The sequence below is a fragment of the Tauraco erythrolophus genome, chromosome 14 (genome assembly GCF_009769465.1).
Source record: "Tauraco erythrolophus isolate bTauEry1 chromosome 14, bTauEry1.pri, whole genome shotgun sequence".
Taxonomy (NCBI): Eukaryota; Metazoa; Chordata; class Aves; order Musophagiformes; family Musophagidae; genus Tauraco; species Tauraco erythrolophus.
The window spans coordinates 9,736,366-9,849,725 of record NC_141478.1 but is presented as its reverse complement, the minus strand read 5'-3'; the positions used below and the strand labels follow the sequence as shown (position 1 = coordinate 9,849,725).

Sequence of the window (113,360 nt, the reverse complement as noted above, 5' to 3'; positions counted from 1 at the left end):
ACACATCCAGTGTCAAGACTCTCAGGGCTGCATATTCACACATGCAAAAAAAAGTAGTGAAACACAACAGAGAAGGCGTTTTCAGGGTGACAAATTTTCACAAAGTAACATTTCAGTGGCACCTCTCTCCCCCCGTACTGCCCACACATTTTTCGCAATGGTGTTTTGTGCACCCCCAAGATAAACCGTACTCACACTTCCAGTCTGAAGCATGCAGTTTCTTAGATTTCAGATCCAAGAAAACATTGTCTATTTAACATGTCAGCCCAGAGTTTTCTTGCAAAATCAAAAGCTGCTTTTGAAACCAGTCTACCTAACGTTGTTTTCATTTCTTCAGTAGCCAACCCCCAGCAAAAACAAACAAGCAGTGTCATGAAAGTCAAAGTTAGAATTAATGTGATTCTCTCCAGTTTCCAGGGATTGATTCTGCAGCTCTGCCCCGTGCTCCTGACAATTTATTGACAGGTGTATTCACACAGAGGCAACGACACCCACTTCTGTAAGTGTCAATGCTCTATATTCATAAGACACTGTTTAAAATTCACATGTAGTCCTTGGATTTATCATGTAAGTCAGCATCTGAGGAATATCGAAGAAATTTATTCGTAACTGTCATGTCACATTGCAGTGATGAAATAGAATAAATGTATGCATTGCACAGCTTAGATGCAAAAGAAAAGCAATCAAAAATAAACAGCTCCAGGGTGCCTCAGTTTCTGTAGGGCAAAAACCACGTGTTATTTTTCATGCCACTTGTTAATATAAAACAAACAAAAAAACATGAGAAAAATATATGCAAGGACCCTGGATTTAGTCTGGAGCAAATTTTACAGTGTATGTATGCGAAACACACGTTGGTACTTTTCATAAAGGTGATATAGCGCAAAGCACAATGCTACATTCAAACCACATGTAATCCAATGATGGTATTAAAAATAGCATTAGAAGTAGATTGGCCAGGAAATACTCCAGCGGGCAAATGTTTGCTTGTTTCAGTATAGTGTCTTTGACAGCCGTGAGCTCTGGAAACAGCGTAGACTCAGGGCCCAGCACAGTCTACCAGGTGCTGAAATGCTGTTATAGAACAGCAGAAAAGAGGAATGCACTCGGTAACGCTATAACTTTGAATGCTATACATTATCAGAGAGCGATACCATCGCCATGGAATTTGTGCCAGAACCAGGCTTGCACGTGTCTGACATTTTAACAGCATTAACCATGAACATTTGATAAGCCAGGGCTCTATGAAACGGACATTATCAGAGGTACGCCCAAAGTACAGCAGTCACCATTAAAATGTCAAGATTTATTAACAATTATTACACAGTCTAATCTGCAAAGCCAATCACTAGATCCTGCTTTAACGACAGAGGAAAAACTAAACGAGCAATAATATCACAAGATGGTCATTACAGATAGAGAGTGGTTCTGATAGCATGGACACAGCTATATAGTAGTGTTACAGAAAGCCGGACTCCAACTTGTTAGGCATTGGTCATATAATACATTCAGATGATATAAAAGTTCACAGAAATAAAAAAAAGGGACTGATTTTTTTACAGAGATGGCATGTGTTTGCTCTCCTGTTGCCTTGTAGGTAGCAAAGAAATTTCTTTGTCCTAGCCCATTAAAAACTCAGAGGAGCGTCTCTGCTCCATCCAGCTCGTGATCTTGTTCCTGATAGCAACTTGTAGCAAACCGATAGGAAATTAGTGTAAGAAATTACACAGCCTTTGCTTTCTTTAGAGCCAAGAACTGCACAGTACTTACCATCAGGTTGTGCAAAAAGGCTTCTGCTATTATATCCCTGGCTGCTCACCGAGGACTCCTTCCCTGATTACATCCATCTTCATCAGAGAGATCAAAACAAGCAATCAGACACTGGAAAGTCATGTCATTTTTGGAGGCGTCAGCTGTGTGCCAGGCTCCGATGTTTTTGTAGTGTCTGATCTGCCACGGTCCAAAGAATATCCTGCTTACTTTGTGACTGAGGTAGGGTGTTTGATTCGGCTCGCAGCGCGCCCGAGTTCATCGCAGTGTTAGTATGAACTGGCACTCAGGTTGGAAAGGCTGAGCGCCGAGAGGGCCAAGAGGATCCGACTCCTCTGATTCAGCTCTGACTAACATGCTGCCGGAAAAATGCTGCTCAGAGGATAATGTCAGGAATCTTCCTTCAAAGGCTCTCAGTTAAGCATCTATCCCAAATATTAGACACAAACGGTATGATGTTTGATTTTACTATTAAATATAAGAGGAGGAAGAGATAGTGACTCTTTCCATTGATGTCTACTGCTGGAAGAGGACCCAGCAGCAGTTGTCTCCTGCCAGCCAGCCGTGCGTTAGCTCAGCGCTCGGAGCTGCATGGGGATACAGCCATACACTACGTCTCACTTGAACCAGCGCCACGTGGCTGAGTTCAGCTCTGATGTAACCAGCTATGTCAACAAATCTCCCTGCAGATTGGGCACTCGGAGAGCGTAAGAGCCCTACAAGTGTCCTCCTAAGTCTGTCACCTCCAACGTTTCTCAAATACCACCTGTGACTCCTCTTTTGGGTGAGAAAAGCTTTTTCATCTAGCCATTAAAAGCTGCCTGGCAATAGCAAGTGGGACTCATATCCCTGGATCTGGCAAGGCAGACTTTCTGAAACGATTCCCAGCTGCTGGATCTTTCCAAAAAGTGAACAATAGCAGCAGACAATACTAAAAGTAGATTCAGGAAACCATTAGTCCCCAGCTGGCTGCTACTGCAGGTGTCAGCAGCAGTGCTGTACTAGAAAGCACACTGCATAGACAGGAATCCCCATCTCTAATGCTGTAGGGAACACAGAGCAGACAATCCCGAGAGCAAAACAGCGCACGAATGCTCTGAGGAAAATGGATTGCCACAGGCATCGTGGTGGGGTCACGCGGACACCCTGAATCCCGGGCAGCAGAACAGATCTCTCCAGAGCTGCACAGCCACCTGTCCAGAGACGCACGGCAGGCTCCGACCTCAACTTGCCACCTTGCACGGCTCTGGGGCCAACCACCCAAGCCTGGCACCAAAATTTTTGACTCTCAATATTGGCTATTTTAAAGTGCTTTTTAAGACTGGCTTGACACACTCTGGAGGATGTACCTTCAGCATCTGCTGAAGATGAAGCTCCTTTCTGTTAAGTCAAGGAGGACACAGCGGCAGCATTAACCATCCATTACAAACAAGGCAAGGATGGGAGAAAAACAGCAGCTACCTGATCTCCCCTGAAAAAGATGTCAAACAGGAGCAAGGCAACTGCCTACAACCCAATGGCTGCTACTGCCCAGCAAGAGAGGCCACAGACCACAGACTTGCGTGAGGGCAAAGCAGGGATCCAGAGCCATCCTAGGGAAGAGCAGGAAAAGCTCACATGGAAAAGGGGCCTTTTAGCCTGGTGGAGGGTGAACTGTCAGCAGACATTAGTTTGCACAAGTACTTGAGAGAGGACCTGTGAGTAAAATCTGTGTTCCCCAGACATCATCTCTGCAAAGGTGAGATGCTCCAGGAGACCCCGACAGGTCAGTGCCAGGGCCATGGTGCGCCCCTCTGCTTTGGGTGGCCAAACCCATCCCCTCCTACAGCCACAGCTGATGCTGAGGTTTTATGGTTTGATGGCCAGGTCTGAAGCCTTGCTGCATGTTTCCTCCTTCATATGCAAAGAAGCCAACATCGATTTGGAAGCTGATTCCTGAGAGAGGAAGGAGCTGTTTAATTAGTGCCTCTGCTACCTTCTTACTGATGTTACACAGCAGTGACTGTCCTCTCACCCCACTCAGGGAATTTCACATTTTAGCCCCGGCTGGGGAGGTGGATTTGAGGAGCACATTTGCCTTTCTGACCTGTGGACATGCCTGCTCTCGAGCCTTTGCACACCCAGGCACGAGCATGGCTAAAGCCTGCAGACAGCCTTGCAAATAAACAAACTCATTTCTAGGGATCACTAAGGAAAATGTTTTCCTAGTCCCAGCGCATGGCAGCAGCATGGCTGCCTCTGCCCTTCGTCTTGATCTTGTGCTTGCCACCCAGCCGTCGACTGCTCTTTTTTACTGGCAAGTAGAGGAGGATTAAACTCAGGAACAGACTTTACTTTTCAACGAAATCAACACTAGAGTCAAAAGCAGCAATCTGACTTTTTCCCTAATGAACCTTGGTTTCTCATAAATTTATCTAATATCTTTCCCTACAGGAAGAAGGTTCTGCTCATGTATTCTGTATATAAACATCTCTGCAAGTTCCTTCATTCCTGATGTTCATAAAAACAGATTCTGAATGAGGAGCAGGAGTTAAGAGGAAATTTTTACAATGAATAAATTAAAGGAAACTAAGGTGTTTGCAAATTTGTTGTAATATTGGCAAACTATTTCGAGAAGTAGAAGGGAAAAAAGGAGATATTTTAAAGCTATGCTTTTTTCCAGAATTAACTTTTTTTTGCAGAGGCTTGCAGACCTTGAAAAGGAAAGGAAGCAATTTTTGGCTCAGCTAAAACAAAATCATTTGCAATTCCTATCACTCCACCCATCCGAGGCTGACTGACTCCCAGTTTCACAGGCTTTTGAAGTGCCCAGCATTACACTGAATTAAACCCTCACCCACCACATGAAGTTTTCAAAGCAGCAAAGTGATGGGAAGCAGAACCCCATTTTCAGAGGCTCAGGGTGCCCTGAACTTGCCGTGCCTGCTGACGGTCACTCAGCGTGGAGCCAAGCAAACACTTTCAGGGAGTGCCAGAGCTGCTGTGTTCCCAGTGTAGAAATGCTCTGAGGATAGCCAAGATGGCTGTATGTCCTGAATGCATTAGGTTTACCACATACATTTGGTAAGCAGCCCATGTGGACTCCAGCATGCCGGTGGAGATCCTCCTGCTCAGGAAATCCCCGACAGGAACAGGACAGCTTTCCACAAACGCAATGCCCACGTGACACTTACCCCTGCAGCATCACACACACAGACTTCTGGTGCATGCCAAGTCAGCAGCAGCCTTTTAAGACGTCGTCTTCAACATCCCAAGGGTCCATGGAGGAACCATACCCTCTGCAGAGCGTCCCTGGTTTTTAAGCCTTTTTCCCTCCCAAGGTAAGGAAAGCGTGTGCAGTGGCTGAAGAGGATCACAGCATCCCGAATCCTCTCCAAATTGCTGCTTTTAACTACCCAAATAACTGCATCAGGATGTAAATATTTTTCTTTTTGCTTTTGTGGTACTTTACTGTTTGCATCTGGCTCGCCACGGCTCCACGCTTTCCTCTCCAGGACATTTGCCATTTGCTCTCCTTCTGGAGCGGGAGGAGGAACAGAGATTTTTCAGAGGTTTAGGCACATTCCTCTCTTTCCTTCACCGGGCTCTTCCTTTGCCAATTGTTCAGTCTCAGCCTGGGGTTAGAGCTCTGCAAATTTTTATTGGGATCCAGGGTCTGGACCTGTCACAGATTATCAAATAAATCTCCAAGAAGCTAAAATCTTGCTCTGTAAGTAGTTGTTCCAACGTTGGGCTTATGCTCACAAGCCAAAAACATCTTGCTTTTCTTCCCCTGCACAGCCTCAGAAATCGTAACCATGAGGTACTCATAGGAGTTCAAAAGGACTTCAGCGAGCTCCTTGGAGGGTCAGTCCCAGCCACTCCAGCTCTTGTACCACTCCTCGTCTTCACCAAGAACATAAGCCTCTGTTGCTCCCCGCAGGGGCCAGCTCAGGCCCACGATATCCTGTGCACCACTCTTTATCTTACCTTTACTCAGCAGCTTCAGTGACTTCTTCACACTTTCCAGCAAGCCAGAAGCTCTCCCCTGGCCAAACCCAACTCCCACCTCTCCTACCTGGTGTGGGAATGGAGCCACGGTCCCCTCCTCTGCCTTGAAACCTTTCAGGTGTCTTCTCATCCCTCATCCAAGGACCACTGGGTGGTATGTGTCTAATGGAGTCAAGCATCCCAGCTGAGTTCAGTCCCCGTCCAGAGGCACAATATCAGCTGGCCAGCGCGCGGATGCCAGAGCGACTAACTCACCAGGGAGCAAAAGTCTGGCCAAGAAAACACTAACCTTTCCCTGTAGCAACTTTTTTGGCCATTTCTGAGCATTTCAAAGAAACAATGGGACATTAGGAACAAAGCTTTCACCTACCTGCTTGAATAACCCGTGTGACAGAGATATGGATAGCCTGAAATCACCTGCATTTTCACTGCTGTCACCAAGTAACATAATGTTCAAACCAAATAAGTCCATCTTCATTTCAGGGTAGCTGTACTTAAACTGTAATCAATCAGTGAGGTCATCAGTCGTTTCTCAGTTTGCATACAAAGCTCTATTTTTATCTTTACTTCAAAAAGCAGCAGTATAAACAAAAAAAAAAAATCAAAGAGAATCAGCCACTAATACTGGCAGTATTTCAGTCCTCAATGGGAGCAGAAAATCAACACGAACATTGTCTGAAAGGAACGCAAGACTTTACCCTACACAGCACATACTTCATCCTGGGTTTTATTCCTGTAGGTCTTTAATTCAACGTTCACATCAGTTGGACAAACATAATTTCACCAGCTGTTAGCTACAGACAGAAACACATTTATGACTCCTTGTTGCATCCTATATATAAAATTTGATGAGAAGATACATAAGATCATTGCATGCTTACCCATTGATGCAAGCAGATGTTACTGAGTTCACCTATGATGCCATGGCAGATGGACACTTAATTTTCTTAGAAGCAGACATGAAAAGAGGACTGAAGGGAGAATTCCCTACCTCTGCTGAAGTTTGTGTCCCTGGATGTTGCTAAAGTTTCCATGCCAAACTTAATTTCCAGTCCCTATGATACCAAAGAGCAGTTTTTTGCCTTTGAAACTTACCTTTTGATAGCAAATCATGGATATTTTGAAATGCTTCTCCTTGGGAAAGGCAGCCCACGGGCTTTTTCTATCCTGCTCTGTGAGGCACTGCTTGAAAAATAAAGCTCTACCACAGTGGGTGAGATAAGAATATATTTATTAGTTATAAAATATACGAGTGAACATCATCGGTTTGGTACAATCCTGTGAAAATAAGAGGAGGTTTTGGTGACAGCAGCGGACTTTGTCTGGCTGGAGTTGCCCCAGCGATGCTAATCCCAGGGCACCGTGGGCTCTGCAGAGATGTGCTCCCAGTGGTTCTGAGAAAAAGTGAACTTTAGTGACTCGTCAGCATTAGCTGGACATTGATATTCTTTCAGCTTCAAGGGAACATAATGCTGTAGAGAAGCAGCTTTCTGATAACCAGCATGATTAAGGACTTTAATCCAGGAGGGTTTGGCTTGTCCTTTATAGCCAAGCATGGCAAAACTCCCTGAAAAACAGAGACACAAAGAGAGTGACCCTCGGGATGGGTCGGTTCACCTAGCAGCAGCACAGCACGGACTCCCTCCACACATCACGGAAACCTCTTAGCCCTTCTTTTTTTCCTTGGATTAAAATAACAACATTTAGGAGAGAAAAAGGGTGATGAAAGAGGGAGGGGGAGCTTTGCTGAAGCTGTAACCTCACTGCATCCCAGATCTGCAGGTACTTCCATAAGTTAAGACATGTTCCCAGATATCACCTAGCAGGAATATTGTTTTACTCTTTATTTTTAAACATTGGTACTTTTTCATATTTGACTACATGAAAATGGTTAGGCACTTTGAATCCTTCTTTTATTAGTTTACATCAGTTTCTTCCTGTTATGCCTAAACTATTCCCCATGTCGACTCTGCTCTGGTCCTCTGCTGTCACAAAGTACAAAGGCATTATGTATTCTTCCATTTTAATAATAACGTCTTGTGTTTATATTATTCTTTTCACTGCAAAGACTCCCAAGGCTATTTGCAGCTGGTTGGATCGAGACTATTCCTGTAAACACTTCTAATTTAAATAAGGTTTTGCAAAACCAGGCAACAAGACCCTAAATCCTGATCTCGCTGGGGTCAAGGGGATTGGGGTTTTTCTGGCGTTATTCCTGGCATAAGCAATATGCACTCAGGAGAAATGCTCCAGCCTGCCCTGAAATGCAGCCCCCCCAGTGCAGACCAGTCCTGCGCACCATCACTTTTGGAGCTGCGAAGTCAAATAGTGTGCATACCTGAATCAGCGGGAGAGAGCTCATGAAGCACAACATAATTACCCGGGCTGGAAATCAGGGCAGACACATGGGTGAACACCCTTGCCCTTAGGAAAAGCAAAACAGGGGCAGCACGTGATCGGCCAGCAGCGGTTTAGTCCCACTGCCAGACACCAGCATCCCACCGAAGTGGTAGGGCAAGGAGATGGCCACCAACCAGCATGTCCCTGGGATGGTGGTGGCCCTGTTTGCTGCTTTTTGTGCCCCAGGAGCAGAGGGGGCTGGAGGCTGTACTAAGCTCCCAAAATGATCCAGAAGTGCTGCGCCCAAGTGAGCGACACAGGTGGTTCAAGGAACAAAGTTTGACAAAACAAACAAAAAAGATTGCTTTTTAATCAAAAAATTCCTTTCGAAAGTATTCGGGTCTTTGATGAAAGAATGAAGCAATGAAGTTTCAGGACACAAAACAAGGAGGAAAACCTCAAACTTGTGCTTTTAAAAAGATGAAAGAAAAAACAGCGTCTTGGCAATCAGACAGGCACCGATGTGAAATCACTGTCTCTGCTGTATAGACTATGCTGTCCTCCCCTGGAATGGTTATAGCAATGAGCTTTGAAACTCGAACCAGAAATTGATATAAATTCTGTAAAGCAATAGGGAATAAAAAAATCCCCAAACCCCCAAGAAAAAAAAGAAGCTGGAAATACAGCCAATTCTCCAACGGATCTCCGCTTGAGAAACTGCAAATGAAATCTGAATCAAGCTGGCTGGCTGGTTTTCTTGATTTCCTTATCGCTTAAATTATTCATCCAAACCTGGACTCAATAGCCCCCAGTTTTCCAGTAGGAAACCCAGCATGGTTTTCTTGGATCAATAATAGCAATGGATTTCTTGCAGCAATCCAAGGTAAAACTGTAATAAGAACTTTCCAAAACTGGTGATTTCACCTTTCTTCCCTCAAAAAAAATAAAGAGCTCCTATTTCACTTCAGGCTATTTTCTTTTTCATCAACCTTTCAATTTATGATTGTTTTTTCCTTGCAAGGCAGCTGAATTTTAGAGAAGAAATCCTTATCAAATTCTTCTTGTTGTTGTTGTTGTTAGAAAAACAAGCTCCCTTTAGGATGCAAAATTTGCAGCATGCATCTTCTGTCTGGTGAAGTAGGGTCAAAACCCCAAAATGACTCTCCTACTTCTCACCATCCCTAAGCTAAGAGGTTTTTACTAGGTTACACTGGCATATTGTAGTAGGAAATGTATCAATAAGCACTTTATAAATACATGTACATTTTTGATAGGGTAACACACCAGTAACTATTAAGCAAAAGAAACATGGTAGAATAAATACATTTACCTTCCTTGTGGAAGACTATAGGCTTTGCTGAACCTAACCTGGTAAAAACCGGCATTTCAGCACTCCCCACCATGTCTGCAATATCTCTAGAGCACACGAGAACAAGCGATCTGAAAAGAAGGACAGTAATTACTGCATGATTGCAAATACTACTTCTCTAAGAATCTGCAAGACCTTTAAGCTCCGATTCAGAAAAGTACTTAAGAGCTTGCTTAACTTTAAGAACATGCTTAAATCCCTTTGATTTCAATCACACGTAAGCTTTCCTAAGTTTAAGCCTCTGTTTAACTGTTCCTAAATTAAACCTGTGCTTCACACGGTATCAAAATGAGCACGAATGACTGTTTGTGAGCTCATCCCTTGTGGGAAACAGACACAGCCACAGAAGAAATTCAGTTGTTGTGCAGTCCTGAGACCCTGAAACCATCTATACCCTGGGTCTGATTTTCAATCAAGCTTCAGTCCAGCTTTGGTCCTCACAGATGTGCTTTCAGCCACCAGTGAATTGTACCTGCAATGAATTACAGGCACAACTGCTTGCATTTAGCTGAACGCCTAGACTTGCAAAACACACATCCTACCAGAAAATCAAACGGAATGTACAGGCATTGTATGGATATATGTCACTTCATGCACGTTTGATACATGTACACACTCATGTGCATAAATACAGATGTAATAACTCTGGAGTGTTCAAATCTTTGGTCATGAACTGCTCAGAAACATCTTGGACTGAAAGTCTGTTTTCTGGTTATTTGACCTGCTTCTGCCAGCAGCCAAGAATTTATCTATAAATCTCTGTTGTTCCATGTTTATGTGGCGACACATAAAACCACAAGGAATGTGGGACAGACACAAACAGAGATGATCCAGACCATTGCCAGGACACACGCAAGGTACCAGAGCCCGCGGGCTGGCAGGGCTGTTCATTGGCTGACCCAAGAAAAGTCCTATTGGAAAATCTGGCACACCTACGCGTTTCACCCGTCACAAGAGGCAAAAACAATCGGTAAGAACAAACAGAAACCAACTCATTTCAGAAATGGAAAACTGAATCATCAGCTGCCAGGAAGTTGCTGGGCACTGGAATAGGTGAGCAGGATTGCAAATGTCATTGCAAGGACTTTATCTACTCCATGCTGGAAAATGAATGGTTAATTTGGAAAGAATTTCCAATTTTCCAGAAAAAAATTGTCTCTATCTGCTCCAATCCTGGGAGAGAGACATTGCTTCTCTTATTATCTGGGTGATATTTGGGATTTGTACATATTTAATCTGTGCCAGATCTCCTCAGAGCACAGGTTTGGTTATGGAAGTAGGTCCTTTTCCTTTCTTTGTCTATCAGCCACGGGTTGCTACATGAACTGGGCTCTCAGCAGTTTGCTTACCTCTCCTTTATAAATGTTTGAACGTAATCAGCTATTGCACTGGCAGCGTTTTCACCAGTAACTGTGTCAAAGTGCCGCCTACTCACAACTGCTCCTGAACACGCATCCAGCACCACGAAGAATATCCCACGGCTATTGAACAGGAAAACCGTGTCATTTATCTGCAATAAAAAACAGAGGTAGGTTTTATGGAGGCAGGCTGGGGAGCTTCAGACTATGATCCTGCTTTTCCATAAGGGAGTTACAAGCAAAGGAAAATATCAAGGGCGTACACCCTACAATTTTAAATGTATAATTAGTACAGATGAAGTGACATCACTGATAGATGGTCAGTGGCAGGAGGAAGCAAAACCTTTAGTTCTCAATGGGGTACAAAAACACAAGAAATGAGGTCATCAGCATCTTTTATGTATTAGGAAGATATGTTTGGAAAGCCAAGAATCCTGGGAGTAAAGTGTTTAGTTCAGTCTTAACACAGTTTCTTTCTATGTAGGGAAAACTACTGTCACTTGACAAAGCGGATTTGACCACAGAGCAAGGGAGAGGTGCTGAGACAGCAGACGGGGGAATAGAAGTGACACGTGGACTTTTTTTGTTTTCCCTGGAAATGTAAATATCAAAACCAAAACATTCTCTTTTGGTAGGGCTGCCTCACTGTCTCACAGAAGTTGTAGCACAAGTGGCTCCTACTCCCCACCTTTCCCACAGCAAGGGCTCCTTCCCCAGGTCACACCTCTCAGGAGCATGTAGTGATAGGACAAGGGGCAATGACTTTAAACTGAAAGAGGGCAGATTTCGATTAGATGTAAGGAAGAAATGTTTTACAATGAAGGTGGTGAAACAATGGAACAGGTTGCCCAGAGAAGCTGTGGATGCCCCGTCCCTGGAAGTGTTCAAGGCCAGGTTGGATGAGGCTTTAAGCAACCTGTTCTAGTGGAAGGTGTCCCTGCCCATGGCAGGGGAGTTGGAACTAGATGATCTTGAAGGTCCCTTCCAACCCAAACCATTCTATGATTCTATATGCCACAATATTTGCTTTTTGAAAGGTGCAGGCTCTCTGAGGTGTCCAGCACTGGTGCATCTTCCCAGCATCCCGGGGGCAACCCAGCCTGGGAGGACACAACCTCCACCAAGGAGAGCAACAGCATTCCAAGGTCAGGCTATCAGAAAGCTGAGCCCAGGATACACAACACCCTCACTGTAATCCACATAGTGGTCCGAAGCGCACAGGCACCAGCGACCTCAGATACGTCCCATCAATCTGAGACATATGAATGCCTCCAGGGAGTGCAGAGCCAGACTGAATGGAGGAGCCAAGTGTTAAAAAGTAGCTTCTGCAAGATGTCAGAGGATGCTGAATGCAATAGAGGGTCAAGGGTAAGGGAAACATGAAGGTCCAGGCCATGGGTGGGCAGAGAGAGTGAGGAGGAGCAAAGACAGATGAAATCTTTTGCCTGGTGCTGGCTGTCTCATGCTCCTCAGCCTGGGAAGAAGCGTGTCAAAGTCTGGATGCACACATTGCAGAGAGCAACCACTACTGCAAACCAACCTAAAGGTGAGCCACGGGCAGACGAGCGAGCCCTGCAGCATGTCTTGCCCGTGTCCGCGTGCTGCAGACCTGCCGAGCAGCCGGCAAAAGGGCTCGTGTGGCCCCGCGGGAGCTGGCGCGGGGCACAGCCGCACCACTTCACTCGGTCCTGGGAGCAGCTTGGGTTATGAATTTAAAACATTTCTGACTTTTGCATTTCATTCAGCAAACAAGAACGTGCTTTGGTAGTGGGAGTTCCTCTGCTTCAATTCTTTATTTCCAAATTTCCTGCAACTTCTACGAATTAGGATAAGAATCCTCCTTTTGACATTTATCTTTATCATCTGCCTAGCCCAGCCTTTACTTCAGTACATGTGCTGGAGATAAAACTTTGAAAAACAACACTTTGTGTTCAAGCTTTAGAAAAGGCAAAGAAGCTTTGAGGGTACCCAAACCTCGCTGACTATGCCTCTCTGTGCTGCGCACACCCAGGTCTGCACTTCACCGCAGGTGAGGATGCTGCCTCCGATAACACCTGCTTGCCAATGGTTTTGCATAAATGTTTGATGATGCAGCCAGTGCATGTGGCAAGAATCTTGGCTGCTCTGACTCCGTAAGGATGCTGTACCAGCTTTGCTTGGCATTTGTTAGCATCAATTATAATTCAGTAGCACACCGGCACGTGCAAACATGTTTTCAGTCACCCTTCACACTCTAGACAGACATATAAGGCATGTGCAGGGGCAACCTGACAGCTCTAACCCCCTTCAGTAGTGAAATACAGTTATTTTTATCTTTTAGTGCAATGCCAGCAGAGAAAATCAGAAAAACAAACTTGTTTTTTTCCCCATATCCTTTGTAAACAATGACTTCTGGTGTGCTTTCCCCCCTCCCTTCCTCTACATTAGAGTGGTGGTGTTAATTCTTCTTCTGAGGTGATAAAAGACCTTTTTTTTTTTCCCCCTAAGGGCTCAAATCCTCATCTGAATAGAATACGAACTCCCAGTGACATTAATGGAGTTAATTATAAGGGAGAACAATGCACTTGCCTCTTCCAGAGGAACTTCCCATTTCCTTCCGCCAAGGCTCAGCAAGATTTTGCAGTAACTTGGAGATAAAGTTTCCCCTGTTTAATCACCATTTCAAATGCTGTAAAACACAACATACCTTAACAAACGCGGATGTCAAGTGGTTTTGTACATCCGCCCTGCGGAGAGACTGGATCTGGATCCTTATATACTTGACTGAGGGTGTGCTGGTGATAGCAAGCTGCAATTACACCAGAGACAGAAGCTTAAAAACTGGCTCGCTAACTGGTTTTCAGCAACAAAATGACACCAGGTACCAATGCTCATATATAAGATCGCAAAACTAAGAATTCTTTTTTTAAACTGTTCCTAAGTGTTCATAAGTGTTCATTATTAAGACACCATTTGTCAGAGGATCATGGCAATGCTGGTTGGAAGGGATCTCTGATGGTCACTCTGCCACTAAGTAAGTTTAAATGTCACATATGAATTTAATGTATTTTGCCTAGCTATAAACTCAAGGGTAGATTTGTATGAGCCTGAAACAATTCTACAGGATTTGGAGTGGGGTGAATTTACGATAAATGAGAAGAGAACTTGGCTCTAATTTTCCAGTTATTCCTATTAACCAGAATTACTTCCCAGTTTGAAATTCAGCAGCAATGTCATACTTTGAAATTCAAAGCTAATCCAATCTGAGTCCTCTCAAGAATTCTTTTTTTTCTTGTTTAAAAGAAAGAAATGGGGAAAAAAGATGCCATGAGTGTGCATTCACATGTTTTCAGTTGGGCAATTTTTTCTGAGGCTTCTTTGAAGTGTAGTACAAAAAGCCACAGAAATTCAGAGCAAAACCTTTCCCTCTACATGCCTTACATGATGCTGGGGAGATTCACGAGTGGGAATTCCCTACTGCTTTTCCTTGTACACTGTGAAAACAAACTGACCTGCCGTGGATGTACACACACTGCACAACCCCAGACTGTTCCACGTGGTGGGTACCTGCGGGGCTCCACACGCCCAGCACGGCCCAGCTGGGCGCTGGGACACGGGGCGCTGGGCAACTGCTGGTCCCCGTGGGAAGGGGTTCGGCTCACAGCTCCAGGAGTCCCCCGAGTACATATGCGCCGTGATTTTAAGACGTTCACAGCCTTGCTGGGAGCAGTAACTGTGCCCTTTCCGAGCTTCATGGGCTTGCAGGTGAACAAACAGGTACCTACAGATAAGAGCAAAGAGAGGGCTCAGCGCCATGGGGCGCTCAGAGGAAAAGCTGAGCAGAGGCAGGGTCTGCACTTGCTAAATTGCATCATCCCTCCCATTTCCCAACATCACAAACTGACTCTGTCTTAGATCAGTGTAATACGGCACAGTCGTTGCAAAATGGGTCCTGCAAGGATACGGGTCGAGCTCCCCTCTCATCCTGGCATGATGGAACCTGCAGTGCCTGCAGTCCATACGCCCAAGCCAGCTGCCTTCACCAGGCAAGCGTTGTGTGGGGCAGATACCCCCTCCATCCCAAGCACTCCTCGCTGTCTGCAGGCATGGTGGCATCCCACCAGAGAAAGAGCAGCAGCAGTGCTCAGGCTGCTGTGCAGAAGGAGACAGGCTTGCCTGGAAACATCAGCGTCTCCCCTTTAGCTCTCTGCATCCACAGGGTGCTGGCCCAAAGGCACAGCTTAGCCCTAGGCATGCATGACAAAAGCTCGAAGGCAGCCAGGTCTTCTGGCTTTTGGAGTTAATTTTTTAATTTTCTTCCTGGCTGTTCTAAGTATATTTTCAGTCGTGTCCATTCTGCAATTCAGGCTGAGGAAATTATATAAACAGCTCAGTTCAGCTCCAGGATCAAAAGATACATGCGTTTTAAAGGGATTTTTCACTCTATTTCTTTTAAAACTAAATATTTGTTTCTATTTGTCTGGAAGAAAGAATGAGTAAGCTTGGTTCCTTTCCAAGGATCCAGCATGTGAGGTTAAAAAAAGAAGGGAAACATCCCACTCATTATGAAATAAAGTCTAAAAAACAACAACAGGAAAAGAAAAAAGCCAATCTCATAAACGTTGTACTCTGAAAGGCTAAAAAAATCACTGCTGAATTAAACAGAGACCCAAAAGGCTGATACTGCCAGAATTAAGTCAGGTTAGACCCATCAATCTGCATGTCCCAGGTCCAGATGGCTGCTGGCAGCTAATGGCTCTTCCCCCTAGACCCACACATGTAACCATTTTTCTGCTATTCAGTAGTAAACAATCTGTTTACAGAATTTGGGCAACTTTTTTTTTTTTTCAAAAAAAAGAAAAGAAAAGGAGGATCAATCAGCAAATTGTTATTTCACAATTCCTATGATGTGAGAGACCTGGCCATCAGCAAGGAGCCTGGTTAGCAGGGAAGGCATTCCGGGATTGGATTGCTCATGTGTTATGGTTGAATGAATAAATATATCCCATCTTATTTTCAAATCTGGCATTTGTGGATTGATTCCTGAAGTAGCTACTTAGTCAGGTGAAGTATCATGGGACTCATGGTTAGACCACAAAACACTTTTTTCCTCCATAACTATTTTAGCTGACTGAGAAACACAGTTTCGTAATATGTTTTTTTAACCAAAGGTGTCCTAGAGTCTTACAAAGACAGTGCAAGTCTCTAGGACTCTCTTCATGCCTTCGAAATAAGAGATATACTATGGTGCTCTCCTTTTTTCACAAAATCTAATTTTTAGAACGGGCAGATTTTGGAAATCTCTCTTCATGGGAATGTAAAGAAGTTGAAACTTCCCAAACTATGTCAGTGTTAGAGCTGCAGCAGTCACGAGAGGGCTCCTTTTCATGGCCCTGTGGGGTGTGATGGATTTTGATGAATACTTACACCGCACCCACACCTGCAGCAATGTGAGCAGCAGGGATGCCTCAAAGGAGCTAAATCCAGCCAGGAAATCAGCCCTTTCCTTAACAGCAATGAAAATTGTTGCCCGGTGATAAAGACATAGACCTACCCCTGCTACTCCAACTTGTAAATCTGTTTTGACCTGAAATCAGTGGAAAGACCATGCAAGATGGATGGGCCTGAATTTTGACTACGAGAAAGGGAAAGGAGGTGCTGGGGCTGGTGAGAGAAAGACCCCGAGGGTTTGCTGCCCGTTCAGGGGCAATGCAGGGCTCACCCCGATGCTCTGTCGAAGTAGAAGAGCCGCTCACCAGTCCTGTTGAGAGCGCTGGCCTGGGAAGGAGCGGCGAGGTAGTGCTTTACGCTATGCACCGTCCCTGTCCGTCGCTGGTAGATATCTGAAACCACCTGGAAAACAGCTTCCCTGGGATAGCAGAGGGCAACACGAAGCCAGTCTCCCCTGTTGGACAAAAGGAGAGGGTGGGGGAAGGAGGGAAAATGCACTTAAGGGCTTGAGTACAGGGGAGATGGTCTGCAGCCAAGAGTACAGTCTTCAGGGGAAAACAAAGAAACTTCCTTTGAGGTTCTCTTACTCCTTGAAAAAAAGCACAACAAATCCTCAAAGCCAAAGAAAATCAGATATTTTTTTTTTTTCTTTGTCTGGAATCAACAGCTGCTTATTACGAAGGACTGATCCAGGGACCCCAGCCGACCTTGGAGGACTTTGAGTCAGGTGCCAGGATGGCTTAAAATCAGAGGTTTTCTCTTCCTTGCCTCATAAGGCTGCGGTACAACCAGTCACATACCCACTCGCATCTCCCGGGGCAGCCGGGGCTTGTTTTAGTTCATCCGGAGCTGCTGCGGGAGAGGGAATCAGCATCCAACAGACGTTTCACCAGGGGCACAGATTCAGGAATTAGAAAGTAATCTCTGACTTGAACCAGAGCCACAGTCTAAAGAGACCTGCTTCCTCCACTTTGCAGCGAAGTTTATTATTATGGCTTCCATTAATATTTCCCTTTCTCGGGCTCTTTCTTCAATGTCAGTTTAGAATAACTAAGGGTAAAGTTAAATCATCTTTCACCTCTCATGTCCCACACTTTCAGCACACGCATTTACAAAAAACATTTGTCCTCGTGGCTTTCCTTTATCCTATGATTCACATTGCCACCCTCACGGAGAGAAAAACTGGCTCCAAACGAGAAACCTTTGTTACACAACTCAAGAGCCAAAAGGTGCAGTTATGGTGCACTTCGGATGCTGATGGGAAGGATCAGCCACAAACCCCGACACCCTTCCTGTCCACGGGGTGCACTTGTGCTGTGCAAAGCAGAAAGCCACAAGAAATTTACACTTGAAAAGAAAAACTGAATACCAAGATAATTAGCTTAATTATTTTTTTTCTTTCTAGCCTCTGAAGTAGTTCAGTGTGCCACACCAAGATGCCTGAACCAGTGCTGTGGTTGGCTTTCCTTGTATTACCAAAACCATTCAGGCTTTAAACGCATTCCTTTAATTACCTGGCTTCTTGGTTAAAAAGTGAGGATATAAATTTGGCTTAAAGAAAGACAAATATCTCCTTCATCAGCTGTCTTTCTGGGCCCTACAAAGCTGAGGAAGACAAAGTTTCTCTGAAGGCTCCTCTGAAACAACCCACTGCCTACCCCTGCCTGCAGAGCAATAAATGGGGGGAAAATCACTTCGATTCGGAGAAATCTGGGAATCTGCATGCCTAAATCTCTACTTTGCATTACACACGGAGAGCACAAAAGCAAAGCTATTTCAGTGTTTTTCTGGTTTTCTCACTAAAACAAAACAAAACTATCTACAGGATGGAAGAGGGGACAGGCTGTTCTAGAATAATAAATCAAAGCCACACAAAGACCCATCAGCTTAAGCCAGATACTGCCCTCTAGATTTTAACCAACTCCAGCTGTGTCATAACACAGGACAGCTAGAAAACGGATATATTTTCAGATTATTTGGCCTCCGACTAGAGGAAATGAAAGAAATGCACCAGAGCCATGTTTGTGGAATATTTTTAGGACAGAGTCCCAAGACATTTGGCTGTTTCATAAGGGCGATTTGCATTGCGTTAGCACATTTCATCCCCTGAAGACACCGTCACAAAAAAAGGGCTTGTCATCTCCTTCAGATGCTGGGAACCAGCTTTGGTACTGTGCTACACCGACTGCCGCCTCTCCAGGGAATGAGAAAGGCACTAGAAAAGGCAATTGGAGGGTGAAAGAAAAAAAAAGTGTGAAAAAACCCACAGCTGCCACTGTCTTGAGTCACTGGGGCATTTGGGAATATGAGTGCTAGAGCCCAGCGTGCGTGTGAGCAGGCTGAGCGAAACACTGAAATAAATGACATCAAGATTGAAAAGATCAAATGAAAAGCACCTACTTTGGAGTTTGTGGAGGAAGAGATGGAAATAAGTACGTTCCCACAACAAAGGGCTTGGGAGGAGATGTGAGAAGGGAAGGTATTAGAAATTATCCTTTAGGTAAAAATAGGAGAAGATGAGGTGGTTATTTTCTTTTTAATTTAGTGGTATTTTAACAGCTTCCTATTTAGTTCTTTTACTTCAGTTCTGTTTCTTCAGCTTGTACAAAATCCACCATAAACCCTCCAAAATTCCTGCTGTGGGGCTGAACAGGGCTTCACCATCTCCGGGAAAAGCAAAGCAAGAAACAGTTAACAACTAAGTAACTGTGTTCACAATCTTTTCTAGTGATAAAGTTCAGGCCATTTTAGAAGTTAGGAACATTATTCTTTCTTTTTTTCAGTCTTGTTCTTCATCAGGCCAACATTTTCCTATGTGTTTTTACAAAAAAAAAAAAACCTTAATTTGATGGAGAAAAGCTAAACATGCACCAGCAAAAAGTCACTACTTAGCAGGTCCTAACAGTTTCCAACACCACTTGGAAAATTTTTGAGAGCCTGCCGACACCAGCGTGTATAAAACCTGACACTTCTGCCCCTCTGTTACTGTCATTCAACAATCCCCACAGTGCATTTTGTGCATTTTTATGAATGTATTTAGCCTGTTTCTTTCCTTTTGGAAATAGTTGGGTGAAACAAACCCAAGAAGCCTTTCTTTTTTCACCAGGATATTGGCATTTGCAGTTCTGGCTCTTTCAGGTGAAGCAAAAACATCAGACAAAGTGTTAAAAAAATTATTCTTATGTTTTGGCAATGGGCAGGCTTCCTGGGATAAGCAATAGCAAAAAAGGATGAAGGAAAGGCAAAAAAAGGCAGGCTAGAGGTTTCCTGTTCTTGGACATGTGGTAGATACAGATCTGCACGTACATACGTACATACTTCATTTACAACCCTCAGAACAACCCCCCAGCTCAACCCCAAACTCCCAAAGGCAGAGCCACTCCGAGAAACGTGATCAAACAGGCAAAGGAGGGGAGGCTTTTGTGAGTGGTGGGATGTGAAGCGAGTCATGTAACTTGGAGATGAGATTTGGCTGGAGCAGACGTAGAAGGAGTGCATGCCTGGGACTCTCACCACCTGGGAGAGGACAAATAACACTTGCTCAATATTGTGAACGTGGCCCTTGACAACATCAGATGGAGTATCAGTCCTGGGCAAACGGGTATGATGTAGTGCTGGGGTTGTTGGCTATGCCGGATGTCAATCCTGGCTGTATTTTAGCTAATGGAACTTCTAAGCTGATGAATATTACACTAGAAAACATCTCCACCATGTTTAGTGACATGGTGTGTCACATAGCTGATGACCATGGAAGTGTACAGGCCAAATCCTGATCTCACTGATGAGAATCTGGGGTAAGCTAATGAGGGAATGCCATAGAGTACCACTAAAAATTAGTTATTTTTTTCCCTGTGCTCAAAAAAACAAGAGACTTTCATCCAGTGAGTCAGTCTCCCCCGTTATTACTCCTATTTAAAAACAACACCTCTGACATTTTGGTCATCATCTACGTGAGCTGAACTTTCAAAGGGAGTGAGATGACTGGGAATTTGTAACTTTCCTGCACATAATATGAGAACTAAGCAGAAATCTCCACGTGCTGCTTTGGTAAGTTTGTCTCTCACAGGCTGAATTTTGAACTTTGAAAGACAAAAAAAGGAAAGCCACAATTCAGTCTCCAACTCATCCCAAGAACAAATCTCAGAGGTCAATGTTCCTTGCTCTCAGTCAGGATACAGCTGTTTTTTCTCTCCAAAAACATCTTCCAGCCTCACAACAATCTGCCCAGCACCAGGCTGAATCTCCTCCGGCGCAAAACCTGCTTTCAAGACAAGCCACCTCCTCTCCAACCAGCATCGCCAGTGGGAAAAATACCCTCATCACCAGCAAGAAATACCCTCACATCTCACAGATGCTGAAAAGAGCAGAAAAAGGGCTGCATGGAACCTGGTCATGTCCTCACCGCTTTCTCTCGGTTCAAGCCCTTTCCCTTGAATCCACATTTCCCACCAGCTCCCCACAGCTGTCACTCACTCCTTCTCTTTTTCTAGATTTCTTTTTAATTTTCTGCCTTCAACTCAAGTTCATTAAACACATCCAAACCCCCTGCAATGATAAACATGGTGACTGGGCGGAAATCCAGCAATTTTTTTCAGGACCTTGTTATTAAAGATAGCCAATTCTGGAAGACTGCTTGCTGCGGGGATAGTAACAAGTGAGGTATGTGTTTGGCTAACTGGAGTTGTATGTATTGGGATTTAAATGCCTTTCCTAAATGTTGCCATTTAGGAAATTCCATTAAAAATTCAAAAGCATAGGCCAACTCTTAACACAAATTAAAATTTTTGGTTTTATCCATGTGCCTCCTTAGGCAAAAAGAATTATTTTTGCTTCTGTGAAGCTCAACAAATTATAGAAGGGATCCTGCCCTGAGGTACGCTTCTGCTGATACTCATGAAACCAGGGTCTGACTCAGACAGCATTTGGCTCACAGACAATTGTATTCAAGCAAAAATAAGAACTTCCTGCATTTAAATACAGTACATCATCTTATCATCTTTTTTTCCCACCCTACATGCTTTCATAGAGGAATCATATCCCAATTCAATTTGTATCTTTTTTTAATGCGTTCTCAAGTACTCTCTTGCTGACTATTGTGTATCTGGTATTTTCCTGCTGCTGTGCCTCGGATGCACATCAGGTCAGGAGAGGTTGGTGGCCCTGAGGAGCCTTGAGTCCCACCTTGCGGGCCAGGAGAAGGGTCAAAGCAAGGAAAAACCTTCAGGTTTCATGTGCCAGGCTTCAAAGTGACAAGCAGTCTGGTTTTCCATGGCCATCTGGGGACTGTCTGACGCTCAGATTGCTCTAATTCCTGCTGTAAAATGATCAGCTCAGGAAGGACGTCTCTCCTCAGAGTTATCTTGTGAATCCCGGCCACTGCCACCAGGCCAGTTGGAAGCTCAAGCTGTGGAAGGCAGAGAGCAGCACGGGATGCAGACAGGGAGGCACAGATGGTGCTTTGGGATCGCCCGAACATGGCAACATCAGCACACGCTTTGGCCCAGCTGCACTAAAACAGTGCAATCTGCAACCTGGCGTTCTGACAAATGGTTCCAGACTGGCAAATTCTTGCCAATTTTAAAAAACATATCTTGTGGCTTTCATCCACTGGTTGACCTGTAGGTAATTTAAGGGATTTAAATAGACAGAAGGGAATTCAAATATATCTGCTGACTTCTGTGTTGTGTGGATGATTAACTCTGAATTACAGATGTTATCAGGAGGGGCAGGCTATGAAACCAAAGTAGCACTTTGCTTATTATTATTGGAAATAGTGCTGGTGTTACTTGTATTACATCCAGATCCAGGGGATCGAGGTCAGAACTCATGTACGTACAAGAATGAGAAAGCAGTCACAGCCTTAAACTGTTAGCTCCACTTTGAAATACTAATTTTGCCTTCCTGTGCATTTATCAATCTGGGAAGCAAGAGGATAAACTCATTTAGAGCTAATCTGAAAAAGAAACATTTTAGGAAATATCCATAAACCGGGCAAGTCTGCAACAAGCACATTCTAGTCTTGTCTCATTATCTTTGTTTTCCTCCAGACCTTATCACCCCTGAGGAATTTAATCGCAAAAATGACAAGTAGCTGAAAGTATGAATCAGACTGGCACCGAATAAGAAGCCTTAGGAAAAACACCTACCTACACAGCCCTGACAAATACAAATATAACGAGTCCCCCAGAGTCTCGGTGCAGACATGGGCTGCCTAAGTTTGCTTGCACTGGAATCTCCACCTTTGAATGGGTTACAGCATTCTGGAGGCTTCATATCACCCAGCGTCCAAAGTCTCCACTATTTTTAATGAAGAATTTAGACACAAACTCATGAATTTCCAGACGACTTAGATTATTCACTGGCGAATATGATAACCAGCCCTAGCGCAGGACTCCAGCCTAGCAAACACCGGAGTTGAGCAGTGCACCTGTGCCCATCCCTGCACAAACATCACGGCAGGGGAAAGGCTGAACACATGCCCAGACACACACACGGGCATCTGCCCTTTTGCTTGCTGTTGACAAGAAATTTGGCCCTCCTCTGCCAATTTTTTTTAATTTTTTTTTAAAGGCTCTCATAAGGATCCAACTCCCACAACAAGGCACCGAAGAACATCAATATTATGAGCTCACCGTCCAGGTGAAGCTAAGAGGAGGCCGATGAAGAGAGCCTGAGGAAGGCTGCCCTGCGCTGCCCTTGGAGCCAGCATCTGTCAGGAGCAGTGCAGAACAGAGGAAAGCCCCTGCTTGCAGGACTGTCGCAATCTACCTGCAAAAGTTACCCTCGTTATACTATTAGCCTCTCACACTTCCCTGAATTCTCAGTTGAATCACAGCAGAGAGCCCTAATAAGGGAAAACCCTTCCCTCTGAGCCTTGACAGACCAAGTATAGAGGTATTTGCCTGTGCTCATTAAAAACAAGGAATGTTTCATCTAATTGCCACTGCTGTTCAGGCTGCTTCAACAACACAACTTATTACACTATACTTCAGATATGTGCTTTGAAGAGATTTCATTCTTATCTTGAGATTTTCTGATAGCACGAAGGCTGGCTGATTTACTGAACAGCACTGTGCCTTTGATAATAGTATTTGCCTTAGCTGCTTCTGCGATTAGGAAATTTGCACACACACAAAGCCCAGGTCATTAAATTGAAGGACTTCATTCTTGACTTTGCCCACTGTGCGGAGGGCCAATCTTTGTACTGTTTTCCAGCACCTGAAAGGAGGCACTTACTTGCAACCAAATAATGTTTTCCATCTTCTCCTCCTGATTTATCAGCTTCTCTCCTCTTTCATAACAAGTTTGATGCTCTCTGCAGGCCTTTGTGGCCCGGGACAGTAATTTTGAGCAAAGCCCTTAATTCAGTTTTTCAGATAATCCTCATTCTTCTGTGAAGCAGAAAAAAACCCAAGAAAACATACAAACAACTCTGAGAGGGCAGAAACCACTCCAACAAAGATATGAAGACCATGGAGAAGGGGTCTGAGGTCTCTGTACATGAAGGTTTCATAGATGCTTCATGCTCGATGAGAGCAGTCCTCAGCAGATGTAGACTGGCTCTAGAGCACACTTCATTCCTGGTCATTAAAATCCCAGCCAGCGCTCTCCTTCTGTTCACTTGCCAAAACATTCTGAAGTTACTTGTCCTGCATTACCTCTTTCCAGAAGCATCAATACCCAGCCACCTCCTCATCCTCTCAGGGAAAGTCCCAGCTGTTAGCCAGACAGCCCTATCTATAGCTTAATAAGGGCATTTCTGCTGAGATAGCCATGCTCCCCAGCAGCCTGAAAACACAGCCCGTGGCTCTGCACCATGGCTTTACATTTGCCTATCAGTCAGCTAGTGACAAATGCAAACAAGTACACCTCTCATTGGAAAGGAAGTTGGCATGTGCCAAAGAGCTCACTTGCACCCCATGGCTGCAGATGGCAGCGCGTGAGACAGAAATTTTGTTTGGTTTAGCTATATATGTTGATGGAAGTGAGGAAACTGAAGAATTATTCTAAACACGGTTTGGATCGGTGCGAGGAAGACACAGGTACTGCACAAGTACCTTCAGGTGCCCACGATAGAAAGAGAAAAATCTGCTCGGTGACTGTGCTCTAACTGGTGTCCTCCTCCGCTGAGTAAATCCGCCCAAGCGGTGCCTCTGAACTCACCGGACAAGATTTGCAGCTCACGGAAAGCAGTGCTGCCAATTTCAGCTGAGTCATGAATTCATCCCAACCAGCTCCTGCCCACCCCAGGAATCCGGACGTTCCAGTCCTTTAATAGACATCTGAACTGGTATGACTTCTATTGGGTCTTTCTACAGTGTTTCAGAGGCAGGGAAAGAGTTAATCATGCAAGTATTCAACATCAGTGCTACGCCTGACCTCCACAGAAATCCAAATCCTGGTACACATCTCCCTGTCACATTCCTTATTTCCCCTCTGACCTTCCTTTAGCCAGCGTAGAGCAAACCACTCCAGAAGCATGAGGGCTGTCTGTCTGCAAAGGCAGCATCCCGGGTATATCCATCCATCCATCTTTTTACAATGACAAGACTGAAAATAGTTTAGTTGTACACTTGGTTATGTATGAAGTTATTAATCCCAGAATATTGCTATTAAAGTTCATCAAACATTCTTTTGTTTGCATCACATGTTCTGCACAGATGTTACTATCTTAAGAGCTCATTTTTTTGGCAGATTATTCAGTATTTCAGATTTTAAAAGAACAAACGAAACATAAAGCCACTTGAGACAGGTGAAAGTCTTCCCTGATTTTCTAACTCTGATTACTCTGGGCTCCACAATCTGAGATTTCTTCCCTTCCAAAAATGCTTAGAAAACAATGTTTAATAAAGGCCATACATGGAACTGTTTAGGCAGGCACTTGTTTTCCTTCAAACCTGTAAACCCTCTTTTTCATCTCAATTGCTTTACCCTTCCACGGGAATGTCATTTCTCCGTGTTTTCAGATGTAGTCTGGACAATTCACCATTGCCGGCCATTGCATCAGCCTCAAGTCTCACAGTCGTTAGCACCCAGCATACTTGAGGTGTGCACAGAGCAGCCACACATTTCATTCCTAATTATTTCTTAGCAAGATACTCTAAATGAAATTAAATAAAATGTGGGTTTCCCTCATTACAGTATATTTCCTGTTCATAGTTCTTCAAAAACACATACCTTGCCAACTGTTTCTGGATCAGAAAAACCTACAAACCTTTGCCCTTTTTAAATAACTTAACTGGTTTCACACAAGACAAAGAGAACCGCAACCACATTGTGGTTTTCAACAGTAAAATACAGTTAAGTTTCTGATTGAACAAGAGCTGAACTTCAAGCTGAGTTGTAGCAAAGACCCAGAACTGCCTTCAAATTTGAACCTGTGCTTGAAGATGGTGAACCAAAGCTTTGGCAAGTGCTAATTGGCACAGTGACAGAGTAACCATCAGTTACCCGGCAGAAGATTTAGCTCTGCAATTGCAAGGAAATAGCTAATCATTTTAAGTTAGATAATAATTGCAAAGCTCAGCTTGTCCATGAGTGACTAATGGGTTTTCCTCTTCCTTAACATGCACAAAGATACATTGATAGGGAAAACAGTGATTTAATTCTAATAATTCCTCTGTGACAGAAGTGTCCAAACACTGATCCTCCAGTGACTCGGTCATGGCCCTACCACTGCTACATTATTAAATCAAGAGGACCAGCTATATGTCACTCGCTATAATGGGCGTGTATAAAGAGAAAACACTGCTTTTCTCAGCTACATTCCCACAGGCTTCATAATGGGAACTAAGGACAGTATTTTCCCCTAAATTTCTTCAGCTCCAAAGTTCAGGGGAACCAAATAGAGCTCAAGCTTTTGCCAAAACTACCCCAAGCTAAAACCATAGCAGTGGCACTCTGATGGAGGAGCAAAGGATGGGTGTGGAATTCAGTGGGTAATACTGGATGGACTTGGGAACCCGCCACATTTACCAGCAGTACGTGCTGCTTCACATCCTCAGCACCTCTGACTTCTTTCATGTCAACTATCTAAAACCTGCTCTGCAAATCTGAGCCCGTGCGTGGCTGGGTTGCGTGTAATCACGGAAGATTTCATTTGCATAACTGTCCTTTTACTGTACTGCATTTCTATCAACAACTGAGGAGTCACATAAACTGGAGAACCCAAGGTGATGGCCAGGTGTTTTTGTGGTGCTCACCTCTTGCAGCATGTCATCTGTGCAAACCCCCCGCTAAGCTGACTGGATTGCAGGGCTCTCTCCTAACCCTTGTACCAGTGCAAAGCACAAGTAATTTCACTGAAGAAGAACCAGTACTAAAAACCATAAACGAAGTGATGCAAAATCAAACGGATTGCAAGGGAAAAAAGCAGTATCTAAAATGGATATACCCTGCTTCTACATAACGTTAGAAGAAAACATGGGAAATAACTACAGCACAGCCTACAATTTTGCTGTACGGAGGCCTAATGTTTTAAAACTTTATGTAAAAAGAAACAGCGATTGCAGTGCTATTTGGATTACAGAACATGCGAAGCTCTGTGCACATTCTGATGTATTTCTGCACTTTATATATATGGGAGACAAATTATGTGTGCAGCAACTAGTACAAACAAACGAACAAGAGCCAGAGCTCTTCTGGAGAGATTTCAGGGACAGCAAGCCAGGGCTTACTTGGATTCTGCCCCAAAACTTTCTGGAAGAAGAAATGTCTCTGCACATCAAAAAAGCTAGAATAAAGTGAAAGCAGAGGCACCTCTCGGCATCAGTAAGTGCCAGCCATTAACACCTTGCTTCTGCGCTCTCAGAAAGCGCTGAGACATTTGAAAGGTCACTTGAAAATTACCTGGGAAATCGTTAAAGCTCCAGAACTTTGGAAAACAGAACATTTTCTAGCGACATAGGGCAGTACCTGTTGAAGTTGATTGGGTACAGGATAATATCCTCAGGTGCTCTGCCGTCCCACTGGATGATATAAGCCTGCTCGAGCATGACGACGGGCTGGTACTGCTGGTATGGTGCTCCTCTGTTCACGCCTTGCAAACGCAAGGGATGGGAATGGTATGCCGCTCTGGCAATGGATAAGGTCAGATTCTCAGGGCGTCTGGCCTGAATATAAAGCTGAGGGTGAAAGGAAAATGACAAACATATCCATTAAACCAGCCAGGCTCAGCCATAACATGTGCATTTGATCATCGTTGCCTGTAAATGTTTTTTGCCAATGAAGAGCTCAGAACATTTGGAAAGTCACTGAAATATTTCCAGTTCAAATAAAAAGGTAAAACAGAAATAGCATCTGCAGCCATTCATGGGGACACCATGAAGTGAGATATGAATCGTACAGCACCATAAAAATGTTCGCTATTCAAAAATCTTAAGGGACAAGGGTAATCAAGGAAATATTACAAAGTCACTCTTTTTCATTAATTCAAATAGCTGCACTTTAAAAATAGGCTTATTCCATTGAAAAAACAGAAAACTCTTAAGTTATTTCAACAGGCTTTGGATCAGGTCCAGTTATCTAATGGAATCCACATCTCACTCACAAGTAGCAGACCAGGCTGAAATTTTGGGGGCTAAAACTCGACGGCCTGACTGCATGATCTCACAGACTAAATACCCCATGTTCCACAGGCTCTTCTGTGCAGGGACCAACAGGTGCCCTTGGTCTGTAGTTCAAATCTACAGACCAGTTACAAATCTACACTCCAGTTGTATGCTCATGTGGCAAAAATTAGCTTTAAGGCTGAATGCATGATGTTCACCTGCTTCCCCCATGTGAAATTACAGTGCAAAAGGAGGATGCACAGTTAGTCATACAAATGTGTCTCGGCACGCAAGGTTGTAGCAGACAGCTTGTCATATTCCCTGAAGAGTTTCAAGTGCACTGAGGGCAGGTGAGGACACCTATAATCCTGCTTCCTTCACTCTCCTACAACGTAGGATAGCACTCTTCGCATCAAGATCTTAAAAGACCCAACGTAAAAAAAAAAAAAAAAACCCACAACATTTTAGCTCAGAAAAGTCTAAACTTCTACATGAGCATTCATTGAGCAAAACCATTTTTAAACTCAATTTCTGTCTTTGAGATAGATCAAAACAGAGGCAGTAGTCTCTTCACAGATTTTAACACCACAGGCAAGGATACAAGCACAGCCAAGACCAGCAGAGAGGGTAAGACTCCATCTATCAGGATATCCACCTTCTAATGTGGGGCTATGAGACCTTGGCCCCTCACAGCTCCATATCTGCTTCTCTTCCTCTCGTCTACGGAGATTGAAAGCTCTGCAAAAACAGTCTCTAACTGGTTTATATATGAGCTTATTTTAGTTGGGGTTTCTAGCCAGTTCAGCTCCCAGTTCCACTTTCATGCTCAGAAGGACTCTGCTCTTGTGCCTGCTCCTGATGTTGAGTTTGAGCTCCTCAGCACCTCCAAAAGACAGACCATCTCTGTCAACTCCCCGTCTCACTCCTGAATTCAGCAGTCTCATGCTGAATGCTCAAGTCAAAATTTAGGTCCCTTGTCAAAAAAGAAATCCAAAAGTAGTTGTGTTTCTTGTATATTCAGTCCATTCGTCCTTCCACAACTTTGCACTTGAACGATGAGAATCTACCCTGAGTGGTATCTGAAGACCTCTGGAGATTAAAGTGTATCCCAGAATTGCATTAAACACAAGCTTTTCTTGACAGCTGAAACTCTTCATCGAGTAGTTCACCCAAACAATCTCTGAGCAGCAGACCCTTTATTCATTCTTGATGGATCAAGGAAGAATAAATTATTTTTATAGTCTGATTAAAGATCTTTTTTATCTATGAAACCAAGGAGGAAAACCTATTTTCCCTTCACATTCAAACCACGATTGGAAAGTCAGTTGCGTGCAATGCAATAAACCAATTTCAATCTCAAAAAAATTTCAATTTTCTTGTCCCCACTCGGATGGTAAGTCCTGAGGTCAGAGCAGGTGATCAGTAAGGTCCCTTCAGACCTGAAATCCCATTAATGTATTAATTGTTCTCCATCAAACCAGCATTTTCTGACAAAGAACAGTTGGAATGAACTCTGACACTGCAAAGTAATGGCCCACTTGTGTCTTTCTGGATAAGAGGCAAGAGTTTCTGTCCTATCACTCTAAACTTTGACATTATTTCCTTCTAATATATGTCTCCAGCAAACACAAAATATTAAGATGGTAGCTGCTGTGCACTTACTACAAAATTAAATTCACCACTAAGAAAAAAGACCAAGAAAGGAAGGATGTGCATTCAATGAGCCCAAGAGTTCCTAAATTACAAACTATCAAGAACAAAAGATTCCTATATAGTTTAAGATATTTGTGTGAAAAGAAAAAAAAAGAGAGAGAGGGAATGCTATGCACGGCCTCAGCTGCTCACTACAATGATTTGTTAGAGAGTTCAAGAAAGTGCTGGAAGAGTTTTGCAGTGTGCTGCAATAAGATAATGGGGAAAGTGGGTCAGAGATTTGTTGGTAACATTTTCCCCCAAGTGCCTAGGGACCAATTCACAGGTCTGACATTAAGGATAACGATGACAGCTATTTTAAGAAGGAAATAGTAATTTCTAGGGCAAGGAAAAATGCCACAAATATTTGTAAACTGACTTTGTCTCCTGCAATGACCAATAGTGGCCACTGAGAGAATGCCTTCCAGAACTGGAAGCCACCAAGGATGCAATTTTCAGCCCTAATACAGTATAGTATATCTGGTGGATATTGCAAAATGTTTATTACTAAAGGAGATCACAGTACGTAAATGCCCTGATCCAGCAATCTAGATCCTACACAGAGAGACTCTTTCTCCCCAGTGAAGCATCAAGCGGACTCCGACTGGGAGCAGGGACTGGCTGAGAAGTTTCCTGCAGCAACTGGATTCAGGTCGGGAACCACAGTCTTGGTGGCTTGGTCCTTCCTGAACATACCAAGCTGCAGAGAAAGCAGCACCCCACATTTTCCCATTCATCCCTTTCTCTGGGCATCCCCAATCCTTTGAGGGAACAAGGGAAAAGAGGGGAATCCAATCCCTGTCCATGAAATCCTTCACCTCTCTTCTGTGATGCTGACTCATGTCAGTCCTAGTACTCATTTTTTGTTACCCCTTTAGGACTGCAGTCGAGACCAACAGATTACTTTAGAAAAATCCCAGAAAAGTCATCGACCAAAATGCTGCTTTTAATTCCCAATGAGGTGAATGAAGTAAAAAGAACCCTTGGAGCTCCCCTAGCCCCAGGTGGGTGAAACATCAGCTACTGTCCCAGCATAGTGCTCTTCGCATGTCACAACATGGCCTCTTTCTTCCTCAGCCTTTACTCTGCAACACGTTTACTCAGCGACACCTTCACTCACTTGAACTGAACTTGGAAAACTTTATCACTTTTCTTCCTTGTATCTACCTTTGCAGGGGCAAAACACTTGTGAATAGGAGTGAAAAGGAGGATAACAAGAGATTTTTTTTCTGGAACGAAAAATCCATCTTCCTTAGCAACACCTCCATAATTTTTGGTTAGTTCTATCAAAATATTTAAGAGAAGAAAGTGGGTCATAAAGATACTTTAAAATATGAGAAATGGTGACAGCTTAATATAGTAGAAGAAGAGCTAGTTAAAATGTTATAAAATGTGAGCCTTCTACTTGCCTGGATGGTTTAATGGACATAGTTGTCATTTTAGCTGCTTAACACTTCATGCTAAAAAGATGTGTCAGATTTCCCTGTGCTTACATGGCAATTTTCCCAAGTAGATTGTGAAACTGAGAAGATAAGTTCTTTTACAATTCATGGGGGATCTGCTATTCAACTGCATAGCGAGTATGAAGATAAGCAACATGCAAAATATTGGAACAGAAAATCTTGGTTTCTGAGAAAAGGTTTGCTTGCTTTCTAGTTTCTTTAACACTTTTTGTCTTGCTGTGCTGTCAGCTGTCAAGCTGGAGCAAAATACCTTAAAAATGAGAACCTCAAAACATACCTTCTCTCCACCTGGTTGTTCAACTGTTCAAAAATGGTTTATTTCCCAGGGCAAAACATTTTCTCTATAAAATTTCCAAGTGAAGACTTTAAAATTCTTTCAGAAAGAAAAATAAAAAAATCTTCCTTTCTCTTAGACATGCTAGGACATGCTAGGATGTCACTGACATCAGCAAAACTACTTTGATTTTCCATTGATGTCTATCAGATCTCTTTGTCCAAATTGGATCTCTTTGTCCAAATACAGACACCATTAGCTGAAAAATATCTTGCAGGCTTTTCCTTCTTCCCAGTCTGCGAGGTGCTGACAATTCTCAAGCATTGCAGATACCCTGGGATTGTACAGTTCTGCCAGTGCTTAGAACAGCACCATTCACTACCTACTGCATCTCTCGTTTGCTTTACATTTAGAAGGATCAGCACCAAAACCAGCTACACAGGCACTGAACACACAAGTGGATACCAGCTGAAGGTATGTAACTCGGAGACGTGGGATCAGTGCAATTGCAAACATTCACTGCAAGAACAGAGTTGACAGAAGTGGAAGAATTTCTATTTCAGCAGCCTGCAGTAAGGTAGTGACTAAGTGAACTGGTGAAAAATCAACAGCATTACCTAAAAGTATCGATTTTCAGGTAAGTCAAAACTGATATTAATTTAGCTATGTAGGAGCCTCTTATGACTGTCTAACACTTTTTGAAGTACATAAAAGAAAATAGTATGTAATGCCAAAGAACTCTGCTTATTGTAATAAAGACTAACAGCAAAAAAGAGAAGTTTCACAGCCTCTCCTGCTCAGTTGCTGTGAAGACTGCGAGGCAACAGTAAGTGCACAGCTTCAACTGCCTGGTGGGAGACAAGGCACTTGTCTTACCATTTATGTAAAAATCAGAAATGGTTTAGGAATCTCATTTACGTTTTAATAAGTAATGCCGGTGTTGAGGAGTCTCCAGCTCAGTGCCGTTGGAAATCTCAACCACCTACATGGAGAGAACTACGGGACGAGCCTCTCCCTACAGTTTTCTTTTATTACTGGCATTTGCAACAGCTGAAAGTCAGGTTGACAGGACACCGAGGACCTCAGCACCCTGCTGACAGAGTCTGAGTGACTCACACAGATTGCCAGAAGATGTGGTGCTGCCAACTCTTATGATTTCCCTGTGAGTCTCCTCCTATTTAATGTTCTTCCTCAAAGCCTCGCTTTATTTACATTACAGCATGAGAGTTTCAGCTGTCATTAAAAAAAAAAAAAAAGGGATTGGTCTTGTTGGCACAAAACCAACCCTACAGGCTCCAGAATCAAAATGGGAGGACAGAAAGACCTGATAGCTCCTGCTTGGGTAAATTTTGTGATGCCAGAACCCTTTTTTTTGGTAGAGAAAGGCAAGACTGGATCTACAGCACAAGGTATTTCTCAGTACTCCTTGTTAAAGGAAGGTCTTGGACACCACGTGGGGAAGGTGGCATGATGCTTCTTGGAGATGGTGAGGAAGAAGGGCCATGAACCAGCCGCAGGAAGGTGGGAATGTCAGCCTAAGTTGCTAGATTAAAACATCCTCAGGAAAGCCTATCCCCAGGATTTTGTGGAGCCGGAAATGCTGCCAGAGGAATAGGTTTTCCCCAGGCATTTCTTTTCCTGGGCAAATTACATCCAGGAGAAGAAGAGCATGAAAACTGAGTGAAAGAAACCAAGCAGAAAGGAATTAACTGAACTGCAGGCAATTTTCTCAGAAAGGATTTGGCTGCCATGTTAGCTGAAGGGCTTGGATCTCATTTTTCTACGCCAAGTAGCCCAACCCAAGGCTGACTATCTTGGGCCCAGTTCAGCAGGAATATGAGAGTCACTATTTCCTTGAACTGAAAGGATATTTTCACCTGCTTGTGCTAGGGAAGCATAAAAGTTCTTGTCTACCAGAGCTACATGAAAAGGAAAAGAAAAACAGATTTTGTAATAGACTTGCTAAGATCAAAGCAAACGGTCTTTCTTCATGACTGGATTCACTCTTTTAGGCTTTTGATCTGAGGTATGACACTCAGAATTTAGCACACGAACAAATCATCAGTTTGTCAAGGTGCTGAGAATCAGAGTTAAACTGAAATACTCCAACAATTATACCCTCTAAATTAAGTGAAACCCCACTGCACGAGACCAATTTCTTCCATCCTGCACACACATATATATATCCCTACCCAAAAGCCATAAAGCAAAGCATTTAACATGAACTTTGCTCATCCTGCTGGATGCTGATTAGTTGAAAAACGCTGGGAAGTAACGGATCCCAGAGAAGCAAATGTTTATGCTTGCCTAAAACCAAGCCAAGGAAATTTTCTATGGTGGAAAAAGCGTCTCACCTCAGAAAGTGCCATAACTAGGAGGTTATTAATAGAAATAAAAATACAAATGCCTACTTGTTTACAATTCTGAATTTAACTGTTAGGTTGCCAGAGCAGAGAATATCATTCCTCTGGAGACACAGAGCAAAATGTAAGTGCCCAGCACAAAACCCTAATTCAATGGGAGTGTTTCACAGGATCCTGATCCTGTTTCTGTCTAGTCAATAGCAAACCAGGGGACGCAAGCCGAGTACCTAGGCACTCACACAGCAATTCCTGCTCTCTGCTGTGCAACTACAGCAAACGCATATAGGCTTTTTTAGCTTAAGGATACATGCATAACCTGGATCTGACTCTGCACATATTATGTAGGCATAGAGGTCTCAAAGATAATGGCATTCCCAAAAGTTTCAAGCAGAAAGTTTCTTGGAGAAAGGGGAGCAGAGTGCTTTGAATATCCGATGTGTGAGCCCACACACTACTACACATCACAGAAGCCACAGAGAAAGCACCTTCAGAAATCTTCCAATGTGGAAAACCCATCAGTCTAGGTTTGAAACCCACCCTGAGGTGCAACTTGTAGGAATTCAGGCTCTGCTAATCCCCTGCTCACGAAGCTGCGTGTTACAAAGGGAAACTCCTTTCAGGGAGTAATTTTAGCACTGTCTGGTCTTCAGTGACTTTGAGCAGAGTTTTGTCCTGTGCCGCACCTGCTGATGTGTGAGCAATGTCTACAATGAGACAAGAGTTTGAAGCATGCTCCCAAGAGCACAGAAGACTCTTAATAAATAAACAAATAACACCTGTTGTGTCTCCTGAACTCCAATCTTATTTTAAGATCACCTCATATTCCATTCTTGCCTTTCATATCCAGCACTGCACCCCACCACAGCCTTTATTTGACAGTGCGGGGCTGTTCTCAGGAGTTGGGGGAACACAATGGTCCTCTCAAAAGCCTCATCTTGCATGAGGGCTCCCAGTACCCACTCTCCAACCCCAAACCGTGCAGTGCTGCACACACCTGCCACACAGCGTGTTAATATTTGGCCTGTTCAATACAATGAGGGAGGAGACCTAGCACGGTGTCCAAGGCTTGGATATCTTTTTTGTAAATACATTACTATCTTTTAAAAGTGGAGGAGCAAGGAGAGCCATTTGTAATGTCTAACAGGTGATTGTGAAAGCTGTGGTGAGTCAGGTATTTACAGTATGCTCTATCTGCACACAAAAAACTGGTCTTGTTGAAATTTGAGCAACATACAATGAATCATAATCTGATTTTGAGGTCACATTTTGCCTCCATGTATCATTCTCTTTTCCTACTGAAATGTTACCCGGGACTTGCAGGTACCAAGGACTTTCTACCAAGGTGTTGACATCTCAGTTAAAGTTTCAAGTGTGCTGAAGAAAACAGCTCTGAAGGTTTAAGAACACCCTGACCTAAGACTGACCATCCCCTGGCCTCTTGACCGTCCCATTTCACCATCCTGAGCACAGTGGGATGCATCAGAGGAGTGACATCTTCCATTACTGAAACTAGATTCACCAGACTTATCCACTGGAGCCCCATGATGGAGTGCACAAATGCCTGGAAGCAAGAACTAGAAAATGCCAAACTTTCCCCCAACCAGATTTCAACTTGCAGCTTCTTGTGGGCAATGGGAAAAGACAGGGCTCCTTGCAGCCATGGATTACAGGCAGCTGCACATCAGGAGCATTACCGACTCCTTGGAATTAGGCAGATAACACTGAGAGGAGTAAAATTATATTCAACATATTATTCACCTCTTATCTTATGGAGTGTTGAGTAGGTTTCACTCCATCACCCCTCAGCAGACTATCCGAGGGCGCCCACCCAACATGCCCAGCAACGTTGCCTACAGGAACCCTCTGTTACCTGTGCAAATTTCCCGGTACACATCACCCCGTTCCAGCGTGGGACAGTGAGACATCCAGGATGACGCAGCAAGTAGTTGTCTGCTCTGCTTATAAAAGTGTCCGGATACCCTGTCACCGAGCCATCCAGATCATGGAAGACAGACATTTTGTCACCATCATTATCATTGTTTCCAAACCACTGGCCCGATCTGCCAAAAAACACTTTCAGTCCAACCTAACAGGAGAAAATAAAAAGAAAAATTACTGATTAGCTCTAAGGACAGAGTTGGGTTTGTAGTGTTTTAACAGCCAAGGCAGTGATACAGCTAGAATAGAAAGTTCTATTGGTTGAGTAAGAGTTTTGTTTTGCCTCTTCTATTTAGAAAAAATTCTGACTATATTGGTTTTCCCCCTCATTTCTTAATACCAGGAGATATCTTCACAAAAATTAAACTTTGGGTTCTTTGAAATGCACCCACACAACTATATATTCCTTGAAATCATACAACAATAAATTGTGCGGTGCAAAAGGAAAAGGGTGACTCAAAGGCTAGGGAAGTACTGGAAGATTATGAAATTTACTGAGGAGTATCACTGCTGTGATTAAAGAAACAAAAATTACTAGATATTTGGTGAATTTTTCATACTATTTTAACGGCTTTTCTAAGCGCTTCTGTGAGTGCCATTTTTTCTAATTGTTCCTTTAAAACCTTATAAAACTCATAAAAGTGACAGCAATTCTCAGAATTGGCTCTTGTGCGCATTCTAACATATTCCCTGAAGAATTTTTTTTAGGAAAGAGAAATAACGGGAAGCAGCATTATCCTCATTGTGCATAGCTCTGTTTTCAAGATTTTCAGTAGCTAAGTAAAAGAATCTGTCCTGATATGAAAATCCAGCAAAACAAGGAAACTGCAGATGTTCGGCAAAAAGGCATGGAATATTTTAATGTCTGCAGAGAAAATTATTGCGGTGTGCAACGATTAAGTTCTGCAGTAATCAAGAAAATAATTACTCCGGGTCAAGCACTCTGAACGAATCCTGCAGCAATGTGTATCAAAACAGACAGCATAAATAGAGACTGGATCACACCGACCCAAAGGACTGTAATTCGTTCCATTTAGTCCAACTAATTTTAATTGGACTATGCACATGAGCAAGAATTAGGGTCAGCAGGATTAGGCTGCGAGTTTACTAAGGGCTTTAAAGGCTTTATTTGAACAATAATAAACAGAACAGCTTAGGAGAATAGGAGGGTCATTGTGATTCTGAGTTAGATGGAAAGTCCCATTGGCTTAAAAAGAATGACCACTACAGCAAGAACTACTTGCAGAATAAAAGTCTTTATTCCTTGAAAATTAAATTAGAGCTTAGAACCATTTTTCTGCCACATCCTTGTCTAGGCATTAGTCTCATAAACAAACACCTGAAACACCTTCAGTTAAAGGAGTCTCAAATATACGGAAATTTAATGTGTCTTTTTGAGTGCTTTGAAACCTTCTCTTACTGCACTGTGGGATGTTTTTGCCCAAAGGGCTACTTGGCAAAGGAGGATCCCAAAAGTTGTTTTGTTTTCTTCGTTTTAATTTATAAAAGAGGAGATACTAAAAAAATGCAAACGCTGTGCTGCATCTCAAAGCTCCATTATAAATACTTTGTGACAGTGCACTTCTGGAGTTGCCTATGAAAATGAGCACTTCACAAGGCAGGAGAACAAAGCCAGCTGTACTTCAAAACTAAGGCCCAGCCAGCGTAGCTTACATTTGATTAACACTTTCAGTGTTTTCATCCAGCAGCAGACAGTTTTGGTGCTAACGCTAATCTGATTTCTAACATTCTCCTCTAAAAAGTCTGAAAGTCAGAAAGGAAATGAGTTAATCAGTTAATGAGCAGTGTCACTTCTTTCATAAGGCTACCTTACTTTTGTACACTGTGGCATAAGGGATGCGCTGAGTTTGCAGCTACAGCTATGGCAAAATATGTAATTTTCTCTAAATGAACACACATGAACAGAAAAAAGACTCAGCTCACCAGGTATGTCCATGCGCAGCTAGGAATGAGCTAGAAGAAGGTGCAGAGACAGGTCACATCTAGCTGCCACACTGCTATTTAGACATCTAATTTTCATTAGGTGTGGACTACCTGGGAGCAACATGATATAAAGGTTACCTGAATTACCTGTCTGGAGCCTGACAGATGACGGTTATGAGAGGGCATAATCTCTTAGGAATATGCTGACTCGACCTGTCCAAAGGCAGCACACCTAATACGCCTGCAGACAAATCCTGATGACTGCAGTGAAAAACACTTTTTATATTGAAAATTAATAACGTCCTGCAAAATGTCATAATAACTTGCAACTTCTTCTAAATTTCAAGTGTTGGCACAAGCTCCCGAAAAAAGTCATATCACTATATGACTGTTATAATTTTAAGGAAACCATTTTCAACCCGTGTGAATCTTCCTCTGTTTCAGCACGCAAAGACTCTGCACGGGTGTTACTCTGCTGGAGCGATACGAGCCCTCACCCTGCAAGGTCCCTTTGGTCAGGAATCTCTAGGGTCTGGGTCTCTTTTTGCTGTTCTCTTTTTCAGGGGACAACAGACTGGCACCTCAACTCAGCGTCTGCTTTTCTTTTTCCCATCATGAACTGTTTGCAAACTTCTGCTTTGACGCAGAAGCCCAACACTAAGACAACACAACTAAACATAGTAAAGGCAACATTAGGAAGCGCCCATCTCTTAGCCAGGCAGGACTGCAATCCCATGGGAGTCGCTAGACCACAGCCACAAGCCAGTTCTCTGAGCTCTCCTGTGGACCACAAACCCACTTGACAGACCACTGGGATTTCTTTGGCACAAGTAATTTCAGAGATGCCGTAGTATTGGCACAGCTAGGAGTAGAATAGGCTTGAATCCACCCTAAGCTCCTGGCTGCAGGGGAAAAGTAACCAGAGGGACTATTAGAAATGGATGTGAATTGGGACAGTTTGTGAGTTTTCTGCACCTGCTGAAGGTGGCCTTGTTCATGGGAGCCCAAAAGGTGACGCGCAACCTCTCGCTCCTCACCTCGCTCTACAGCAGCTGTGCAGCAAAAGGACAGAGGGATGAATAGATTGCTATTTTATGACAAAAAAAAAAAAAAGAGATACGTCAAGTCTTCCTAAGAAATGATGCACAAGTGTCCTGTTTAGGCATGGCTCTGTTCTGGGCTGAGGCCATCTCCTTTGAGCTCTCCAAGTCCTACTGACTGACAGTAACCAGATCTACAGGAGACCACAACCATCAGTCATGCCTTCAGCTGGGTTAAGACCAACTACTGCTTCCACTGCTTTGAAATAACTCACAAACCACCCTTTTTAAAACAAACAAACCAACCAACAAGCCTAGCAATAATGTTGCTATTGATAAATGCACATACACCTTCATACGTGAGATTTAGGTTTGTCAACAGAAAGACAACTAGAATACTTTTTGTGGAGCTTAATGTTTAGGTCGTCCGTTCTACTTGACTGTTATTTTTATGCTGGAATTAAACAAGACCTGACTGGCTTTATTATTTTGTTGTCTATCCAATCCGCTGATTAGTCTGATAAATTATACAATTATTCCTTCAGCATGATTAATAGTTTTGTCATCGCTATACAACTTGCAGTAATGTTTAATTTTTTCTTAAAAAACAACAGTAAAATGATTGTCCTTTAGGGAATTATCACTTAGCTACCCTTTAAAAGTAATAAAATGAAGCCTGGAGATGGAAAATTAATTAAAACAGTCTACAGGCTCCATCTGAACTAGTCAAAGACATATTGTCCCATATAGCAATTAAAAATAAAACAATAAACTAACCATGGTCCTTCAAGTCTGAAATCAGATTTAACACATCTGGATCCAATCCAGATACAACAGAATCAAAGTCAAAAGTGCTGGGATGCAGGTGGTTACAAACATAAATGAGTTTTAAGTTGGCAAAATACCAACTTCAGAAGCAGATATTTCTTGGAAATGCACATACAAGAAATAATTACTGGGATAACGTAATCAGGATTTTTTTTTTGTAATGGGCTGACACTGTCTTATTTTAATTTGCTTTGCAGAAGTATTTAGTAAGTCTTCTGACCATTTTTACCTTGAAAAACCTCAGATTTTAAAGGTGTTGCAGTACTAAATTGCCTCTCAGACAAAAAATGCTGGGATATTTAACAGGCTCCTTGGCCTCAAACGGTGCAACTGTATTAAAGAGTTGCATTTTCAGCCATTCAAGAGGTAATCATCCCCTTTGCTGAAGTGCACAGATATCATCTGTCTAAAACCATTCTGCTGGACAGAGTCCTAAACCCATACTGGAGGAAAAATTCCACACTCTTCCAATCCATCAATCAAACTTTTTCACCATAAATTTTTCTCTAAGCTCCCCTCCCCAGTTCCAGGTGATTTTCTCATTCATATTCCCTACGGTCATCGTATAACCACCTCCCCAAGGGAGAACATAAAGAAGGTACAGCAAATTAGCCCTTTTTCTTCATCCAAAGCTCCCTAAAGCATCTAAGGTAACTGAGATCTCTTTACTGAAATGCTCAGGAACTGTGTTTTCTTTAGAGGAGCAGTCAAGTGACTGCAATCAACATCATTCTTTCATGAAACACCCTCCTGTTGTTGGTCTAAAGTGTACCAGGGAGGGGACGGACAGACTGACTGCTGGCCAGAGGGAGTGATATTGGTCAATCCCAGAGCAATGGAAATTTTCCTCAACATAAAGCCAAACCTCAAGCCAAAGTTACTACAGTTCATGGACATCCTAACAAGTATGGACCTTGTTTGAAAAAAGCTAAGGAGAGGTCATGATCCCTGGGATCGAGCCAGGTGGAATCTATCATTTCCCAAGCCAAGCGTGCAGGGCCACAATCCCTGCAGGAATCTAGGACAAGGACAGGAATTGCTCAGCATCCTACAGCTCCTGCCAAGGCAGAGATACAGAGCCCCATTCTGCTGTCATTGCTCAAGGGAAGTCCCTGTTGTGCTCCACAGGAATTTCACTGCTGACCCCAGACACTGGTCCACGGCTTCGCTTCTAAGTGCATTTGCTTATTTCTGGATAAGAACTGTACTCCAGCTTTCTGCCTCCCAACATCTCATTTGTGTTTCCCTCAACCTCTGAGGCCAGGTCCTCAGCATATAAAAGCTGGTAATGCTGCACCAGCTTAGAGTAATGTTCTAGATTTTCTGGATTCAAGGTGAAATATTCCTCTAATGCAGATTTTTTAAAGTGTGTCTGCCCAGGCATAAGATACCTTCACATTTTACTGGCTTAAAAATAACTTTCATTAAAAAAAAAAAAGAAGTGTTGTGAAATAAATTGATGGTATGCACCAATGTAACACGCACTGCTGCCTGGAAACTCCTGCTCTAGGATAAGTCTCTCACTGCTTCTAAAACTCTCAAAAAGTTGCACATCTAACAGTACGCACTCCTGCTTTTCTTACGTACACTTTTCTCCATCAGGATCTGCGACACGTTATTCTGAGGGCTCATCTGCCAGGAGTTTTTCATGAAGAACCCGATGGCACTTGAGTATCTGTCAACAGTTGGGGTGAACTTCTTGAAAGTACATTTTGCCATCCTGACAGGCCCATCATAAATCTGGAATCCACGAATAGGGAATGTCCTGCGAGATTTAAAAACAAACACAGTCCTGCGTTAAAAGCTTGGGCAAACTCCGAGTCTTCTCTTGAAAGCACAGGAAGATATTAAAAAGTAGCTAAACCGCGTTTCCTTTCCCAAGACTCGGATCCCAATACATGACAGTTAATGAAAGACGAAACTCTGCTGAACATCCTCTACAGGATAAGGCTCAAGGGCCAAAAAAAAATTTGCTCGTAAGCTTGCCTGAGGCTCATAAGCTGGGGTAAAGCAGTTCAAAACCCTTGTTCCCAGCAACCCAGGGGTTCATCACCACAAGGAAGACCCAGAGGGCTGCATGGCAGCATTGCCATCAGGTTTCCTGTTCCAGGATAGACAGGTTTCTCAGGAAAACATTAGCATGATTGAAAAAATTATATCAGTCAGACTGCCTGGAGGCAACTGTGTCCCCTTGGAATCAAGTACCAAGTAGTGCAGAACAGTTTCTCCATTCCATACAAGCCATGAGATCCTTAGGACCTAGTCCACAGCATTTGTACAGAAAAGCAATTTCTGCAGCATCAGTCCATAGATATGTTGTCAAGACATCAGTGTTGAAGGAGACATCACTCGAGTCACAGGTAAGGACTCACCCCTTCCATGGTGTGTTTTGGGAAGGTGCCAAGTTTTGCTTGGCCCTGGTTGTGGTTGATTAAAGGGTGGCCTGCAGCAGCTTTGCAGACGATAATGAAGCTGGCTAGTAGTGGCATGGAAAGGTAGGTCAATGCCTACCGAGTCCAGAAGGAGTTTTTCAGGCTTGAAAGCCACAAAGTGGCCATCGCATGGGCACACAGGCTCTCTCCAGCCTGGGAGGCACTGAGGCCCAGGTTTGATGATTTTTCTTACTGGTTGGCCCCAGACACCCAGAAACATTTTGCCAATTGGAAACACCAGACACAAACAGTGTTTCTTGACCAAATAATTCTTCTTCAACTTCCAGAGCTTTTATCCCAGCAGCTGGGTTTGGTAGAACCCTCACATCCCGTTTTGCACTATGGCGTAACAAAAGGACAGATATCAGATGTTTTGTCAAACTCCTTTCCAAGAGTATATTGCTTAACAATATTACAGATTATTAGAGCTTGTCAGAACTGCAAAGGAGTTTTTTTTTGCATTTGCAATTAAAATAACACCACCAATAATAACTGAAGATAGCTCTGATTTATTCTTGCTGTCCTACACAGATCCCATTCCTGTGTCACTTACGGCTGAGACACGTATAGTCAGGGCTGTGTGCATGGCATGTCTGCTGAGTACTGCTCATCTTTTATTTTTATATTCCTCATAGGAGGATTAATGATTGGTGAGCATCACCTAAAACATATACTAGGGTATAATTTAGGCTTGGGGAAGCACGTCTTGCTATGGGGATGTGGGTAGGCACCATGGTTGCTAATAAGGAGGCTGTGCTGCTGTCAAAATAGAAAATAACATCCTGCTATTGAAAGAGAAACAAGATGCAATAGTGAAAAATGGCTTCTCCTTTGTCAAACCAGCCATGCTTGCCCAGCTACACTAGCAGGAGGGACAGCAGCATGGTGTATGGGAGCTGCGCCATCAGCTCGACGCTCTGCTACTGAAGCACTGCACAAAAGCCATTTGGTATCTTTCAGATTCTCTAATCCATTCTCCAGTGACTAATAAATTAAGCAGAAAATTAAATCAAACACATTCAGTCAAGAATGCTCTCAAGCTGTTGGCCTGAAGAGTGAGTTTATTCGGATGCTTTTTATTTCTGGCCTAAGCAATAATTTGAACACCCGGTATAAATTACTCATTGGTAGTCACGTTCATTCCTGAGGCTTTTCTTCTAGCTTATGCTAATGCCAAGAAGAAACGGCAGAAGAATAACTCACTTGTTTCTGGGCAGTGTTCTGTATTCTCCATTTGCCCCTTTTCCCCAGTAGCTGTTTTGGCCTCCCTGGGAGCCAAAGTTGCTGCTTTCTCCAACAAAAATGGAGCGTGTAACCTCGAGGCTGGAGCCTTCATCTGTTGGAAAAGTCCCATCACTACAAGCAAAGAAACACCAGGTGACTATGCAGCACAGCACAACTAACTAATTAACACTTTTAACTACATCACAAACACAGTAGAATTTCTTTCTTAATTTGGAAAAAAGTGCATGCACTGGTATAACAACCTGCTTTAAAATCTCTTTAGATACCAGCAAGTTAGTGTCAAGGTAGCTTGGTGCTCAGGCATCAATAGCACAGGTCTGGGTAAAACCAGTCCTACCCTATATATAGAGATATAATTTATAGAATCATAGAATGGCTAGGGTTGGAAGGGACCTCAAAGATCATTGCGGGGATTTTGCAAGAGGTGTTGAGATGAGAGCAGCAGGAGCATGATAGACACCAGCAGAGGAGGCAGGAGACCTGCTGTGCCACCGAATGGGACCATCCCAGCCACCCTGCCCTGGCAGCACACAAGCTATGGGCAATGCTGCTCTGGCTAGAGCAGGAGAAAAGTCTCCCCGAACGCAGAGCCAGATGTTTAGTCTACTGGTTCAGGACCTACCGTCCAAAAGGAAATATTCAGCAATTACGATGTATTCCCCAGACATGCTGAGGCAAAAAGAATGAAAGGCTAAATTGCCCCTTGTATTAACGGCTGTGCAGGGAAGACTTGATGTGGTCTGGGAGGGAAACGTGAGGTTTTCTTGGGTCTTACAGGAATTGCCAGGGGAGTGTCTCAGCTTCCACCCTTGAGCCTCTTACACTGGGGAAAAAAAAAATGGAAGAAGGCAAGTTTTAAGAAATTACCTTGCCAGAGTGAGTCCAATTCCATTGTCTGAAAACCTGGGACAGAAGAAACACAACAGCGTAAACGACGAGGAATGTCTGTGGTGAGTTTGGCCTACAGACCTATTTATGTCTGCTGCGAGGGGAATGATATAACACGTAATTACAGTAACCTACCCCGAGTTGCGGAAAATAATGTCGCCGCCCCTGGCCCAGGCCCCATGGTCATTATTTTTAAAAGCAATAAGACCATCAATCACGGCAGGAACTCGCGGCTTTTCAGGATCAGCATCTTGATGTGGGTGAAACCTGAAGAAGAAGCTTAGTTAATGGAGCATAGGAGACACAGGAACCGACCTCAGACAGAGGAGGTTGTGCCTGGCAGACCTCATCTGGCTTCCGAATATTCATGTGATGGGCCTAAAAAGGTGATATGCTCCGGATCAGAGTCAGGCTATTAGCTCGATTTCATCTCTGTGCTTTGGTACAAAGCAGAAAACAAGAAACATTCATAAGGTTGAAATTCTGGCCTCGATGAAATCAACAGAAGATTTCTTGCTAGACTTCAACGGGCCCACAGTTACTCCTTAATTTGATTCAGTGTGATTTAGAGGCATAGGAAACATTTTTCCCAAGTCACTTGGGTCCTTTCATAATTGTCCTTACAAGGCCCATTGAGAATTCCTGGACTGATGCTACAAGATCAATTAGGCACTTTCAAGAATCTCGTTCAGCAAAGATAACAGCATAATAGGAGCTGCTTTCCTTGCATGTACAGACCAGACCTCCACATGCTTCTATCTCTGCTGTCATACAAAAAAGGATTCGCCTTGGCAATTGGGCACTTCTCAATTACTTTCAGGCTATTTCTCACCACGCTGGCTGTTAATGGTAGACTTGTGCTGTGTTTGGAAAAAAAAGTCAGCAGTGCTTTTTCTGAGTCTATCCTCACCTCCTGCTTCTTCCAGCTGATGTCCTGAGCGATGTGCCACCTCAGTGCCCAAGGGCTTGGCCAGAGCAGTGAAGTCTCACAAAGGGAGACAAAGTCGTCCCTTCCTTTCAGCCGCACGGGAGCACTGAGAGAGTGTGATGGAGGAGGAGAAAAAGCCTTTTTTTTTCAGGTTCAGCTGAGAGCAGGGGCTGACTTCTGCCACATCCTCCTCAAACAGGCCCATAGGGCTGCACTGAGCAAGAAAATGGCCTTAATTTACCTGCTTCCACTCTATGAAAGGAAGCTCAGGAATTTTAAAGCAGCTGACAAAAAGCTTTGAGGCCACTTTATTTTATTCGTTAATCCTAGACTAGTCTCAGCAGTCTCTTACATCATCTTTCAGATGTAAGTTCTTCTAAGTAATTAATAAGGAATGTTGGAGTTTACAAACCTGCTAATGGAATAATGGGATTTGGATCCCCTTTCACGTGCTTCAGTGCTTAGTCCTCATAATCCCCAGTGCATGTGTACAATTTTTGGTCAGCAGCAACACAAACAATTCAGTGCTTAGCTATGAAGTATTTGCCTCTGCACATCAGAGATAGCTTGTGCGGTTTTTTCAGATGCTCCAGCCATAATGAGGCATTAATGATCTGCTAAATACAATGCAGAAGCCAAGAAGCAATAAAACTATCCAAAATACTTAGCCATACAGCATGTGCTTACCTGGCATTATTGACAGTGAGATACTCTCTGGGATCTTCAGCGCTGGCTCTCGTTGTCTTTACTCCTTTTCCAATAAACAAACCAGCCTGAAAATGTGTGCAACTTCAGTTATTTGAACAGCCCATCCAACAGAGACCAGAGATCCCAGATTTTTATCAATGAACATGGGCAGCCAACACGTACAGGTACAGTGAGCGCCTGCAGTCTGGGCTTGCTCTTCTCTTTCGGTGTCACTTGGCACCACTCAGCATGACACTAGCATGGGATGTAGCATGCTGAAGTCAGGACAAAGCCTGCCCTGCCATATGTTATCCATCAGCATCTTGGGCTGTCTTCTGACCCAAAGCAAGGCACTGAACTCCCACTCTCTCTCTCTCCCCCTCACAGAAAGCAATAAGGGACTCTGCCAAGCTCTTGATAACTTTTTGGAAAAAGAGTGTTGTTAAGAAGTAAGGCTTTAAATAACGAGCGACGAGTCCCCCGACAGTCAAAAGAGAACATGAGCTGCTGTAGCCAAGTGAAAGACTTTGGGAGAGAACAGCAGCTGTCATGGACCAAGATGTAAAATATACAAGGCGCAGAGAACAGCACTGATTTCAATCTAGAATCCTGAGAAACAAGTTATAAATGCTTTTTATAGCTTACAGGTTAAGTTCTCATGTCAACAGTATGTTTTGGGGAAAGTGTTTTTCTTGGCATTATCCTTGAATTTTTGGTCTCGTTTTTCAAAGGTGATGAGCATGCCCTGGCACAAATAACTTTTGCTCATCCCCCTGTATTCTTGCACCACTGTGGCCAACAACACTGCTGAAGGTCCTGCCTGTTGTTCCTTAAATCTCACTTAGCAGTAAGTGTATCTATGGCCTGGGCATATCCCCTCTAACACAGGCACCCAACTGGAGTACCTGAAATGGGAGCCCCAGTCTGCTCAGCTCCCTCTTTGGTCATTAGAAAGAGCACCAACCCAAAAAGTTGATTGTCTCTTGATATAGTGTTAAAAGACCACTACCACAATGTAAGACATCCATGATCATCTGGTTTTAGAGCACCACACACGGTCAGCCCTACGTCAAACTATTTTATTGATAGGAAGATATAAAATTCATCCACGTGCCTTGAAATTGGAGTGGACTCTGTTGTTGTAAAATACTCCCAAGGGGGTATGTTCAGCCTGTCCCTCTGGATATTGCCCCTCCGACTGTCCAGTTGGAACCCGGTGGAAGATGTACCATATGCCGACATCCTAAAAGACAAAGGAAGGTCTGAGAAAAGGGACGCTATAATTAATGACGCAGGTTGTCCTTGGGGACTTAGGGTTTCCCTTTATGCTGGCCAGATTCCTAATGTGAGCCTGCCAAACACGTGCGAGTCCCAGTGGACACACACCAGCCCATACTCCTACACCTCCCGACTTATCCTCTGGCTATCCTCTGACAGTGGGTCCCCAGAGCACACACATAGGTTTTAAAAATGCATATATTGTGGGTGAAATTCAGGTAGTTTATTAGAAAACATAGCTGTCTCTACACAGGCACATTAAACACAAACATAATTTGGGTAAATATCAGAGATAAGAACAAGAAGAGAGTATATATTTATATATAAATATGTAACATTTTATAGGGCACTTAACTATAAACTACTAATAAAAATCATCATTTGCTAAGAGACACCACACACCACTTCCCACCGAGGTCGTGAGAGATACCAATGTGAGAACTGCAAGCAAATATTTCTTCTTAACAGAGACAAAGGTTGCAGAAATACATATCCAAATTTTATGATGGCTTACTAAAAATTCATTGCCCTCACACTAATGGCATCAATAGAATATATGGGACCTGGAGGCAAAGTATAGCTCCTGCTGTTAAATGATTTTACCTGGGCGCCTGCTGCTGCATTCTCTATTAAGTTGTTGTTCGGATTTGCAATCCAGAATGTGCTGACAGCCCTGAAAAATCAAAATCAAAATGATCCTGAGCAGTTACCAAACAGGAAGGGATACGTTTTCATAGCACTGCACTGGACTTGAGTCACAACTCTCCTGTTGACTTTAAAACTCCACACAATGGAGTTTTTAATGATACTCTTTAAGGAAAAAGAAACCATCCAGTGATGTCAGACATGTTCATTTATGGAACCACATGCTGAACCTATTGTAAATTATATGAGATGGTTAACACAAAATCCATGCTCTGTTAAATGCTGCTTAAGGAAACCCAGTGTATTTTTTTAAATTCTTTTTTTCTTAAGTTAAGCAGCTTTGGAAAACATCTGAAAAGTGAATTTTGGGGTTGTTATTTGGAAGTTCAGGGGCAATGGCAGGAGGTACAGGATTCTGTATAGGTTTTTGAAGCTTCTACATGGAGAACAAAACAAATGTCCTTGCAAGTCGCAAATCGCTCGTTAAGTAGGAGATTAAGGAGATGTTATTTTGACATTTGTTCAAATAAGGAGTTCTTGCTTCAGAGGAAAGATCAGTACAGGCACAAACAGAAGCCAGATATAGCTATGAAAATATTATAATGTTGTCTCACTTCATTTGATAACATCTTTTGCAGTAATAAAGACCATATGTAAAAACACTGTAAAACTTTTTTCATGGTCATACTAATTAATTTGCTCATTCTAAGCAGAAAACCTCAATAATTTTTTATCTACCTTTATTACATAATCAAGAATTCACACCACTAAGTAGGTGGAAAAAAATCAGTATTAACCATCAAGCAACCTTAGAATTTCAACAACAACAATTCCGTTGGATTATTTATGCAAATTAAAATATGTAGGGTTCAGCCACTGGATCCTTTTCCAGAAAACATTAAAATACAATTTTTCTTGGCTAAACTATGTTCTCACTCGCAAACAATAGCCAGGCAAGTATTTGTATTCCCCCAAGTGCCCATGTTACAGCTCATCAGTCTCCAAAATAGAAGCTAACTTGGGTCAGCTATATCAGGATATTGTTTATTGTTAAATGATGCTCACTGTAGTTTATGCTAATCTCCACATTCTCCCTAAATCTCCTGAAGTACTCTAGATATTCCTGCACTCATGTACTATTGATCAATTTATTCTAGATGCTCCAGCCCCAATTCAGCCCTGCTGAGAAAAGGCAAAAACCTGCCTTTGTAGTAAGTGATATTTCTGTCAGCCTATACCAGGGCTGAACTGACTTGCATTTACCAGATGGATTTCATGGAGCCTTTAAGATCCTACTTAAAAAGAATGGAAAGGGGTTCAGAAATGAGCAAAGTTCTCTAGCCTATTTTTGATTCTCAGGAAACAGCAATGGGAATAACCAGAAGCAAATATTCTTTGCTTAGGATTCGTGCAGGTGTTAAGGGACAATCTTCACATGCAAAACATCATCAAATAGCTAAATTATTGTGAAATGAGAAATGATAGAAAGAAAAAGTTATCATTTTTTATTTAATATCAAGTAGCACCTTTTAAAAGTTTCATTTCACCACAGCATTCTTTGGGACCCAGCTAGAAAGCGTAATTTTAGAGCGAAACCAGACTACAGCTCCCAGAGCACTTACATGCAGTCAGTGCTCGGCACAGGAACGTAATTCCCGTAGACGTGGCTGCGGATGGAGAGGCACATAGCCTCATTGCGATCCGAAGGCAAGATCGTTCCTGACCTTGTCAGGAGGCCCAAATTGTGATAGAATGTGTTGCGTTGCTCCGTCCCATCTTCAAGGAAGAAACAGTGCCCCAGAGTGTCATAGCCAATGGTGTCTTTTACCTGGAAAAAAGTATATAGGCCATAGATTGCAATGCTAACAGCAGTAGGAACTATAACTGATGCACTTGGCTTATCAATAAATTCTAAAACACTCATAGAGTGGTTTTGCCACCCCTCTGCACGGCGAGCAGTGCCTCTGTGGGCCTCAGTCCTGGAGCTAACTTGAGCTACATGTAGTTTGCACAACTGTGGACTGATCTACTTATACAGCAAAACTGCTATTAAAATTACTCTGAGGAAGATCACATGCATAATTAAGGGAAAATTGCAAAATACTGGATTTAAAACTGCCCTCAGCTCTAGGAGAGAATATTAAATTCAGCATCATGGAGTAAATATCTTCATGTGTCTTGGAGTAAATATCTGCATAAAGATAATGTGTCTTGCATGATAAACCAACGAGCTAGCCTGCTTAATCCAGAGATTTTAATGACTGCAACACTTCCCAAATAAAATAAGACATTCTTTAAAAGTAATTTATATTAACAATGTCTCTGTTCTTTCTCTTCCACTCTCAGAAGGTGCAGGTCCACGTCATCCCTGTAATGATCAGCTTGGGCAGAGATAGTACTTTACTGTTTCAGCCTATTTAAGATTAACTGACATGCACAGGGATGTTGCATTAAACCCTAATTTGACCAAGAGGACTTAGCACAAGCCTCCTTTGATGTACAGTCTTAGGAAGACAAATTCGGAAATCCTTCTTTTAAATGTAAATACTAAATCAGGCTAGTTAAAATACCAGCTATTTGGTACTAAATCTTACTGAAACTTTAACTTTGTGCTCAAATGATCCCTGTCAGCACATTTAGTCACTCTTCAGGCATACAAAATTCCTGTTGACGTCAGAGTTATGTCCATGTAAGACTGCAAGATTAACTAATATTAACCTACTTGGTTATTTCTCTATACAGAGGGACACTTGAACGAAATCCATTTCAGATTCATATGCTGTGATTTCCCCTTAATGGGCTGCAACCGTACATAACATCTGGAGTGAGAAACAGTATAGCCCCCATAGGTATCTCTCTAATGGGTTTTGTTGTTTTCCTGGCATTTACCCCTCAAACTTGTCATCTGCTGCTCTTGTTTCTGCCTTAATGAGGTGTTTGAGAGAGAGTTAAAAACAAGGCACAACACAACCAGGTACCCAGCTCCTAACCGAGATAGTTTTGGAAATCCACTGAGGCCCTACACGCAGGTGAAACAGTTTGGAGTGAGCTCCAAGGTGGGTAACAGAGAACCTACATGCAGCGACACTGAACGTGATCCTGCCAGCTGAGTCTTGGAAATACAGATAGGAAGTGGATTTAGATAAAAATGCAAGCGCCCTTGCCAGCCTGCTAAGAACAGTAAGCCTGGCTACTTCTACTCTTCCAAACGATGGGCAGAAGCTGCGCTAAGGAGGCCACGGAGGACTATTTTTGGAAAGAAACTGTAACAGCAAACTGCTAGCTGTTTTAAGCAGCATTTCAATTGTAGAGTTTCATTCTTCTGAACTTAGCTGAAGTTTGGCTAACCTGTGCTTCAGACAGCTGCATTAAAAAACAGCCTTGTATCCAAAACCAGATTTTAGCTTTAATTAATGTGATTAGTCACAGCTGCAGAAAATCATGGAAGCCCAGAAAACTTCCATACACAAAACTATATTGACCACTCTCCTAACTAGAAATAACGTAATTTAAAGATCATTTACACTTGCACCAGGAGATAAGGGCCCATGCCGCTGATTGATTCTGGCATATCAGAGACAGAAACTCAAAGCCTGGGAAGGAGAGCCCACCCACGGCACTGTGACAGTAGCATATTACTGTATGTGTCAGCGTTAAAGGCCGTCCACGACGCAGGCTACGGCCCCGCCGGCGTGTCCAACACCGGATGACTAAGATGCTTCTAAACACTGAATTATATATAGTTCAGCAACACAATATAAGTGACCTTTATGTACTGACACATTATACGTGAAGGACTACAGTAGCCCGCGCTCGCCTGACGCGTGCCAGGGCAGCGAGAGGCACGTCCCAGCCTGCGTCCCAGCCAGGGACAGTAACCCATGCTGCGTGTGCCGCCACCATCAACTGGCAAAGCGGCACAAGCTTGGCACAGGGGAGCAGCAGACGGGAAAAGGGCCTCACAGACAGCACTGCGTGACCCGTACACGGCAAAGCACAAACCACAGCACTCCTGTAACATACTTCTACCATTACATCCTCTAAACCCTCAAGGCAGGAGGTGGAAAAACCCACCTATCTGGTTTATTCTGCCTCAAAGGCTGAAGCTTCATGATCTGATGCTAAAAAGAGTACCCATCTATGTTACTTAACTGCTTTTCTCTGATATACATGCTGTTCTTTGGAACCAAAAATTATTTTAATTTATTTTAAAGCAAGATTTTTTATCACATTTTAATTCTCTTTATCTTAATGACTATACCGAAACCACATGATTCTTACATAGAATTATATATTTAACCCCTGCTATAAAATCTGTTCACTGATTCATGGACTCGAAGCCCTCAGCAGTCACATGCAGGGGTGCTGCTGGATCTCACACTTGGGTTCTTAATTTCACAACTATTACAGCCCACACATTCATATAAATCCTGGACAACCTCACTTCTGATAAAGAGCAAGAGTTTTTACCATAAGGCTTAATTTTTCATCACAGGCAAGTTCCTTCAATTCTAGAAGTTTAATACCAACAGGAAGAAAAAGGGAGTTAAACTGTATCCACACATACTGGGGGAGTCTCCTGTCACCTAAGGGCTCTGTACACAAAAGTTGGCTCTACAGTCAGAGTGAATCACATATATGAGAAGGAAATCAATAATTTTGAGTGATCTGGACAATAAAACCCAGTTTAGGATACATGAAAAGGGCTCTCAGTTGCACAAGTCCACCCTCACATTTTCAGGAATACATCCTTTCGGGGGGGTTCTTTCACACAAGGGTCCCACCAGAGTGCATCTATGTCATGCCTTACACAGCTTTATGGCCAGGGTTGAGAAAAAGTTGTCATGAAAAACACAGGAGTTCACGGATAGTTCAGGGAGTATCCCTGCCTGAGCACACATCAGGTGAATGAGGAAATGTCCACAGACACCAAAACACCATTCGGGATCCTGCAGAGCACACAGCCACAGGACGTGTCCGGACTGGAGCAGGAATCTGTCTTTTCCAGCTGGGAAATGTATGGCTTTTTTGTGGTTTGTTTGGGGTTTTTTTTAAGTTCATCTCCACAATGCCCTTGTGAGGATCCAGGTCAAAGCCAAGTTCCTGAGGGCTTTTCTGGCACTGAAGCGGCCGTTTGGGTCTGTCCCTCTCGTATTTCATTCCCTTTGTCATGTGAATATTTCTGGATATATTTCACATTGCTCTGACTTGAACAACCCCTGTCTTTGGTATCTCATTTGCAAACTAAAGGTCTGTTGCTTCAGCCAAGCCATTAAAGGGCCATTGTCTTCATTTTAAATGAAAGTTCCTATTATCACAAACTGTCTAGAACAACATGGCAAAGATATCACTACATCTGATCACATTATAGAACAATATTAATTAGGTAATACTAAGAACCTGAAATTCATTTCAAAGGGCTGCACTACCAGAGCAACAGTCCTAACCTGAACACCAGGCAAACAAAGTTGACAAGTCAGGACATTTCTTGGGGAAAAGATGCCTTGTTTCAATGTTCTGATTTCTCTCTGCATCACAAACAGCTCTTACTGTTTAGTAGTGCCTAAGCAAAGAAATGAACTGGTACTAATAAAATATGTCTCCTACCAGAAGGCCATGAGTTCCATGTATGGCAACACACCTAGAGAAGCAGTGGTGGATAGCCAGGTTATCAAGGTACGTCGGGCGCTCGTATCCTCCTCTCTCATCCACGTCCTCAGCCAAGTGAAAATGCACAGGGTAACTGCCCAGGATTTGCTGCCCCATATTTTTTAATTCCACTCCTGACATGTGAACAGAGCTAAAATTCCTTAGGATCTGTTGAGACAAATGTAGATCCAAGTAAGGCATTACAATATAAACACAGGCAAAAGGAAAAACACCTTTTTTTTTCTTCTCATTAGGCAATACGTTTGCAGAGTAAAGCAGGGCCTGATCCCAGGAGGAGGTGCCAGCTCCCTGCTCCGACTCGCAGCAGGGCAGCACCCACAGAGCAGCGTGTCAGCGGCTGCACACCTACAAGCACGGGGTTGCCAAGGAACAGTCACTAAACACCTTGCGCAGTATTTAGCAATAGTCGTGTGCGACATAGCTACGGACAAGGTGCTCCTGCCAGCCACAGAAAGGAGTAATGTTTACCACCAGGCTCTATTTCCTGGCAACTTTATCTCTGTCAAGTGATTTTAGGTGAGACCTCCACAGCTCCCCGTTTTCCATCAAGGGGTGGAGGAGTAATTTTACACAAAGCCTCTGCAACAGCAAAACTTTGCACTGACACCAAGAACACATGGGACAATAAGAGGAGGCAAAGCACAACAGGGTGAGACCCAGCACTTCTCTGAGCCATGGAGGGAGTGGGTTTGCTCTGCAGGAAGCACAATTTCTTCAGTGACATCTCGTGAACTCTGTAGCCTCACACTGACCCTACTGACAGCGACGACACTGAAAACTCCTCTCTAGCCCAGGGAAGGGTACATTTTCGCACACGTGGTGAAGAAAACGGTACAGTCTCATTGCAAGTCTAGTTTTGCAAAACCAGCCAACATAATTTACCCTTCTTCATAGCCAAGCATACTTTTCCCCCCAGACACAATGGCAGTTTCATGCATTATGTTTGCTTGTTTAGAAACCAGGAAAGAAACAAATCTGAAACCACCTACAGGCATATGCACTAAAAATTACTCACTTTAACATGTCCTCCAAATGTGTCAAAGGAGAAAAACTGACATTGATTTTGTCCATAACACGAGTCTTCCATTTCTCCTTGAATAAGTATATTTCTAGTCAGAAGACCAACCTCTGCCCTCATATCGACACCATCTATGACTTCTCCAATATGAAGATAAAGTGGGCTGCCTGTAAAAATCAGAAACCAAGGTGAGCATAGCAAATCAGAAACCAAGGTGAGCAAATCAAGGTGAGCATAGCATCTTTATTATCACAGTGTTCTTAAGCAAGTGCACACCTTTCATTTAAGCAATCACCAAGTCTGAGGACGTGCTCAGTTGTTAGTATCTGATCCCAGAGTACATCAGCACTTCCCCTGGCTCTACAAAGGACTGCTGCCTCTGATCAAACTTTCGTCCCAATACAATATTGGGGCCTTCATCCCTCATATGTGCCCATGTGTTTATGGGACAAAAACTAGGTAAAAAGACAAGTAAAAGTAGAATGTAAAAGATGAGACAATGTAAATATGTACCACAAATGGGCAGCTTCACAAAAATATTTCATACCATCAATTTTCACTTGATTACTTTCACATTCAGGGCAAGGAAGGAGATTAAACTCTTCAGCCTGATGCATAGAATAATCTGTACTGGCAACGACAATTCGGTCACCAGGTAACCAACTTGTAACGTCATCCACCAAGTGAAGAATTATTCCTTTGGACACTTCCACTTTAAATCCATTATGAGGCACCCCTGAAAAATGAAGCAATCAATTATTTTTACAGTTGCACATGAACAGAATCATGCAATTAGCCAAAGAGCATATCAGTTTAATTTCTACTTAGATAAGTGTGTGAGAGAGAGAATTGCTCCACCCCATCCCTGGAAGTGTTCAAGGCCAGGTTGGATGAGGCTTTGGGCAACCTGGTGTAGTGGAGGGTTTCCCTGCCCATGGCAGGGGGGTTGGAACTAGGTGATCTTTGAGGTCCCTTCCAACCCAAACCATTCTACGATTCTATGATTAAGTATGTCAGTGCCATCTCTTTGTCGGCAGCTAAAACGTTACTTTGTGAGTTTGGTGACTGTCCACGTGAGCACTACAGTACTGTTATCATTGCACTGTTCAGACTCCCCTTAGTCAGAAAAAGCAAAGCAAAGCAACAGAAGACAAGCAAATGTGAGGGAAGACAACCTTTTATCCATCCACTGAAAGCAGTAACAGTAAAACGGGTGCCGTCGTAGGTGAGGAAATCTCTTTGGGCTACGGCTAACCCCGTTGTTCCATTCCCGTGATACTCCCGCTTATCTTCTGCTGTGGAAAGCCGATCCCCTCCGAGGATCCCCACCAGCGCCCAGGGCTGCCTGAAGGAGACCGGGACAGAGCGAAACAAGTGACATCCCGAAACCTCCATCCCCCAAAGAGCTCGGGCAGGAGGGGAGGCCGCAGGGCCGCGCGCCTCCTCCCCCTCTATCCCTCCGTCCCCCTGCCCGAGGTGCGCGCCGGATCCCTGCCCGAACCCTCCACCGAGCCCCGGGTCGCGCCCCTCCGTCGGGGCGAGCCCCGGGCGGGCGCGGCCCGGCAGCGCGGAGCTGTCCATGGTGGCGCCGCGGGCCCGGCCCGGCCCCCCCGCCCCGCGCCCGCCGCCCCGCCCCGCGCCCGCCTCACCTGTAGCCCAGGCGGGCGATGTGCCTGCTGCCGAGGCGGTCCCGCAGCAGCAGCCGCGTCTCCAGCGTGAGGCTGCGGGCGGCCGAGTCCCCCACGGCGGCCGCCACCACCCTGCCGGGGGCCTGCCGGGCCAGGAAGGCGCGCAGCCGCCGGCACTCGCCGGGCTGCAGGTGGGTGTCGAAGCGCCCCGCCGCCAGCACCCGCGCCGTGCCGGCGTCCAGGACGCGGAGGTTGAGCCCGCGGCTGCCCCACCGCTTCTCGGAGGAGTAGGGGCCGTGGCGGAGCCCGCCGGGGTGCAGGGTTTTGTCCAGGAGGGTCCAGGAGCGGGGCCGCCGGCCGTGCAGCTCCAGGACGCCGCCGCGACCCACGCCCACGAACTTCTGCCCGAAGCCCTCCACGGCCGCCCCCTCGGCGGCTCGCCCGTACAACGAGATGGTGGCCCGCGAGCGGTAGGGGCAGCGCTCCGAGCCGATGTGCAGCTCCCCGCCGTCGTGGATGAGGATGTAGCGGGCCCGCAGGGTGATGGGCGGCCCGTGGGGGCGGTCGGCGAACACCAGCCTCCCTGGCGGGCGAGGGGAGAGGAGCGAGGGGTCGGGGGCGCGCACCGCCGGGGGCTGGAAGCGGCACTCGCCGGCAGGCACAGCCGGGCCGCCCCCCGCAGCGCCCGGGCTCCGGGCGCAGCCGGCGGCCCCGAGGGCGCGGGCGGCCCCGCTTACCTCCGTCGCGGATGACGAGCGAGTGGAAGGCGGCGGAGCTCTCGAGGCGCAGGGCCGCCCCCCGGCCCACCACGGCGGCGCGGCGGGTGTCGGAGCCGGGTCGCCACGGGGCGAGGTGCGGGGCGGCCTCCGGGCAGGGCCCTGCAAGAGACGGATGGCGGCGGCAGCGGCGGCGGCGCGCGGAGGGCCGCGGGAGGGCGCGGAGGGGCGCGGTACCGACCTGATGCGCTGACGCCGCTCGCTGCTCCCCGACGCGTCCCGCGGTGGCGCCGGGACCGGGACCGGCTCCGGTTCCGGCGCGAAGGGCAGGAGGAGCCGCGGCTCCCCGCAGCTCCCCGCAGCCGGCGCGTCCCGGGCGCCGCCGCAGCCGCTACCTGCTGCCCGCAGCCGCGGGGCAGCCCCCGCCCGCAACACGTGCGCCGCGCCCGCTCCTTCGCCGCGGCTTTGCACGGAGCCGGCGCAAAGACACATTTCGCTTCTGATGGTTGGTTGTTTGTTTTTGTTTTGTTTTGTTTTGTTTTCTTCCCTTCACTTAACCCAGCAAGACCGAGGACACAAATCCCCCCCTTCCCCGGCTCCAGACAACCCCGGGCACGGCGAGGGAACCACAACAGCAGTACGAGCAGAGAGACGGCGAGGAGAAAACCCCAGCGGCAGATCGACGAGAAGCACCGGCGGGTTTCAAACTTCGGCTGCAAAGACCGCTTACCTATCCCCGGCAGCGCCGAGTCGCAAACTTTGTACGCCGCCTCCCGGGAGCTCCCGACTCGGGCGTCTGGGCACCCCGGCTGCAGGAGCAGGCAGGCGCAGGCAGCTCCCGCTCCTCAGCTCCGGCTGCCTCCCCTCCGCCTCCCTATTTATATCCATCTTCCCACCGCTGGCGGTGCCCGCACTGTTTACAGCAGCGGAGCCGCTGGCTCCTCCCAGCCGGGGACGATCCCTCCAGCCTGGACGTATATCTGCGACGGGCGCCCAGATGCCCTGGGCCGGGGGGAGCCCCGCTGCCCGCACGCAAAGGTCTTCCCCGGCTCTGAGCCCCCGGGCGCTGCGGGCTCCCCGCCGGAGCCGCGGGGAGCGGGGCGAGCCTCAGCCCGGGGAGGGCACCGGGGCCTCCGTGCGGACCCGCAGAGCGCCCGGCTGGGCTCAAAAGCCCCGTGCAAAGTGTGCGGCTGGGCGACCAGTGGCCTCCGCAAGAAGGGCAGGGGGCTGAGGCGCGCCAGCCCCCAGACCCCAATGCGGTCACCGAGGCTTGGCACGCCTCGGCCCCTCTTGGGAGGCAGCTGGCCCCTCTGGCACTTTCCCACGGGGGTCTTTCGCCCTGTGCCGTCCCGCGCCCAGCAGACCTACAAACAACATCGTAACCCGGTCGCTGCAAAAGCTCTCCTGACAGCGGGTGAGCAGAGGGGTATCTGCCACCTCACCTCCTGTCACCTGACCAAATCCACCTGCAGTCAGAGCCTGCGCTGAAAGAGAGCGAGAGCCTCAGAAGGTGTTCGGACAAGATGTGGCCTCAAGGAAATCCATGCTCTTTTATTCCCAGGGCCTGTGACTGCGTTCCAGGCTTTTACAGGTCCTTGTCTGGACTCCAGGCCCTGTGGACATATGGCACTGCCTGCAGAAGGACCACCACACCCTGGTTTGTTTTTCGTGAACCAGAATATCACACTTTTAACAGGCTCTAAAATACAGCATAACTGAGCTTCCTGGGGACACATAAAGACAGGTAACTGGTCACTGCAGCCACTGCCTTCTCCCTCCCAGAGTCCACACACAATCCCTCATCTCTGCTCCAGAGTCCAAACTCCAGAAAGGACGAGTGGGCATGCGACAACACCAACCCCAGCTCCTGCCCAGGGCTGAAGCCAAAGAGGTGCAAAGCCACAGGTGCTGCCGATCTCAGAGACATTTGTGTGCCAACATCTGGTCAAACTGTTCCAATCTGTCACCTCCGAAATTTATTCTGGTGCAGGATTTCTTCTGACAGAGGGCACAAAGAGGCTATAGTTATGTTAATAAGGAGCAAGTGCTGTCAGACAAAATATGGGAACAGCCTGGAAGTAGGGGGTTGGGCGAGGGGCACAGCTGTGCCCCGCACTCCAGACAACAGCTCTGGAGCGACACTCACTTGCACTAAACAAAACCCATCCCCTCTCTTACACCCTTCCTGGGACCCAGAGTATTGCTGAATCTGGAGATAAGCATCCAGCCTAGAGAAACAAATCCAGATAACACTCCCTCATTTCAATACTCCATAAATACAAGGAAACATTAGAGCTGCCACCTTTGCTACCGGCTGTTCATCTACCATTTAGTGCTGGCACTTCTATTCCTGCCTTAAATAGCTTTTGTCATTTTCCTTCCAAAAAAGCAGCATTAGTCAGTGTTGTGCCTCCTCCTTATCTGAATATGACATATATGAACGCAGGTCGTGGGAAAGCAGAGCTGTTATCAGAGGTATAGTAGGCTGTGCTAAATTTTTCGGAGAAAGATTTATCTACTGGTGGAAGTTTCAGGCAAGACAAGACAAACAGGAGTATTTTGCCTTAAAACACACTAAATTGCCTGCATTCAGGGGTTCTAGAAGTACCAAATGTGAGGCAGAAGAGCCCTTGCTCTTGTACATCTTTATCTAAAATATTTACGTTGTTCAAAGGATTTCATGGCCTTGCAATCTAAATAAAAGGCAACAATCATTAATCTAACATAGTAACAGTGGAGTTAAACGTAACACAGGCTTTGGGTAGCACTGAACTTCGTGCAGGCCTTATGGAACAATTAGCAAAGTTCAAGTCACTCCCATTTCCATAGGGCTTTTTCTGAACAAGAACACATTTTTTTTTAACCTGTGAGCACTGTTTAAATCTTTCAAAGCTCTTTCCTTCTCTAACCTCAAAATCCACATAAATACACTGGACTGGTTCTTTTTTCTGAAAGAACTACTTTCAGGTGAATGAGTTCAGTGCTGTTTTCCCCTGTATTAAGTTTTCACTGGTCTGAGGAGGAAAACTTCAGAGCAAATAAGACTGGACGTATCATCCAGTTTTTCTAAAGAATCCCACCTCATTTTAAGGAAAACTCAGAAGCACCTGTTGTTAATCTGTAGTTCGGTGCTCGGGAGCTAAACTGTTTTCCTTTCACTCTTTTCTGGATTTCATTTTTCAAGATGCTTTTTGTTTTGCAGCGGCACTGCTTCGAAGCTCCCACCACAGCGCTCGGGTACAGGACGCATCCGCAGTGCAAGAACATCCCCAAACATCCTCACACCTGCAAGTAGGAAATCATGACTAACACTCACTGTCTCAAACATGCGGCTGGTGTAACTCCTCCTGGAAAAAAAAAAAAAAACCAAACCAACCAAACGAAAAAAAAAAAACCACCAAACTAAACCCTTCTTCGAGTGTTATTGTTGGTTATAAACTAAAGTTCACTTTTCTAACAAACAAGAATGGGTCATTTTCTGTAACGGGCTACCAGGTATGAGGCAACCTCGACCGTCTGGTGTCTCGGCATGTCGCAATGGCTGTAAGGCTTTGCCTACAAACATGACCGGAACATTCCATAACAAGTATCGATGACGGGCGAGGTTTCATTTTAAGGCAACGGCAGAAAGCAAAGCTGCTCTAAATGAGTCAGCGGTGGATGAACTGACTTCCAAAGCACAAACGCCTCTTCCCACAGATACGGATCTCGCACACGAGTGCCGAGAGGGCGGTTCTTCCTCAGTAAGTGCCTTTTCTGGGCACACTCTCTGCTAGACGGCATCCTGCTTCCGTCTTACTCCTCAGCGAAAGGAAGGAGAAGCGGAGTCAGCATCCCCTCAGCAACACCCGATTCCCACGGAGCGGGGAGCTCCGGCTGTGCGGGTCCCGGGCGCTCGCAGCAGGAGCAGGGCCAGCGCCAGCCCGCACCGGGCTGCCCGAAACCTCCGCGCCCGCCGCGCCGCCGCCCGCCCCCTGCAGCGCCGCGGCCGGCCGCGAGGCGGCGCCCTTGCACAGCCGCTGCCCGGCCCGGGCAAACCCGCCTGCACGTTCTGGAAGCGGAGGTCGCGGGCCATTAGCTCCTACATTACCGCTAATTAACAAATAAGAGAAAGATTAATTTTTTTCTCCTCTTCCCAGCCGCAGATCCTGTCATTCTCCCCCCCTTTTTTTTTTTTTAAATTCATTTTACGTTTTCGACACAGGGTAGCTGCACTTCCCAGCCCGGAGCAGGGGAGCGGAGCACACTGGCTCCTGGCGGGAGCTGGGAGGCCCGGCCGGGCTGGGGGGAGCAGCACCCCAGTAACGCTGGCGTTAGGGCTGCGCTCAGGGGCTGCCGTGGGCCCGGCAGCCCCCCCCGAGCCGGGCTCCGCGATACCACAACGTGGCTTCTAGTGCCTGCACTGACTCCCACAGACTGTCTCCCTGTAATGGCCCATCTGCGGCCACTGCCCTCCACACCCCGTACCAGCCTTCGCCTAGTGTCTCCTCTTCCGCAGACAGCGACTGCTTCCCACCCGCCCCATCGCAGACCCCCCACGTAGGGCTGAGCACTCCGAGCCCTGGCTCCAGCTCAGCCTGAACACCGAGTGCCGGCTCCTGGCATGACACAGGACCACCGCGTACCAACTGCACCCAGTGATGTCCACCCCTCAGCGGCACCCCTTGCCCTGACAGCAAAGAGCCAGAAAGCATTTGAGATACCAAAACCCCGTCTCCTCCTTAAATACCTACCACTTTGTTTCACTTTGGGCGTTAATGGTGTTTTCCGTGGTTTAAGCATCTGCTTCTTAAGCAGAGAGAAGGCCTTGGACTGCTGAGCTTCAGACATCACTCCCATATTCCTGAGGAGCCGAAGGACCTTGCGTAGCAAGAAGGGCTTCACCTTGTGCTGGGCCACCTTGAGAGGACCGATATGAATTTTGGGCAGGTTGACTTCTCGATCACAGTTATAAAACCGAAAAAGATTCCAGGCCAAGCTAGGTCCAAAGGTATCCATTAAAACATATCTGGAAAGTTTAAGAAGCATGTCACAAGACAACTGCTCTTCTTGTGGTTTCTGGCCCAGGTTCTGACTTAGGAAACTTCTCCTTCCCTGGTGACCTAGGAGAGAGCTGCTCCTGAACAGGCTGGAGGGTTTGTATGAGCCCATGGTCCCAGGAAGGGTTTTCTTACCGTGCAACAGTCTTTCATAATCCACATCCCACAACTGTTGGGAACTGTTGGGATTCAGGTTATGTTCTGAAATAATCATAAATACAGTAAAACCTATTAAACATAAACAGCAAAGAATGCCAGTGGATTTGTTTCTTTAACATATATCTCTCTCTACATTCATCAACGTTCTGCTGTAGCCCTGGATACAGTGCAGACCCCTACACTACTTTGACAAACTTACTGAATGTTCCAACAGGCCAAATCAATAGATTTGCAATAGACGGGGGTTTAGGTGCTATAATGTAATAATGATTATTTGTAATTTTTTATTTAAACTAATGTTTTGTGTAACACTCAGGAACACTACCTTTGCTATGCATACATACACTCCAGAGTACACAGATTCCTAAAAAAACCTGCCAATCATCAAAAAAGAATGTACTATTTCATTTAAATTTTCTGAAAAGCATTAAGAAAATAACAGTTTCTATTAAAGACTATAAAATCCTTTTTCTTACATGACTAACAAAGGAAACTTTTACACTCCTGCTGGGCCGTTTGCATTTTGGGTCCAGCCCCAGGGCTCAGCACAGCCTCTGGGTTTCCAATAGATGTAGGATGGGTTTAAAAGAAAGGCTCAGTTTTGCTTTCTAGATGATCTCTCTGGTCTCTGCCAGCTGATCAAAGCCATTAGCCTGGTGTACCAGGGTTAAGCTGTGGCTGCTCAAAGGACACAGTAGCTTCATCCTGAGGACAAGAAGGTACCAGTATGGGAGAATCTGGACTCTCTGGGTCTTAAATTTGCTTCTAAGCCAATAGCCCTACCCAGCTCTCCTTCATCCGGGCTGAGTCTCAGGGTTCAATATACATCCTGAGAATTGATCAATAAAACTATTAAATGCAACATAAGCAGGCAGGGACTTCATGACAAGTAGGGCTGCAAACACACAAGAAATGCCTAATAATTAAAAGGGACAAGGAACCCAAAACTTAATTGCATCTTGCCAAAAGTGTTTGAAATAGTTAATGGTTTAACACAGCAGCATCCTGCTAAAGGCTGGAGGTCACGTCCTGGGAGCCCTGGAATGTGCCTGCAGCCTTCCCTTTCATTTCTAAGCAGCGAACAAGATTTTTAAGAATGTTCTTCTATTTCCTAGAGATGGATCCCAGTCCAGCACGTTTAAGAAACTTCAGGTATTTACTTTTCATTTGATTTCAAGATTAAGGTTATCAGCTTCAAGTAGTTGTGATTTACAGTCCAGGGGATTACTTGCATATTGTAATCATAGTAGTTATGTATTCTAGTATTATGTTGGAATTTTACATATCAAAATGCACATTTATGGCTGTAATTGATCACTGAAATAGACCCCTGTATTACTTAGGAACTGCAAAATATGACTGCTAGGACTAGATGGCAGCGGGTAACTCAGGAATATGTCATAATGAAAGGGGCGTTTTGCATCTTTACTGCATCTTTCACTCAGAGCAATCAATAACCATTGTGAGAACTCTATTCATAAGACCCCTGAGAGATCAATGAGCTCCTCCACTAGTTTACTGATGGGCTGATGTGGTGGGGAGCAAACCACTTGTGAGTGATCCTCAGGAGGAACAAGGAGAGAGGAAGGAGGACTAATAATATGGGCTCCATATTCCCCAGTCCTCCTGCACAGGTGTGTTGGGGGGCAGATGGCCCATGCACAGGACACCTGCCGGCATCGCTGCCATCCAGCTGGCGCTGGTCAGAGCCCAAGGGAAAGGGCTTTGGGGCAGACCCAAAGTATCCCTAAGTGCACCTAATGGCACCGCTGCAGCAGAGTGGCTTGAATGTAAGCAATATTAAATCTTTAAGTAGGTCTGCAAGCTCTCTAGAATAAACTGCTGTGTAAAACATTATTTAGAATAAACAAAACTTTGGATCAATGTCTCGTCTTCAAAGGCAGCCCTTAAACTCAAAAAAGCCTGAGGAACTAAAGGAGAAAATAAATTAAGGATCCATTGCATGCAGTCACCTCCAAAGCCACAGCCAAATCATGCCATCTCTCTCTGTCTTGGAGTTGAACTGGAAACCAGAGGCGTGTTTCCTTTCCACTTTTTCATCAGATAAAAGCACGGGTTAGCCCTAGCAGCCACGCTGCTTCTCCTCGCCCGGGACAGCTACAGCCTGGGCAGCCCTCGCTGCCAGCCCGGGGCCCCGGCCTCGCCGGAGCGGCGTCAGCCCGTGCTGGGGCATAAATAGCAGCGGCCGGGGCTCCCGAGGGCGGCCCGGCCCGCCGCCCGCACCGAGGGGCTCGGCCCCGAGGCGGCTGCAGCACCGCCTTCGCCTTCCCTTCCTCCTCCTCCTCCTCCTCCCCCTCCTCCCCCTCCCCCTCCCCGCCGGCAGTGCCCACCCCACCGCCGGGCACCGCGGAGAGACCGTCACCGTGTCGCGACTGACTGTTGACGCTCGTCGCCTGCGCCCCGGGCCGGACGCCCACCAGCAGCACCAGCACCACCAGCAGCAGCGGGAGCAGCGGCGACAGCAGCCGGGCGGCGGCGGGGCCCCGGCGGGCAGCGCTCCTCGGGGGGCCCGGGGCGCCCCGCAGCCGGCCCCGCCCGGGGGGGGCACCTGCAACACAGACACTGGGGTTGGCCCCGCAGAGCCCCCTCCCCTCGCCCGGCTGCCCGCTCCCGCAGCCCCGCTTGCGGCGGCTCCTTACCCGGCTGCGCCCGGCGGAGCGGCATCGCTGGCGGCGCTCTCTCGGCTGCCGGCCCGGCCGTGCCCGGGCGGCCCCGGCGGAGGGCGGCTCGGCCCCGCCGCAAGCCCGGCTGCCCCTCGGCGCGGAGCCCAGGCGGCTGGGAGGCTGCCCGGGCTGCGGCAGGAGAGCTTTCCCCGCACCTGGGCACAAGGGCCGGTTCTGGGGGGAGCTGCCGCCACTCACCGGCGCTGCCCCGTGGCACGGCGCGGAGCGGAGAGGCTCGGGTCTCTGCCGAACGGAAAAACTTCAGCCACGGCCCACGCGGAGCAGGAGAGCGAGCACAGAGCCTCGGTAAAGCTCCAAGCACAAGGGACAGAGTGGCCCAGACCGGCGCTGGCCCGCTCCCGGCAGACCTACAGGAACCCAGTTCCACTTTAGAAAGAACACACTGTCTGCTCGCGCCCACCACACCACTGGGAGATGCAGACCCAGGCACGTTTGGCCTTTACAAGAACCAGAAGACAATTTACAATTACTGTGCTGAAGGTGTAAGGGGTCTTTCTCCAATTTTTGTCTGTCTTTTTTTCTTTTTCCTTTTTTTTTTTTTTTAGACAGCAGGCACACTACTCCAACACTTTCTGCAAAGCTAGTTCGGTTACTGCAGGAGCCCAGCTACAAAACCAGATGTTGCCAGAGGCAGAGTGTCAGGCGAGTGGTGCTCACTCTCCTGCTGTAAGGACCAGCTCATCCTTTTTACTGTTGTAACAAACAAACTTGGAGACCCACGTGTTGCACAGTTGAAGTACAAGCTCCCGCTTTGAAATTCCCACCCATCCGATCTTGGAATTACTGCTGGACTTTGAAAGCAATAAACACCAAGCAGGTAGTTTCTGCTATCAGGAGTGAGGTCAAGTGCAGAGTGCCCACCACCAAAGAACCACCCTGCCCTTAACCAGCACCGGGAGTACAACACGGCTGCCTTTGCAACACAGGAAATTTCAGAGCTAAAACAGCCAGTGAATTCCACAAAGGAGGGTACAGAGAAATGAGTTAAATGGACTTAAACAAGATCATTAACTTACATTCAAGAGAACAGACCTAGGGAAGAAAACATTTTCCAAGTGAGAACAATCAAGGTTTACTGCTGAACAAAAAACCAGAGGAAGAAAGTACCTTGGTTCTCTACGGCTACGTTTAGCATCGTTTAGAGAAAGCAAGCACGGTGCAGAGCATGTACAGTACTAAGTGCTAATACAGGTTTGGGTATTTGGAAAGCTGAAGGGTCAGCGCCCAGAGCAGAGCTGCCACAAGTCACAGGAATGACATGGAGGAGCGAAGAAAAACGCAGCAGAGGCAACATGGGGTAACAAGTCTCCATGCAAATACAAGTTAAATTTGTAACAGTTACATAAATTTAAAAAAGGTTCATATCAAACTCCCTGGAAAATGTTACCTCTGAAGTTGTAACAAATATTTTCCTCTGGCTTTTTCAGAATACAAGCATTAAGACAACTACTGACAGAAACACAGATGGGCCACACCTTACCTTCCTGAAAAAAAAGGTGTATTTCACATCTGGCTGTACTGTATGAACAAGGATGGTGAGTCACACGGCAAAACCAGATAGAGCATCCACATGAAGAAAAAGCATTAGTGAACATTTACACCCTTGGAAGACCCGTTGCGTAATTTATCCAAGCACAGCCAGCCATTTTCACAGGGACACCTTGGCAGCTCTAAAATATGCATAACAAGTCCTGTAAAGGCCCACGTTATACATTTAAATGAGAGAATATTAGCAGTTCACTGGAACAGACCATTTTTTAGCCCAATCCAAAGTTTTTCTTTGATAACCTCACATCATCCCCTTTCCCATTGTTTAAAAATTCTATTATTACCTTTTTTCTTTAAACAAACGAGGAGCTGAAATCTGCTCTCTTACAAGTAGTTCCATGAGTTGGCCAGATATTTTTTTAACTATTAATCACAGAATCATAGATTAATTAATTCATTAATCATTAATTCTAATGTTGACCAGCAGTAGTGTTTTGAAATGTCTGAAACAGTGATGCTTTGATACAAGCTTAAAGAAGCTCACTACTACTATTTGTTTTATTTTGTGTAAAGGCTATGTTGAGAAATTATAAGAATCTCAGAATTCAGTTAAGAATTATTGTCTGGGAATAAGGCTACAAGGAAAATTATTTAAAGGACCAAACAGGTAAACAAATTATTGAATTCAGAGAGGGAAGTTCCATACCAATGGACCACTGATACATCATTAATTAACAGCAACATATTCGTGTTAGTTAAATGTAGATGAACTTTGCAAATCAAAACAGACAACGCAGAAGCCCGAAGAACAGCAAAGCACCTCTGAGAATTAGTTAGGCAGGAATTTGAACAAATAAAAGAGTACAAGTGGAAATCCATGTTCAGCAAGAACACTGTGAACTCAGGCTGCGTGTGCAGAGACCATGGGACACGTACGACTTAAATTCAGATTTGGGGTTCTCATTAACAGAGGAACACTGACAAAAAGCAAATTGAATGCAAAGACAAGTCACGAAATTACTGCAGGAGTTAGAAAAGCAGTCATTAAAAAAAATAAATCAGTTTATAGGGAAAAGGTTAAAAGTACCAGTTTGTTGAAGTAAGAGAGTAGCTACAAGGGGTCACGAGGAGAAGAAACATCGTAGGCTAAAGTTTTCAGAGCAACACAAAGTTCAACGTGGTTATCAAAAAACATCACCTAATTAAGTGAAAATTCCACAAGTCACTACATGGACAGGCTTACACTTTCAAAGGTTATCTTCAATTCCTATACCACAAACATCAGCTTTGTTTCCACAGAGCTATAGTCTCAGGAAGGACACACATAGAAATGGAAGAAAATCCACTGCGGATTTACAAAGGTGCAAAATAAAATTAAAAAAAGAGACATATCTGAACATTTATTTAAAATACAGGAGAGAAGGGGCAAGCTTGAGGTGATGATTAGGCAAAACCAGCCAATTTTGGCTGGAATAGTCATCAAGAGAACAGCTAGGGGCCCTGTGGCTTGGGGCATTTAAAAGTCATGACTGGACAACACAGACGCACAGATCCAAACTCTAAGGATCCAGATGACATGGAGCAGGACACGTGTCCTCACGTCCCCCCACTGTAAGTGAAAACACCAGTTTTTCTCCTTTTACAGTAATGGCACCAAGTGAATAATCAAAGACAATGGACACACTTGCGCTGCTGACAATTAACTGCAGGCCTGTTCCAAAGAGTCATGACAACGACGTTCAACATTTCTTCTAGGCAACAAATCATGATTTTTCATTACTTCAAACCAGCTGAAGGTCATTTAAAAGTAATCTCTTTTACATTTCAGTTACATACCAAGCTTCACGGAAATGTGGGTTTGTACTTCAGGAGTTTTCCTTGAAAGGAAGGAATTAAATAACGAAATTCAAGTTACTCTATCAAGTAATCTGTACTTTACACTTCCCTCATGTATGAAAACCGTGTGCCAAATAAGATTCCAAAATTCAGCAAGCTCTAATCCATGCATCCTTTATTCCATTACAATCACTGTGTTGCATTCTAGCAACAGGACACAAACTGCAATCAATCGCGATCAATTTATACAACAATCTGAGGCTTACAGTACATTTAAGGCCTTTAAATTTGGAAAAATTAGACCTATGCTAGTAGTGTAACAATTTTTAAGTGTCTTGCATTTGTGATGCGTAATCTGTGCGATTCCAGTGTCAAAGAATCAAATTACCTCTAAACTAAAAAGATCAGTTCAATGAAAATTTAGTTACATAAATTCATCAAAACATAAATGTGTAAATTTTTTTTTTTGTCCTGGAAACTTTATAAAACTTTAATAGCAAAATAATATAGGGATAAAAACATATTTTAACAAAATGTATTCAATCATATACAAACCAGAATTTTGCAGTTTATTGTAACTAGACTTAAATTAAAACTACCAATTAAGAATCTATGCACAATGTAAATTCAAATATGTACAGTACTTTTAAAAAGTCTACAGGAATGCTTTACAGAAGGAAATGTCTGTTATGGCTATTATTCAGACCATCTGAATATTAAAATGAGTTTTCTAGAAGTAAATTTACACATTTATTTTTAAACAAAAGTAATTTTGTCCCTAGTTCCTTTAAGAATATTCCAGTTACATTTATACAGGTAATGGAGAGGTCGTTACAGAGTTTAGCCCCATATAGTAGTTTGTTTATTTTCAGGAAAAAGTATATTTAAATAATTTACTCGGGAAGATCAGTAAGTTAACAAAAGAACACTAGGAGGGAGGAGGGGGAACTTCATCACAATAACTTTCCAGTTACAATACCACAGCTAGAAACTTTACAGAGAAAGTACTCCCTTAGATTGAACCCATGACTGATTGTTTAGAACAAGCTGTAGCTCATAACAGTTGCGTTCTCCACACTGAGAACACTGGAAAAAAGAAGTCTTTGTAGGACAGAACTATAAACGATCAGAAGTGAGACAGAGAAAAACTGATCTTCGATTAATACAGCACTAGGTAAAAAGTGTCCCCATAAGCAGCTAGTATTCCCACTTCCTTCAGGGCAACGAAGCTAAAAATTGTTGGAATTACAGTAGTTGACCATATTTGTGTGCATTAGTAGAATAATTTCCAGATATAAAAGACAAATTTCATCAGATGTTTGATTAGAACACCCTAAAGACAGGGCATTTCTTCATAGTATAAAGCTATTACAGCTATCCAGTTAAAGCATGTGCAAAACCAGGTAATTTCTTCCGTTCACAGTAACTGAGGTAAAATCAGGTAGGTTTCTTCAGGAGTTGGGAAGTTCATGAGATATGAACTGTTTTAGTCTCTCTAAGTACTGTGCATACAGCTCTATGTCATTATGCCCAGCCCCTTCCACCCAGAGGGGCTCTACTGCTCGTGGACATCGCTCGTACATGGCCAGGCCGTGGGAGAAATCGATTACCTCATCTTCGGTACCGTGGATTACCAACACAGGAGAGGTTACTTTAGATATCTTGTCAATGCTGGAGGATGGAAGAGAAAAACACAGCTCAGTTTGGGACTTCAACTTTCATACCGTTAAAGAAAGCCAGGTTAACTATCGACACATTGTCCAGTTACTACTACATGGTTTTAAAGAGCTGCAAAAGGTTGGAATTGTGCCCAAGCGATATGGAACGAGGCTCATTCCCAAAATGCACGTGTAAACAGGAGCCTGCGCTGCCATCACCATCATCCCACCAGTTCTAACAACAAGAAGCTCAAATGGGCAGCACGCAAATAACATTTGGCACAAACCCCCCAAAACATTGAGTATATCCATCACAAAAACCATTGAGAGGCAAAAAAGATTCCACGGGACATGCTGCTGGTGGACTCTTCACATTAGACATTATCACCTTCCAATTTAACAGATTAGGAACTAATCAACTACACTCCAGTCAAAAGACTCATTAAAAAAAAAAAGCCTCAGCTCAAAAGGTTTGAACCTGTCTTTAAACTCCCAAATTAAAGCAGATGCAGCTAAAGAAAAACAATCTGTTCTTTGTACTGATTGTCTACGTTCAAATGGCAAGAACGAAAACTGCAGAAGAGCGTACACAAGGATATTGAACTGCAAATCAGAAGAAACACACAGGATTTTACGTCATGCCACTAACTCCTTCTGCAAAGTGGCCTTAAAGTAAATCTTTTTGTTCCAGCTGCACTTAGGAGAACAATACAGCTAGTGACTAAGGGGTTTGGAGGAAAGGGAAGACACCTTCACACCCATGAGTTCAGGCCAGAAAACCCCAATTATAAAGTATACTGGTAGCACAAGAACTTCAAAGTGGTAAAGAGCAGCTTTCTCTGACTGCCTTCATGCAGGCACCAGCTTTTATTTCCAGAGAGCCATTTCACATTGTAGTTACCAGTAACCAGTATATAGGCACAGAATGGTAATGAACTCTCAGCTTCCTACCAGCTCCACTTAGATCAACAAATGGAGGCACTGGCTCAGGACGTTATGCAGAGTATAGAATGAAGTGGGTGGTAAAATGCATTTCATCAGTCATATTTGACTTGACAGCGGACAAGTCTATTTCTTTACGCTATCTAATAAAAAGTGTTTGGATTTTCCTGCTTCTAAAGAACAAGAAAGCATGCAATTTTGGTAAGACTAGAGATCTTACAAAGTGATCAAGACTGCTTAAAATGATTGAAAAACACGGATGCTAACATATACTGACTTAAAAACAGATTTAAAGAAGCTTTATGAAAACATAAAGTTAATTAAAAATGAAGATGTAGACTGAAGCACTAAAACTCACACATGTAAATCACAGCATTTAGTATTCTCGAGAACCATCATTGGTATTCCAGTAAACAGCTGAGTGTAAACACAGTTCTGTCTCTGTCTCAATACTTCTCAAAAAAAAACAGGCTTCGTGTCATTTAAAGAGGAAAAGCGTTACTTAAAATTAAAATGCAGCCTATTCCAACTTTCCTGTCTGGAACTCGAGCTGTGTCCAACTATGCTGAATACAGAAAAAATATCCCAAGAACATAAAAGAGACATCAGAATAATGCGTATTTTTCCCCCATAATTTTCATGCCCAAATTAATATGATAGCCAAACATAAATATTTTACAATCATTATGCTATCCAAACTGAAGTCTTAAGCCCCTGAAGGGTCTGTCCCTGAGTTCCATGATGTGACAGCCATGTCAGCTACATACAGCTACAGAGATGTTTATATATAAATTTTAGTGGCTAGATCCTGAGTTCTCATTTATTGCAGGAAACCCCTTTCACTTCAGTATTCCGCTAATGAAACTATTTTTTTCACATACATTCACAGACCATTAAGCTACACAATATTTGTATTTTGCAGAAAATTGGAAAGTGTCCCATTTCCAACTCAGCAACTCATAAGGCAGTATTTAAACTGCACATTAGATTTACTTAGCATTCTTAGCCATACTGCTCTGCAGCTAGAAAAGTCTACAGAGACCAAATTCTCAGGGAGTCCCAACATAAAACGCACATAATAGCAATTCACTGTAGGTGCACACAGAACTATTTGTTTCCCGCTGTGGAGACAGACAGTTGAGCTGCACACATTCATAAAAGTGCACTGCTGTTTATTTTCACTGCTTACAGCATAAGTGAAGTCAGACTGACAGCAATGAACAGCTCAGTGGGGTAAGAACAAAATACTCAAGTGCTACAGTACATCTGTTGTCACTTTCCTCCCTCCCACTTTCTTTTTTAAACTGTTATTTGATTTGGCTGATATCAGCTAATCACTGTTACCTTTGTAATCAGAGCTATTTTTAAGGCTTTGTTTTTTTCCCTCTAGCAGAAGCATTTGTAAATATTGGATTTCAGGTTTGACGATGATGAATGAGTTGGAGTATAAGCGTTTCAAATTCTGACTGCACCTTACACGATTTAATTACTTAATTAATAATTTATTTGGAAGAATTCTAAACATGGGGACTGGACATAGACACTTGGTCACTATTACTTCAAGCTGTTTTGGCACACAGATTTATATCTATGGCCTCCCCCACTTTCTAATTTTACTCTGTTCTAACCAAAATAAACAAAACACAACAAATGCTATGAATATCCCCTACTACATTTATCGCAAACATGACCTTCTGAAGCAAAACCAGGATTTGCACGAGATTTCAGTGAGTCGCTGCTTTGTCTTCTCCCTTCCACAGACCACTTAGCTTTTTATCTGTGCCTCCCCTTGCCCCTCCTAGGTCTGTATATGCTGCTATAAAGAGGCTGGCTTCCCCTCTCATATTCTCCCATAATTTCAACTGGGTCAAGTGAGAAGTTTTAAAAGATTCCTAGAACATCTGCTATTCCCAGGACCTCTACTATTCCCACATATTGAGATACTCTAATTTAGGTCTGTTGCAATTGCTTTTCAAATGAAACACTAGGCTATAAAGGCAACTGTTTTATCTTGAAACTAGCTGTATATAGCTTTCTGTATCTAGAGCTTCTTAAAACAAACTCAAATCTTCCAAAAGAGGGACGGTAACTTATTTTATTTTGGTCACAGGCATTAGGATCTTACATGATCTCCATCGGGGGGAACAAACACAAGTCTTACTCTTTAGTGATTTCATATGGAAAGCATACCAAAGATGCAGGAGTGTTTTCACTTACAAGGACCAAGAGCAAAAAAATACTAAATGCATTCCCTTCAGATTATAAATGAAATGCAGAACTAAGCTGAAAAGCAAATCACACCAGTCTAGCACTCTTGCGTCTGACCCTCTTTTGTTTTCTCCCTTTAAAAGAAGCAGTTATCTGTACCTTTTCCTCTGCTGATCTGGTAGAACTACAGCAGTATTTTCACAAGCAGCTTGAAAACAGCACATCCATTTCATCATATCATATTGCATTCTAAATCAAAGCTGCTAATTTATTAAGTCATTAGCCTAAAGGGCTTAATAGTGTATTACTAGTTGTTAAGCTACTACTCCAAACTTGACAGCATAAAAATTCTGATATTAACAACACATAACACAAAAAACAGGCAAAAAAATAGTTGTGAACACTAAGACTTCATTTGTTTGTTGAGCTATCACGTCAGTTTGAGACTGACATCAGCCTGTTTCCTACATGGTGAATCTCTGCTTGGATTTAGAAGGTGTGCCTAAATTTAAAATGCAGGTGACAATTCAATAAAGTTTGCTGGAAAGTTTCACAGTTGGACCCTTTTGAACACTTAAAGAGCATGTTGAGTATAGAACAACCCTCTCTGCAGCATTTATACGTACCTTGGAAAAGCATCAAAGCAATAGGTTTTCCTAGTGTCAGGAAAAGCTACCCGTAGTCCAGACATCAAGGGAGAATGAAGGATTACTGCTGCACACTCGTACCGAGATGCCAGGTCTACTGTAGGGACAGTACCAATACTCTGACCATACAGAATAATGTTCTCAGGACTAACACCATACCTGTAGAGAAAAGAAACATTCCTTTTTTTTAAAAAAACCCAAACCAAATCATGTCAAACAACAACCACACAACAAAACACACATTTTGCATCACAAAAGCAAATAACAAAGAACACAAAACAAACAAAAGGAGGGGGGGATAAAACCCCAAGCATCCCTCCTACCCATTGTAGCTCTTTAAAATTTATTCCTAAGAAACGTGAAGTTACAAGTCTAAACTTTAAAACAGTCCAGTAGAGTAAATAAACAAATCATTACACAGGCTGAAGAGAGCTATCCTCAAAGAAAGAATGTCAGTTTGTTCCTTAATCTTCACCATCTTCATGAGCAGCTCTTATCTTTCACTCCACAGCACAGCAAATTAAATTAGACTTCCACCCTATCCAGAGTCACTCTAAGGAATTTCAATGAGATAGTCTGGAGGCTAACAACCTTTCCACCATTAAACAAGACAGTTACTCCTCTGCCCACCTTTCTTTCCACGCAGCTGGAACCAAAAGTCCAAACAGCCTTGTTAAGTGTAGTTAAAGACATCAGAGGATAAAAATTTGAGAGGATAGTTCAGCTCATTTTTCAATTTCTGATCAGTCTAAGTTATTCCTCATTTTTCTTTTTCAGTTTAAAATAATGTCAAGCTTATTTTGTAACTATAAAGATATATCACTACATAAAATGCAGGGTGTATAGAAATGACTCCTCAGTATTCTCATCCAGTCTACAAAACTGTCCTAGCTTGTTAACTGTTTGACAGCCACAAAAAACTTGAAGACAATACTAATTCAGTTTTTATTTGAAGTATGTAAAAGACTCAGGAGGAGGTGATAGTGGCTAGGAAGAAGCAAAGAGTACAACAGTATCTGGTCACCACAAATTGTTAGGAAAGCTGCAAGTCAAAGCTGTTACTCAGTTAATTATAAAAATATTAAACCCAGAAGATTTCTGTGTATAACTCCACTTTCTATTGCAAGCCGTAAAAAGAATAATCAAGTGCAAAAGGGAACACATTTCTAGTAGAAAATAATTTGTGCAGAACATGTCTTTTTGCCAGTCTACACCGTCTACAGCCCTGCTGTTGCTGCTATGACAATGAAAACCAAAACCTACAGTTTAGGCTATACCAAATGTACACTTGGAAGGTTTCAACTTCCCCGCCAAGCTGATAGCGAGATGTATGGTAGGCCTGGATACTACCTGACTTTCAGGGAGCTAAATGATTTGGTATATATCAGAGAGAAAATTACAATGGAAGAATAATCAATTAATAATTAAAATTACAACGGAAGAATAGTCCAGTACTAATCATCCAACTACAGGCTGTCAAGATTGCCTGTTTTACAATGAAGTAAAACTAGACTGGATTGTAGCCTCTGTGAAACTGGAATTTTCTTAGTATTTCTATACTGCTGAGCATAAGGGTGCTTTTGGCATCTACTGTAATATGAATAAGCAACTGTACAAAAATATCTCCCTGGAGTAAAATTTTATCCTCTTCGTAACCAAGCAGCAGCTCACGTTGGTGGTCTATCACCGCAGCCATGGCCTGATGTTTTTAAAGAGATATTGTGAAGCTCTTTTAGGAGAATTTTTTTATCCCTTACTGTTAGAAATAGTCCAGCCCACAGCAGAGCCTAGTTGATTTTGGTATGCATGTTAACAGAATCTTGGAGCAAAGCCTGTCCTCACTAACTTCATTCCAGCTGTCGGGTGAGGAGAGTTGGAGGCATACCATTGTGCTACCTTTGAAAGCAGCACATGCATCCAATCTGCTAATCTAACAGTTGTTGCTTTGTATTCAGGAGACGGGCAGAAATGCATCAACATCAGGGAACACAAGAAAATGGGACTGGAACAAGATCCACTATGTGGCACTTAAGTAGAGATGGAATGATATCGATGCTGGTAAGTTTTACAATACCATCCTGAACTCCAGTATCAAGATAAATGTAAAGTTTTCTTTCCAAAAGGATTACAATCTAAGCGGAATATGGAAGCAGATGTTTGAATGAGAATCACAGGGTAACAGGACAGCATAGAGTAGCAAGAGAATTCCTTCAACATGTACAATTGCCTTAGTACGGCAACTTTATTCAACATTCATCTGCTTTGGATTCATGCCTTTCCAAGTTATTTTGTTTCTGAAAACAGCCCGTATTGTAAGTGGAGCACCTTGCTGCTGTGGCAATAGATAGTCTAGGACAAAAAAATCTCAATTCCATAGTATGCCAGTTGAAGTCTGATACAGTCAACAGTATCATGAAAAAACTCCACAGAGGTCTCTAAATTTAAGGCTGCCTTTCATCACTAAATAAATACTACAACTATTGAGTACGTAACTTCGCAGAATGGCAACACGACAATTTCTTGGGAAAAAATCTTAAAAAGGTATTAGGACATGAAGTTAGTGCATTTATAGCCCGTCATTAGGTCAAATATCTTTTCTACTTTGTATTCGTACTGACAGACAGCTAAAAGAATCTCTTGGACTCTTTTAGTTAGGGACAGTCCAACTTCCCAGGTCAGAAGACTTACTGTAACAGATTTATCTTTTTAAGCCCTTTACCATTAGACCATCAATCAGAAGGTGAGACATCCAGCTTACCGCAAGCGTCAGCAGAAACAGCTCCATGTAAAATTTATTATTGCAAGGCCAAAGGACATATGACAACTCATAAGCAAGGGCCATGAAAAATTGACAGGCGCGAGGTTCTTGGAGCTGCAGGCCAGGGTTCGGCTCCATGATACGGGGGGTACATGTCCACGAACGCTGGCCAGCTGGTGACTCAGCAAGCACCTTCGACCGAGGTACAAAATGACCTGGGATCTGAGCTTTGAAATACAGCATCCATTAAACCAAGGCTGGGTCTCTCTCCCGCTCTCTGCAAACTCCCTTGTGACATTAGATTCTTGTGCAACAGGAATAGTGATATGGAAAGTGAAACAGAAGCAGAGAGGAAGAGCAGACAAGGATAAGAAGGCAACGAAAGGGAAACTAAGTGACACACACAAAAAAAGAAAAGAATGATAGAAAAAGGCAAAAGACGTTCTGAGAATAGAGGAATCTTGTTACAATCTGCTCCCCTATTAAGGAAGAAAGTCCTTCCACCAGCTAAACAGCAGCTCCTAAAAATATCTTCCTTGAAAACACACAAGCTTTGGTCTCTGTGGAAACGGAGCTCCATCCAACAGAGCGGGAGAGCCAAGTTGAGTTTATGGGTATGCTCCTGCACATTTCCTACGGAGCCCATCAGAGAGTTCAAAACAAGCAGAGCAACATTGCAATGTGGATACCAGCCTTGCAAAAGCAAAGCAGGAAGCAATTCAAATAGTTACTGTGGGCATATGTAAAACACTGATTTGACAAGGGGGTGAAAAGAAAAAAAACAAAACAGGCAGACATGCTTTTCTCCCTGAGGGAAGACAGTTACTGAGAAGTGCAAAGCTACTGCCATTTAAAATGATGCAAGCACTTCTACTCACCCCCACCCACAAACACTTATCAGGTGGCAAAGCTCTCCAGCATAGTCTACTCTCAACCCATGAGTAGATTATCTGGATTACGGATTACATTTCTTATGTGTGCAGACAAAAACCCAGTTATCTTCACAAGCAGTACAGCTCTCTGCACCTACAACTTATCAATTCAAGCCAGGTCTAGCTAAGGCACCAAACACTTCACAGTTCATAGTAACACAGGGGTTTTGTTTTCTTTTTTTCCCTGTGTAACTGCCTCAATTCATCCAAATCAGGTTTACCAGCAATTCTGGTCTCCTTAGGCTAGCACGAACTACGCGCACAGAAGTTGGCTATTATGAATCCACATGCCAGACTCTTCTACTTAGTCCTGCACAGAGTAGTAGGAGACTACTTCGGTCATGCCAACAGGTCAGTGGGACAGAGGAGACTGAGAATATTGCTGACAGAGCACAGCAAAGGAGGATGGGACACAATTACTTCTGGTTCAGTCTGCTTAGCTGTACGGTTGTGGCTTGGGCATGCCCCTCATCAGTTTTCTCATACAACACAAATGATGGTATCAGTTGCCTTTGTAAAATACTTTATGCTTTTTGGATGACAGCACTATGTACAGACCATGTATCATCATAAAGTATCTCTTATTACAAGCATAAAATACTGATTCCCCTCCACCCCAGAACTTCAGCTTTGAGTGATACAGATGGAAAGTTTACCATTGCTATTTTTACTCTCTCCTTATGCAGTTGAAAGCGTTAGTAGAATGCTGCAGCAGGGACTACAGAGATGTCATACAGCTGAAGCCCTGCAACGTTCCCAGCCAGAGTTACAGCATCCGTGCCAATCCTCAAAGGTGCTAAATACATATTCATTAATGAGGCCAGTTCTTTTTTCAGGCTTACTGAATTGGTGAAGTTATCCACACCTTGTATTTTCAGTTTTGAAGTCTTATGGTATTTGGTGTCCCAATATCCCTTACCTAAACTGGAAAGCATACAGAACAGCATGCATATGACAACAGCAACAAATCAGTTTTCAAAAACGGTCACAGCAACTATCGAGGTAGAACATTTTGACTACACAAACCCCACTTCATAACGCTGTCAGGACCTACTGTTTAACTGCTACTAAACTAAGGCAGCTACTGGTGGTCAAGTTCTTCCTTACAACACAGTATACGAAGAGAAATAGCCAGGAAAAACAAGGTAACTGGCTCGTGTGTTTTTGCAAGGAGACTGAGTTTGAAACCGTGCACTTCCCTCTCAAGGGAAACACCAGAAAGAAATAATTCGTTTTCAAGACACATAGAAAATACAGCATGCATCTGGAGCAACACAAATCAGACGGCATTTGGAGGAAATAGTGACTTCTGGAGTATTTTTACTAGAACATACATGCGTTCGATTATAATAAGATCTTCATAGGCTATTGTTCAAGTCTGTTCCTTCCTGTTTATACAAATCCATTCGTCACAACATACTATTCATTCTCTTTTCAAAATGCATTATCTCTAAACTTTGTAGTTCAGAAAAATTTAGATTGCTTGTTAAGAAACAGAGGTTTTTCTGTAGCATCACTATACACTTCCACAAGATACGCATCTACATTTTCAGAAATAAGTGGTTATTTAATCCAGTATGAATCTAAAAATCTAATTTCGGGGGTAAAAAAGAAAAACAAAAATTCTCAATCAAGTAAGAATCCCACATGCAGATTGCACATCTTGTTCAAAAGGTATAGGACCTTTACGTTAAAAAACTCAACAAGACAAGTTTGGTCAATGAATGTCATTGGAAGTAGTTTACAATATCAGAACAAACCACTGAATTTCGCCTTGTGCTTCAGCAAGTACCACTCCAGCATGTCATCTGAAATACCACTGAAATCACAGCAGGTTTTTAGCCTAAATGCCAACGCTAAATTGAGAGCAAGGCACTAGATTAAGGATTTTTAGTGTTAACCATAACAACAACTGTCAAATGAGAAAAATCAGAATGTCAAAATTCACAGGAAACCCTGGCACACAGCAAAAGTTCCTGTGCCAGTTTCCCACTCCAGTTGCCCTGAATTCACACAAACATAGGTCTAAAATTCTTCACTGTTTTACTGAGCACAATAGACAATGATTCTTTAAACTATGCTTTAAATTATTTTATTAAATTATTGTATTAGATTATATTTAAATTATTCTTTAAATTATTCTTCCTCCTCTACCTCCTTCCTGTCCAAGTCCATAAGTACTATGTGATTCAAGTTCAGGTGCAACAGACTCTTTGACTTCACATTTTCATTGTAGTAAGAGCCAAAAACAGTTGCACAGTATTCTGGCGTACAAAGCTGCAAAAAGAGACAAATTTTTTTGGCATATATCCCAGCACACTGTCACAGGAGCAGACAAGTAGTTCCACAAATGTGTTCACGCTCAAAATAATTTCAATGGCTGCCAGAGAAATTTAATCAAGGAATCTGCCACAATTCACAATATCACTATCAAGAGAAGCGTGGTCAGCAGGTCAAGAGAGGTGATTCTCCCCCTTTACTCTGCTCTTGTGAGACCCCACCTTGAATACTGCGTCCAGTTCTGGTGTCTCCACCATAAGAGAGACATAGATCTGTTGGAGCGTGTTCAGAGGAGGGCCACAAAGATGATCCAGGGGCTGGAGCACTTCTGCTACAAGGTCAGGTTGCGGGAGCTGGGATTGTTCAGCCTTGAAAAGAGAAGCCTTCGGGGGGACCTAATAGTTGCCTTCCAATACCTGAAGGGAACCTGCAGGAAGGCTGGGGAGGGACTTTTTACAAGAGTATCCACTGATAGGACAAGGGGAAATGGGTTTAAGTTGAAGGAGAACAGATTTAGATTAGATTTTAGGAAGAAATTTTTCAGTACGAGGGTGGTAAGACTTTGGAATAAATTGCCCAGAGAGGCTGTGGATGCCCCCTCCCTGGAGGTGTTCAAGGCCAAGTTGGACAGAGCCTTGAGTAGCCTGATCTAGTTGAGAGGTGTCCCTGCCCATGACAGGGAGGTTGGCTTAGATGATCTCTAAGGTCCCTCCCAGCCTATGCCATTCTATGATTCTACTGCCACAGCAGACAGTCGTTTGGTTATGCTATGGAGAAACCCCAGTGCTAATCAATACAGGCTAACTAATACCACAGTTACAGAATGAATCTATAACTCTTGAAAATGCCCTCTTAAAGGCTACTTTGGAAGTTCATTATTTGCAAATACCACAATACTGCAGCCTTTCTGGACTATGTGACTATAGTGCTACTCCAGTGATGTACCAGTTCTTCTTTTCATAGAAATAAATGGATAAAGAGGAAGCAAATTCTAGGCGCTTCTCAGGATGATTTGCACTACAGTAACTTAATTACACCAAAGCGTGAATCACTACAGCTGCTTCTTGATTACTGTCTTGTAATAATCAGTGATCTGTTATCAAATGTTGAGAACAGTGCTCAAAGTTCAGCCGAGTCCTAACAAGGATATTAAATATCCCTGGTGAGCTCAAGCAACCGTGACAAAAGCAGGTGAACTACACATTGCTGAGCAGCGAAGACACTGCAAGTTTGTCCTGAACAACCAGGGTAGGTAAAGGAAGGCTACTGCGTGGCACTCTCTGGCACAAACTGTAATGAAATTACATTTTAAATTAACTGCATTATGCTAATCCACACTGACTAGCTTTAGGGTGAGGGGAGTGGGTTGGTTTGTTTTTAAATAAAATCCAAATACTACTAGTTCCTTTGAAAAATTGGTCCTTTTTTGAATACAACCGTAAATTATCTTGTGTCCATCCACCTTGAACACAGGCTCCTAAAGATGTTATGTTTTGAAGTGGAAAACACCATCCCTAAATAGAGTAAGTCTGCTCCAGACTCAGAGCAAACCCAAGCACTCTTGAACAGTAAATCCATTCCCTTCCTGTTTTCTGAACTTCACCACTACAAGCCAGTTCCTTCTCCCTCTTCAACGCCCATTTTGTTGGAGTATCTCATAACACGCCACGGCAGGACTTCCACTTGCTTGTCTTGCAGCAGGCTTTTTGAGCCAACTTCCCACCACCCCATGGCCAGCCCAGCCACACCACAGCGACACAGCCTGGCAGGCAGCAGGGCCGCTCTGCGGTCTGTCTTCTGGTACTGGGAAATCAGGCTCCATCCTCACAACCAGTTATAATTAACGATCCCACAGCAGAGATCGTGTGACAAATGCAACCAGACTGCATCTATCCATTCTAATTTTTCAAGCATTTTTCAGAAGTAAGAGTCAAAAGAGAAGTGAACCACAAGAGCATAAAAACCCCCAACAGATAGTAGGCATCATCAGCCAGGAAAGAAGACTTCTGCAAACTTGAGTTCTGGAAGAAATCTCTTCCAAGGAAGCTGAACAGTAACAAAATGCTACGATACAAAAGACACAATGGGCAGAAAATATGCAATCTGTGCTTGCAGATCAACTTGTTTTTTTAAAGAGCAACAAAGTAAAACCTCCTTTGTTTTCTCTTGTACTGAGAACTCAACTGTGTTTATAATGTGACTTTTCACCACCACAGTAACCCACAATACTAGATTTCAGTATTTGGTTTATGTTAGGTTGCTCATTTGTCTACCACATAAATTTGCAGTTGTATGTATAAACAAAAAACAGATTTGGAACAGTTGCTTCTGCCTGTTTGGGTGTTTATTTTGTTTTTTGTTGTTGTGGGTTTTTTTTCCTCTAGATAACAGGAAATATGAGAAAACAGTTCTCATTAAATTAAATCTAAGCATTGAAATTTAAGCAGGAACTTGTGCAATGGGCACAATGAATAAGAGAATAGAATAACTTTGCCTTTATAATCATTAATTTTTTTTCATATCAAGTGAAAGTTAGCAAGAAGGCCACTGATGAGCAAAACCAGAGCCTTGCAGGACATTCCAACAAAAATGAGCCATGATGTTGCTGAGCCTTCTGTCTGAACTCCTACCTTTATCGTTCCTCTACTTTATGACAAAAAGTGAATAACTGATAATGTGCATTCATGCAATGAGAGCAACGAAGCACTTTCCTGAATGAAGTCCTAAATAAACCCCCTAAATATTGAGGGTTTATTTCCCTAATCACAGGAGGAAATGCAATCCATAAGCACTGTAAATAGAAAGACAAGAAGCTAGTAACAGTGGAAATAGTAGTTAAACACGTGTATATATTCAAGTGTAATTCCCACCCCAACTTTTTTTGCTTTAGCAACCTTAGAAATCAATTAGAGTTCTGGAGCCAGCCCTGTGTCACAAGGTTATGGTTTTGAAGATACACGTTTGCTCTCTACTCTTCACAGTTTCTGGCTTCTCCCAAAGTGCTTTCTTAGATCTTGATTTAGAGCATTTAGTTTCAAGACACAACTGGTAGATGGCATACTAAAATCAATCTCTCACTCCAGTTATTTTAAAAATAGAGCACTGGAGTTAACTTTAACAAAGTATTTTGCATTTAATTAAGATGCTCTGTAGCAAATAAACGTGGAATACAGAAGTCTTAAGCTTTATTTATCAAAGACAGAAACCTTTACTGACCACTAAGAACTAACTTCATTGACCACAATATCAATAATTCACAAAAACTCAAGTCAGCTACATTCTATTATATACCCTTTACTGTAAGCAGGGTACAAAATCTATATAGTCAGCCTCTGAGGTACATTTAAATTACCCGAGACAGCAGAGAAAATCCTGTTACTTTCACAGAGAGGCTCAGTCTATAGTATCTTCTGGAGAACGGAATTCATTATCTTCACCTCCAACTTCTGTATCATCTCTATCCTGCTGTGGTATTTTTATTTCAGCTGCATACATCGTACCCTATGTTTTATAACACAGCAAAGCTAAGACAGATGAGCATACACCTCAGAACATTTAACAACATGACATTAAAACTTTGACAACCCTTTTACTATTGCAAAAAGCCTGCACTTTCACTTTGGATATCCTACACTCAAAAGCTGAAAGAAATAAACTACTCCCTAAAATTGCACTCCTATAAGGGGTGTTAAGAACAAGAAAGATTTAATGATATCTATGTACTTAAACACAATATCTTTTTATATGAAGACTTGAGGTAAAACAAGTAAACGTCAACTAAAACAGAAACTGTGCTTGAAGAAAAGTCTTCTCTGATTCCCTAGGAAACTTTAAAAAAACCCGAGTGCAAATATTAACACTGGCCATGCACTCCCACAAGTTTTGTGCTTTCATAGCTGTTTCTTAGATTTCAGTTACTTCCAAACTAGAGAGCCTTGCCTTATTCCTGAGGCTGAAAATTCACAGTGAGCCAACGCATTCTGGCTCACCTCCCAAGCCCATCACATAACCCTCCTCACCACCCTTGGCTCAGAGCTGGGAGATTGAGGGTTTACAAGCCTGGAGGAAGCAATCTTGCTGCTTTCCAACAGTTCTCAAAGCATTTTTGTTCAGGAGTACTGTATTATTCTTTCAGGACTCCCATCTGTTTATTGCAGCACCTCTAACACCTCAAGCTTGAGCAAAACATTACATTAACTTCCTGATGTATTTCCCTTACCTCTACATACCTATGGCACCAAGCAATAGTCTAAGGCCATCCTTAATTGCTGTGAGCTGCACCTATGCAAGACTTAAGCCTCTGACTCATGAGTTGGGATTACTTTTCTGAGGAGGAGTGCAGAGGCTTTTGACCCCAGCTGCTGCCTGCTCCACTCATGTCTGACGTTTCAGCCCTTGCACCAGGTAGAGCTCAGCTGCTCACAAAGCAGGGAGTAACTGCTGACGTGCACAAACCAGAACAGTCAAGACAAAAAGAAGTGGCACCAGTTAAGTTTTCTTTACGCTTTATCACTGTATAAGCATATAGTGAAACAAGACTAACCCTAAACTAAATGAAATTGCTAAGCTCACCTAATATCAGCACAGCTGATTAGCTATACACACTATAGCTTAATACAAAAGGTATTCACAAACTAAGGATCTTAAAACAAAAGTATATGTAAATTCTGCTGAAGGCAGTTCTCTAGATGCTCTAGAAGAATTAAATGGTTTGCTAAGCTAGAACTAATCTCTTGGAGACTAATAATAGGAAGGTTAGACAAAAAAAAAAAAAAAATCAAAGCAGACCACTCAAACTTTGACACCTGTAGGGCTTGGCCCTGGAACTACTCAGGTAACTAGTCCCAGCACTGAATTAAAAGGAAGCTATTGAACTTTTTCTTTTGTAAATGTGGGGTTTCTGTTTTGTGGTTTGTTTGGGGTTTTTTTCAATTCTTGCCCTCCTTTTGTGTTCTCTTCCATCTATTTATTGTAATTTTATTTACGCTTCGGTCTCTAAGTAAAAGCTATTTCATCTACAGGTTTTACAAACAACTTCACATTTTCAAAGATTAACAGCATTAAATGACTAGTTTTGCTACAATTCTTCGGTATAGCTTACAAGCCATCAAATGTGAAATTTGTGGCATTGATATAGCCTTTTCCTTACATGGCTTACAGACATTTGCAACTATATCCAGAAAACAAGTTGATAAAAAAAAATCAAGTATTATCCTCGTAACGCTCACAGAGGAGAACAAAGAAAAAGTTGAACAGTCTCAACAAACAGCAGGTGCTTGTATCCAAAATCCTATTACAGCAGACAAAGTTAAACCCATTTTCACACTGTTGTTCAAAGATCCCTGGAAATCTGAATGCAGTCTCTCCGACAGAGCACCAAAGCCGGAGTCCAAGAGGATTACATGGCAGCTGGAATGGATAAGGTTGTGCAAGTATGCAAGTAGACAAACCGGATACGTCACTTCTTCCCGTCTGGAGGCATCGGTATAGCTCTGGCAGTGATGTGAGAGCCTTTGACAGAAAGGGGATGAGAAGGCAGAAAGTCAGGACGGAAGATGAGAACAGCAGAGAGGTCCTGATACAAAAGGGATGAGTCCCAATGAACTGGTCTAATATTCCTAAAAAGGACTGACTGCAGATGAATGCATCTGTCCCCAGTGTATGAATATTTTATCAGCCAGCATTATACGAGGATGACTCAGCTGGCAGAAGGCTTTCTCCTTCCCTTGTATACTTACATTAATATGCTCAAGCACTGTAGAAGAGCAAAGTTATTTAATAAGACTGGGCTCCCCTCAAAGATACACAATATCTCATAGAAGGGCTCTATGCAGAAGGTAAGTGAAAAAGTGTCATGGCCTGTGCTATCCAGGAGACCACACATCCTGCTTGGATTGTCCCCTTAAATTAATTCTCTGGAAATATTTCATGTTTCTTTGAGTTACTCTAACCGTTTTCACAGATTTAAAGAAGAAAGGCAATATTTTCTTTTGATTTAAAAAGCAATCAGTGCTTCCTCTGCACTGACACGTCTTGTGAATCATGAACAAGAAGAAATCCTACTTGGGTAAGTGACACTGTAACCTCTATTTTTCCCCCACTCTCAGATAAGTGGAGAAAACACATACCAATTTTGTAATTGCTCCAAACACTGAGCTTTACTACAGTGTGAATCCATATGCACTTCAGCATCTGCTTTCAACAGTGGTGAATTCACAGCCTTAGAGAAACACTACTCTCCTGATGAGTCTCCTGCCTTCTCTCAATTATCCATTTTCAGCTAGATTCGTTAAATATTCTAACAAATACCAGGAGTGATAACTGCCAAATGGAAGATGACAGTCATTTCATGAGAAAAACCTATTACTAGAAAAGAATTTTCCAGCAGCTTTTCAGAAACAAGAAAACCTCAATGTTCTTTCTTTCTCTGTGCCATTTTTATATTGGCACTCTGACTTTTAAATCAGACTCATCAATTCTTTTCTTCCTAAGCATCCTCAAGCCCTTCCATTTCTGTTGCTCAAAGATGGGCTGCCTTGATCCCACCAGGAGTAAAGATCTCTTGCTCCACAAACTCTATACATTATCAAGCCAATATTTAAACCTGCACTGTTTTACACTTCATTTTCCTCTTGTGCATGTTCCGTTAATGAACTTTTAGCACATTGAATGTTCAGGCCTCAGTAACAGTCAATATAAAGCAAGATGATTAAAACAATATAGAGCAATCACCAGGATTAACAGCACCAGATGTTCTAAAACAGCAGACCACAGATAACTAGTTCAGAGCTTAAAAATCAAATTTCCTAGCCAAAGCCTTTATCATCACAAACCCAAGGGCTAAATCCCTCCTCCCTTCTCCCAGTAAACACTACTTAGAATTGTGAACAATAAAATTTAGAACAAATATTTTCCTGTGCACTTCTGTTCAGCTGAAGTGCTCATGAAACCTGCCTTGTGTTCTCCAGGAACTTGACAACATAGCACAAAAAAAAAGTAATTTATCACAGAAACAGATGTTCGCACTTAATTATATGCAAAACCATTAAGCATCAGTAAATTCCATCTATTTTAAAGTTACAAATGATAATCTAAGAAATACGAACAGTATTTCTGTGCATTTAGAAAAGTACTAACTTCCTCATAACTTTCCTAACCTCACATCAGAAAGTTCAGTCCTGAAACCAGGTCATACGTACTCGTTCAGCTTATCCACCTATCTTATGAGGCATGATCTGAGCTTCTATGGAGTAAATGACATTTTGCCCAGATTGTGCAAATCAAGAGGTTTTAACAACGGTCAAACAGCACGCTTCCACACTTTGTTTTCTGCCAACATACCTAGTTAACGGGGCCAATTGCTTTTGTAGTCTTTTTGGTGAAAGATTTCCTGCTAGTCAGCTTTTTCCCCTCAAAAAAGGACGCTTACCAATTAACAGTTAGCTACTCCACAAGTAGCAGAAGTACCTAGGAGTGGATCAAGGGCAACTGTTAATGCAATCACTTAAGTGCATTATTCCAGCTGATGTTAAAAGTAGAAAATTTAAAAAATAAGAATAAAAGGGAAAAAGAGAAGCAGCTTCCTGGACTATGATGTTATTCAGTGTCCTATTTGCCTTTATCTGTGATGCAGTCCTTGTAAAGTAAACAGGCTCCCCACTTGATTGCAGTATCACCAAAGAACAACTGGTTATGCAGGAAAAAATGTTAGCAATTCCAGTACATGCCACACCGGCACTCAACTGCCTACCAATAAACCAGCATAGCATAAAGAAGCCTTGTGCTGCTGGAGTTTCTATTTTTGAAATGACAGATAACAGTGCAGTGCTTGGAAAAATAGGTGTATTAATGTCTACATTGAGGCTAAATGCCAATTTAGATGGTAATGTTTTGGCTACAGAGGTTTTCTGCAGTTCACCATTTCATGACATATGCATGTTTAGTTATAAGCAACTGCTGTTTTCTCCCCCAAAAAACATTTTTCATATTTAGCTCTGCAAAACCAGTTACATTTTACAAATTAATAGTGTTTCCCTTTCTCATAGTACTAAAAAGCTTCCAAAACAGAGACAAAATAGAAATATTTAATGAGAATTTAAAAAAAAAATATTTAAAGAGAAAGTCTGATCAGTTCTACAGTGAAGAGCAGGAAAGAACATAGTTCACATCAGACTATTGCCCAGAAGCACTGGGAATAGTGGTAGACAGAAAAAGAGTAACAATGACAAACAATGCTTGCTAAATTGAGTTCCTCCTCTTCCCTCTAAAATCCCAGCAATAAAACTAGTTAAGTTTAAGCTAACATTGCTTCCTTTATTCCAAATTAACATTCACTCACAATAAAATAAGAAAAATAGAAAATTGCTGTGAATGTCCAACCAAAAAGAGACTGATAATCTTTGGTTCAGTTTCTCCTTCTCCTGAAACGTAACAAAATTTACAACTACATCCAGGTAAGAAACATCCAAGACCCCTAGGTTTCATTTTTCTCATTATGAACGTTATTGAAGTAGATTTTTGGATGGAAAGGGTAATTTCCTGAAATAATTGGAAGGTGCCAGATCTTATTTATATCAATAGTCTGTTCAGTGCTCTACGCAAAATGGTCTCCAGATCTCAGATGAGCTTTGACAGAAGGGCATTCAGTTTGGAAGGGTGGTAGACTTGGCACCAGCTTGCTTAGTCTCAGCAGAATAAAAGATAGAAAAGAACTTAATAAACCAAAGAGACTTTACAACCCTCATCTTCTACACAACTGGGTGAACACTGAGGATTTATGACAATCTTATCTTTTACATCGAGCATTCAGAACTAAGTTATATTCAAGTACATTGTCATCTTTGCTGAATCAAATACAAATTACAGTCATAAAAGGCAACTATATTTGTGCCTGTATTCCTTCACAGCTAGCGGTTTCTGCATTATCAGATTGATTTTTAGTACAAATTTCAGAAACAAGATGAAGACCTAATTGTACTGGTTTTACACACAGGGGCTTTAGAAGCAAACATCACATTTCTTGAATAATTAGCAAGAGCTCAGGGGAGAGGGCAGAGGGTTTCTGTATGAGAGAATCAGAAGTTTGGAAGCTGGCAGAGATTCAGCAAAAATCAAAACCTTTTCGGCATACTGGTCACTGTCCCCCATGACATCCTCGCCTCTAAATCGGAAAGACATGGATTTGACATATAGATCACTCTGGATAAGGAGTTGGGTGGATGGTTGAGCTCAACTGCTCAATGTCCAGGTGGAGACCAGTGACGAGTGGTGTTCCTCAGGGGTCAGTATTGGGGCCGGTGCTGGTAAACATCTTCATCAGCAACATGGACAGTGGGATCAAGTGCACCCTCAGCAAGTTGCAGATGACACCAAGCTGTGTGGTGTTGTGGACATGCTGGAGGGAAGGGATGCCATCCAGAGGGACCTTGACAGGCTGGAGAAGTGGGCCTGTGTGAACCTAATGAAGCTCAACAAGGCCAAGTGCAAGGTCCTGCACGTGGGTCAGGGCAATCCCAGACACAAGTATAGGCTGGGTGGAGAATGGATTGAGAGCAGCCCTGAGGAAAAGGACTTGGGAGTGCTGGTGGATGAGAAGCTCAACATGAGCCAGCGATGTGCACTTGCAGCCCAGAAAGCCAAATGTATCCTGGGCTGCATCAAAAGAAGTGTGGCCAGCAGGTCGAGAGAGGTGATTCTGCCCCTCTGCTCTGCTCTTGTGAGACTCCACCTGGAATACTGCATTCAGCTCCGGAGTCCCCAACACAAGAAGGGCATGGACCTGTTGAACAGGTCCAGAGGAGGGCCACAAAGTTGATCCGAGGGCTGGAGCACCTCTGCTATGAAGACAGGTTGAGAGATTTGGGGCTGTTCAGCCTGGAGAAGAGAAGGCTCTGGGAAGAACTTGTAGCAACCTTCCTGTACCTAAAGGGGGCCTACAAGAAAGTGGAGAGGGACTTTTTACAAGGGAATGTAGCGACAGGATAATGGGTAATGGCTTTAAACTGAAAGAAGGAAGATTTCTATTAGATAAAAGGAAGAAATTCTTCACTATGAAGGTGGTGAGGCACTGGAACAGGCTGCCCAGAGAATCTGTGGATGGCCCATCCCTGGAAGTCTCAAGGCCAGGTTGGATGGGGCTTTGGGAAACCTGGTGTAGTGGAGGGTTTCCCTGCCCATGGCAGGGGGCTTGGAACTAGATGATCTTTGAGGTCCCTTCAAACCCAAACCGTTCTACGATTCTATGGTGAGGTTTAAGGTTAAAGCACCACTTAATATCTTGAACTACCGTACTGACTCTTGAAAGGGTGCTTGTTGCGTCAGAAGAGATGCCTGCGATGTATGTTAAATCACAGTGTAATTATTAACCAGTCTAAGGCAAAGGTTACATGTTCATAAACTAGGATGCATAAAAATAGCAAAGCTGTAGCTGAAATACTACCCCACCTCTTCCTACAAATCTGGTACTTTTACAGTTGGTTAAACATGATAAGATGTTTATAGCAAGGCTGAAACACTAACTTTTTCTGTAGTATTACTGAGACATTAAAAACCACACTTCTCTACAAAAATAGACAAGCTTTTTGCAGTAGGGAACAACAAAAAATATTACAAGGAAAATGTGTAATACAACTGCATATTAAGTGGAGGTACATTCCAGTCTTAGGGGAAGGAGGAGACTGACTGGCTCTGGACCAGCTGCCTCAAGGTAAGAATTGTCCAGGAAACATCTCCAAAATAAATATTATACCAAATTAGCCACTTCAATTAAAACAAAAAACAAAACCAACACACCAAAACATACTTCTGTGAGAGATGAAGCTATAAGGAACAAAGAGCATACTGCAGAAGACACTTGCAAGTTTGCCCTGGAGAACACACTTCAAAAACAAGACTGTTTTCTTGAAAGCTGCCGCTTTCCTCAGGCTGTCATACAGCCAACATCCTACTTAAAAAAATTCATCAGATGTTGGGGAAGACTATACAGAGATGGGACAAAGATTCCGATCTGCACAAAAAAACAGTCCAATGCTTAAGGCGGCAAGTTAACGACTCAGTTTCCTTTAAAGTGTAGATGGTAGATCTTAGACCATTTTGGTTGCAAAGCGCTTAACAGAAGTCTACTCCCATGTTACTGTTGGCTTCTCTTCTATTTTGCACACTATCAAGGCTTGCAATTTATTGTATAGTGTAATAGTTAAGGCAAAGTGTCTTGTTTAAATTATTATGAATAGCCATTAAGATTCATGAAATAACGACAAATAATCTGAATCTTATCTCAGTTTATCTGTTCGCTGAAAAAAAAAATATACTGCTGGTTTTGCTTCTTTGCTGATATTGGACATCATTTTTCAGGTTCTATGAGAACATCCAAAGCAAAGCTAACTAAAAGTCAGCAGAGAGGAGGAACATCCAGAAAGATCCTATAACATAGGCAAAACACTTTCTAAACACTGTTATTAAAAAAGAAACATTTCAAACCATACTATTGAAAAGGTGCTTTCCTGAGAAACATGTTGAAGTTGGTCTCAGAATTTTCAAACTTGTTGGATCCCATTATCCATTACTCCATAGCTTTTCATTTGCTGCACACAAAAAGAATTGACCATGCCATGTCACAAAGTTAAATTTAACTGGTCTAACATACTGGAATCTTAATAAATTTGGCAGTGTCCTGAAAAAAAAAATTAAAAAAAGAATCTTTGAGCTACTAGCTGACACTGCTTGCCTTGACAAAGGTTATTTGCCAGACACTGATGTATGCAGCTGGTTTCAGCAGCAGGCCTTGGCCAATAAACAAGGCTCACAGGAGTCAAAGTTCTTAAAGTAACATTCTATATGTAAGCAGGATTTTTTAATTAGGCATGGTAACACAGATCCTCCTAAAAACATAGCCCAAACTGTCTAAACCAACAATTAATATCAAATTAACAGTTAAAAAAAGCATTTTGATCTTGAAAGAATTTCAAGATACTGTACCAATAAATAATATTACTGTCAAGAAAGCACACAGGAAGTTTTTCTAATGACTTTGCAACACAAAAAATGCACAGGCGATACTTTAAGATTACCTCTAATTTAAATTTTTCTCTCTGGACTTTGAGGCAAGTGTACTAACTTAAAACCTCATCTTCCACATCAACATCATTTGTTATTTGTGAGCCCACATGGAATTCCCCTTTTTGAAAGATGAGATGTTACAGATTTATTTCGTGATTATAGGGATTTTCCTAAAGACGTGCACATGCTCATCAGGAGACAGGAAACCAAGGGTAGGAAGGTGGGTGGGCACTGAGCCAGATCCTACCATTTAACGCAATTTTGTGCCTTCGTATTATTTGGTGTCATGGTCAGCAAATCCGATCATAATGTCTAATGCCAACAGGAGAAGCTTTGCTCTGTAAAGCTACTACAGCGGTTAAAAAAATAAGAATAAAGATATGGATATAGATAATGTGAGTATAACACTGTCATTATACAACTGGCCTACGTTTACACCTTTCTGAGACAGTGGGTTGCACAGCTTCATGTGCAAACATGCCACAATAACCCATTTTTCTCAAATTAGCCTTTGGAATACAGAATGCAAAGACGCTTCACAGTCCTCAAGCTGACACTATGCACTATTCATCCCATTCTACATTCTTAGCCTTCTATTAAAAGCACTTTTATTCCTCTGTGTTCACACAGTTTCCTGGGTTTACAATCACACACTTCCATTGCTCACCAAACCCGACACATTCAAAAACCCACACCAACAAAACACTCAGTTCGAGAGCAGGAACGAAATTCAGCTTTATCATCAGATGTCAGGCTGGGCACGCACGACCAGAGTAAGACATCCATCTAAAAACTGGAAAGCAGGACAGTCAAGATCAAGTAGCAGCCAAAAGGTCACTGAAATTGCTTATTCAATTCACAAGTACTAGTCTGTAGTGATCTCAATTATCCACTGACTCTGTACAGATGCAAGAGGTTTGCCCACCTATTGTAACTTAGTCCACACAAACCCAAGTTTTTAGAGTCAGACAAAAAAACAATCCTTTTTATATTGATCTGACATAGAAATAATTAATCAATACATACTCATATTAACATGAGGAGACACTTAAGAGCCACCAGTGTTCAAAAATTGCAAAGATGTGCCTTTCCTAGATTCAAGAAAACACAAGGAACCCCTCATCATGCACGTGGATAAGTGCCTTCAATTTCTCTCACGTGCACTGGCAACCCAAAACTATGTCCTAATCAACAGATTCCTGCCCTTTTTAGGGGCTCATCGGCAAAACCAGGCCTGTATGTGCACAAGCACATTGGGTGCAACACATTTGCAGCTTATTTTATGACTCATTTCAACTGCTTCCAATACAGCCTTGTAATTGATTTATATTTGTTAGGGAGGGCAGAAGGGAGTGTTAGTTATTAATTAAATTTATTACTGACATTAGGAAAAAAAAAATCAGCTGTGTTATTTGTTCATTCAATTTATTAGCACTACATAATTTTGAGACTGTTGTCTCTAAAGCAAACACAGAATGCAACCGAGGAACTGATTTCTCTATAATTTGCTTAAAAGTGTTTTTTTTGGGGCAGAGTTTACAAGTAAAAGTTAATATAATCACTCTACTCTCTCCCCTAGGCAAATGTCGTATTAAAACGAAATGTGAAATTCAGACATATGCCACAGAAGTTAGGCTCCAAACAGCTAATTGCTTGGCACTACCTGTATAAAGTAGTCTATCTCCACGTGAGGAAGCATCACAGGACCAAAAAAACCCAGAAAACCAAAAAGAATCTGTTTTCTTCATTCAATATGGAAATATAAACATCCATTTGCTCAAGAAATGTCAGTTTTCCCCACAAAACCAGTTGCTGGCAGATAATCCACTTTCACAGCTTGAAATATTCTCCCCCTTCACCCACAGGTATCTACAGTCCTGGATAGCACTGGTAATTGCTGGGGGTTTTTTGTTCTTTTTACTTATGTTCACAAGTAATGAGCTAGTGTAAACTTAGTCCAGCACTTTGAAACACTCAAAAATGGCAGACTAACACAGGATAAAGGTTGAATTTTTGAGGGATTTCTTGGTTTTGGGGTTGCAATGCACAGGAGATGGACCCTGGCTTCAGAGCAAAGCCACAGAGGTTTACACATAAAGCTCACACTCCACTGTCAAGAACAAACTGAACAAACCTAAGTCCTACCAGAGACATGCACAGGTCAAACAGCCCCCCGTAACATCATCAGCTCAGTCTCAAAAGGCGACACACTTCTGTATCCAGAGTGAGAAAGGGAAAAAACTGCCTTTCTCTTCCTCACAGACTCCACTCAATTTAACACTAAAAAGCAGACAAAAACCTTCAGTTACTTCAGCATGCAGGATTTCACCACACGTTCCTCTAGAAACCTTTACGTTCAGTGTTCTGATGATGTCAAGAACCAGGTCCTACAACCTTTGTATGGCAAGGTAAACCAACATCTCCAGTTCAGGCAGCTGAATTTCAGGACTATCTACAGGCAGGATAACAAGTATTGTTAGCCAAAGGCCCTTTGGCAGCTTATTTTTCTTCGCAAATAACACTAGTTGCAAAACATTCTTGACAGTGGAAAATCTCTTTTTTATTTTTAAACAAGCTTTGATCCTGCAGTCCTGACAGAAATAGGGAAATATTTAACAAAACTACTTTTACTTCAGTGACTAAACTATGTAATATGACACCAAAGCTCAGTAAACATTTTGAATAACTTTGAACATCGGAGCACCTGTTTTAAACAGTTGTTGGTATTTGTGATGCTCATCATCTGAGTTAATCTCTGCTCATTGCATAGGCAACAACAGGAGACTATGCTCTACGTTTCTATTTTCGAGCAAAATTGTATGCAGTTTTTCTAGAAGTACTGATGATGGCAGGTGGAGTAAGTTCAGTTTTAGGGAATAGTCTCTGAACAATCCTTCGCGGACACTGTATCAACATTATTAAAAAACTTGAAATGGGAAATATCCTATCAAAGTCAATGTCACAAAAATCTACCGGGTGATGCACCATGAGCGAGAGGAACCCTGCTACTCGAGGACTAATGATAATTACAGGGATTCTGCCAAGCACTGCTTTTGGCCATATCAGGAATTTAGTTGGGAGCTTTTTATCGAAACCTCTTAACACTTCAGTCTAAAGAACTCAGGTTAGATCACGCACAGAAACACAGCACTAGCGAAAGAAGATTCTGTGGCAAAGAAAACTAAAGAAGAAGTTAACTATGTTGATAAATCAAGGTAAAAGAAATGGAAGGTATTATTCACCTAGAAAGCTGTAACCACTTCAGCAAACCAGAATGGAGATGAACTAAACTGACACAACCTCTGAAGATTAGTTATTGCTCTAGTCTAATCCAATTAGGTGTGTTTCCTAACTTTACTCAAATGAAAACTGTAACATTTTTCCACCAGCTCCTTCGAAGAAAAGAGTAACAAGAGGAAACTGATAATCAGCACAACAAATAATAAAATTCTCATATAATAAAACATTTGGGCTTTTTATTTAACATTAAATTTGAGGAAAAAAGTTTTAAAAAAATATTTAAACATTCTAAACCATCTGCTATCCATTGATCAAAAGCCCTTGCATTTTACAATACCATTTCACAATTCAATTCCTTTCATCATCCCATATTGACTAAGAAACATGATGAAAAATGGAAGTGAATAAATGCTTGCCTACGGACTGAAAGACAAACTCAAACGTACATGTTTTGAGAATGAAGGATTTAAACATTACAGTAACATCTATCATTTATTAAAAGCTTAAATAGAAACAGAGGATACTAGTTTATATTGTGGACCATAAAAAACCATCAAGCTATATTTTATTAAATGGAACAAGAACAGCTCTTCTAAGCTATTTATTAAGCACTTTTTCTTCTCCTCCCTTTCAATATCCAAAAGATGGATTCATAGGTTCTCCTTTTTGATATTCTACTACAGAAGCAGAGAGAGTGGGGAAGCGGTGCCTTCTTCCATTTGACTGGGATTTTAAAACATTTCACAAATCTCCAAATTTTTAGAGGCCATACAAATTAATTTTAATATAAATAGCATGCAATCAACAGAGCAAACATTGTTTTGTGCTTAAGCAAGGTACCCAAACCCTAAGCGCGTATCCTGTTTTTAAGCACTGTACATTGTCTTAATGTAAAAGTGTTAGAAAGTTCAACCTTCCCATGTGGAATTCAGGAAAGGGGGAAGGAGGATGACAATCAAGTCATTCTATGCAGATGTTGTCAAAGTCAATCAGATATTAGGATAAGAGTTAACCGCATCTCAGTTAAAAGCAGCAACTTAAAACCATACAGACCACGAGAGAAGACAGAGTCCGATACAGCTTCTCTTCAATCTGGTTCTGGTTTCAGAACAAACAGAATGGGAACAGACCAAACACTCACAAAAACCTCATCTGAAGCAATGAAACAGAAGATTGTTTTTGAGAAACATTTAGACCCCAGATGAAAATTTGTTAATCAAGTGGAAATAAATATATACAAAAGCCCAAATTAATTACCGAGTAGCATTTGATATTGGAACTAGAGCAACCAGAGCTACAGTTAGACCTCAGAAGGAACATCTGTAAAAACTAGTTTCAAGTCAATAAAATTGTATGTCAACATCCTTACCTGGGCTGAAAGATGCTTAGCATTAAAACTTTTAATCAGTAAGATTATTACTTAAAAGTATTCTTTATTCATGAGGAGAGAATTTAATTGGAATTAAAGAAAACAAGTTACTCTTTACCAAGACTAAAGGAGCAGAGAATAGTTGACACTGATTCTCCAAAGACAGGCTGATAACTGAAATGGAACAAAAAAAACTTGACGATTTTATTTTTCATCCACTGTTTACAAGATAGTTTTATAATCACTTGTTATGTAAGGTTTGATATCTAAATGTGTATGTGATCACAAGATCCTCATTTCAGTACCTGGAAAAAACGCAGTCAAAATTTGCAGCCATATTTGCAACCACGGTCAGCTGACTGTCATCTCCAAAATTTGGCAGCAACCTATTTTGTCCAAGTGTAGGGTTAATTCCTGCCTTACTCGGGACAACTTTCAAAATACACCGATAAATTAATATCTGCCAAGTATCAGTGGTACTTCAAGGGCCCAATTTTACAAAAAAAAAAAGAATCTCAGACTTCCAACGATTCCTTTGAATCCAGTGATTCCTTTCTGCTGCCAGGTGGAACGTCTGGTGGATTCAGAAGAGCAACAGCTTCCCACAGAACTTGCACAGATGACTAAATGCTTTTGATGGCATAGTGAACTTCTATTTTAAGACTTCACTTCTAACTTTGCATCACAGTTCACTACCATATGACTACAGGCCAAACGCTAGGAATTTGCATTAAGGACGAAAGCATACACAAACTCTTGGAAGCTACCAATGAACTGCTGCAACAGAAATGGGATAATACGACATTTCACCTCAAGAGGCAGACTTGTATTTTTACAGCACAATGTTTCACTTAATTGTAAGTCACTTGGACTTATTAAAAAAAGCTAAGAAATGCTCGGTCTTGTAAAGTTCACACTACTGCTTAGAGAATTCATCAGCAGAAAGACTATTGTTGCAGCTCATACCTCTTATGAAGACAGTCACCTGTCAATAGAATCGATTAACTTTGGTTTTAAACTTACATTTACAGAAACCGATTTCTTTACTGGGCACCTAAAATATTACAGTATTTCCTTTGGCTCCTAAAAATCTAACCAATGACAACACAACTACTCTAACAGTACTCTCAAGGTAGCTCTGAGATACGTGGAATTTACAAACACCAAGAGTTGACAAATTTCAACCTCTGAATTTGAGGAGGAAAATAGAACCTAGATCTTGTGTAAACCACAGAAAGGACTATAAACTTATCCAGTCACATTTTAACAGAAGGAGCCCAATCCTCTCAGAGCAAGGCGGGCACATGTTGGCATCACCTACTGGGTCAGGCTTCTCGAAAGACTTAAGTGAAGGAATCCATTGTTTCCGGATCTACGTAGATCTCAAACACACACTAAATGCCTGTCCAGATAGAAGCACTTCCAGGCAGAAGTAAAAGCACTTTTTCAGAGCTCTAGAAGGCTTTCATGAAAAAATATCAACCAAACATTATGTGAAAGAGAGAAGACACAGCAACTGAAGGACAAACATTAACTGGGCTTGACTTAGACACTGCACTTTTACTCCCTTGAACCTTATTTCACATCATCCATATGCACAATTGTGGCATTTAATAATTTATTCTGCATACAGCGTATCAGAACTAGTTCTTTACATAAAACCATATTATTTATATTCAAGCAAAATTTTTTTTTTTTTTGAGAGACCAGAACTGCTGCTCACCAGACAGAACATGTGCTGTGAAAGGGTAACTTCTCCCTCCACCTTTCTCTCTCATGCTCTTAACTTGACTTGGGCAGACCAATGTCAAAAGCCGTTTGGACTCGACTGACCAATCCCTGGATCCTTGAAAAGCCAATTATCCAAATTAGTAATAACTCCTGTCACTATTTTCGAAGCTGGCACGTATCCCTAAGATAGGCATTAAATACTCATTTCACCTAAGCCAAGTTCACCTACACAGTCCCAGAGACAAGAACAGAGAAGGTTCACCTTTATTTTCTCTTGCCCTACTGCAACAATGTAAGCTTTTTAAAGTGCTCTTCCAGGAGTTGTTCTGTGAGGTCTTACTTTAAGACCCACTTATGCAACAGCAAAAGGAGCTCATGGTGTCGGCAAACAGAAGCAACAGAAGCCCAGGGATGGCAATCAGTTGTAGCAAGGAGCCAAAGACAGCAGCTCTGCTCAGGATTTCCGAGAGGCCAAGGGCTCCCTGTTCCTACTGGCCACACTGCCTGGCCAGAGTCTTCTCATTGCTGCTCCATCCCTTTGGATGCCACCTACTTGGGCATCTCCTCCTGGCAGAATCCCCAGCTCCACTTCCACCTGTCAACACTTTTTCTTTCCACCCCACTACCCTACCCAATTTGCTGACAGTTGTTTGGCTGCCAAAACAGAAAGACATCTACGTCGCCCAAGCTTGCATGAAACCCCAGACACCACAGAACACCAGCAGTTTCTTGACAAGCACTAGTCTAGGCTACCACCAAAGTTGGTCAAAGCTTTGGCTCAACTGAGTTACCTCTAAGCATAGGCAATGGTGGGCAAGTCTTGAACAACAGTTTTTTTGCATTCTGTAAGCTCAAACTGCAACCAGTGCAGTATGTCCTGCTCAAGATGGAGATCTGAAGTGGTGAAGCAATGGCTAACATATAGTACAGCTGAATAAACCCCTACATCTAGAAAATGCTCAAGGATGAATGTTTGTGCATCCTTTTAACAAATTAAGCCATCCAGCAAATCGCACTGTAGCTGTTGGTGAAATATTTGGTGAAGCCATTCGAATAACTCAAATCACAAACCCTTCCCCTCCACCTCTCAGCAGGTCAACTGTGCACACCAGACTTACTAGGATTAAAGGGAGATACAGAAATACCTTGTCCCCAGCACCCATTTACCTTGTCCTGAGGGCCTGCCAGGCTGCATCAATGTCTGCATACAGGTTTTTCTCAGAGGGCTTGCCGGTGCTCACCCCGTATCCAGAGTAGTCATAAGAGAAGACGTTGCAGTTGATGCGGGAGCCAAGGCCAATATAGAAGCTGCACATCTGGCCCAGGTCCACAGCATTACCATGTGAGAAGAGCAGTGTGTACCGGCCAGTGGGGGCACAACGTACGAACATGCAGCCCAGCCTGTTATCCCGAGCCGTGCGGGAGAAGAACACTTCCACGGCATCCAGTTCCCGCTGCGAATACTGCCAGTCCGCCCGCTCGCTCAAGTGCAGGCTGCAGGTGCCCGATCCCGTCGGGGTCCCAGCCCCGGCGGCTGCCCCGGCCTCCTGCTGCTGCTCGGGCTGCAGCACGGTGTAGGTGGGCTCCGGCGGCAGGAAGGCCAGCTTGGCAGCGATGCGGCTGGGGCACGGTGGGCAGCAGAACAGCCAGCAGAGCTCGCCCAGAGAGAAACCGTTCATTCTGGGGCCTTGTTCTGGCATCAGAGACTCCAGAGAAAAACTAACCTACGCTGGAAAGAAGTCAAACCGAACTGACCCACAGCCCTCCTCCGAGGCAACCTGCGCACCTTCCTGCAAGGCCACCAGCTGCCCTCCCAAAACGCAAACAATGACAACCTTGGAGGAACTACAGTTCAGCAAAAACAGCACAGCTCTTCAAAGCCTGAAAACGTGCTTACGGAAAAAAAAAACAAACAAAACCAACCCAACTCCACGAAATATAAATGAAGTACAAGCAGCCCTTAAAAATCCCACAACTAACGCTGCAGCAAATGCAACTCTCTGCAGCACCCCCCTAGATCCCCTCTAAGAATCCGGTAAATCCCACGTACACGTATACATTTACAAAACGAATTCCCAGATCCTACGGCTCAGTGCGGCACTCCAGGATTGCCAACAGCCGCCCCCCGCCCGCGCTGGAGCCGACCCCCGGCAGCGACCATGCAGCCCCGGGCCCTTCCCCCCGCGCAGCCCCGCACGCGGCCCCGCGCCTGCCCGGCTCCGCCCCGCCACCGGCGCCGCCGGCCCCGGCCCCCCGGGACGCCCGCCCCGGAGACAGCGCCCCCGGCCCGGCCCCGCAACCGGCTCCCCCCTCAGCGCTACCGCCCCCGGCCCGGCCCAGGCGGCGCCCGAGCGGCGACGGCGGGAGGAGAAAGAGGAGGAGGAGGAGGGTCCAGCGGAGAGGGGAAGGGGAAGGCAAGGTCGAGGCTCAGCCGCGCGTCGCCGCGGGCACGGCCATGCCGGCTGCGGCGCGCAGGCGGGAGCAGGCAGCGGCCATGTCCCGGCGCTCTCCCCTCCCCGCGGCCGCACCGCTTCCGGGTTACGGGCGCGGAGCGGGGCTGCCCGCCGCAGGTGCCGGCGGGGGCGAGGCGGGTGCCCGGCGCTGCCCGCCGCGGCTCGCGGCCGCCCCCTAGGCCTGGCGCCGGGGCGGCGAGCAGGTGCGCGAGGAGGGGCGGGGCGGGGCGGAGCGGAGCGGAGCGGGAGCCCGTGAACGGAGGCGGGAGGCAGCCGCCGCGCCGCCTGGCCCTTTAAGGGAGCCCCCCGCCGCCGCCGCGGTCACGTGCAGCGGGCGCGCTCGCGCCCCCCTCCCCTCCCCGCCACCCGGCTCTCGCGCATGCGCGGCGGGGCTGGGGGCCGCGGCGGAGGGGCGGGCGGGCGCCGGGGCGGCTTCGCGCGGGCGGCGGGGTGGGCGCTCCGCTGCCTCTCGGTGTGCTTTGCCGGGGCTGCTCTGCCCTCCTCGGGGCGGCCCCTCGGCGGCCCCTCTGGCGCTGCTCCCGAGCTTCCAGCTCCAGCGCGTTCGGGTCACCTTGAGGAAAGGGCTGTTTTGATGCCGGGGCCGCGTTCATCCCTGCGTGATCCCAGGGTGCCGGTCCCGGGCCGCTCTCCCGGCCACGCCAGGCTGGCACGCTGTTCCCCGGGCAGCCGGGATGAGGGGTGCCGGGCGGCCTGGAGCCTCACTCCTAGAGAATGGCTGATGTCGTGCAGAAGTGCCAGAAAAGCTGCTCCTCAGCTGGTGGTGTCCAGAGCTCTGCTCCCGTGGTGTCCAGCGTGCTCTGCGCCCCAGAGAAAGCTGTGGAGACCTCTGTATTGTCTGAGTTTGGCTGAAACCAGCCAGAAGTTCCAAGAGATACCACAGAAGCCAAGAAAACAGTGCAATTGCAGAAGCCCAATTTCCTTAGAAATATCCTAAATAATTAATTGAATAAATCAGCAAATCATTTAGGGCACACAGCAGAACCCATGAATCAGTGGTTGTGGGACTGTTGCTAACCCGAAACAGTTGAACAAACCTTCTGTTTGTTGGCCTGAAGAGCAGAATGCAAAAGATTGTGGGCAAAGGACAACTGGACATCTTCATGTGAAACATTCTGTTACTAACACGGGTTATAACTAAACCCTTAAATTACTTAACCAGCATGGTGTGCTTGCTGGAGAAAAAAAAAAGAAAAAACAAAACTGCAACATAGCCTGAGTGAAACATACAAGGAAAATTATACCTGTGAAGCATGTACATCCAACCAGTGCCTTGACTTTGGGCATGCAATGCACATCCACCCCTTGATGGTGCTCCCCTAATGTGTGACCGTTATCCAACTTGCTACCTGTGAGGAGCAAAGTTTCAAAAACTCAGGAACATTGAGCTGAGGTCGTTTCCTCAATGAAATGACAAGCCTGAGATGAACTTCTCTTTCAGTGCTAACATTTGCCAACTCTTAAGAAAGTGAGTTCAAAACCTGTATACAAAAGAGTCAGTCATGCATGATATTCCTTTGTCTTTGGAATGTCAGAAATAGGACCAACCCCCATCCACATCAGTCTTTCATTTAGTTTTGCTAACAATGGGAATTTTAGAAACCGTAAATTCAGCCAGCAATAATTGTGTCTACGGTGACTATTAAGGGAAAAAATGAAGGCTGCGTATCTCCAACCAGCTTGAAAGCATGGCCTCTGGCATGGACAGACTGTTTCCTCCGGAGGACAGAGAATAACCATTTTATTACATGTGTCCCAGGCTGTACTGCTGGGAGGGTGACAGGGCCCAGAGATTGAGTAGGGTAATGAAGCACGTCCCACCTACTGACACTGGGTTCCTTCGGGTGGCAGAGGCAGCCAGCACGCCCCACGTACGGGCTGTTTGGGCGTCTGATGAAATGAGAAAAATTACTCCTACTCCATAGGACGTGATAGAAAAACTCAGATAAAGAAAACACAGAATAGATAAATTAGGAACTCTGTAACAGTCCTTGGGGATCGCAAATCTTCGTTACAAGAAGCACTATTGATGTTCTGCAGGATGACTGATACAACCCTGAGAAAACCTTGGATATACCCTGAGAAGCGATTTGGCTGTTGAGATCTGAGAAAAGCCTGTCTAGTGCTGCCGCTACGCGTCCCTCTCACTGCACACACACTGAAACCGAGATAAGAGCTGGAATTTGGGCATGTAACACCAACTGAAAGTAACGTTTCTCAGAGCCCTCTCAAAGGCAGTATGACTTGCCTGGAGCCAGACAGCGAAGGCTGTTATATCGTAAGGAGATTGCTACTCCGACGAATAGACAATTAGAAGGACAATATTTCCCATGCTCCACCCTGGTCTTTCCTTAGGTCATGTTTATAGTAGTGAGATTAAAGTGTCCTCTTGGAATCCAAGGGGAAGTGTCATGAAATTTGCTCCTTGAGTGAACTGGGCTGTGCAAACCTTATTAGAGTTCCTTCATTGTTCTCATCATACGCTCTCTGTAGTTTACATTAATCTCAGTCCATCTCTCGTACAATAAAACAGTTCCTGCACAGTGGGTGCCTCCTCACGAAAGATAACATTTGCCAAAGTCTTGGAGAACAAAATGAAGAAAGGAGCAAGAGGGAATCATGCTGGATGAGAAGGATGGAGAAGTAAGAAAAAGGAGTTCTGAATACTGTTGCCATCATGGCAAGCTGAAAACACAGTGTCCATGAGTTTGTAGCTCAATAAAGTAAAGCAATCGGGACTTAAAATTAGCACTCGTTTAGCATGTAAACTGTATCTCGAGTTGTCAAGAGACCTGTAATGCACAAGTGCTTAACAGAGTGAAAATTAAGATAATTTTTATCCATCCATCCATTTGTGTGCTGCTTCAGTGGCAGCCATGTCCCTAACCTTCCGGGATTCACAGTGGTCCTGGGAGGCTGTATTGCAGCTTGCTGGGTGGAGCGAGTGGCTGTGGAAAGTTGGGCATGGACACCTTCGTGCCTCTCACACACCACACACCCCTGTCCCTGGCACTGCCCAGAGCTGGGTTTGTTGTAACCTTTTAGACAAGTCTCAGGGCTGTTCTAATTACAGTAGCCCACAAAACAGCCATGCTGACTACTTGCAGCACCATAGATAGCTTTGGTTCCTCATAGCTTTCTCTCTCATTCCTTCAGCCACCTCTTTTGCTAAAGATCTGACACTTTACCTGGTATGAGGATGTTTCCAGGATGTGTAAATCTTCTGACATCATTATGTCCAGGCACTCAGCTATGGTGGACACAGAAAGACAATGGATGGGAAGCGTGACAGTATTTCTCATGCTGAACATCTGAAATTGCTGCTTGAAGAATGGCTGTTTTGGATCTTTCCTCTGTGTGTTCCCCTCGATACTACTGCTTCAGTCCAGCGGTCCTTGTTTCATCTCTCTTTTCCCCCAACCCTATACTTCCCTCTGCTCTTTTTTCTCCTTTTCATTTTGCAGCCAGCAGGCATCTGCATAGTTTTCACTTGATCAAATACTGTGAAAAATGCTCAAGAAAAACAAGTATTTCTGTGCTTCTTCTGTTACTGCAGAACTCATCTTTTTAATGATCTGTAAATAAAGATGTCCCTACTGCTGTGCCTTGTAACTAACATGACACTAAGACTCAGTGAAGTATCCTCTTCTTCACTAAATGTTAATATATGGCCTGCAAAGGTAGAAAAAGCAAGCATTTAATAATAAACAAGTTGTCAAGCCCACTAAGAGATGGGAAGTAACCTACAGAACAACGTGTATCTATGAGACTTTTACTATCAGCCTTCAATTAACTGTTGATGGACCTAGAAAGATGCCTCAGGTGAGCAAGAAAAGTCTTCAAATAGCTACCAAAATGGTAAATATAACAAATAGAGCACACAGTGGTTGGTTATGTCTTGATTATTTCTGCCATGTCCTGTAGTTTCACCATGCCTGTTACAAGGGCAGAGCACTTTGCACTCCACTTCCTTTTCCTGAACACTAGATAGACAAAAGAATAGGCAAGAAGACAGTGAGATTGAAGCCAAAGATGACACCTGGCAGCAGCATTGTGAAGATTATGTATCTTAAACATTAACCACGCCTGGCTTCCTGCTGCCACTTGCCAATTGTGTGACTGTTACAGCTGGATAAACAGTCCACATCTAATACCTGCACACGTGCAACCATTCTCTGATTGCAGGACTGGTTACAAATTCAGACTAGGAAGTTCCTCAATGCATTTTTGCTTATTTCCTGGACAAATGGTGCATGTACAAAGGGTGCAAGTATTATTTCTTACCATTCTTGTAAGTTAGTATCTCTTTATCCCAGGCCTGTTCTACAATATGTTAAAGCAGTAGCAACACCAAAAGGCAAGGTCTCCCCGAGTTGAAGCACACGACGAGCTCACACTGGAGTCTGCCAAACTGAGATGCAGGGGAAATAATGAAGCACTATTAATCAGCATGCATACATCTGTGTTCTCACCAGCCAAGCCACTGACAAATTCTTTGCAGTTTCTGGGAAAAGGTGTGCTTGAAGGAAGGATTTGAAAGAGAAAAATTAATTTGCTCCGATAATGGAAGAGGATCCTCCCAAACAGAAGAGAGGCAGATGTAGTGGGAAGTGGTGTGTCTGAAAAAGATGATGCATAGGAAACACATGGTGACATCGAGAACTTACTGGAGACATATATCACGCTGTGCTACCAAGATGAAATGTTGCATGAGGACACACTGTGAAAACATCAATGAAGTCAAGAATGCTGTATGGAATGTGCTACAGGCACAGCATTAGTTGGTGGAGTTAATAAAAAAAAGAGGAATCACATGATGAGGTTGTATTAGAGAGGCCCCAAGAAAGAACCTGTGATGAAGCCAAAGCTGGTAGGGGATCAGGATTTGAAAGTGATACCTTCATTATGCACTTTGACCAGCTGTGTCTCATTGTTTCCATGTATTCTTCCATTTGCTTGTCTTTAGTTGTATAACTAGATTGTAGCTTTTGGTCGTCTTAGCTTCACAGCTAAAACTCTAGACACTAATAAAGAGTAATAAAAGAGTGTTGATTAAGTTTTTTTAAAAATGAGCAGCTTTTTAGAAGCATAGAGCCAGTTTCAGGTTTCTCAGATGGGTACGTAAAATTCACTGTTGCTGCCTGCAGCAAACTGGTGCCAGGCTAATGCTAAACCACTGCTGCAGAGGAAGCAGAGGCTAGAGGGAAGGGATGGAGCAAAGAAGGACAGCCAGCCACCGAGCCCCTGATGGCTGGCCTTGCCACTCCTTCTGCTGCCAGGAGGAAGGGAGAGTCAGGGCAGTAACTGCTGCTTCTGGGACATGACAGGTCCTCCACCCCACAGAGATCAGCCTCCCTGTTGGCAGTGGCACATTGTGTTCCTTTCCAAGATGCTGCCATAAACAAAGCAGGCATTGGAGCCATGGCTCTTCACCCACCCTTGGCAGTCTGACACAGCAGCCTCCTTTGCAGATCACTTAAGCTGGTCCTCATGCTTAGCCTGGCCTTGAAGCTTAATAGGGTGGTGGATGTTTCCGATCACACAAGCTGCCAGGGTGCCAGACGCTGGTTCTCTGTATGGTCAAGACTTTAAGATGTAACACCTAAATTAGTCACCCAGGGTAAGCAAGCTAAATATAGCCTTCAGTAGATGTCCCATACTTATGTTTTTTCTGTTGGGTGTATCCTTCCCTACATTGTGCCAGTGAAAAGAACCTTCATTTCTTCTTCTCTTTCTGCAGCTGAGCAAGATCATAGCAATTTCCTGCCATGTAAACCCATGTAGCATTGAACTTACAGGTCTATATGGACAAAAGTGCATGAATTACTTTACCGGAAGGAATTAAAAAAAGGAAAAATAGTAGAGAAAACCCACAGAGCTTGAATGATCGATATCTTCAGAAGTATGTAGTCTAAGATAAATGACACTATTCAGGGTTTAAAAGAGTGTTTTCTAAGGTTTGCAGGAGTTTAATCAAGACCTAGCTATCCTCAGATTTGCTGTGAATACAGTATGAGAAGAATGTGGAAAGGAAAACAGATGTACAAACATTGAAACTTATGGGAAGGATAGTGTGGGGGGGGAAGTGGCAGCTATGTGATATACAACAAGGGTTTAGAGACTTGATTTGCAGTGACTGCATTTTATGCTTGTCACTGGCAAATTGACGTTTTAAAGATATGTTCTTGACTGCTTTTTCATGTCAGTATCTTTGTTCAGGCTATATCTGGGCTGATGAAAGGAATTTCAATTAAGGACGAATCCTTTCCTTGCTGTATTGAAATGCACAGGGTGGGAGCAGAGGGAAAAAATGGAGCAGTGAAAGCTCTACAGAGAGTTCTTAAGGCATCTTGCTGACACAGGACAAGATAGTTTAGGAATGCCTGGGGCAGTGCACTCTGTAGCAGGGTTTACTGTGCCTTTACAAAGAAGCAGTGTGCATTCCCCTTAGTACCTGCTGCCTGAGGCCATATATCATTCAAACAGGGGGCTAAGGATTTAATAAATCCCAATCTAGTTTAGTGCTCAAGGGAATAGCAGTCTAGAGTCATTCAGGAGTGGCGGGGAGGATTGCTGCATAACCTGGCAAGAAAAGGCTGATTTTTGCCCTGTGAATGTTAAGCAGTGCCATGGGAAATGAAAGGGGTTGCAAATCTGCATAACTGTATCAGGCAGAACTGGGATGAAGCCTAGTGAAAGCCTTGGGGAAAAGAGGTGTGAAAAATAGTGGGACATGGATTTGAAGACAGAGAGCATGAGAGAGAGAGAAAAAAAAAGAGAAAAACAACAGAAAACCCATAGGAGGAAAAAAAAAAAGGAATACTAATTGTAGAAAACCACATCAAAACCACTTTATCTACCTTACAGCCCTCTAATACTTGGGGTGAAAGGCAAATTAGTTCCCGCTGAGCACATTCACGTAAATGTACTTCTCTTTGCATTCATGTCCTTGTCCACCATTTTTCTATTCTATCGCTTGGTGAGAATTTTTATTCTGCTGATACATCCAGGATGCTGACTAGGAGCCCTGGCTTCCAGCTAGGCTCCCAGCAGCTGTGGTGACCTGCAGAGAGCAGCTGATTCCCGCTCCACTCTCATCCATGCATTCAGCATGGGTGTAACAAGCACACTGCAAAGATTCTTGAGGACCTCTATATGGAGGCTATAACTAATGCCTTCATTCAGGTCAGAAGCTGAAGTGAGCACTGAGGCATTGCCAGAAAACAAAATCTGGACAGAGCCAGAGCTCTGTGTCGCTGTGGCTAGGCCAGTAATGAAGCTATCACTTAAAAGCTAGTTTGTGTATGTCTACACTACTACAGAGTCATTAATGTGACCCAGGTGTAGACACACATTTCACTCATTGCAATAATTGATCTATTAAGACGATCTGATTTATCAGCAAGAGCCAGAATTACTGTTCATGTGGTTTACACTCATGCAGATATTCAGGGGAGAGGCTGTCATGTATGAAATCCCCATCTGAGTATCTGCATCCAACTGCCAAATCCTACGTATGCCACAGGAACTAAAGGGAAGAACTTCCAAATTCTCTTGCAATAATGCGGAAGCTCTGATGGTGTATCACATTGTTTCCTGAAAAAAATCAAAACTAGAACAAGTGGGTTTTGTGTTTCCTCATTTTGCATAAATCACCAGAAAACGTATGCTTCCTTTCATCATAAACCTCCAGGGGATTTTCAAGGTCAGTGGAGATAAAGCTCAGGCTCCCATTCATCAGTACTGGTCGTGTAATTAAAATAGAAAAGTACATTTAAGGCTTAGGCATACTACTGTCTGTCAGAAATCAGCAATGCTTTATTGAAGCATGGGTACCCTTCCAACTGTCTGTCAAACGAAGACAATCTTCATATCCAAACTCTGAACCATATTCTTCAGCTGGAATAAACCCATTATAATCAGCTTGAATTTCATTTTTAAAAGGTACAAGCACAGAAGGGCCAAGGGTGTTTTTTATTTCTGATGAGAGGTTTATCGATTTTTTTCTTCTCAACACCACTCAAACTCAGTTTTCTCGAATAATACAAACCAAAAAATGCCATTAGTCAGAGACCATCCCTGGACTCACTGAAAGAGATGTAAATCTGAAAACCAGGTCACGTTTTCACCTGGAGCATGCATTTGAGGCTGGAAACCAGACAGTCCCACTCTCAAGCATTACCTACTCCTCCCTTCCTTCTCTGTAAGCTGTTATCTCCCCTGTTCTCCCTAGAAAGCCACGATAAAACCTGTTATTCTGGTAACATGCTTTTATCAGTGCATAAGGAAGCAGAGAACTGTGGAACATATTCCCTCTTCACTGGAGGTGCTGCTGGGGGTTACTTTACCCGTCACTAGATGCTGGTGACACTCTTTATGCCTCCTATGGCAACAACAGCAAGACATCAAGAACTGCTGCTGGCCCCAAGCCCGCTCTTCATTTTTGTAATACTCCTCTTGAATTCTCCATCTTGACACTCTGGCAGGAGATAGGGGAAAACTTTGAGAGAACAGATCCACTGGCAAAATGAATCTGGAGGGAAGAGGTGAAGCTACCGAAACTGCTGCGGTAAATCCAAGTATAATCTGTACACAGCACTGGCTGACTGGATTGGGCATGTGGGACCAATGGAAGAAGCAAGTGTTTAGGGTAGGAGCAGATGAGCAGAGATGCTCCTCTCTGTGAGAAGAGCAATAGGAAGCAGCAGAAAAGACACATTATGGCTTTGTTCTTCACCAGCTCCCTACAACTGTTGCCATTACTTAAAACTAAATATTGTACCTTTTTAGCTCAAGAGGAAATTCTGAGGAACAGAGAGAAGAAGAGGAAGGGACACTTCTGCTGAGAGAGTCCTCTGCCCTGTCTCCGAGTCATTTGGCTGGCAAACTGAATTCCCACACATTGCCTTTTAGTCATTGTGGTTTCTGAAAGATCCAACCCTGATGTTCGTAGTCTAGGGCAAGTTTCCTAGAAAAGTCTTTTATATTTGGACCCTAACATCTAAAAAGAAATACAATTGCATCCAAGCAGAGAAGCATAAAAAATAGAATGGAGTGACCTTTTCAGAGGTCTCCCAGTCCTGCTTGGAGGCAAACCCATGCCATGCCTAACTAACGTGTTTTAGTGTTCGTAAACACTTCTTGTGAGCCAATCTCAGGCAACCTATTCCATTGTGTCTCCATTCTTCCCATTGTCAGGTTTTTTTCCTTAATTTCCAAGCCATGTGTTTCTGTGATTTAAGCCCACCTACAATCAACATTAAGAATAGTCTCTTTTCCTCTTCCCAGCAGCTTTTTACATACTTATCATTACCTCTATTCAGTCATTTCTTCAGATAAATGCAGTTCCTTCAACTTTTCTGTGTAACTTCTGAGTCATTCCTGCTCTTCGTCTCCCTCAAGCTGACCCACAACGGTCCTCAAGTGCATAGCCCCCAGCTGGATATGGTACCCCAGCTGTGGCCTTACTCATGCTGAGTAGAATAGTAGGATGATCTCACAGCTTATAGACTGCACTTTCACTGATCTATCCCAGTATGTTTGTCTTTTTTTCCTCTCTTTTTTTTTTTTTATTAAGAGCTGCATGACGCTGCTGGCTCCCATTGAGCTTGGAGTCTACTCTTACCTCCATACCTCTTCAGTCAACTGCTGCTTGCTCTGTTGGCTCTTTACCCTATTTCTTCGCAGTTGATTATTCCTACCAACATGCAGAACATCACAGTTGTCCTTATCAGGTTGCATTTGTCCACTTTTAATACAATCAACACACTCGCCACCTGCAGAGTTGCAAACAAATACAGCACTGAGTACAGGGGCCATGCTCAGGTCAGCCCTGCCTTTTTAGGAAGCACTTAATATTCTTATTTTCAGACCTCTTCTTTTCTATAGATGGCACGCACTGCTACGGCTGATGGCCAGCCAAGATGACTGAGATGGTCTCTCTAAGAGCCCCTTGCGCTGGCCGTGGATGGGTAAGCACATTGCTGTGTGGCAAAACGTCAACCCTACCCCAACCTGCAGGCCACGAGTCAGCCCGCTACACCTGAACATTGAAAAATGACTGGCAGAAGAGAACTCTTACCTTACTCTACAGAGAGGAAACATTTCTCTTCTCATCACCAGATTAAAAAAAAAACCCAAACCCTAACAAACATTACTACCATCCTATGAAAAAATAACTATTTTCCCCTTTTTTTGCTGAACCTGCTGTGCAACATCTGCTGTTATATATGAGGTATTTTAGGGGAAATATGTGTAATCAAAAGATAGGTTTTTTTCAGAATTGCATAAAGCTTTCCACAGATCTGCCCCCAATCTTCCAAAATCTTGTACTGTTTTATATAGAATTATGAGACTCTACACATAGAAACTCTGGCAATACAGAACTGAGCAGAGCTAGCCTAGTTGTTCTTCATGTCTTTGTCTGACAGGGGTGTTTAAAGAGATGTGCTGCTAATCACTTTGATGCAGGATTCTGAGTATATAGGTAAAAAGATACTCATCATTTACTGGTGAAGTAGCAGTAAAGAAATTCAATGACAGTGATGTGGAGGCTAAACCCAGAGACAAAATAATTAGATACAGCAAAACGAATGAAAAAGGAAACAGATGTAAACCAGCTTAACGGTTATTTTGGATCTTCTTGCCAAACATATCTTATTAAGGGTCTGTTATTGCTGCTTTTAAATCTCTGCTAACCAAAATCCATCAGATAGGGAGAGCAATGACATTTTCCTTCAGAGGTTACAACCCTGTGGTTTTGCCAAGCTAAGCTCCTTGCTATAACCTGCCAGGATGCTCAATAGTTAATGAGGTAGCAACAACTGCATTTATGAGAAAGAAAAACAGTAAATGGCCAGTTCCTTTTGGTTGAAGTCTTGAGGTTTCCAAAAATTAACACCAAGGTACTGATAAACTACATGGTAATTTCCTGAGGAAAGATTAGAGGCTTGTGCAGAAGATAAAACCCAAAGCTTATGTTTGCCTGCCTTGGCTTTCTCATATTAACCATATATATAACGATCGTGTAACTGGAACAATTCTGTGATGGTCACAATTTGCTGAGCACCATACTGCAGCTCATTCCTTATTCTCCCATGACTGTGAGAATTTGAACAACTCCCTACTTTTGCTTCGTTCAATAATAATAGGGCGTTTGGTGCTCACATCTGTCAGCAGGTAATGAAAACTGGATTCTACAAATGCCATAGGAGATGATGCTCCACAACCCTTCAGAGTGGTGACCAGGCTGACAGATCTTTGTGCTCTGGTTATTAAGAGAAGACACTCTGTTCCCACAGGCTATGGGTCTGATTCGCATCAGCAAGGCTTTCAGCAACCACGTTAAATGCCAGAGCTGCCTTCTTCACCAGTGGCTTTGCTAGCTCTATATTGACGCTGAAGTTCTATTCAGTAGCGAAGGCATTGCTGAATAGGTGGACCAGGAGTGGTATATAGCTCTATGAATCTGCTGGCCCACTTAGCCATCCCTTGTCACTCTAGCCACAGCCATTACCAGCTTGCAGCATAAGTATTGCAGAGTTGGAAAGCAGAGGAGGAAGGTCTGACAAGTTCAGGAAGATACTGGAAAACCTCCTGTGTGAAACACACTATTTTCCCTCTTCCTGCACATGGGTCACTCAGGGAAAACAGAGGAAAAACCCTTTTGGGCTGAGTCGTTCACACTATAACAAGAAAAACACTTGCAACTGTACTCTAGGGAGTAGCGTTACACTGGAATATGGGAGTATTAGGGTGAAGTGGGACTCCTTTGTTTTACAGTAATCATCACTACCTGAATGCTGTGTTCATTTCTAAGCATCTTTGTGATTCAACCTGGAAGGTGTCTATTTTCACAAGCTCTATATTTGCTCTATATTTTAAAAGGGAAACTGGTTAACATACAATGCGCTTCTTTAGTTGTACTGAGATGGGATCGATTTTGTTTCTTACAGAAATTTGACAAATTTTGGCTCTGAACTTATTATGTACTTAATCTGATGCTTAACTCAAAACAGCCCAGTACTTCCATTGAAATTAGTAAAATTGTCCACATCCACTAAATTACCTTCCTGTTTTTCTGGACTGGGTCTTTTTAGAGCTGATCATTTAGCTTAATATGTACAGTTTTAAGCACAATTTTAGCCTGCTCTAAAAAGAAAGCAGGTTTAAAGGGTAGATCCTGTGGCTTCTGTTCTTTTTTTTTTTTTTAAAAAAACCAACCAAACAAAAACAATCAAACAAACAAAAAAACCCCACCAAACCCCCCCCCCAAAAAAAAAACAAACCAAAAAGCTTTATGCTTCCCAGTTTGGGCCAAAAGACAGTTTTCTGAGGGATGGAAATTTCACTCTGTCACAGTTCAAATTTCAGCAGTGAAAAACATTTGCAGTTTTGTTTGCAGTAATTTTTAACAGAAGGAGTGTTTCTCCCTCTTGGATACGTTTGTTTCTTGTAAGTGCTTGATGCGGTGCATCCATTTGGCAATAACCCCCTCGTCAGGGAGTTACAATCTGCTGGTTTTGTTTTCTGTCTGAAGCGTTTAAAACAGAGTAAGTCCTGAGTAAATTTATCTGAACCAACGTACGCGTGGTTTGCACAGATGTTGAGTCAGCAGACCCTCCTTTTCCTCACACCACTTCCCAGGCGTTCCTTCTACGGAAGCCAGTCAGAGTCTGGTGAAATAGAGGTGAAAATGCAGCTTCACGTGTCAGCAGAAAGGCTCCTCATGTAAGAGAGATCCAAGGCAACCTCCCAGTGAAGCCCCAGTGCAGGCGATGCACGGTGACCCACTTCTCCAGCTTGGGACGCTTGGCTGATCTTCACAGAAATCGGTGAAACCAGGTCAATTAACCGCAGTGAAATATCTGGCCAAAGGAACAAACAGGATGGAAAAGGGGTGTAAACGATAAAGGAGCTAAATGTGGATTGAGCTGAAGTGTTCAAGGACCGTAATTCATGTGGCAAGAGGATAAAGGTGAAGTTCAATGACGAGGTTCCCTTTCAGCCACTTTTTTTCTCCTTTAAGCTCACTATTTAGTGTGACCCAGCTCCCCTTTCAGCTTCTGGCGCTGGGAAAAAACACGGTTCGTGCTGATCATGATTTTATTTCTAACTCCATTAGACTGAAAGGAGGCTCCTGATTTATACTAACAAGGAAACTTGGCCCTTGGGGTTAGACGGTGGTGTAACCCCCCCTTCCTCTTCCCAGCAGTGGATAGCTCGGCAGGAAAACGTTCAAACAATTGGCTGGGCTGGCAGGTGTTCAGTCTGACTTCAGAGGATGAACGAAACCCTGGATCTGCACGTGTTGATAGTTTTCTGATTAAAACCTCTCCACTGACACATAGATAGATAG

The 113,360-nt window shown here is 43.6% G+C and overlaps 2 protein-coding genes across 2 annotated transcripts; both read right to left on the bottom strand.

Moving 5' to 3' along the window:
• Positions 1–7,106: 7,106 nt before the first annotated feature.
• LOC104383481 (cell surface hyaluronidase CEMIP2-like) lies at positions 7,107–64,366 on the bottom strand. The gene is made up of 25 exons (XM_086620185.1): positions 64,342–64,366; positions 64,065–64,250; positions 61,217–61,723; positions 56,505–56,645; positions 55,789–56,350; positions 55,315–55,484; positions 54,687–54,875; positions 54,137–54,306; positions 53,059–53,268; positions 49,074–49,279; positions 47,410–47,479; positions 46,643–46,771; positions 45,529–45,614; positions 44,049–44,180; positions 43,893–43,928; positions 42,984–43,136; positions 40,936–41,113; positions 35,469–35,684; positions 27,172–27,380; positions 16,529–16,711; positions 14,374–14,587; positions 13,514–13,615; positions 10,819–10,979; positions 9,431–9,540; positions 7,107–7,357 (listed from the first exon to the last, which is right to left on the bottom strand). Exons 1-25 carry the CDS (start codon positions 64,364–64,366, stop codon positions 7,107–7,109), a joined length of 4,596 nt encoding a protein of 1,531 aa, XP_086476311.1.
• Positions 64,367–69,161: 4,795 nt separating this feature from the next.
• On the bottom strand, positions 69,162–99,232 carry ABHD17C (abhydrolase domain containing 17C, depalmitoylase). Its single transcript, XM_009992332.2, has 3 exons — positions 98,700–99,232; positions 73,145–73,324; positions 69,162–69,381 (listed from the first exon to the last, which is right to left on the bottom strand). Exons 1-3 carry the CDS (start codon positions 99,230–99,232, stop codon positions 69,162–69,164), a joined length of 933 nt encoding a protein of 310 aa, XP_009990634.2.
• Positions 99,233–113,360: the final 14,128 nt, after the last annotated feature.

What these genes read in the sequence shown, in the direction of transcription:
- LOC104383481 (XM_086620185.1), bottom strand. Translation starts at nt 64,366, where the DNA reads ATGCCGCTCCGCCGGGCGCAGCCGG. An exon ending in ATGCAGCAGCAGGCGCCCAG is followed by an intron (nt 46,772 to 47,409) that starts GTAAAATCATTT and finishes TTTGTCTTTTAG; the next exon opens with GATGTCGGCATATGGTACAT. An exon ending in CAAACATTTATAAAGGAGAG is followed by an intron (nt 9,541 to 10,818) that starts GTAAGCAAACTG and finishes CCTTCTTTTCAG; the next exon opens with ATCGCTTGTTCTCGTGTGCT.
- ABHD17C (XM_009992332.2), bottom strand. Translation starts at nt 99,232, where the DNA reads ATGCCAGAACAAGGCCCCAGAATGAACGGTTTCTCTCTGGGCGAGCTC. An exon ending in TGGCAGGCCCTCAGGACAAG is followed by an intron (nt 73,325 to 98,699) that starts GTAAATGGGTGC and finishes TTTTCTCTACAG; the next exon opens with GTATGGTGTTAGTCCTGAGA. An exon ending in TGCTTTGATGCTTTTCCAAG is followed by an intron (nt 69,382 to 73,144) that starts GTACGTATAAAT and finishes TCCATCCTCCAG; the next exon opens with CATTGACAAGATATCTAAAG.